The sequence below is a fragment of the Salmo salar genome, chromosome 16, assembly GCF_965601325.2.
Source record: "Salmo salar chromosome 16, fSalSal1, whole genome shotgun sequence".
In the NCBI taxonomy this organism is placed as follows: domain Eukaryota; kingdom Metazoa; phylum Chordata; class Actinopteri; order Salmoniformes; family Salmonidae; genus Salmo; species Salmo salar.
Window position 1 is genome coordinate 36,609,052 of NC_138306.1, and position 144,179 is coordinate 36,753,230.

The 144,179-nt window shown below is 42.3% G+C and overlaps 3 protein-coding genes and 1 non-coding gene across 8 annotated transcripts; 2 read left to right on the plus strand and 2 right to left on the minus strand.

Moving 5' to 3' along the window:
• Positions 1–16,790: 16,790 nt before the first annotated feature.
• Positions 16,791–22,023, plus strand: LOC106573648 (olfactomedin-4). Its single transcript, XM_014148887.3, has 5 exons — positions 16,791–16,961; positions 17,112–17,231; positions 17,697–17,915; positions 20,752–20,905; positions 21,029–22,023. The coding sequence occupies exons 1-5, from the start codon at positions 16,902–16,904 to the stop codon at positions 21,859–21,861; spliced, it is 1,386 nt and encodes a 461-aa protein (XP_014004362.3). The 5' UTR covers positions 16,791–16,901; the 3' UTR covers positions 21,862–22,023.
• On the minus strand, positions 21,998–58,014 carry LOC106573649 (protein NDRG4). Of its 5 annotated transcripts, XM_014148888.3 has the most exons (18): positions 57,869–58,009; positions 56,342–56,415; positions 51,267–51,357; positions 41,229–41,267; positions 34,758–34,863; positions 31,909–32,029; positions 31,600–31,662; positions 31,176–31,236; positions 30,977–31,063; positions 30,652–30,708; positions 30,384–30,487; positions 30,202–30,258; positions 29,985–30,036; positions 27,085–27,132; positions 26,872–26,907; positions 26,461–26,512; positions 26,083–26,121; positions 21,998–24,935 (listed from the first exon to the last, which is right to left on the minus strand). In XM_014148888.3, the coding sequence occupies exons 2-18, from the start codon at positions 56,413–56,415 to the stop codon at positions 24,787–24,789; spliced, it is 1,236 nt and encodes a 411-aa protein (XP_014004363.3). In that variant the 5' UTR covers positions 57,869–58,009; the 3' UTR covers positions 21,998–24,786. The 5 variants fall into 5 exon arrangements, with proteins under 5 accessions (XP_014004363.3, XP_014004365.3, XP_014004364.3 ...); XM_014148890.3 differs by lacking the exon at positions 56,342–56,415 and having other exon boundaries at positions 57,869–58,014; XM_014148889.3 differs by lacking the exon at positions 26,083–26,121 and having other exon boundaries at positions 57,869–58,010.
• trnat-ugu (transfer RNA threonine (anticodon UGU)) lies at positions 39,071–39,146 on the minus strand. Its single transcript has one exon. It is a non-coding gene; the product is annotated as a tRNA-Thr (tRNA).
• A 25,638-nt stretch (positions 58,015–83,652) lies between the features above and the next one.
• LOC106573647 (E3 ubiquitin-protein ligase znrf1) lies at positions 83,653–131,671 on the plus strand. The gene is made up of 5 exons (XM_014148886.3): positions 83,653–84,513; positions 99,564–99,659; positions 130,691–130,796; positions 131,129–131,219; positions 131,505–131,671. Exons 1-4 carry the CDS (start codon positions 84,129–84,131, stop codon positions 131,184–131,186), a joined length of 645 nt encoding a protein of 214 aa, XP_014004361.1. The 5' UTR covers positions 83,653–84,128; the 3' UTR covers positions 131,187–131,219; positions 131,505–131,671.
• Positions 131,672–144,179: the final 12,508 nt, after the last annotated feature.

The window sequence follows — 144,179 nt, forward strand, 5'->3', positions numbered from 1 at the left end:
TAAAATCTGACACAGCGGTTGCATTAAGGAGAAGTATATATTTTATTCTTTCAATAACTGCTGTAAATTTTATCAACGTTTATGATGAGTATTTTTGTAAATTGATGTGCACATTCACCGGTAGTTTTGGTGGGAATAAATTTTCTGAACATCACGCGCCAATGTAAAATGGGGTTTTTGGATATAAATATGAACTTTATCGAGCAAAACATACAGGTATTGTGTAACATGAAGTCCTATGAGTGCCATCTGATGAAGATCATCGAAGGTTAGTGAATATTTTAGCTGTATTTTTGGTTTTTGTGATGCATGTCCTTGCTTGGAAAATGGCTGTGTGGTTTTTCTTGTGAAGTTTGTCCTAACATAATCTAATTTTATGCTTTCGCCGTAAAGCCTTTTTGAAATCGGACAATGTGGTTAGATTAACGAGAAGTTTATCTTTAAAATGGTGTAAAATAGTTGATTGTTTGAGAAAATGAAATTATGAGATTTTTTCTGTTTTGTATTTCGCGCCATGCTATTTCACTGGCTGTTGAATAGTGTGTCCTGCAGGTGGGACGGTCACATCCCACCTAGCCCATAGAAGTTAAATGTATTTGGCTAAGGTGTATGTAAACTTCCGACTTCAACTTTATATACAGTGTTATAACGATTTGCAAATGATTACAAAAGGTAAAATAAATAACATAAATATGGGTTGTATTTACAATGGTGTTTGTTCTTCACTGGTTGCCGTTTTCTTGTGGCAACAGGTCACAAATCTTGCTGCTGTGATGGCACACTGTGGTATTTCACCCAGTAGATAAGGGGGTTATCAAAATTGGGTTTGTTTTCAAATTCTTTGTGGATCTGTGTAATCTGAGGGAAATATGTATCTCTAATAGGGTCATACATTTGGCATGAGGTTAGGAAGTGCAGCTCAGTTTCCACCTAAGTTTCTGGGCTGTGTGCACATAGCCTGTCTTCTCTTGAGAGCCAGGTCTGCCTACAGTGGCCTTTCTCAATAGCAAGGCTATGCTCACTGAGTCTGGACATAGTCAAAGCTTTCCTTAAGTTTTGGTCAGTCACAGTGGTCAGGTATTCTAACACGGTGTACTCTCTGTTTAGGACAAATAGCATTCTAGTTTGCTCAGTTTTTTGGGGAATTCTTTCCAATGTGTCAAGCAATTGTCTTTTTGTTTTTTCATGATTTGGTTGTGTTGCTGTCCTGGGGCTCTGTGGGGTCTGTTTGTGTTTGTGAACAGAGCCCCAGGACCAGCTTGCTTAGGGGACTCTTCTCCAGGTTCATCTCTCTGTAGGTGATGGCTTTGTTATGGAAGGTTTTGGAATCGCTTCCTTTTAAGTGGTTGTAGAATTTAACGGCTCTTTTCTGGATTTTGATAATTAGTGGGAATCGGCCTAATTCTGCTTTGCATGCATTATTTGGTGTTGTACGTGGCTTGATTCATGCATCCTTCACAAAGACAAATCTGCCCAATTCCAGCCTTGCTGAAGCACCCCCAGATCATCACTGATCCTCCACCAAATTTCACAGTGGGTGCGAGACCTGGAGAGACCTACAAGCCACAGTGTCTCGCACCCACTGTGAAATTTGTTGGAGGATAGGTGATGATCTGGGTTCGTCAGTTACATTGAGCTGATTTCTTATGTGCTGTTCCTTCTTTTTCCATAGTGTATTTCTGTATTGTTTTTGTAATTCACCATAGTGAAGGCATAGACTCAGGTTTTCTGGGTCTCTATGTTTTTGGTTGGACAGGTTTCTCAATTTCTTTCTTAGGTTTTTTCATTCTTCATTAAACCATTTGTCATTGTTGTTAATTTTCTTGGGTTTTCTGTTTGAATTTTTTGATTTGATAGGGAAGCTGAGAGGTCAACTATACTGTTGAGATTTTCTACTGCCAAGTTTACACCTTCACTATTACAGTGGAACGTTTTGTCCAGGAAGATGTCTAAAAGGGATTGAATTTGTTGTTGCCTAATTGTTTTTTGGTACATTCCTTCCATCTATAGCGTTTCTTAATATTACTCAGTTCCTTTGGAGTTGATGCCTCATGGTTGAATATTGCTCTGTTCAAGTAGACTGTGATTTTGCTGTGATCTGATAGGGGTGTCAGTGGGCTGACTGTGAATGCTCTGGGAGACCCTGCGTTGAGGTCAGTGATAAAGTAGTCTACAGTACTACTGCCAAGAGATGAGCTATAGGTGTACCTACCAGTCCCCTCGAAGCCTACCATTGACTATGTACATACCCAGCGTGCGACAGAGCTGCAGGAGTTGTGACCTGTTTTTGTTGGTTATGTTGTCATAGTTGTGCCTAGGGGGGCAAATGGGGGAGGAAATGCTGTCACCTCCAGGCAGGTGTTTGTCCCCCTGTGTGCTGAGGGTGTCACGTTCTTGTCCGATTCTGGCATTTAGGTCCCCATGTCCCTGGCCCTGGAAATTATTGATTTCCCCCTCCAGGATGGAGAAGCTGTCTTCATTAAAATATGGGGATTCTAGTTGGGGGATATAGGTAGCACACAGGAGGAAATGTTCTTGTTGGGATCATTTGCTTATTAATTTCTAGCCAGATGTAAAATGTTCCTGTTTTGATTAATTTAATAGAGTGAGTTAGGTCTGCTTTATACCAAATTAGCATACCCCCTGAGTCCCTTCCCTGTTTCACACCTGGTAGTTTGGTGGATGGGACTACCAGCTCTCTGTAACCTAGAGGGCAACCAGTGGGTCCGTCTCCTCTATACCAGGTTTCTTGTAGGATGACAATGTCTGTATTTCCGATTTCTTTGGTGAAGTCCAGGTTCCTGCTCTTTAGGCCATAGGCAGATGACCTCAGGCCTTGGATATTCCAGGATGAGATAGTGATAGCTTTGTGTTCTATAAAGTGTCCAATGTTGTTGGTCGTGTGGTTTGGCCTCAGGCCAGTAAGTGTGAGCAGAGCCTGCTGAGCATCTGGTACATGAAATTGGCTTGGACTAGTGTAAGAGTGGGGGTTGGGCCTGTTTGCCTGCTCATGGCCTGGGTGTAAGTGTGACTTCCATGTTGAGGCCCTCTTTGCGGGGGTGGGGGGCATGGGGTGGGCAGGAGGGGCAAAGGTCTGATCTGAGGGGGCCTAAATGAGGTGTGGGCATGGTTGACTTGGGGGGGTGTTGATTGATTGGGGTTGGTGTGTGGATGTGGCTGTTGGTGTTGTGGTCTGGATGTAGGGCCAGACCACAATTCTGTCGCGGAGCTCACGATCCTGTCTTGGAGCTCTACGGACAATTCCTTCAACCTCATGGCTTATTTTTTTGCACTGACATGCACTGTCAACTGTGGGACCTTATATAGACAGGTACCTTTACAAATCATGTCCAATCAATTGAATTTACCACAGGTGGACTCCAATCCAGTTGTAGAAACATCTCAAGGATGATCAATGGAAACAGGATGCACCTGAGCTGAATTTCGAGTCTCAGAGTAAAGGGTCTGAAAACTTATGAAATTAAGGTATTTCAGTTTTTCGTTTTTAATTCATTTGAAAACATTTCTAAAAACCTGTTTTCACTTTGTCATTATGGGGTATTGTGTGTAGATTGATGAAAATAAGATGAAAATAAAATAATTTCATCAATTTTAGAATAAGGCTTTAACGTAACAAAATGAGTCTGAATACTTTCCAAATGCACCGTACTTCAGTTTTCATTATGATATTCCATATTTTCTCCCCTTTGTCTTTTCCGCAGATTTTTTGCATATTTGTCATATCATCGTCAGTAATATTCCTCCCGCCTCTAGCCTTTACTTGTCTCAGAACTCTCATTCTTAATGGTCCTCTCTGTGTGGGGGGGTCCCGCAGGTCTGGGAGAGACACTCTCTTGCTGGTTGGGGCGGGGTGTCAATTGAGCTGTTGCTGCTGTGTGAAGTGTTGGGGCTGCGTTTGAGAGCGATGTCCTTTAGGGTCCGGGCGAAGGTGGGCACTGCTGCCTTGTATAGGTGTACCTGGTCATAAAGGCTGTTCAAGTCCAGGGTGGAGTGGTGGGCCAAGTAAACATTTGGTTTTGAGGCACAGTCATGGGAAATAGTTGCATTTACCCGCTGTACGGTAGCACGGTGGAAGTCTTTTTGTGGTAGCAGGGTGGAGATAACCACATGTTTTTTTCTATCACTTTTTTCTATCACTGTGCTCTCAGGTCGTTTGTGCCTGTGTGTATTATTATGTGGCTAGGTGACCCTAGTTGGTCCTCAGACAGAAGGTCTAGGGTGCGCTGAGTGTTTGGACACCAGAGTTTAGACACTGTGTTCTGGAAAAAGTGGTTTTCTTGTATATATTTCCCATTTGAGTCCATAAGGAGTACAATCTGTGTGTCTCTCTCTCCTCCTGCTCCCATCTCTCTTGACACTGCTCCTCTCTCTCTCTCCCCCTGCTCCTCTCTCTTTCTCTCTTTACACTGCTCCTACACTCTTTCCACTGCTCCTCTTTCTCTCTCTTTCTTTCTCTCTCTCTCTCTCTCTCTCTCTCTCTCTCTCTCCCCCTGCCCCCCTCTCTCTCCACTTGCCCCTCTCTCTTTCTCCCCCTGCTCGTCTCTCTCCAGATGTTTTAGTAGAGTACAGAAGCAGAACACCGCCCAGTTTTCGAGGGGAACCTGTGAGCTCCCCTGTCCCTGCAGTGGTAAATGGGCATAGAGAATCAGAGGGGCGATACCTCCAAGTGTTCAGTGAATCAGAAGACAGTTCAGACAGCTCGGATGACCATGAAGAAGTCAAGGAGTGCACAGAGCCCAGGTACAATACTACAGTAGCTCATGCACCACATTGCACTGCTGCTGACCCACTGTTACATTGGTTTATAGTACTGTAGTACTGCTGATTTCTCAAAGCTCTTCTTGGTATTGTCAGATGTACTGCTCTTTCAAGGATACTGTCACGTGCTGACGATGGTAAGCTGTTATTTTCTATGGTAGAGTGGTCAGGGCGTGACAGGGGGTGTTTTTCTATGTTTTGTATTTCTATGTTTAGGTTCTAGTTTTCTATTTCTATGTTTTTTTTTGTGGGATCTTGTTTTTGCACAGCTTAGTAGCCTGCAGAACGTGACATTCGTTTTTTCCGTGGTTTGTTTGTTTTGTATAGTGTTCTGAGTTAAAATAAAGTATTTATTATGAGCAGTTGACACGCTGCACCTTGGTCTACTCCTTTTGACGAGCGTCACAGGTGCTGATCCATGAGTTCAAACTAATACATGATGGATCCATATAGCACTGACTTAGAATGCCAAAGTCAGTCTCACTAATCCAGCGTTTCCCAAACTCGGTCCTGGGACTTCCCATGGGTGCACGTTTTGGTTTTTGCCGTAACACTACACAGCTGATTCAAATAATCAACTAATCATCAAGCTTTGATCATTTGAATCAGCTGTGTAATGCTAGGGCAAAAACCAAAACGTGCACCCCTTGGAGTCAGAAGGACCGAGTTTGGGAAACGCTGTACTCAACCATTAACAATACAAGCATTTAAGACAGACCAATGAATGAATTAACAAAAGAGTAAATGAACGAATGAATGAAATAAAGGATTTACTCAAAATGGTACTCACTGCTTTTCTGCAGTGAGTACCATGGCAATTATATTTATTGGTCTCAATACAGGGTTGAAGTGACCACCAAGTCTATTAATAAGTAATGCTCTGTGGCATCCATTTCTAAACAACTCAATTAGTTAATCAGTCCCACAGATAGATGAATACTGTATAAAGGTGGATCCTCAGGGGAACCATAAAGCGTAGAGAATTGGATGGTGCCTTGATGGGGATGGTGCCAAGATGGGATGATGCCTTAGATGGGATGGGCTGAAAGACACTTACAAACAGAAGGGGACCCCTGCTCTGGAATAGCAGGGCATGGCAGACATACCCTTTTTGTTTAAAGATAGTTATTTAAATGTGTTTAGATGTTACCCACTGAGCACAAACTGGTTGAATTAACATTGTTTCCACGTCAATGAAACAACAAAAAAATCTATATTATATGGTTGAATCAACATGGAAAACTGGTTGGATTTGCAAAAAGTCATCAATCTAAAGGAATTTCTGGAATTTGTATAATTTTTTGGGTTGATTTCACTTTGAATTCACATTAGTTGACAACTCAATCAAATGTAAATAAAAAATTTGACATTGAACTGATGTCTGTGCCCGGTGGGTAGCATCGTACTCTTAGAGTATATTACGTAAGTTGTAGAATGGTCTCCGTGTGTTCTTAGGACTGTGAGTTGTCAGCTTGCTGTGTCAATATGCTGTGCTTGTGTGTGTCCTTGTGCGCATATATACTACCGTTCAAAAGTTTGGGGTTGCTTAGAAATGTCCTTGGTTTGAAAGAAAAGCACATTTTTTGTCTATTAAAATAACATAAAATTGATCCAAAATACAGTGTAGACATTGTTAATGTTGTAAATGACTATTGTAGCTGGAAACTGATTTTTTGTTGTTGTATTTTTTTATTTTTTTATGGAATATCTTAATAGGCGTACAGAGGCCCATTATCAGCAACAGAAACAAATAACTTTCTTTTGAAACTCATCAGTCTATTCTTGTTCTGAGAAATGAAGGCTATTCCATGCAAGAAATTGCCAAGAAACTGAAGATCTCATACAACGCTGTGTACTACTACCTTCACAGAACTGCGCAAACTGTCTATAACGAGAATAGAAAGAGGAGTTGGAGGCCCCGGCGCACAACTGAGCAAGAGGACAAGTACATTAGTGTCTTGTTTGCGAAACAGACGTCTCACAAGTCCTCAACTGGCAGCTTCATTAAATAGTACCAGCAAAACACCAGTCTCAACGTCAACAGTGAAGAGGTGACTCCGGGATGCTGGCCTTCTAGGCAGAGTTTCTTTGTCCAGTGTCTGTGTTCTTTTGCCCATCTTAATCTTTTCTTTTTATTGGCCAGTCTGAGATATGGCTTTTTCTTCGCAACTCTGCATAAGAAAGAATGTGCTTTGTTTCTGGCCATTTTGAGCCTGTAATCGAGCCCACAAATGCTGATGCTCCAGATACTCAACTAGTCTAAAGAAGGCCAGTTTTATTGCTTCTTTAATCAGGGACAAAAAATTTCAGCTGTGCTAACATAATTGCAAAAGGGTTTTCTAATGATCAATTAGTCTTTTAAAATGATAAACTTGGATTAGCTAACACAACGTGCCATTGGAACACAGGAGCGATGTTTGCTGATAATGGGCCTCTGTACGCCTATGTAGATATTCCATTAAAAAAATCTGCCGTTTCCAGCTACAATAGTCATTTACAACATTAACATTGTCTACATTGTATTTCGGATCAATTTTATGTTATTTTAATGGACAAAAAATGTCATTTTCTTTCAAAAACAAGGATATTTCTAAGTGACTCCAAACCTTTGAACGGTAGTGTATGTGTGTGTGTGAGAGTGCATGTGTGAGTGTGTTGGTAGCTGTAAGGTTGTGTCACTGCCTTTTGATGTGATTCTAATTGACATGAATGACAAATTAGGGCAAAGTAAACCCAAGGCTAGACCTGGCTAACAAGAGCTACTCTATTAAAGATAATGAGATTACGGGGCTGTGAGGACACTGCTGTCAGCCAAGTGCTCTCACTTGTCCGCCTAGAACTTAGCCCACCCCTGCAGTAGAGCAGACCAGACCCTACTACCAAAGACAGTACAGTATGAAGATAGGCTAAAACTGCTTCTCCAATAGAAATCCCCGATCACACTTGTAGGCGGTGTCATGGCGACGTTGGCTAGCTGAACTCATGCATAGAAACACGTCATCGGGTCTAACGGTCATCTTGCACCAAACTGCGCATTTGCAGGCTGTCAAATCATAGGCATTCCTTCAATATAAAGTTGTTTTTGACGAAAATGAAAACGTCAGTTTGTCACTTTCACGAGGTTGGAGTTATAACATGTTCAACTACTTAAGACATTGGCTCAGATCTAGGTTGTGCCTTTAGATTTCAAGAAAATGAACAACTAATGAATTCTCTCATTGACTTCTCAAACTCCAAACCCCGGCTTGGTCTGTTTGGTCTGTTTCACAAGCTTTCCTGGAAGTCTTACGATGTTGCGCCTGTGGGTTTAGAAACTCTGTTCCATTACCATCAGCACTGATGATTTGGAGATGACATTTCCTGGAAGGGAGAGCCCATATAAAAACACCCACTGCCCAGTTCTTGCCTGCAGTACGGCATTATCATAGGCAGAAACAAACCCATCCCGATCAGTATGAAGTTACTCTATTTCTGAGCACTGAAATACAATTGAGTATAATGTGATGTCCCAGAGAGCTGAAGTACTACTGCTCAGAGCTCTCAGAGCATGAAAGTATTATAGTATAGAACCCTGACATTCAATGCAGTGTGTGTAGACAATATTTTGCTGATTAATTATCAGTCCGCAGACATGTCAGAGACATGGCTTCACATCGGGTTGTGTTTGTAGTGAAAAACCTTATAGTTTTGTTTACTATCTTGTGTGCCTCGGTGTGTCTCATTAGCGTGTATAATAGTCTGTATTTCATAGTGTCAGTTCTCTTAGGCCTAGCTTCTAAGAGTGTCTTATAAGCATCTTATTACCTAGCTATTCCTTTATTCCTCTGATGGTAGAAGGATTATTTGGCAGAGTCAGTCCATCTCTGTGAGTCTAAACTGTGCAGTGTTCCATCCCTGCAGGTCTGCGTCTGCGTGGGAGACCTTCTGTATGGGGCTGGAGGAGTTCCTGGCCAGGGCACGGGAGAGGAGGGCACAGAGAGAGGCTCCAGGAGACGAACAACAGATCTTGCCCACAGCCGTGGGAGCTGAGTCACTCATCGTAGGGGCTGCAGCGTACAAATTAAAGACATTGTGAGTAGCAGTATGAAATGAAGGCAAGTGCAATATATCAGATACAAAGGGACATACGATACTGTGCTAAAATGAAAATGATTACAGTCAAAATGTAATGGAGGAATATGATCAAGTATGAAGTGATAGGGTTTTTGGACAGGTTACACCTCAAACATAGAGATACTAAACTTTTTGCTGAGGTTTTGTCAAAGAAACATAATTTCCTTGTGTGTCTTCAACTGCATTTCTCTCCCCAAATCTGTTTTCTGTTATTTCTCCTTTTTCAGTCTTATGTCAACATCGTAGCAATTCCAGAGAACCTGTCTCTGTTTTTACACATTAAAAAAATGAGGGGTACTATATAAACCATTTTTGAAACATTCTATTTGAACCCACATTTTTATGACTCAGGCAGGACATAATAAACTGAATGTTTTAGCCTCAAGGCCATACGGGAAATGCCCTAAAACACAATTACCCAGTTAGGATAGGGAACAGACTGGGTACCGTGTCTAGCTAGCAGGCATTCACATTTCCATCCATCCTCTCCTCTTGGACTGAGTGGATTCCCTCCAGGTTTTTAAAATAGTTTTTTTATTTAAATCTTCAAAATGAAAGAGGCCTTGTTATTATAAGTCCCGTTCTGTAAATCAGGTCTGGGTCCCACCCTTTGTGGCCTGCATCCCTCCCACACCCTCTCTCAGCTCGCCTGTGTCTATTTCCAGTGGATGTCTGAACTGAATGCTGCGCTGTGAGGGAGGTAGTGTGTAATTACCTCCCAATGAGAGAGCAGCAGCAGCAGTGGCATACTGCTTCCCTTTCCACTGCTGCCCCCACCCTCCCATCTTATCTCCATGCCAATGGCTTCAACATGGCAGCCAGGCTCACACCACCTCCCCCTCTGCCATTCTGATCCCAGCCTCCACACATTCACAGTTTGTCCAGTAAAGTGAATCCTGAGGACAGAGAGAAAAAGAGAGTTTGCAGCTTAGGAGTGGTTCAGCTCTGCTGCTTTAGCCCCTCACCAGTCCATTGCATGTGCTCCTAAAATAGAAACAGTAATATTAATCCAATGTGGAAGTATTAAGCTTTTAACCTGGTATTACCCCAGCGGTTACTTATGGACATAACAATCAGTATTAACTGAGACATTAATGGCCATAAAGAGAGTGATCAACTCAGGCATAGATGCTAGCTAGCTAATGACCATAACTGGTGGGGGTCATCACTAATGCATACGATGCAGAGAATAAGAGCATTACTGGTAATGGGGATGATAGTAGTGGTCATCATGTGCATTACCGCTATAGTAATGGCTATTGGCAGAAATAGGGACATGAGTCAGAAAGACAACATTGAGTGAAAGCAACAAATAACACTAACTGAAAAACAAAAAAAACGACTGACCTCCTTTACCTTTCAGGTCAACGGGAGAGAAGGTGCTACAGTTATCTCTAATGGCTACCAGGAAGCGCTATGGGAACTGTGGAGGGGGTCACCACATCATAGAGGTAAGGTGGGGCTGGGGCATGTGTTTCTCAGCTCAGTGGGATATATTGTTTCCCAGTAGCTATGTAAACCCTGATTTAGTGAGAACCTGAAATTAGGGAAATTATCTCTGTAATGTTGGGCTATGCTGGTTTGAAAAATAGGAAGGAGCAAGATGAAAGAATAGTAGGCAAATCCAGTTAAAAACAATATTACTAACTAAAAGTGATACATAATGAAAGGTCCGTTTACTGTAACCATAGAGAGTGAACTATACAGAATGTAAATTTTCTTTAACTATGGACCAGCAGTCTGTTATTATGTCAGGAGCTAGGGTGTGTCAGCCAAATCAAGGCAGCGCGCTGGCTGCTGCCACAGTCCCTCAGCACCTCTGATCTGCTCTGTCTCTGTGTGTGGTTAGAGCTCCCCTGCTGGCCATGAGAGGATTTACAGCTTTTCACACTGCAATATTTCACATGGTTGTAAATGTCAATCCCAGTTCTACCATCAACATCTGTTTGTGATGATGGTGCAGTATTTCAAAAGCGTACCTTTGTTCTCTGTGTCCCTCTGTGGTGGTCAGCTACTGAAGACCCAGTCTGTGTGTGGGGCCTACGATGCGTTCCTCTCTCACGCTGACACAGACGCACGCGGTGGACTTCTTCTCATGCTGTGGCCTCACTGACGATGCCCTGCTCAACGACAAGTTCCGGTACTGAAACACATCATCACCACCAGTCCATGGTGTTGTTTACATCTACCTCTTTCATCAGAGAAGTGAGGGATGAATGGACCAACACCACGCTAATGAGTTACCTACCTCCCTCCACCACCGGTGAGCCACCTCACATGAACCACACAGGGAGCTCAGTACAGGCCATATCAATGAAGCCGTAACAGGTCCTCTCTCCTCTCATTCTTCAGAGTCAGAGAGCCGTAACCCAGGGTTTTCCTTGATGCTGCCGGAGCTGGAGCTGGAGCTGGAGCTGGAGGTGGAGATGGCGTGAGTTGGAGCTGGAGCTGGAGATGGAGATGGCGTGAGCTGGAGCTGGAGGTGGAGGTGGAGCTGGAGCTGGAGATGGAGATGGCGTGAGTTGGAGATGGCGTGAGCTGGAGCTGGAGCTGGAGATGGCGTGAGCTGGAGCTGGAGCTGGAGATGGCGTGAGCTGGAGCTGGAGCTGGAGATGGAGCTGGAGATGGAGATGGCGTGAGTTGGAGCTGGAGCTGGAGATGGAGATGGCGTGAGCTGGAGCTGGAGATGGAGGTGGAGCTGGAGGTGGAGCTGGAGGTGGAGCTGGAGATCGAGATGGAGATGGCGTGAGTTGGAGTTGGAGCTGGAGATGGAGATGGCGTGAGCTGGAGCTGGAGATGGCGTGAGCTGGAGATGGAGATGGCGTGAGCTGGAGATGGAGGTGGAGCTGGAGATGGCGTGAGCTGGAGATGGAGATGGCGTGAGCTGGAGATGGAGCTGGAGGTGGAGCTGGAGATGGAGCTGGAGATGGCGTGAGCTGAGCACACAGCATGGTGCTATACCGCTGTGCTCATACAGACCACCCCTGGTTAACATTGTTTATTAGAGCAGAGAGTATATAAAGTAACACAGAAATGTCTCAGTATTATTACTGGCTTTTTTTTGCCTCATACAGGCCGTACTTTGTTCTTCATTGACCTGCCTCGTAAAATAAAAGTAAAATAAAAAATACAAATGTTTCTCTACATACACTGAGAGAGTGTCATCATAACATAAGACCACACATTACGATGTGCCTTGCTTGTCAGGGTTGTGCCCTGTCAGATGCTAATTGTTGTGTCTTTATCTCTGTCAGGAGGACCAAGGCCCTGGCAGCCTACCAGCAGCAGGCAGTGTGTGTGACAAGGCTGGTCAGAGAGACCCTTAGAGAACAGGTGAGACTAACCAGCCATATGAGGATATTTTATGGAATATAAAGCCCTGCTAGATAACTGTACATTCAATACATTTGTGTTAACACATTCAGTTGGAGCTACAGAGGAGAGAAGTGGACACTCTAAACAATGAGTTGGACAAGGAGAGAGAGCTACGGCACAGAGTAGGTCTGTTCTTGGCCACAGTAGTGTGTGTCTGTCAGTATCAAGCCCTACAAACGGTAGTTGTGATCAGACTTATCCACAATGCTGTATAGAATTCTAAGGTATTCATTCATGTGCTCTGTATATGTGTATAGAACAGCAGTTCTTGGAGTATAAACTAAGGAAGACACGACAGCTTCTAGAGAGGCAGGTGATTTGCGACTCAGGTCAGTGTTTTTAGCTTTGAATACATGTTCTAATGTGTGTTCTTTTGTTCCCTGTCATTAGTTCTCCCAGCACCCTCTGCTGACCATACTAGGTTACTGATATCGGTTACTGATAAGCAGTTTTTATACATTACTGTATAACTATGTTTGAATGTGACATTAAACAGTATTACTTTGCTATAAGGGTGTTCTGTTTTTAGATGATTCTGACCAGAATGACCCAGAATCTCCCTGTGAACCAATCAGCTCGCCTCCCAGTCCTTTAGACCTGTATTTTGATGCAGAGATGTAGGAGATGGAAGCTGAAACTGGAGTCAAGCCTAAGAAGATTCTGGTACAATATTTACAGAACAAGAGTTATTGAAATAGTACTTTCTATTTTGGACAAAGGGCTCATAACTAGTGGCTTTTAAAAATGATTTATTTCAATATTTTTTTGGCAGGAAACAAGAGCACTATTATGGATACTTCAAGGCTACACAAGGCCCGTGTGTGTACATATGTGTGTGTGTAATTTAACTGTATTTCATTCAGACTATTGTGCTGCACTGTGTGTCTACCTCAGTTGCTTTGAGGAAATAAAAGTGAATGCCTGACTGAATGAAATAATTTAGAGCCCAATTTAGTGTGTCTATCATGTTTATAGCACTTCAAGACATTTCAAGTCTAATTCTAGCCAAACCTTATTTAACCTCTCTAGGGTAGGTGGCACCAAATCGTCCCACCTACGTAACAGCCAGTGTAATCCCGTGGCGCGTTATTCAAAAACCTAAAAAATGCAAAAACTTCAATTTTTCAAACATATGACTATTTTACACCATTTTAAAGACAAGACTCTCGTTAATCTAACCACACTGTCCGATTTCAAAAAGGCTTTACAACGAAAGCAAAACATTAGATTATGTCAGCAGAGTACCCAGCCAGAAATAATCAGACACCCATTTTTCAAGCTAGCATATAATGTCACATAAACCCAAACCACAGCTAAATGCAGCACTAACCTTTGATGATCTTCATCAGATGACAACCCTAGGACATTATGTTATACAAGTTCATATTTATATCAAAAACCAGTTTTTTACATTAGCATGTGACTAGCATGTGACTAGCATTCCGACCGAACACTGCCGGTGAATTTACTAAATTACTCACGATAAACGTTCACAAAAAACATAACAATTATTTTAAGAATTATAGACACAGAACTCCTCTATGCACTCGATATGTCCGATTTTAAAATAGCTTTTCGGTGAAAGCACATTTTGCAATATTCTCAGTAGATAGCCCGGCATCACAGGGCTAGCTATTTAGACACCCAGCAAGTTTAGCACTCACCAAAGTCAGCTTTACTATAAGAAAAATGTTATTACCTTTGCTGTCTTCGTCAGAATGCACTCCCAGGACTTCTACTTCAATAACAAATGTTGGTTTGGTTCAAAATAATCCATAGTTATATCCGAACAGCGGCGTTTTGTTCGTGCGTTCAAGACACTATCCGAAAGGGTAAATAAGGGTGACGAGCATGGCGCAATTCGTGACAAAAAAATTATTACATAGGTCAGCACCTCAGGAGTAAATGTTAGTTGGCTTTTCATAGCCGATCATTCAGAATATCTCTACTACTCCTGCTGTCTCTAGAGAGTTGAAAACAGCAGGTCTGGGACAGGTAGCATGTCTGGTGAACAGGTCAGGGTTCCATAGCCGCAGGCAGAACAGTTAAACTGGAGCAGCAGCACGGCCAGGTGGACTGAGGACAGCAAAGAGTCATCAGGCCAGGTAGTCCTGAGGCATGGTCATAGGGCTCAGGTCCTCTGAGAGAGAGAGAAAGAAAGAGAAAACGAGAAAGAGAAAACAGAGAGAGAGAGTTAGAGAGAGCATTCTTAAATTCACACAGGACACCGGATAAGACAGGAGAAATGCTCCAGATATAACAGACTGACACTAGCCCCCCGACACAAACTATTGCAGCATAAATACTGGAGGCTGAGACAGGAGGGGTTGGGAGACACTGTGGCCCCGTCCGACAATACCCCCGGACAGGGCCAAACAGGCAGGATACAACTCCACCCGCTTTGCCAAAGCACAGCCCCCACACCACTAGAGGGATAGCTTCAACCACCAACTTACCATCCTGAGACAAGGCTGAGTATAGCCCACGAAGATCTCCCCCACGGCACAACCCAAGGGGGGTTGCCTCAACCCACTCAAGTGATGCACCCCTCCTAGGGACGGCATGGAAGAGCACCAGTAAGCCAGTGACTCAGCCCCTGTAATAGGGTTAGAGGCAGAGAATCCCAGTGGAGAGAGGGGAATTGGCCAGGCAGAGACAGTATGGGCGGTTCGTTGCTCCAATGCCTTTCCGTTCACCTTCACACTCCTGGGCCAGACTACACTCAATCACAGGACCTGCTGAAGAGATGAGTCTTCAATAAAGACTTAAAGGTTGAGACCGAGTCTGCGTCTCTCACATGGATTGGCAGACCATTCCATAAAAATGGAGCTCTATAGGAGAAAGCCCTGCCTTCAGCTGTTTGCTTAGAAATTCTAGGGACAGTAAGGATTCCTGCGTCTTGTGACCGTAGCGTATGTGTAGGTATGTACGGCAGGACCAAATCGGAAAAATATGTAGGAGCAAGCCCATGTAATGCTTTGTAGGTTAGTTGTAAAACCTTGAAATCAGCCCTTGCCTTAACAGGAAGCCAGCGTAGAGAGGCTAGCACTAGTAGCCGAGAGCTTTATGTTTATGACAGTTTGCAATGGAACACATGCAAAAATTGCATGTACTTTCAGAATTGCTTGGGTCCTGTTGGAGAACCTGGGCCGAGATACTGTTCACCTGGCATGAATACAAGTCATCCTGTTTGAGGCCAGGGATGTGCTGATCATCACCATTACCCTTTGTATACACATGCACAGTATGCAGAGAAAAGCATGCTATTCTATTTACATACACCCAAATAAAAGCATCTACATCAACAAAAAACACTGTCAATCCTTCAGAAATAAGTAATACATGGCACTTAACCATAAGAACGTTTGAGGTTTGCTTTAGTAACAATGATCATAAACCTGTGGAAGTTTAAAAAATGTATTAGATGAGATAGGAAACATAAAACAGTAGACAGGCAGTGTGGACAAAGAACAGAACTCACAGTGGATGTCAGGAGTAACAGGACCAAGAACATGGTCAGCATTAGAGTACCCACGGCACACTGAAATTAAAAGGAACAACATTGTATTTTAAGCACACACACATTCACGGATGCACAAAGCCACAGATGTTAATACTTTTGCTGTAGAAGGCAGTTCCGTCTATGTAAATACACATATTATGAAACCATCAAACCAAAATATGGACATGTGCTGGGTTTGTGGTGGAATCAGTGACGGGAACAATGTTCCATATTTTTACCTCTGTGCAATTCACATTTCCCTCACTGCACAACCCACTTTGCTGAGGTCCACATTTCACCAAAAATATGGTATGAAACATGTTGTGCATTATGGATACATTTACACACCAGCATATCTACACTGATTCTGAGCTGGAGGCAGAGTTTGAGGAAACATTCTCAAATAATGCAATCACCCAAGCATTATGTGTCTTGTGTAGTGCGAAATGCCTTAGCCCCAGATGGTTTCCAGATAAGCTAACCCCACTACTACCTCATATTTTAAAAGTGATACTCCTTTAAACACTAAAATGGCTCTTATGGCCTCCCATCTCTACTGAACATAGGCTAGAGCTGCTCACTAAAGTGTATAGCTAGAATCTGTCACCTCCAAAGATCAAATGGGATTGATGAAGAACAGGTATTCTTTATTTTATGGAAGGCAAAGTATGTGGACACCCTGTTGCTGACAGGTGCATACAATCGAGCACACAGCCATCCAATCTCCACAGACGAACACTGGCAGTAGAACGGCCCGCACTGACGAGCCCATTGAAGAGCACAAACCAAGTGTGGCAAACAGTGGAACTGAGAGTAAGTTATGTTAAGCTGTTGAGTAATCAGGTTATCATCTCTCCTGTCACCTTCTTGAACAGAAGTAGTTGTCATGTCACACAAACATGTTTAGTTTCTGTTCCTGATTTCTTCCTTACCACACACAAGACATACTCCAAAAATGTAATTCTCATCATTTTTGTCTTCCCTATTTTTCTTCTCTTATCGTTATTCTCATCAGCACCACCCACCACATGCCTTGTGGCATATTGCACAAGAGAGAGTCACAGATCCCCTTTCATATTTACATGGTTCTTAGAGCAACTGGTCTCACATCCACACTGTCCTCTGGCCAAACATGAAGTCCTCTCTGGTGTTCACATTGATGTTGACTGGGCTTGTCTCCATCCTCCCTCAGGTAAGGACACTGTCCTGCTCAGCCCAGAATACATGTTTTCTATATGACATGTAGGAACAATAAGCAACAGCAAAATCTTTAAAAAAATGTATGTCAATAATGTTCTGCAGGTGTGTACTATAATATTGTTTGCTCTCTCATTTCTCCCAGTCTTCGCCCAGTGACTGTGTGTGTGACCTGAAGAACTCTGAGCACCCCTTTCCTCATGACAAGCTGCAGACTGTAGAGAACAGTGCCTCAAAGTGCACTAAAAACATCACTCCACAGCAGGTAAGAGACATGCTTCGGAAATCCTATTTCTAAATTCCCACTTTCTCTAAAACAATTACCACAAATAGTGAGAAACAGATCTCTGATATTTCATTGTGAATCAAATAAGAAGCAGCAGATATTTCACATTTCATTGTGTATAAAAGTAAATAAAGTAATAGCAGATGTTCCCTACAAAAGGGTCATTCTGCTGTCCCCAAAGAAGAAGCCTTTTTGCTTCCAGGTAAAACCAGTTTTGATTCCAGGTAGAACTATTTTTGGTTCCAGGTAGAACCATTGTGGGTTCCATGCTATGGAAAGGGTTCTACATGAAACCCAAAACAGTTCTACTTGGAACCAAAAGGGTTCTATCTGGAACTATCAAGGGTTCTTCAAAGGGTTCTTCTCTAGGGACAGCCAAAGAACCCTTTTAGATTCTACATAGTACCTTTTTTTCCAAAGAGTGTATCTCCTGTTCACCTGTAGGCTATGGAGGTGGAGGGTCTGTTGCTGGGTCTGAAGAGGCGTCTACCCCAGCTGGAAGCTGATGTGTCAGTGCTGGAGCAGGAGGACGATGGGGATCTGTATGGGACGGTGTCTCTTCAGGTCATAGAGAACGAACTGTCTCTGATCCAGAACCTCATCGCCAAACTCAACAGTACCACTCACAGCCACCAACGCCTCAACACAGACACTGCTGAACAGGTAAGGAGCCTTACTGGAGCTCAAACTCTATTTTACTCAAGAAGTTGCTTAAAATACTTTACCTTAGCAATGGTCATGCCACATCTGATTAAAAATGCATTATAGTTACATTATATACTGTATGAACATGTATGACTACCATATACAGAATCAGTTTAGAGGTGTTGTAAAGAAGCTTCAATTTTTTTGGGTAAATTTTATTTCACCTTTATTTAACCAGGTAGGCTAGTTGAGAACAAGTTCTCATTTGCAACTGCGATCTGGCCAAGATAAAGCGTTACACATGGAATAAACAAAACATACAGTCAATAATACAGTAGAACAAAAGAAAACAAAAGTCTATATATAGTGAGTGCAAATGAGGTAAGTTAAGGCAATAAATAGGCCATGGTGGCGAAGTAATTACAATATAGCAATTAAACACTGGAATGGTAGATGTGCAGAAGATGAATGTGCAAGTAGAGATACTGGGGTGCAAAGGAGCAAGATAAATAAATAAATACAGTATGGGGATGAAGTAGGTAGATAGATGGGCTGTTTACAGATGGGCTATGTACAGGTGCAGTGATCTGTGAGCTGCTCTGACAGCTGGTGCTTAAAGCTTGTGAGGGAGATATGAGTCTCCAGCTTCAGAGATTTTTGCAGTTCGTTCCAGTCATTGGCAGCAGAGAACTGGAAGGAAAGGTGGCCAAAGGAGGAATTGGCTTTGGGGGTGATCAGTGAGATATACCTGCTGGAGCGCATGCTACGAGTGGGTGCTGCTATGGTGACCAGTGAGCTGAGATAAGGCGGGGCTTTACCAAGCAGAGACTTGTAGATAACCTGTAGCCAGTGGGTTTGGTGACGAGTATGAAGCAAGAGCCAACCAACGAGGGTGTACAGGTCGCAATGGTGGGTAGTGTATGGGGCTTTGGTGACAAAACGGATGGCACTGTGATAGACTGCATCCAGTTTGTTGAGTAGAGTGTTGGAGGCTATTTTATAGATGACATCACCGAAGTCGAGGATCGGTAGGATGGTCAGTTTTACGAGGGTGTGTTTGGCAGCATGAGTGAAGGATGCTTTGTTGCGATATAGGAAGCCGATTCTAGATTTAATTTTAGATTGGAGATGCTTAATGTGAGTCTGGAAGGAGAGTTTACAGTCTAACCAGACACGTAGGTATTTGTAGTTGTCCATGACCTGGCCAAGGCTTTCGACTCTGTCAATCACCACATTCTTATTCTTAAACTAAATGCATGCTATTCAATCGATCACTGCCTGCACCTGCTTGCCCGTTCAGCATCACTACTCTGGACGGCTCTGACTTAGAAGCCATCCAGAGTAGTGATGCTGGACGGGCAAGCAGGTGCGGGCAGTGATCGATTGAATAGCATGCATTTAGTTTTACCTGCGTTTAAGAGCAGTTGGAGGCCACGGAAGGAGAGTTGTATGGAATTGAAGTTCGTCTAGAGGTTAGTTAACACAGTGTCCAAAGAGGAGCCAGAAGTATACAGAATGGTGTCGTCTGCGTAGAGGTGGATCAGAGAATCACCAGCAGCAAGAGCAACATCATTGATGCAAACAGAGAAGAGAGTCGGCCTGAGAATTGAACCCTGTGTCACACCCATAGAGACTGCCAGAGGTCCGGACAACAGGCCCTCCGATTTGACACACGGAACTCTATCAGAGAAGTAGTTGGTAAACCTGGCGAGGCAATCATTTGAGAAACCAAGGCTGTTGAGTCTGCCAATAAGAATGTGGTGATTGACAGAGTCGAAAGCCTTGGCCAGGTCGATGAATACGGCTGCACAGTAATGTCTCTTATCGATGGCGGTTATGATGTCGTTTAGGACCTTGAGCGTGGCTGAGGTGCACCCATGACCAGCTCGGAAACCAGATTGCATAGCGGCGAAGGTACGGTGGAATTTGAAATGGTCGGTAATCTGTTTGTTAACTTGGCTTTCAAAGACCTTAGAAAGACAGGGGAGGATAGATATAGGTCTGTAGCAGTTTGGGTCTAGAGTGTCACCGCCTTTGAAGAGGGGGATGACCGCGGCAGCTTTCCAATGTTGGGAATCTCAGACGATACGAAAGAGAGGTTGAACAGGCTAGTAATAGGGGTTGCAACAATTTCGGCAGATAATTTTAGAAAGAGAGGGTCCAGATTGTCTAGCCTGGCTGATTTGTATGGGTCCAGATTTTGCAGCTCTTTCAGAACATCAGCTATCTGGATTTGGGTGAAGGAGAAATGGTGGGGGCTTTGGCGGGTTGCTGTGGAGGGTGCCGGGCAGTTGACCTGGGTAGGGGTAGCCAGGTGGAAAGCATGGCCAGTCGTAGAGAAATGCTTATTGAAATTCTCAATTATAGTGGATTTATCGGTGGTAACAGTGTTTCCTAGCCTCAGAGCAGTGGGCAGCTGGGAGGAGGTGCTCTTATTCTCCATGGACTTTACAGTGTCCCAAAACTTTTTTGAGTTAGTACTACAGGATGCAAATTTCTGTTTGAAAAAGCTAGCCTTAGCTTTTCTAACTGCCTGTGTATATTTGTTCCTAACTTCCCTGAAAAGTTGCATATCACGGGGGCTATTCGATGCTAATGCAGAACGCCACAGGATGTTTTTGTGCTGGTCAAGGGCAGACAGGTCTGGAGTGAACCAAGGACTATATCTATTCCTAGTTCAACATTTTTGGAGTGGAGCATGCTTATTTAAGATGGTGAGGAAGGCACTTTTAAAGAATAGCCAGGCATCATCTACTGACGGGATGAGGTCAATGTCATTCCAGGATACCCCGGCGAGGTCGATGCTCAGTTTGATTATATGTGTTGAGGAATGATCAGGTGCTCTTCTTCCCAGCTGCAGAAGCTCAAAGAAGAGATGGGGAAGCTGGAGAAATTTGACAACATGCAGGTGGTCAGGGGAAAGGAGGTTAACAAACGTCTGAGGAGGGACTTGGACCAGTGCCAGAACGGCCACCATCCTACTGCCCCACCCCCTGAACCTGCACCTGGTTTGTCTTCTCATGCCTTCTCCCACAGCAACGCCTGTATTGAAATCTAAAACTTTCTGCATTTGAAGAGTTTTTTGATACTCTGGTGTCACTGTCATCATGTTCATTCTGTGTCTCATGTAGGAAACTGTCCCCTGGGACACCTCCGGAGCGTGACTGGTCCCAACACATATTCAGTCACTGAGTATGGTGCCTCATATACTTATGGCTCCTGGGGTCGCGACCCCAAACCTGCTGCAGGGAAGGAGAGCTGGTTTTGGATAGTGCCTTTGACTTCAAGCAATGTCTTCTCTAACTTTGTGAGACTTTATAGCAGCCTGAGCTCTCTGGTTGTGGGGGTCAGTGTTCCAGGCAGTGTGGCAATTCACTCCTCCAACCCCACCACCAACACCATCCAGGGGCCTAACGTTGTAATGTATGGGGACGCCCTCTACTACAACTGCTACAACAAGGACGCTGTCTGCCGCTTCAACATCACAGCAAAAACAGTCACCACCATGGACCTACCCAAAGGTACTGGGTTCAACAGCAAGTTCAACTTCTGCCATCTGGATGCTTGTTATGGTTACACTGACATGGACCTGGCTACTGATGAGTCTGGTGTCTGGGTGATCTACAGCAGCCCTGATAACTTTGGTAACCTGGTCCTCGCTGAGGTGATTCCTGACAGTCCTCCCACCCTGGGCCGGACCTGGACCACTTCAGCTCACAAGCGTGCTGTGACCAACACCTTTATGGCGTGCGGTGTGCTCTACGCCACGCGGTACCTGAGTAAGGAAGCAGAGGAGATCTTCTACTCCTTTGATACTGTGAGTGGCCGGGAGCGTTATGACATCAGTATGGAGATCAAGAAAATGTCCACCAACATCCAGTCCCTCAACTACAGCCCCGTTGACCACATGCTGTATGCCTACAGTGATTCGATGGTTGTTTCCTACAAGGTTAATTTTGGGTAAACTTTATATAACTTGACAGTGTGTATTTTGTTGTGTGCAGATCTTTACCCCCTCCAGCATCAGTGGAAGCAAGAGAAAAACACATGGTCAATAATTTTTTATAAAACCAGTGTTGCAAAAAAACGCAAATGCATGATTAAACATGTGACTATGCTGACAGTTTTTATTTGTTTTTCATTACATGTTCAATACATGGACAGAGACCACTTACAGTACATATATTTCAACTTTACATTTCACATTTTATGACGAAGCAGGTAAGATTCAACCCTACTATCTCTGTGAACAGAAACAATGCTGGGGAGACTCCTGTGAAACCAAACAGTCAGAAAACAACTTTTTCCTCAATATAAATCAATCAATAATACTGTGGTAATGATAATACACGAGGACCAATAATACCACAGATAACTCCATTCTATTGTTATATAAAAAGAGGAACTCAAGGAAAGATGAACCAAAATGCGGAATGTGTCACAATACAATAGTGTTGGAGTGCTCTTTCAGTTAGCCTGCTCTAAAAACAGTGAGTATCTACAGTGCAAGGAAGATGTGGAAGGATTTGGGGTGTAGGGTAGGGTGGTCAGGATAGCAGGTACAAGCCCTTAGGGGGTAATGGCGGTGGGTGCGTGGAAGGGGGCACTTTGACTATACTGTACAGCACTTCAATGGGGCAAATTACATTCAGGGCCCCCTAGGCAGTATGTTTGAGACTGAGGAAGAGGGCAAAATGACAGCAACAGTAGTCTTACAGAGAGAAAATTAATGAAATTCATGAAATTCACAACGTTGAATATCACACTCCAGTGCATGCAAATAGATTGGAGGAGTAGAAAGGAGTGTTTGTTGTTATGACTTGTCCCAATATCCTCTCACCAAAGCCCATTTTACATGTTTTATCACCCCTCTATTATCCCCCATTCAGAACATTTTGTAGACCCATCGCTCTCACACTCTGCATCTTCACAAATGAAAATGCCTCATTCATCCAGATAGAATCTCTCCTCATCCCTCGCTCTTTCCTACAATCTTCGCTGCAGCCCCCCTGGGGTCCCTTGCACATTGGCACACTGTTGCTAGGCAGCACTATGAACAGAAAAGTGACCTCAGCTGATAGCCCTTTTGGCACGACTGGATGTGTCTGTGAGGGGCGGGGAAGCTTGTGGTTTTGGTTGGAGGTGGTTGGGGGTGGGTGTTGCCCTACATTCCGAGCTTGGAGCAAAAGGCTCCAGAAAAGCCTTGCCCCTTACAGACAGTCCCAGGAAGCACCCCTGCGGTAGTAGTTATCCCACTTCACCCCTGTTGGGGGAAACAGAGAGATTGACATTCAAATAGACGACAGGGAGCAGTTGTTACTGAAAATAAGGAATGCTAATAAAAATTTGACTGTGCAAATTGTCAGGGACCCCAGTTCCTCAAAGGACTAGCCTGACTCAATGGGTAGTCCATCTCAGCAGCTAGCAGCACACACCTAGCCTCTCCAGTCACAATGACCAAAAAGAGGTCTGTGGGATGTTAGGATATTGATTCTCTATGTAAGTTATGCATGGGTATGGATGTAAATACAATAACATTTGTTTTGTGATGACACATTGACAGTGTGTTTGCGTGTATGCGTACGTTTGTGTGGGCACGCGTGTGTTTTGTGCTACTGTGTCAAGAAGTGCCGATATACTTTGGCTCGGTTCCCTTACAGAGCCCAGCCCTCATAGGTAAGTGTGTGTGTGTAGCTTTGGTATATTCTTTGTGTGGGGCTGAGTGCTGTAGAAGGAGAGGCCAGCTATAGTCCCGTCCTGTGGTGCTGACATGAGAGAAGAATATCTCACATCTAACGGATTCTGCCTTGGCGCCTAGGTCTGGTTTGGTTTGGGTCAAAATGTGATTGTCATTTGGGAGACCATTAAGAACCGATCCTCAGCAGAACCACTTCCATGTTGGGGAGGTGGAGATGACTGTGGACACACTAACTATATAGGAATGGATGCTCCTACTAGTGGCTATATGGGTATATAGAAGCACACTAGGTTAATTTATGCTTCTGTATGACAATCAATGGGAAAGCCACATGGCATGGGATGTGATGTGGGAATACTAGTGCCTGTGACACTGATGCATCCTTCAGTTAGAGAAGCATATCCACTGTGTGATGTAAAACTCTCTAAAATATAATAGGTTGTGTGCTGCTTTCTGTCAAATCTGGGACCTCCCAGACAAAGGCCCATAATCTCTGCTGTCCTGTCGTTCAAGACAAATAGCATGAATAGTACCAACTACAACAACATGTCCTCTTGCTAGCATGTCTTTTCTCCAATGACCAACGACCTTCACTGACTACATACAACCCACTTAACTACCATCATTGATCACCTCACAGAGATTGTCAGCAGACAAGCGGATGGGTGTGGGAGGGGTCTGAGTGGAGGGGTGCCAGGGGGCAGATGGGGCTCATGGTCTGAGTGGAAGGATGAGCGGGGCAGTGGGCAGATGGGGCTCAGGGTGTGAGTGAAGGGAGGAGGGGGGCAGGTTTAGGGCAAGGGGAGGAAAAGGCAAAGGGGGAGAAGACACTGAGCAAAACACAAATGACACACTAAAGCAAAACTGCTAACGAAGTTTAAGGGAAAGAGTAATACGTTGGTGTCAGTTTTTACAATGAGGGGAGGAGGTGACAGAAGTTGTCAAATACTGAGGGATTTGGGGTAATACTACAACAAAGACAGAGAGATAGATAGAGAAGACATCCTCCACCAACCATTTAAAAGTAGAAACTCCTATCTCTCTCTCTCTCTCTCTCTCTCTCCCTCTCTCTCTCTCTCTCTCTCTCTCGCTCTCTCTCTACCTCTCTCTCTCTCTCTCTCTCACACTCTTTCCCTCTCTCTCTATCTGTCCCTATCTCCAACCCACGTCTGTCTGTGTGTGTGTGGGGGTTCAGCAAGACACTTCCATGGTGTGGCTGACCTGCCCCTCATTGCTGTCAGTGTGTGTAAAACCCCGGATACGAGAGCTCTCAATGGAGCTGCCACTGGTCAGGGAGGCAGTCCGGGAGCGGGCCAGACGGGTCATACTGGCAGAGGGCACTGAGAGAGAGAGAGAGAGAGAGAGAGAGAGAGAGAGAGAGAGAGAGAGAGAGAGAGAGAGAGAGAGAGAGAGAGAGAGAGAGAGAGAGAGAGAAGGAAAGAGAAGGAAAGAGAATGAGTGAGAGAGGGGGGTGGATGCAGGGAGAGAAAGAAAGAACAAAAGAGGGGAAGACAATATTTGCATTTAAACAATGACAAAGCTAAGTCAGTATGAGCTAACCACTGGGAGAAATGGGACAACATGCCAATGTGTAAACTGAAAAGTAACACCCAAGCCGCTAGTGCGGCAAGGCAGCTAGCTGTAACAAACATTCCTGCTAGCTATGGATGCTTCAGAGTTTCTGTAAAGCCATCAACATGTGCCTGCAACTCTGCATGCAGACACATTCCCCCTGCTACAGTACAGCAGGACCATGCAGTGGGACTGGGAGGAAAGTCTGAACGCTGCAGAGGAGTTGATCTCTTTTAGCTACCCCTCCTGCAAGCGTTATCCTGCTCCTGAACTTATCTGGGAAGATTTTGCAATTGTCTTAGAGAAGAGCTATGACCATTTTATTGCATGGAAAACATGAACCTTGTGTAACAATTACCAAAAATCTTCAACTTGGGAAGTAGCAGTCCTAACACTTTGGGAGCTCAGTCTGAAGGTATGTTTTCCATTGAGGCACATAATCCCAGTGCACATGCTCATCCATTTAGCTGCAGTAAAGGCAGGTACTTCAAAACATGCCTATTGGCTATAATTCTCCATTTAAAATATGACAAGTTCTATCCTAGTCGTTTCCATGCAAATATTTCTCAAAAAGTTGCTTCACTTGGATACTACAATGTGCCAATGAGTGTTCAACACTGGATCATAATTAACTGTATGCCATGCAAAGAGCAAGATAGGGAATGCAATGGCAGGGATGGGAAAAAAGTAGCAATAGCATATTTTTCCTTAGGCTGAGGAAAAACACATTTAGAAAATAAATACAAAATGTAATAAAATCTTTAAGATTGCCAAAGACCAGATATCAAGCGCTAAAACAAAGAACATTTTATAATAAGTCAAAAGGCAGATATGTGAACAGAGCATCATCACTGCACATGTAGGGGAAAAAGAGAGGAAGTCAGAGGTCAGAGGTGAACAGCAAACAGGAAATACCTGGCCCTCCACTCAACCTCCGATCCTTCACATACGCAACTGAGAGAAGGCAGGAAAACAGAGGGCAAGATTAACACAACAGGTCCCTGCAATAGACATCACACCAAACCAAACAACATACTGTATTCACAACATATTCACAACACAGTCAGAACACGATCTCACATTCAGAACAACGCAACGTACAGCCAGTGTCTAAACAGAGGATTGAAACACACAAGGGGGAAGAACAATATATTTCTAAGGTACAGTATGGAGAGATAAACTCAATCAAGGCAGTGATGCCTAGTTTCTGAGAGACCACAAACCAACACACGCACAGTCTCATACACTCACTCATATGTGACAAATGATTGTAATCTGGTTCTAGATACTTACTGTAGCCCATCCCCTGGAGGAAGTACTTGAATGCTTCGGACAGTTTTCCAGGCTATAAAACAACAAGGAGAATATGGTAACAAACTTGACCTCCTTAGACTCTGTGTAACCCTGACCCCAGATGAGGTCAATGACCTCTGAGGAGTGCTGTGGTGAGTCCTATAGAGACAACCCTCTCATGGTGGCAGAACGCTTTATAAAAAAGGAACTTGAGGGTCGGTAGAGGGTTATAGGGAGGCACCATGTAGAGGTTGAGGGGCATTTTAAAGATGAAGTTAGGGGTCATCTGAGAGTTCTGTCAGAAGAAAAACTAGAGGAAGTAAAGGGGAAATGGAGGTGGGGCAGAGAGGCAGAAGTATTTGAATGTTAAATGAGAAAATGCAAAGAGCCATCTGAAGGCAGTGTTCTGACCTGTGTGAGCTGAGGGAGTCCACCAGAATCAGCCATCTGAAGGGGAGAACAGGAACAGAACCATAGTTAGTAATATACAATATCTTTATTTCAAATCGTTTAACAAACTACAGCATGTAAAATCTAATTAATTAACTAATTCATGAATTATTTGAATCAATAAAGACAATCTAATAAAGACAAATAATCTTCAACATTACTTTGCACTCATACCTTTAAGAAGGTGGTGTTGGTTGGGTCAAGTTTGGAATTGCATTCGACCTTGAGAAAAACAACAACATATTATACGATGAGGGCCAAGTTGCTTGGATATTAATATTCTCAGATAAAAAGATTTCAGGGATGTAAATGTTGTGAATGGACGAGACGGTTGGAGGGAGGCGGGGGAGTGGGGAGGGAGGGAGGGATGACCCAGATAATGCAGTCTGCTGCAGTGATGAGTCATTCCAACACACATTTGAGGCTGTGAACTCACAGCCAGGGGTGTGTACAGATGTGCGCTGGCACACACCCATCTCTCAGAACAATAACAAAGAATGGAGGGATGGCTTTCTAGGTCAAAACAGGTCCCTGGCCCTCTATCCTCTTTCTCCCTCTCCCTCTCCTCTCCCTCTCTCTCTCCCAAGATGAAATGAGCAGCAGGGTTCTTCACATCAAATAGCATCAAATATTAAAGTGACCTCCATCTGATTTTAATCTCTCTCTCTCTCTCTCTCTCTCTCTCTCTCTCTCTCTCTCTCTCTCTCTCTCTCTCTCTCTCTCTCTCTCTCTCTCTCTCTCTCTCTCCAGATGAAATGAGAAGCAGGGTGCTTTACACCAAATAGCATCAAATATTAAAGTGACCTCCATCTGTCATATCTCTGTTTTTCATCTCTGTCTTCATATTTCTCTCTCACTCTCCCTCACCCCACCTCCTCCCTCCCTCCCGCCCTTCCGCCCTCCCTCCCTAACTAGGTTGTATAACCTCTCATTATACTCCTCTCCTCTTCCCATCCCCTCCTCCCATCATTAAATCTTTCCTCAATTTACTGACCTACTTCTGTTTCTCTCAGTGAGGGCAAGCATTTACCTCTCAGCATGCAAAGTGCAGCACAGAGCCACAATAGAGGGAGGGGATAGAGGGAGGGAGGGGTATCAAAAACAGCAGGGGGGGGGGGGTGCAGGAGGGCAGGCAGGGAGGGAGGGAGGTGAGACAGGGAGTGAGGGAGGTTAGACAGGGAGTGAGGGAGATGAGACAGGGAGTGAGGGAGGTGAGACAGGGAGTGAGGGAGGTTAGACAGGGAGTGAGGGAGATGAGACAGGGAGTGAGGGAGATGAGACAGGGAGTGAGGGAGGTTAGATAGGGAGTGAGGGAGGTGAGACAGGGAGTGAGGGAGGTGAGACAGGGAGTGAGGGAGATGAGACAGGGAGTGAGGGAGGTGAGACAGGGAGTGAGGGAGGTGAGACAGGGAGTGAGGGAGATGAGACAGGGAGTGAGGGAGGTGAGACAGGGAGTGAGGGAGATGAGACAGGGAGTGAGGGAGGTTAGACAGGGAGTGAGGGAGGTGAGACAGGGAGTGAGGGAGATGAGACAGGGAGTGAGGGAGGTGAGACAGGGAGTGAGGGAGGTTAGGCAGGGAGTGAGGGAGATGAGACAGGGAGTGAGGGAGATGAGACAGGGAGTGAGGGAGGTTAGACAGGGAGTGAGGGAGGTGAGACAGGGAGTGAGGGTGGTGAGACAGGGAGTGAGGGAGGTTAGACAGGGAGTGAGGGAGGTGAGACAGGGAGTGAGGGAGATGAGACAGGGAGTGAGGGAGGTGAGACAGGGAGTGAGGGAGATGAGACAGGGAGTGAGGGAGGTGAGACAGGGAGTGAGGGAGAAGAGACAGAGAGTGAGGGAGATGAGACAGGGAGTGAGGGAGGTTAGACAGGGAGTGAGGGAGATGAGACAGGGAGTGAGGGAGGTGAGACAGGGAGTGAGGGAGATGAGACAGGGAGTGAGGGAGGTGAGACAGGGAGTGAGGGAGGTAAGACAGGGAATGAGGGAGGTAGGACAGGGAGTGAGGGAGATGAGACAGGGAGTGAGGGAGAAGAGACAGGGAGTGAGGGAGTTGAGACAGGGAGTGAGGGAGATGAGACAGGGAGTGAGGGAGGTGAGACAGGGAGTGAGGGAGGTGAGACAGGGAGTGAGGGAGATGAGACAGGGAGTGAGGGAGGATAGACAGGGAGTGAGGGAGATGAGACAGGGAGTGAGGGAGATGTGACAGGGAGTGAGGGAGGATAGACAGGGAGTGAGGGAGATGAGACAGGGAGTGAGGGAGGTTAGACAGGGAGTGAGGGAGGTGAGACAGGGAATGAGGGAGGTAGGACAGGGAGTGAGGGAGATGAGACAGGGAGTGAGGGAGAAGAGACAGGGAGTGAGGGAGATGAGACAGGGAGTGAGGGAGGTGAGACAGGGAGTGAGGGAGGTGAGACAGGGAGTGAGGGAGGTGAGACAGGGAGTGAGGGAGATTAGACAGAGAGTGAGGGAGATGAGACAGGGAGTGAGGGAGAAGAGACAGGGAGTGAGGGAGGTGAGACAGGGAGTGAGGGAGGTTAGACAGGGAGTGAGGGAGATGAGACAGGGAGTGAGGGAGGTGAGACAGGGAGTGAGGGAGATGAGACAGGGAGTGAGGGAGATGAGACAGGGAGTGAGGGAGAAGAGACAGGGAGTGAGGGAGGTGAGACAGGGAATGAGGGAGGTAGGACAGGGAGTGAGGGAGATGAGACAGGGAGTGAGGGAGAAGAGACAGGGAGTGAGGGAGTTGAGACAGGGAGTGAGGGAGATGAGACAGGGAGTGAGGGAGATGAGACAGTGAGGGAGGTGAGACAGGGAGTGAGGGAGGTGAGACAGGGAGTGAGGGAGATGAGACAGGGAGTGAGGGAGATGAGACAGGGTGTGAGGGAGATGAGACAGGGAGTGAGGGAGGTTAGACAGGGAGTGAGGGACATTAGACAGGGAGTGAGGGAGATGAGACAGGGAGTGAGGGAGATGAGACAGGGAGTGAGGGAGATGAGACAGGGTGGGGAGAGAGTAGGTGGTAGAGAACGAAGAGATAGAAATGGAGAGAAGGTGTAGAAGGAAAAGGACTCACCACTCCCTCCTCAGCTGGAGCGTTGTCACCAACAACCAGCATGACGGGGCACCTAGAAACACAGAGCACAGATCAGCAACAACACAAACACACGTACACAAACAGTAAACATGGCAAATCCCAAGTAACCTGTTATGAATGATAAGGGTACTTAAACAATATTAGCCAATGACATAAAGGACCATGGAGAATTGTCTAGTGTAGTAGAGAGACTCACTTCAGGGTCTTGGCATTGATGATGGTCCCGGTGCGGTTCATCTCCAGATCCCTACGGCTGAGAAGGAGAAGAAAACTGTGAGACACACTGCTTACATTCTCTCACAGAATATACAACTCTCCCCATCTTCCACACGCACACGCACACAGTCTGAAGTTTGTGTTTGTGTGTGTGTGTGTTACCTGTTGTACATGTTCCAGAAGAGCTGCAGGTTGACCTGGTTGATGGTGTTGTTGATCTGTTGACGGTAGCTCTGGACCAGCTCTGTGTTGTTCATCAGCTCCTCCTGTACAACAATCAACTATTAACACAGGTAGACTGAGAGACTGGTGTCTCTGAAAGGTTTATGAGCATAAAACCCTGTAGGCTAGTGTTGTTGTTGTATGAAGTATCATGTGTTGCCACAAACTGTTGTAGGTGGGTAAGGATTTATCTGGACTGAGAGCTCACCTGGCTAAAGAGGTGGGGCAGCACAGTGTCTGGAAGAGCACTGGTGAGACCAGACAGCTGGAGAGAGAGAGAGAGAGAGAGAGAGAGAGAGAGAGAGAGAGAGAGAGAGAGAGAGGAGAGAGAGAGAGAGAGAGAGAGAGAGAGAGAGAGAGAGAGGGAGAGGGAGAAAGAGACAGAGAGAAAGGGGAGGGAGGATGATAGAGAGATATTATTTCCTTGCACCCATTGCAACAAGAGCAGCCATTTTGATAGTTGGGATAAAATGGCTGCTTTAATAAAGGTAACTATGTTTACATGTTTGCCACAGAGGTGCAGTGTCTGCTACCTTGCCGGTGGCCCAGTCGATCCAGCCCTTCCCGTTGGGGTCGATGTTGAGCAGCACCAGGCCCTCCACCAGGTCAGGGAAGACCAGCTGAGGACAGAGCAGAGCAGGGGTCTGTTATGTTAGATACACCTGGGATCATCAGGCAACACAAATATGAAATATATGGACAAGCAAAGAACAATAACAGGGAATGACTTACAGCAAATTTGGCCAGGATGTAGGCGCCAGCTCCAACTCCAATGCCCACAATGCTCTTGAATCTGGAAAATTAGAATGGTTTGAATTACTTTAAAGGTTTATCAGTTGTATTAATTCATTCAAAGTTCAACAATACACTCTTAGAAAAAAAGGTGCTATCTAGAACCTAAAAAGGTTCTTCGGCTGTCCCCATAGGAGAACCCTCTGAATAACACTTTTTGGTTCCAGGTGGAACCCTTTCGGTTCCAGGTAGAACCCTTTTGAGTTCCATGTAGAACCCTTTACACAGAGGGTTCTACTTGGAACCAAAAAGGGTTCTCCTATGGGGACAGCAGAATAAACCTTTTGGAACCCTTTTTTCTAATAGTGTATGGATGATGAATGTACTGTTTACTAGGAGAGAAAGGAAGAGGAGGCCCACTCACCCAAAGTGCTGCACTACGCTGGGCAGCATGCCTGCCAGCTGGTCCATGGTGGGGTACTGGTACCTGTGGAGAGGTGAGGTGAAGATCTTTAGTTAAACAGTGACATGGCAGAGAGAGACATCACTGTAGAAATGATTGTCTATATGCATATTCCAGTCAATACAATACAATAACAGAGGTGTAAGGAAACATGCATACTTGCGTATACGTGTGTGTGTGCAAGAATTCTCATGTGTGTGTGTACACGCTTGTGTGTGTGTCTGTGTGTCTAACGTGTGTGCATGTGAATGTGGAGGTACTATACATTACCCCTGTGGCATCTGAGAGGCTCCAATCTGCTGTCCAGGAGCATCCACATGACACACCACAAAGTGCTTGGTGATCTCCTGCATGTCCTCATTGTGGAAGAAGCTGTTGAAGCACAGCTTGTCTGTGGAGGGCAGAGACAGAGAGACGAAACACATGAAATATGCATTAAAGAGAGAGAACCTTGAAGGTGGCCATCTGTGCCATTGCTACCCTGTCAGCAGGTAGAATAGATGTGACAGGTATGAGAGAATGGGAAATCAGGTTTCACTGGGACTCATTCCATCAGCATCATCTGGATGCTTGAGCGGTCTTCCAGTAAGTCAGAGTAAATATAAACCAATCTATTTTGATATACTGCACTTAAACTGAGACATTTAACATTTATATAGTACCTCTTAAAATCTGCAACCGTATAAACAACTCTGATATCAACAACTCTTATATCAACAACTCTGATATCAACAACTCTGATATCAACAACTCTGATATCAACAACTATGATATCAACAACTCTGATACCGACAACTCTGATACCGACAACTCTGACATCAACAACTCTTATATCAACAACTCTTATATCGACAACTCTTATATCGACAACTCTGATATCGACAACTCTGATATCGACAACTCTGATACCGACAACTCTGATACCGACAACTCTGATACCAACAACTCTTATATCAACAACTCTGATATCGACAACTCTGATACCAACAACTCTTATATCAACAACTCTTATATCGACAACTCTGATATCGACAACTCTGATACCGACAACTCTGATACCAACAACTCTTATATCAACAACTCTTATATCAACAACTCTGATATCGACAACTCTGATATCGACAACTCTGATACCGACAACTCTGATACCGACAACTCTGATACCAACAACTCTGATACCAACAACTCTGATACCAACAACTCTGATACCAACAACTCTGATACCAACAACTCTGATACCAACAACTCTGATACCAACAACTCTGTTTCCCCCCTCCCACCACCGCTGATGTCCTTCTTGTCTTCTGTTTGTGGTGAGTCAGTCAAAAATAACAGTGTTCTACTCCATGGAGTTAAGAAGGTGATAAAAACACTGAGACATTAATACCATCTCATCAAAAACCAACAAACATCATTACACAGGCTAATTAACCGATAACCGGACAGAAATTCAAAGCTTAAATGTGATGAAGCTGATGTGTTCTGTGCTATTTCATTTATCTGGCAGCACACAATGGCAGCGAGGTGATTCTGATTCGCCCACACAGTCAGCCATGTGAAAGACCATTAATCTTCATCCTCTACAGGTGTATTGTCTCCCTGTGGAAACTTGACCCATCTCCTCCCCAGCACAGCACAAGGACACAGTACAGAGTCATATATAGACACAGTACAGAGTCATATATTGGCCAGTGTCTCCTCTATTCTGTCACCTTCTCTCCCCTGTTCTCTCCCCTCTCCTCTCCTCTCCCTCCCTCCATCCTGTGTCTGTGTAGACTGAGTCAGGCTGCAGCGCTGTGGTTCCTGGCAGTGCATACTAATACCCCCAGCTGCAGCTGCAGAGGGAAGGATGGGGGGCAGGCAGTAGAGCAGCTGATCTACAGCGCCGCAATGCTGACCATCCCCCAACAATAACCCCACCCTGCCTGCCTTCCTGCCCTCCCTCGCCTCGCTTTAACACTGCATGATAGGGATGTTTTTCTGACCTACATTTCTCCCTCTTCCTCCCTTTCTGTTGCTCTTTCTCTTTTTCGCTCTCCATCATCATTTAATTATCCAGTCCTTTATTGAATTATTGACCACTCTGACAGACAGTGTTATCTGGTGGAATGCAGGTTGTGTTGGCAATTTAAATGGACACACTGGATCTTTTGTAGGAACGTATTGCAGTTAACAGGTAATGAAATTTTGTTGTAATGTAAAATAAATATTGTGTTTTGTATCTGAGTCATTCTGACAAGACACCCTGCAAACTGCAGCGACATTGAAAAGCCGTCCCCATCCACCAATCAGAGGAGCTAACGAGCAGGCTCTGCGGGGAGGTAGTAACAGACATTCTGGGTAAAGCGTCTGGCATCCGATTGTAACATACTGTAGCTACACGCTCTGAGACCACCATCTGCGGGAGACGTACAGCACGAACATGCACCTCCCTACAATTCCAAACCAACATGTCTCTGGCACGCGTCCTCTATTTATTTGAATGTGTTGACTGTTGGAGAAATTGCTTAAGCTTTTCACTTTGAAAAGTAAGAATGCCAACGGTCCAATATTCTAGAACACTGCTGTGCGTACGCATACTCGTTTGGTACAGTACTCTAATAGACCCTTAAAGTTAAAGAGAGATTCATACTGTCTGTCTGCACTCTGCACTCTGCAGTGGGCTGGCTGGATGGCTGTCAGGGAATGATATAGCTCCCAGAATGGAGTCCCATTATCACCTCAGATAACAGGCTGACAGCTCCATAGATATCTTTGCCAGGTCACACCATGAACAACACTCTGAGGAAGTGTGGAGAGATGCTTCCTGGAACCAGCTGCAGATCACTGTTGACGTGACTGATGATGGTGCAACACAGCCATGATCACGCACACATGGAGCACACCCACAAAACACGCATGCACACACCCACACACACACACACACACACAAACACACACACACACACCCACACACACACCCACACAAACACACACACAAACACACACACACACACACACACACACACACACACACACACACACACACACACACACACACACACACACACACACACACACACACACACACACACACACACACACACACACACACAGGTAGAGGGACAATGTGTACTCACGGTTAAGCCCAACATCGTGGTAGGTGAGGATGGCAGGCTTGTTTCCTTTGGGTGCACCACGAATCACCACATGAAGCATCCCATAAGGAGTCTCAATGTCATGTTCCTGAAACAGACAAATGTTTATTTCTAATGGGCATGCATAGATTTACCTTCAGACAGACAATCTTGGGTTCACTGATGAGCATAGAGAGTTACTATCACCGAAGAACTATGACCGACATAATAGGCTGCATACTCAATTGTCTGCCTCTGATCAACATAAAACCTTTACGGATTCACATGGGAATGCTGATAGAGATGACTGACAACACTGTGTATATAGAGTACTGCAAAGACATGTCTGGCCCACACTATGTGTATAATATTCTGCTCTGGTGAGGGAAAAAACATTCTGTGCAGCATACTCCCACACACTCACACAAAACACACACACAAGCTCCCACACACATAAGCTCACACACACACCTCATACACACGCAGACTCCTGTACTCACATAGACAGTCACACACCCATATGCCCATACTCACAAACACACACGCATACTGTACAAACAAGCTCACACAGCCAATGCTCCTGTCCCATGTATATAGAGACATTAAACACTGGACACTTCCTGTTTCTTTTATACTGTTTTTCACACTGGATTTATATACTGGATTCTCCACATAGCTCATTCTAATATGTCTACTGTACATTGCATTTTTGTTCCACTTTTTATACACACCGCGCATTTATATACTGGATTCTTGACATAGTGAATATATCTACTGCTGTACATATCATTCTTAGTATATATTTTCAGTGTATATACTCATAGACTGCGTGTGGATGACAGATACAGTGTTATTCAGGGTGTTAACTGCATTTGTTCTGACATTTCTTGATTGCAGTGCAGTGCAGTGAAACGTCCAAAATGGCATCTTATTCCCTATATACTTTTGACAAGAGCTCTATGGGCCCTGGTCAGAAGTAGTGCACTAAATAAGGAATAGGGTGCCATTAAGGATGCAACCATAGTCTGTCACGGAAAGTGCACCCTAACCACTCAACATTCTGGCACCCAATATATCTGACAGTATTCTGCAGTGAAGCAATACATTTGCAGGTACTGCAGTACAGTTAATCACCTGTAACATCTGTCTCTTTTGTCTTTGTTTAACATGAATTGCTTGCGTGAACGATTGACAGATACAATGTAGGTCAACAAGGTCATATCGGGCGCTAAAGATTATGCGATACACGACTGCAGTATGATAGGGGTTGATAGAATGGGTAAAAAATATTTTGTATTTTCTGTATGGCTGCCTGTCTGAAATATCATAGACAAAGACAAAGACCACCACGGTGGAGCACAATAGACTGCAGGTAAAAACAGCGCCTGTATCACATACTGCAAACACTCCCTCCATCCTTTCCTCTCTCAGTCCCTTCCGTGCTCCCTTTCTCTCTCACTCATCTTCCTTTCTCGCTCACTTCTTCTTTCAGTCCCTCCCTCTCATCTTCCTCTCTCACTCCCTTCCTTCTGGCTCCCAAGGTCAGAGAGACGTTTGTCCTAGTACAGAATAATTAGGCAACTCACAAGACTTACAGGCATCTCACATACACACTCACTCTCAGGTCTATTTCCCTGTTTAGACATGCATGTGTGGCAGAATGCATTATTGTTTGTCGCAGCGTTAGTGTGTCAGCTTGTCTCCACGAAGACTCATACTTTACATGACTGATCATTAGAGGGACACAATAACAGTACAACAACCATTTCAGTATGCATAATTAACCCATACATTAAATTAGTTAATACAACATTAAATATAAGCACAACTAGAGAACTAATATTTCAACATGAATCTTTTACAGATAATCTTATCCAATGCACATTTATTCAGAGTATTACAACAGCACGGTACATCATAGATAGCTAGTCATTTATTCAGAGTATTACAACAGCACGGTACATCATAGATAGCTAATCATTTATTCAGAGTATTACAACAGCACAGTACATCATAGATAGCTAGTCATTTATTCAGAGTATTACAACAGCACGGTACATCATAGATAGCTAGTCATTTATTCAGAGTATTACAACAGCACGGTACATCATAGATAGCTAGTCATTTATTCAGAGTATTACAACAGCACGGTACATCATAGATAGCTAGACATTTATTCAGAGTATTACAACAGCACAGTACATCATAGATAGCTAGTAATTTATTCAGAGTATTACAACAGCACGGTACATCATAGATAGCTAGTCATTTATTCAGAGTATTACAACAGCACTGTACATCATAGATAGCTAATCAATTATTCCAGAGTATTACAACAGCACGGTACATCATAGATAGCTAGTCATTTATTCAGAGTATTACAACAGCACGGTACATCATAGATAGCTAGTCATTTATTCAGAGTATTACAACAGCACGGTACATCATAGATAGCTAGTCATTTATTCAGAGTATTACAACAGCACGGTACATCATAGATAGCTAGCAATTTATTCAGAGTATTACAACAGCACGGTACATCATAGATAGCTAGTCATTTATTCAGAGTATTACAACAGCACGGTACATCATAGATAGCTAATCAATTATTCCAGAGTATTACAACAGCACGGTACATCATAGATAGCTAGTCATTTATTCAGAGTATTACAACAGCACGGTACATCATAGATAGCTAGTCATTTATTCAGAGTATTACAACAGCACGGTACATCATAGATAGCTAGTCATTTATTCAGAGTATTACAACAGCACGGTACATCATAGATAGCTAATTAATTATTCCAGAGTATTACAACAGCACGGTACATCATAGATAGCTAATTAATTATTCCAGAGTATTACAACAGCACGGTACATCATAGATAGCTAATTAATTATTCCAGAGTATTACAACAGCACGGTACATCAAAGGTGTTTATTAATGAAGACATTCTATAGTAGTGGATTCACTTCCCCTTCATCAAAATATCCTCACTCTATCAACCAAAATATGCAGAGTCATCCACGCGACAGCAGAAACACTGAACACACTCAAGCAGTCACTCAGTATAAACCTGTAGATACATTATACTGTCACTCACCCCATCCCAGCATTCAGGCATGGTGCCTCAGTAAGCGTGCTCAGTGGTGGAGGAGAAAGAGGAGGAAGAATGGCAGGAGGAGGAGGAGGAGCAGTCAGTGGAGACGAGACAGACAGACAGACAGAGCCAGTCCTCTCCTGTAGTGGGACTAGGTCCTGGCTTTAGAGCAGAGCCTGCTGGGGGATGCTGCTGGTGGTCTCTTTGTCTCGTCTTGTCTTGTCTCGTCTAGCCTCGTCCTGCTCTGGGGCTGAGCGCTGCAGTGCTGTGCCCCCTCTCTTCCCCCGACACCTTATAAACCCCACCATGAGGGCGTGTCGAACTCAAGCCTATTCGCTGCCAGTGCTGCCTCTCTGCACATGATTGGTTAGCTCCTCTGTCAGTCACAGCAGGTTCTCTGCTGTGCTCTTGTTTTGCTCTCTCATCAGCACCAGTGCTCTGTTTCAGGAGAAGATGGCTTATCTCCCTCTCTTTTTCTCTCCCTCTCTCTCTTATTGACCCTGTCCTACCTGTCTCCTTTCCTTTCCCACCCCTCTTATCGCTCCTTAACAGTCATGGACGGTGATGCATAAACAAATGCTTAGCATGCAGTGAGATTTATTTTTACAAATAAAAATTAAACAGAGAACAGTGACATCTCTTTCTGTCTCTGTGCAGCAGCAGCAGCAGCCAGTAGGCTCCTCCATGCTTCTGTGTAATGGGACATTGATGGGACAGTAAGTGGCCATAGGTCACCAGTAAAGCAGAGCAGAGTACTGTATGTGCGTGCATCTACTCAGAAAGCAGGGGATGATGGAACAGTGCTGACTACAGATCAATATGGCAGCAGTGGCTGTCTCTGCTATAGGTTACATTTATTCACACCAGCAGCCATTGTCCATATTCTCCACAACATCAATTTTTTCTTTCTCTCGTCGGTATCCGCCTTTCCTGTGTACAGAGAACTTAGCAAGCTGACTCAACTGTAAACTCTCCATGTCTCTTTCTCTCTCTAGCTCGGTCCCCCTTTTCTGCGGAAGAGAGGGATTAACCCACTCCCCGGCTGACTCAACATTTCCAGTCTTCATTAAATACACAACCTCATTCTCTCACCTATAATCATATGCACTGTCATCACACACACATGCAAGGATACCCTCAGAAAAACACACATACAAACATTTACATTTTAGCTTTTATCCAGAGCGACTTACATTTGTGCATACATTTTCGTAATGGTGCCCAGTGGGAATCGAATCCACAACCCTTGCGTTACAAGCACAACACTCTACCAACTGAGCTACATGGCACCATACACTCAACCACTGTGTGATACAACTTGAGGCCTGCTGATTTGTGCAAAGCATTTAACAGATAGAGAGAGAAGGGGGGGGGGGAACACAACAGCTCCTAGATCTTCTGCACAGATTATGTCAGACTTGGGCCCTGACAGGAAATGGTGTTCCAAAAAAGGTCCAGTTGCCAGGAACACAAATTCAATTTCCATCTAGACAACCATTGCCAAAGAGCACACAAAAAATCATACATACCTCGGCCTGAACATCAGCAACACAGGTAACTTCCACAAACCTGTGAACGATCTGAGAAACAAGGCAAGAAGATCCCTCTACGCCATTAAAAGGAACATATAATTCAACATCCCAATTAGGATCTGGCTAAAAATACTTGAATCAGTTATAGAACCTATTGCCATTTATGGTTGTGAGGTCTGGGGTCCCTCACCAACCTATAATTCACAAAATGGTACAAACACCAAATTGAGACTCTGCATGCAGAATTCTGCAAAAACATATTACGTGTACAATGTAAAACACCCAATAATGCAGAGCAGAATTAGGACGATACCCGCTAATTATCAAAATCCAGAAAAGAGCGGTTATATTCCACAACCACATGAAAGGAAGCGATTTCTAAACCTTCCATAAATAAGACATCACCTACAGAGAGATGAACCTACAGAAGAATCTCCTAAGCAAGCTGGTCCTGGGGCTCTGTTCACAAACACACCCCACAGAGCCCCAGGACAGCAACACATCTACACCCAACCAAATCATAAGAAAACTAAAAGATAATTGCTTGACACATTGGAAAGAATTAACCAGAAAAACTGGAATGCTGTTTGGCCCTAAACAGAGAGTACACAGTGGCAGAATACATGACCACTGTGACTGACCCAAAATTAAAGAAAGCTTTGACTATGTACAGACTCAGTGAGCATAGCCAGACTCAGTGAGCATAGCCTTGCTGTAGGCAGACCTGGCTTTCAAGAGAAGACAGGCTATGTGCACACTGCCCACAAAATGAGGTGGAAACTGAGCTGCACTTCCTAATGTATTACCATATTAGAGCCACATATTTCCCTCAGATTACACAGACCCACAAAGAATAAGAAAACAAATTCCCATATCTACTGGGTGAAATACCACAGTGTGCCATCACAGCAGCAATATTTGTGACCTGTTGCCACACGAAAACGGCAACCGGTGAAGAACAAACGCATATTCATGTTTATTTATTTTCCCTTTTGTACTTTAACTATATCCACATAGTTACAACACTGTACATAGGCATAATATGACATTTGAAATGTCTTTATTCCTTTGAAACTTTTGTGAGTGTAATGTTTACTGTTCATTTTCGATTGTTTATTTCACTTTTGTTTATTATCGATTTCATTTGCTTTGGCAATGTAACATATGTTTCCCATGGCAATAAAGCCATTTGAATTGAATTGAGTTGAGAGGGTGAGAGAGGGGGGAAGAGGGGGGCAGAGGGGGAGGTGAGAGAGGGGGGAGGTGACACTGGAGGTATCAGACAGAGGGGAGAATGGAGGTGTCTAGACGATTAGTCATATCTCTGATCTAATCGCTACGTGGATTCATGTTAAAATAGACTCTGAACATCACATTACAGAAATCAACTTCTAAGGACTTTAAAACTTTTGTGGTTCTGCACTGTGTGAGAGCTGCTGTGTGATAGTGAATGATTGCATCAGTATCTAGTGGTCCCAACTCATATTAGCTGTGCTATGGCCAAACAGTCACTTATCCTTCTCCCCATCTTCTTCCCTCTTCTCCTCCCAATGAGTCACCATGGTTACGTGGGTGAGTGTACAGCACAGGAGGTTGGTGGCACCTTAATTGGGGAGGATGGGCTAGTGGTAAGGAACGGAAGATGTGCAATGGTATCAAATAGGTCAAACACATGGTTTCCAAGTGTTTGATGCCATTTTATTTGCTCTGTTCTGGTCATTATTATGAGCCGTTTTCCCCTCAGCAGCCTCCTGTGATGTACAGTAATAACAGCAACCAGAGAAGGATAGAGAGAGAAAGAGAGTACGGTACATTGAAAATGTAGAAAACAGTTTCAGTACCTTCCAGTCTCCAGTGGGCATCAGGGTCTCACAGTTCTCCTAGAGAGAGAGAGAGAGAGAGAGAGAGAGAAGAGAGAGAGAGAGAGAGAGAGAGAGAGAGAGAGAGAGAGAACAGAAACACAATGTCAACTGACTCTCATTATGACACAGTCACTCTGGTTAAACCTATGAGATGCCACAGGGCTGAGAAGGCTGTTCGAGTTGAAGGGATGGATCCAGAAAGTAACATAGATAGATGCTGTGTGGGTCCAAACAAACAGACAGTAGTTAGAGGACAGGAAAGAGAGGGCTCAGGGAAAGGAGAGACAGAAAGATGCCTGTCCCTGCCCGAAGAGTCAAACCAGAACCCAAGCATTCCCCTAGACATCAGTGCAACAAGGAGGACATGCTCTATAGAGGTTATATATAGAGGTTATATCTATAGAGGTTATATGAAGAGATTATATCTATAGGGGTTATATATAGAGGTTATATCTAGAGAAGTTATATCTATAGAGGTTAAATACTGTATATAGAGGTTATTTCTACAGTGGGGGAAAAAAGTATTTGATCCCCTGCTGATTTTGTACGTTTGCCCACTTACAAAGAAATGATCAGTCTATAATTTTAGTGGTAGGTTTATTTGAACAGTGAGAGACAGAATAACAACAACAAAAATCCAGAAAAACGCATGTCAAAAATGTTATAAAATTATTTGCATTTTAATGAGGGAAATAAGTATTTGACCCCTCTGCAAAACATGACTTAGTACTTGGTGGCAAAACCCTTGTTGGCAATCACAGAGGTCAGATGTTTCTTGTAGTTGGCCACCAGATTTGCACACATCTCAGGAGGGATTTTGTCCCACTCCTCTTTGCAGATCTTCTCCAAGCCATTAAGGTTTCGAGGCTGACGTTTGGCAACTCGAACCTTCAGCTCCCTCCACAGATTTTCTATGGGACTAAGGTCTGGAGACTGGCTAGGCCACTCCAGGACCTCAATGTGCTTCTTCTTGAGCTACTCCTTTGTTGCCTTGGCCGTGTATTTTGGGTCATTGTCATGCTGGAATACCCATCCACGACCCATTTTCAATGCCCTGGCTGAGGGAAGGAGGTTTTCACCCAAGATTTGACAGTACATGGCCCCGTCAAATGATGTGGTGAAGTTGTCCTGTCCCCCTAGCAGAAAAACACCCCCAAAGCATAATGTTTCCACCTCCATGTTTGACGGTGGGGATGGTGTTCTTGGGGTCATAGGCAGCATTCCTCCTTCTCCAAACACGGTGAGTTGAGTTGATGCCAAAGAGCTCCATTTTGGTCTCACCTGACCACAACACTTTCACCCAGTTGTCCTCTGAATCATTCAGATGTTCATTGGCAAACTTCAGACGAGCATGTATATGTGCTTTTCTTGAGCGTAGTGTGTTACCAATTGTTTTCTTGGTGACTATGGTCCCAGCTGCCTTGAGATCTTGCATGGAGCCCCAGGCCAAGGGAGATTGACAGTTCTTTTGTGTTTCTTCCATTTGCGAATAATCGCACCAAGAGTTGTCACCTTCTCACCAAGCTGCTTGGCGATGGTCTTGTAGCCCATTCCAGCCTTGTGTAGGTCTACAATCTTGTCCCTGACATCCTTGGAGAGCTCTTTGGTCTTGGCCATGTTGGAGAGTTTGGAATGTGATTGATTGATTGCTTCTGTGGACAGGTGTCTTTTATACAGGTAACAAACTGAGATTAGGAGCACTCCCTTTACGAGTGTGCTCCTAATCTCAGCTCGTTACCTGTATAAAAGACAACTGAGAGCCAGAAATCTTTCTGATTGAGAGGGGGTCAAATACTTATTTCCCTCATTAAAATGCAAATCAATTTCTAACATTTTTGACATTCGTTTTTCTGGATTTTTTGTTGTTATTCTGTCTCTCACTGTTCAAATAAACCTGCCATTAAAATTATAGACTGATAATTTCTTTGTCAGTGGGCAAACGTACAAAATCAGCAGGGGATCAAATACTTTTTTCCCCTCACCGTATAGAGGTTATATAAGAAGAGTTTATATATAGACGTTATATACATAGAGAAGTTATATCTATAGAGGTTAAAAATAGAGAGATTATATCTATAGAAGTTATATAAACAGAGAGGTTATGTATATATAGAGGTCATATCTATAGAGATTATGTATTTAGAGGTTATGTATATAGTCAAATCTATAGAGGTTATATATAGAGGTTAAATATATAGCGTTATATCTATAGAGGTTATATCTGTAGAGGTTATATCTATAGAGGTTATGTATGTATAGAGGTTATATTTATAGAGCTAATATATAGAGAGGTTATACCTATAGAGATTATATATAGAGGTTATATCTATAGAGTTTAAATCTATAGAGGTTATACATAGCGGTTATATCTAGGGAGGTTAAATATATAGGTTATATATATAGAGGTTATATAAAAATAGTTTATATATAGACGTTATATACATAGAGAGGTTATATCTATAGAGGTTATATATAGAGGTTATACCTATAGAGGTTATATATAGAGGTTATATCTATAGAGTTTAAATCTATAGAGGTTATACATAGCGGTTATATCTAGGGAGGTTAAATATATAGGTTATATATATATAGAGGTTATATAAAAAGAGTTTATATATAGACGTTATATACATAGAGAGGTTATATCTATAGAGGTTATATATAGAGGTTATATCTATAGAGGTTATATCTATAGAGGTTAAATCTATAGATGTTATATCTATATAGGTTTTACATAGAGGTTATATCTATAGAGGTTATATATATATGTTATATAGACAGAGGTTATATAAAAATAGTTTATATATAGACATTATATACTGCTCAAAAAAATAAAGGGAACACTTTAACAACACATCCTAGATCTGAATGAAAGATATAATCTTATTAAATACTTTTTTCTTTAAATAGTTGAATGTGCTGACAACAAAATCACACAAAAATAATCAATGGAAATCCAATTTATCAACCCATGTAGGTCTGGATTTGGAGTAAAGTGGAAAACCACACTACAGGCTGATCCAACTTTGATGTAATGTCCTTAAAAGAGTCAAAATGAGGCTCAGTAGCGTGTGTGGCCTCCACGTGCCTGTATGACCTCCCTACAATGCCTGGGCATGCTCCTGATGAGGTGGCGGATGGTCTCCTGAGGGATCTCCTCCCAGACCTGGACTAAAGCATCCGCCAACTCCTGGACAGTCTGTGGTGCAACGTGGCGTTGGTGGATGGAGCGAGACATGATGTCCCAGATGTGCTCAATTGGATTCAGGTCTGGGGAACGGGCGGGCCAGTCCATAGCATCAATGCCTTCCTCTTGCAGGAACTGCTGACACACTCCAGCCACATGAGGTCTAGCATTGTCTTGCATTAGGAGGAACCCATGGCCAATTGCACCAGTATATGGTCTCACAAGGGGTCTGAGGATCTCATCTCGGTACCTAATGGCAGTCAGGCTACCTCTGGCAAGCACATGGAGGGCTGTGTGGCCCCCCAAAGAAATGCTACCCCACACAACGACTGACCCAACGCCAAACCGGTCATGCTGGAGGATGTTGCAGGCAGCAGAACGTTCTCCACGGCGTCTCCAGACTCTGTCACGTCTGTCACGTGCTCAGTGTGAACCTGCTTTCATCTGTGAAGAGCACAGGGCGCCAGTGGCAAATTTGCCAATCTTGGTGTTCTCTGGCAAATGCCAAACGTCCTGCACGGTGTTGGGCTGTAAGCACAGCCCCCACCTGTGGACGTCGGGCCCTCATACCACCCTCATGGAGTCTGTTTCTGACCGTTTGAGCAGACACATGCACATTTGTGGCCTGCTGGAGGTCATTTTGCAGGGCTCTGGCAGTGCTTCTCCTGCTCCTCCTTGCACAAAGGCGGAGGTAGCGGTCCTGCTGCTGGGTTGTTGCCCTCTTACGGCCTCCTCCATGTCTCCTGATGTACTGGCCTGTCTCCTGGTAGCGCCTCCATGCTCTGGACACTACGCTAACAGACACAGCAAATCTTCTTGCCACAGCTCGCATTAATGTGCCATCCTGGATGAGCTGCACTTCCTGAGCCACTTGTGTGGGTTGTAGACTCCGTCTCATGCTACCACTAGAGTGAAAGCACCGCCAGCATTCAGAAGTGACCAAAACATCAGCCAGGAAGCATAGAAATTGAGAAGGGGTCTGTGGTCCCCACTTGCAGAACCACTCCTTTGTTGGGGGTGTCTTGCTAATTGCCTATAATTTCCACCTGTTGTCTATTCCATTTGCACAACAACGTGTGAAATTTATTGTCAATCAGTGTTGCTTTCTAAGTGGACAGTTTGATTTCACAGAAGTGTGATTGACTTGGAGTTACATTGTGTTGTTTAAGTGTTCCCTTTATTTTTTTTGAGCAGTGTATATATCTGGAGGTGATATCTATAGAGGATATAAATAGAGAGGTTATATCTATAGAGGTTAATATAAATAAAAAGGTTATATATAGAGGTTATGTATATATAGAGGTAATATCTATAGAGGTTATGTATATGGAGGTCCTGTATATAGAGTTTATATCTCTAGATGTATATCTGTAGAGGTTACATATACAGGTTATATCTATAGAGATTATATGTATAGAGGTTATATATATAGAGGTTAAGTCTATAGAGTTATATCTGTAGAGGTTACATATTGAGGTTATATCTATAGAGGTTATGTATATATAGAGGTTATATCAATATAGGTCATATCTATAGAGATTATGTATATAAGATTTTGTAAATATAGGTTATATATAGAGGTTATATCTATAGAGGCTATATCTGTTGAGGTTGTATATATAGAGGTTATATCTATAGAGGTATATCTGTACAGGTTATATCTACAGAGGTTATATATAGAGAGGTTATATCCATAGAGGTTATATCTATATAGGTTATATATATAGAGGTTATCAATAGAGGTTATATCTATAGAGGTTATGTATACATAGGTTATATATAGAGAGATTATATCTATAGAGGTTATATATAGAGCTATATCTATAGAGGTTATATCTAAAGAGGTTATACATACAGAGGTTGTATCTATAGAGGTTATATCTATAGAGGTTATATCTATAGCGGTTAAGTCTTGAAGTTATGTATATATAGAGTTTATATCCATAGAGGTTATATATTTAGAGGTTATATATATATAATGTATATCTATAGAGGTTATATCTATAGAGGTTATATCTATAGAGGTTGTCTATAGAGTTATATCTGTAGAGGTTACAAATTGAGGTTATATCTATAGAGGTTATATCTATAGAGGTTATGTATTTATAGAGGTTATATCTATATAGGTTATATCTATAGAGGTTATGTATATACGATTTTGTAAATAGAGATTATATATAGAGGTTATATCTATAGAGGTTATATCTGTAGAGATTGTATGTATAGAGGTTATATCTATAGAGGTATATCTGTAGAGGTTATATCTATATAGATTATATCTATAGAGCTTATATCTATAGAGGTTATATATAGAGAGCTTATATCCATAAAGGTTATATCTATGTAGGTTATATATAGAGGTTATCAATAGAGGTTATATCTATCGAGGTTATGTCTACAGAGGTTATATATAGAGAGATTATATCTATAGAGGTTATATATAGAGGTTATATCTAAAGAGCTTATATCTAAAGAGGTTATATATACAGAGGTTATATCTATAGAGGTTATATCTATAGTGGTTAAATCTTTAGAGGTTATGTATATATAGAGTTTATATCCATAGAGATGATATATTTAGAGGTTAAATATATCATTTATATCTATAGAGGTTATATATAGAGGTCATGTATATATAGAGGTTATATCTATAGAGGTTATATCTATAGAGGTTATATATAGAGAGGTTATATATAGAGAAGTTACATATATAATGATGATATATATAGAGAAGTTATATATAGAGGTTATATATAGAGAGATTATATATATAGAGAGAGGTTATATATAGAGGTTAAATCTATAGAGGTTATATAGAGAGAGGTTCTACATAGAGAAGTTACATATATAACGATGATATATTTAGAGAAGGTATATATAGAGGTTATATATAGAGAGTTGATATATATATAGAGAGGTTATATATAGAGGTTAAATCTATTAAGGTTATATATAGAGAGATGATATATATGGAGAAGTTATATATAGAGAGGTCATATATAGAGAGATTATATATATATAGAGTAGTTATATATATGGAGATTATATCTATAGAGGTTAAATCTATTGAGTTTATATCTATAGAGATTATATATAGAGAGCTAATATCTATAGAGGTTATATATATAGAGAGGTTGTATATATAGAGGTTATGTATATAGAGGTTATATATATAGAGGTTATATTTAGATGTTATATCTATAGAGTTTATATATATGTTATATATAGAGGTTATATCTATAGAGGTTATGTATATAGAGGTTAGGTATATAGAGGTTATATATAGAGAAGTTATATCTATAGAGGTTATTTCTATATAGTTTATATATAGAGAGGTTATATATAGAGAGGTTATATGTATAGAGGTTATATCTATAGAGGTTATATATGGAGAGGTTATATAGAGAGGTTATATCGATAGAAATTACATCTATAGAGGTGATATCTATGGAGGTTATATCTATAGAGGTTATTTATATATAGAGCTTATATCTATAGAGGTAATATATAGAGAGGTTATATCCATAGAGGTTATATCTATGTAGGTTATGTATTTAGGTTGTATATAGAGGTTATTTATATAATGTATATCTATAGAGGTTATATATAGAGGTCATGTATATAGAGTGGTTATATCTATAGATGTTATATATAGAGAGGTTCTATATTGAGAAGTTACATATACAGAGATGATATATATATATATATATATATATATATATATATATATATAGAGGTTATATATCGAGGTTATATCTATAGAGGTTAGATATAGAGAGATGATATATATGGAGAAGTTATATATATAGATGTTATATAGAGAGAGATGATATATATAGAGTAGGTATGTATATGGAGATTATATCTATAGAGGTTGTTTATGGAGAGGCTATATCTATAGAGGTTATATATAGAGGTTATATCTATAGAGGTTATGTATATAGAGGTTATATATAAAGGTTATATATAGAGGTTATATTTAGAGGTTATATCTATAGAGTTTATATATATAAGTTATATATAGAGATTATATCTATAGAGATTATGTATATAGAGGTTATGTATGTAGATGTTATGTATAAAGAGCTAATAAATAGAGGTTATATCTTTGGAGGTTATATGTAGAGAGGTTATATGTATAGAGGTTATATCTATATAGTTTATATATAGAGGGTATATATAGAGAGGTTATATCTATAGAGTTTATATATAGAGATGTTATATCTATAGAGGTTTTGTATATAGAGGTTATATCTATAGAGATTATTTATATATAGAGGTTATTTCTGTGGAGGTTATATCTATAGAGGTTATTTATATATAGAGGTTATATCTATAGAGGTTATATATAGAGCGGTTATATATAGAGTTTGTATATAGAGAGAGGTTATATCTATAGAGGTTATATATATATAGAGGTTATGTATAGAGAGGTTATATCTATTGTTGTTATATATATATATATATATATATATATATATATATATATATGTTATATATAAGTGTTATATATAAAGGTTATAAGGTTATATGTAGAGGTTATATATATAGAGGTTATGTACAGAGAAGTTATATATATAGAGGTTATATATATAGAGGTTATATAGAGAGAGATTATATATGTAGAGACGTTATATATAGAGAGAGAGGTTATATATAGAGAGGTTATATCTATGGAGGTTATACTGTAGTTGAATCAGACCAAGCATCATTAAAGTGGTTTAAGAAAAATTGTCCCCAAACCCTTAGAGATCCTGAAGGTGCAATCCTAGTGCATTCATATACAGTGGTTTCAGGAAACACAAAATTATTATACATAAAAACACAGATGAGGTGAAGAAAGGAAGAAAGTTGTCAAATGGTTGCATTATTATCAGAACACATCAGCAGTCCATTGATATAGGGTGATGACATTAAGATCAGATTTCCTACTAGAGAGAATGGGTGTCATGCGCTTGTTCTTAGAGGAGAGACAGCAGGTTAGTTGCTTCAGTGGGGCGGTCGGACCAGCAGGTGTCACTCTTGTCCTCTGGAGCCCAGATGTGACTGCAGTAAGACAGCATGGTGGGGGAGGGAGCTGTGGCACTGTGCTGGTGGTGGCTGGATGCATGTTGTTCTTCAGGAAGTTTAACATTTCTCCATATGAAATGATCCTGTGTGATTATCTGGAAGTATGACACCCTGCTGATTCTATTACTATAGGCTGTGCATCAATGATTTCTTCCCCCTGTTGTTTGTGGCCTCCATATTTCTGTGACTCAGCATGTGTTGCAGGTGAGGATAAGCTATGTAAAGGAGCAACCAATAGCACAGCTGAAGGAATCCGTGATTTGGTGCCCCCACTGGGCGAGGGGACTAGTCCCCCTGCAGGGCGTGTTCTGGGTTTGTAATGACCGGGATGCACCCACTGGTCTGATTGCGGGTCTGGTGGAGCCAGTGCCGCACGATCACATGCCACTGTTGTTGGGGGTGGCTTGAGGAAGAGGGGGCGGTGAGGGGCGCAGGGTTTGCACAGGGGAGTGCATTCATACACCACCCTTGGTCTCTCTGTGTCATAAACACAAACAGAAGTGTGTTACAGTGGCTAATCAGTCCACCTCAGAGGTCCAGGCCGGGAGAGACCTGGAGGGGAGGAAGACTACAGATGTAGGATCTTAATTTGAGCCAGTTTGCTACAGCAGGAAAATAATCCTGCAGCAGGAAAATAATCCTGCAGCAAAACGAAATGTGAATTATTTTGTGGATTATAATTAATGGCCAATTTTTGTAGGGTTTGATACGTTTTAAGTTAGGGCAAATCAAGTATGACATTTTAAAGTGAAAAATCTTAAATACACTACACGTTTGCATTTCCTGTTGAGTAGGAACATTCTCATCAACAAAAGAGTGATCAGATTAAGATCCTACTTCTGTACCTAACAGACCTGGGAGGTCATGACCCACGTAGAGGAGGACAAGAGAGGCAAGGCTGTCTGGATAAGCTGCTGTCATGATGTCATCCTGATCAAATTAAAACACAGTCTTTTAAAGGAAATAAATGAATCTGGGTCACACATCCACTCCACATAGCTCTTTACTTCAAAATGCAAAGTAAGTCCTCATGGTTAATTACCACTATGTAATAATCAGCAATAATCAACATTACTTTGATTAATACATTTTTACTTGGCCTCTGTGTTTTAATGGCCACTGCCTTGATATTGTCTGAGTAATCAGTTTCTCCACTCTGTCAATCATGATCAAGAATGTCAGTGAAGTGTATAAATGACTGTGACATATCCTCTCAGACAGTTTTAATCAATGTGATTAGCACTTCTTTTCTCTACTGATGCCACCTCTCTTATGCTCCTCATTTTCAGTCACAGCATTCAAGAGTTTACTGAATTACTTATTATGCTAAGAGTAGTATACTGTTGCAGTCACTGGTTTTTGTAAGACCTTGTAGCCTCTCAACTCCCCCATCCTTTCACACTCCTAAATGTGAATATTAATGCAGTGTATGATGAATCCCTCCTACACAATTAAACACATTTTCTGTTTCCCAACCAGGACACACACAATTACACTATTATATCAACTACACACACACGCACAAATGCACAAAAATAAATGAGTATTCCAATGCACGCACGCACAAAATAACTAACAAACAGACACACGCACACACACACACGCACGCACACACACACACACACACACACACACACACACACACACACACACACACACACACACACACACACACACACACACACACACACACACACACACACACACACACACACACACACACACACACACACACACACGTACGTAAAGAAAAGGCTCACCATCTCAGTGTCTTGTCCTCTCTGTTCTTGCAGTAGGGGTTTCTCCTCAGTAAATTGCTGCTCCTTCATCCCAGCCATCCTGGAGAGCAACCTGCAATCACCATAGCAATGCACACCTGAGATTACATAGCCCACTTTGTTACTTTAGTAAAACCTCTTAAATCCATCCACCAACTCAAATCCCTGCAGCAAACCTCTATCATAAGTTTTCTTCCCCCAATAATTATCTACAATATATCAACCATGGTTTCTGTGGCTGGGCGAGTCCATTTTCTACTTTTTCCAATATAATGTTTTCATAGTCCCTTTATGTTGGACATGTACTAAAGGGAGGTCCACGGATGCACAGTATCTGAATAGAGAATACATTCTGGTGTTGGTCTGTTGGAAAACAGATTGAACAGTAGTAGCCTATTCTCTTTGGGTCTCCAGTGGTTTCAGCTCATGGACTGGGTCATAGACTGTTGAATAAAGCAGGTCTGAGGAGCCAGCCAGACAGTCAGACAGTGAGCTTCCCATTAGGATATAATTAAACTCCAGCAGTGTGGCTGATGTCAGTGGATACAGATGGACTCTATCAATTCTGAGTGACATGTCGATACAAGGGCACCGCTAAACCCATAGAGCGCAGAGCAGAATGGAACCTTTTTCTAACTAGGCAAGTCAGTTAAGAACAAATTCTTATTTACAATGTTGGCCTACACCGGCCAAACCCGGACGACGCTAGGCCAATTGTGCGCTGCCCTATGGGACTCCCAATCACAGCCAGGTGTGATACAACCTGAAATACAGCCAATGCACACATGGACTCACACACTCAAGCACACATATGCGAGTGTGCACACACACTCACAGTTGCAGGTAGACATTGCGTATACACATTGTGCATGCACACACAGACACATTAACTTGTTCATTGTCAAGAAAAACAAATGCAACAAGATAAAAGAAAGCTTATTGAATAAAACATTTACAGATGAGCAAGACGTAAAGGTAAAAAAGCAGCAATGGAAGGCTGCCAGCACAATAAGCATGTACAGTATGGGTAATGTGGAAACCTATGAGACTAACAACTAGTCCTTCCTGGAGGAAGTACTTTACAGGCAGAAATGTAGACTCAGTTAACACCAAAATATTTTCTGTTTGAGTCTCCCTACCAAATTGAGTCAGGCACGGAGGAGCTGTGGCCTCATAAATATTTAGAAACGGTAACTTCACACAGTGACAGGTTGTTTAATGACTGGGATGCAGTAAAAACAACAGCTGGACAGCTCTCTCTCTCTCTCTCTCTCTCTCTCTCTCTCTCTCTCTCTCTCTCTCTCTCTCTCTCTCTCTCTCTCTCTCTCTCTCTCTCTCTCTCTCTCTCTCTCTCACCATACTCCTCTCTTTGTGACAACACTGTTGCTGTTCTCTGTTTGAAAGGGACCTTTGCATAAGCATGACAATGAGCCCATGACCAGTTTTAACTAGGAACTAACCAGCCACCAGCCTCATCAATCTGCCTGCTTAACTCTCTCTCTCCCTCTCTCTCTCCCTCCCTCCCGCCTTATATAAGATGGCTCACTGTGAAATCAATTATCATTACACAGTCTATATTTGTCCCTGTTGACGCTGTTTCAAACCCACTGATTTGGGTTTAGATGACTCACTACTTTTAGCTGCTGCTTTATTTCATATTCCCTAAATCCACAAATATGATTTTAGATTTTCTCTGAGGAACTATTAATCGTACTAATGAAATTAAATGAGTGGGACTTCATTTACCTAAAATGAGTCTGATCAGAAACATCAACTTCACTTTTCAGTGGTGCAGGTGATGTGTGTCTGCATCCACTGTCTATGGAGTCAAAAGGGTCATGTGCTACTTCTAAGTCTCTTTTCACCCAGTGTGGGCCGGGGTCGGCTCTCTGAATCTGCTCTCTGAATCTGCTCTCTGAATCTGCTCTCTGAATCTGCTCTCTGAATCTGCTCTCTGAATCTGCTCTCTGAATCTGCTCTCTGAATCTGCTCTCTGCCAGTAAAAAGAAGATGAGGTGAAGTTTATTTTTGTCCGTGAGCATGAAGATCTTCCTTTTACAGTATTTGGTCAAGGAGGGTAAAATAAATCTGTCCTCCTTTCTCATCCCCCTCTCTCCCTCTCCTCTGTTCTTTTATCGGGCCACGGTTCTCCCCAGACTTTGTTGCCATGACAACTTCCAGCAGCGCTGTCGGCCCAGCCCGGCTGGGTTCTAACAGGACCTGGTTTAGCTTCTCTTTTCCTTTTAACATCTTCTCATTTCCACCAGCTGCTCCCCTCTCCCATCTACCCCACCCCTGCAGCTATCTCAGTCTGGCTGGCCATGCTCCATTCCCACCCCATCATGTATATCTACTGTAACAGCACTCTCCCACTCTCATGGAGTTCATAGGGTGCAGAGCTGGAGGGTTACTGAGAATCTCTCTCACAGGGGGATAAGGTCAATTCTGTGTGACTCATATCTGTGATAGAGAGTGAGTGAGGCTGAGTGTGAGGGAGGGAGATAGACACAGCCAGTGTCTGAAAGAGGCTATGGGGAGATGAGGACGACAAGGCTGTGAGAAAAGCATTCTGCTGGACAGGAAATCAATGGGATGTGTATGTGGGGGGAAGCATCAGACCAAAAGCACAAATTCAGAATCAATACCTGGAAACTGGGCCAGGTTCAGCTCTGTGTTATGTGTGTGTACAGTGTGTGTGTGTACAGTGTGTGTGTGCAGTGTGTGTGTACAGTGTGTGTGTGTGTGTGTGTATATTTGAACAGTTTGTTTTTCCCATAAATTGAATAAAACTGACCCAGCAGTGATCCCTGAAAAACATCCAGAAAGGCAATGCGACTTGATTCATGATTTTTCAAGCCTTCTCACTGTCAGTAACATAATTAACTTTGGTCCGGCTGATTAATTAGCCATATGGACAATAACATCAGAGAGGATTAAAGGCCAACTCATCCAAAGGAGAAAATGGCCCTTTTGGGATCTGCAGCAGAGAGCACAAACCACACCTTCACGCTTGTGGAATCTAACAACCCAAGAAATGAAATCAATTAAACACACTAACAAATTAATATCGGAGAAAGAGAGGAAGGGAGCACAAACAAGAACACTGGTCATACCTGAGGCTTTGTGCTCACTGATAGATCCTGCATTAAAACATCCCAAATGGGACCCTATTCCCTATATAGTGCAAGACTTATGACCAGAGCTCTGGTCAAAAGTAATGTACAATATGTGACCGACCGGCTCAAATCGGTCTTATGTAGCAAAATTTGAAATTGTGTTTTTTTTACATTGGATAAACTTAGAGACTACAAAATGGTAGCGACAACCCTGTGGATTCCTCAGGGGCCACTGATCTATCAGGCTGTCTCTGATGCCAGCTCTGAGAGCAGCACATACATGGAGATAGAGATAGGCTGCCTCCCAGTACTTTTGACCAGAGCCCTATGGGACATATTCCTACAGGACTGGCCGAAAGTGGTGCACTATAAAGGGAATAGGGTTCCATTTGGGAGGCAGACTATCTTTATCTCCATGTATGTGCTGCTCTCAGAGCTGGCATCAGAGACAGCCTGATAGATCAGTGGCCCCTGAGGAATCCACAGGGCTGTCGCTACAGCCTGCCTGACCTGGCTTGGCCCTGCCTCCTGTCACTAGGTAGCCTGTGCTATGGGACAGAGCAAGCTGGACAGAAGGGCACGGCATATGACTCTCAATGGGACCCGTGCAAAACAGAGAAGGAAGAGGCAGGGGAGCTCTTAAAACCTTTCTGACTGACCACTACTGTTTCAGAAGACTTCATTTTTTATCGCTGCATTCGTACTTGTATATCAAAAGATGGATCTCTTAATGATTTTAATATTAAATGCGATAGGCCTACTGTAAACGAGCCAATAGAAAGTACTATAAGTATTGTAGGTAGATGTGGAAGTATCTGCCTTACATTGACTGCCCTGATCTTGGAAGCGTCATGGAATCTCTTAGAAATCCAGCCCTCTTCTTCCACCTGACTCAGTTTTGTTACATAGTGGTGGATACCTACACTTGCCAGAAAATCCTGTTTTATCTCATGGTACAGTATGCTGCCAGGCCCTACATTGGATGTCAGATGTCAGCCGTTAGTGACAACAGCCTCGCCCAGTGAAGGCACACTCAATGACCAATATGTCAACTAGCTACATCATCCCCTTCAATGAAATCACCCATTCTCTGTCTATTCTAAGCTAAACATCCACAACATTTCGGCCTATAGCACCGAATGTCTCTTTATTGCCCCCCCAAACTCCGGTTGTTTGATTGAGCCGAACAATTTGTACTTGAGATATTGAAAACTAAAAGTAGTAAGTGTGGTGGTTAGTCTCAGGAAACAAATCCAAAAGCCTAAACAAAGAAAATATGCAACAGGTTTCAACCACTTGACAACTAGCTATACCTTATCCCAAAAGACTATCAAGGAGATGATCATACTGAGTTTGAGACTATACCCACAAACCCTAAAGCAAGGACATGATTAGCATGCAAGATGTGTGGAACATGCAGTTCCGTCCAGACTGATACAACACAGTACAGAAACAGCCATGGCTGGGGTTCGAAGTTGATGGATGGTAATATAACACACACATAGAGAATGTGTGCTGTGATGCTTGGCTACAGCTCTTCTGACCATCATTAATAGGGCCTTAATGGGGTGATAGTGAGATACGATTCATCAAATGATGTCTTGGTCCCGTGCTCTGCTGTGATTGGTCCATGGCTCATGAGTCTCTTTTAACTTTGCCAAAAAGTGCTTAATGACTCAAAAGACATGGTCCAACAGCGAGCAGCAATCAGATTCATGAGTTGTGGTCCAATGCTCTGCAGTGATTGGCCATTGGCTTGTACTCCAGCACAATAAGTTACGGTCCACAAGCTAGGCCTTGGTGTGGAACACTGCAGTCATCAGCCCATGACTTTAAGAAGGACGGACAGTGAATGGAAGGAGTGATGTACTAGATGCCAAAAACACAAGTTAAGGAAGCTATATACAGTATATGAAGTCCATTCCAGAAGGCACTACGTACATGGTCTGCAGCAGGCTCTGCGGCACCGAGCAGTTAGCCTTTGAAGAGAAGTTCCAAAACAATCCGGGCCCCATCTATCAGTACAAAATAAAATCATCCATTGGCGATTGAAAGAAAGAGGGGAAAAAAGTGAACAGCAAAGTTTAAGCCATATCATCATGACTCATAGGTCGATTTTTACAGTGATAGGAACAGAGCAGCTTTACATGGAGGAACAAACACACCAGGTATATTGCTCTTTGTGGTTGTATTAATACCCAGAAGCAGCAGAGAAACAGACCTGGTCCCATACAGTGGGCTTTGTTGAGCTTGCATATGCTAAAGGGCAAAAAGTGAACCTGATAACTGTTATTTTTACACTGTACAGGGTGAGAATACAACCTAATAAACAGTGTGAATAAAGTAACAGGAACATTGTGTCTAACGTCCAATTGTTAAAGCGTTTGATCCTATAATCAAATGTACAGTATTAGGGTTCTGCACCAGTCTTATATAATACAATGAATTGGGGCTGCACCAATATGATTTCATATTATCTTGTCGACAGAAACTGTACAAAGGAACAGGACATATTTCTGACAGGGTGAAAATCAAACACATCAGCATTTACCTTCAGACCAGGAGCATGTCATCATTTTTCTGACAGATGGTGATCACTCACAACATGTCAGGCCTGACATTCAGCCTCAGATCTCTACGTTTTTCCTACAGGTCCAAGTGTGCAACTACCATTCAACAAGGCAGGCGGCCATGCACACACAGCATGTAAATGAACATCTACCGACACACACAGGTATCAAAGGAGAGGTAACAGATATCCAATTTAAATGTCCTCTGATGAACTCTTTATTGAGACTGTAAAACTTGGAACACAGTCTGTTTGGACCAGAATATCAACTGTCCTGCCTCGATCTCTAACTCTGCCACATGCAATGGCCTCAGATATGAAGTGTGGTTCTTTTGTGATTAGTGTGGCTGCTGTTTATTGAAGGGTAGGGTAGAAAGTAAACTGTGTTCTACGGCTGACACACAACTGAACACAACAACTCAAAGCAGTTCGCTGTTCGCTAGTCTCTTTAGCTAGAAAGCAGAAGGCCTGCACCTGGTAAGAAAGTTGGCTGTATATTCTCTACATGACTTATTAATACGCAGGCTGCTAGGGATGTCTAAAGGCAGGACTGATCTATATGACGCACTCCTGTTTCTAGGGTTAATAAATTCAACCTGACGACCTCATACTCGCGCCAATGCAGAGGCTGGCACACTGTCCTACAGCACTGGGACACAGTCAGAGCCTCATTTATACAGCTAGGAGGAGACAGTAGAGGACCTGGGGGGCTAATGTCTCCATACTGTATGTGCAGTCAATTCCGTCTCCCATCATCTATGTAATATAACATCCTTATGCACTACAAAATAGTTAAGTCAAGCTTTGCAAAAATTTGTTCTGTCATTCTATCTCATGTAGGTCTTTTGTCATCTGATCCAAACTGAGCAGAATGAACATACAGACAGATAAGAACTTACCTGCTGTGGTGGTTTGAGCTGCTAGGGTGGCTGTTGATGCGTCTGGATTTTGCAGTGCGTCTGTTTCCCTCTCTCTTTCCCCCAGTCTGTTCTGGTCTGTGTGTCTGTGTGTGCTACAGAGAAAGGCTGTCTACTCTATGGGTTCTCTGATACCCTCTCATCCTCCCTCCTTCTTTCTCTCCAACTCCCTCCCTCCCTGATAATAAACAGAGAGCATGTGTTATCCCCGATGATGCAGCATGAGAGCGCCACCACACTGAAAGATCAGAGGCAAGGGAGGAGAGAGGAGGGGAGAGTGGACAGGGTGATGAAATTAAACAGGGAAGAGTGAAAGTGATGGGAGGTAAATTAAATAGATGATAGAGATAAGGAGAGATGCTGAGAGCCTGCTTGAGAGAAGGATATGGTCATAAAAGTGAGATTTAGAGTGATACAAGATAAAGGATAGATCATTTTGGGGTAACAATTATTGCTCTTGAAAACAGAAGAGTGAAGCTTCCACTGCACCAATAAGTTCACAATCACGAGCTTCAGAATACTATTTCTAACAACACCCACAAAATGACACAAAAAATATAGTACATAATGGATTTATCATTCCCTTTGACACATTTCAACTCTAGTCAGCCTCTCTCAGGCTCCCTCACACCCACACAGGCATAAACATATACAATGGGCTACCGGGGATCAGACGGTTTACTTTTGAACATCATTTTTTTTCTCCTTTGATATCAAAACACAGTGGACATCATGCAGACAACATTGGATCTGTGTTTATTTGCTGAATCCAGAGAGCATACCCCATCACATCTCTCCCCTCTCTCTCCGCACTCTGTTGTCCCTTACGTCTAGATTAACATTTGTTTTCTTCATTTCACATTGACAAAGTGACCTACTTTAGAACATCACTATGTGACTGACTAGACACAGAGTGTTATCAGACTAACTAGACACAGAGTGTTATCAGACTGACTAGACACAGAGTGTTATCAGACTGACTAGACACAGTGGTATCAGACAAGATGGAACGATTGCCAAAATCTCTTTCACATCTTGTTTATCTCAGCTAAGAGGAGACTGTTTGTATACAATAATTAAAAAAGGTTTCAAACAGGGGTGCAACTTTGGTTTTAGAAGTGGGGGGGACACAACGTTTATTTAATTAATAAATCGGTCGGAGGCTTTTGCATGGTCCAAAAGCACACCGTTGCCTCTTTTTGTATCACATTCCAGTGATACAACTGTGGGTGGAATGCAATTTCAGAATGCGGGGTGGACATGTCCCCCTCATCCCCAGTGAAAGTTGCGCCCCTGGTTTCAAATATGCTTATGTCTAACGTATGAGAATTTGATCATGAAATGTAGTCATTGCTGTAAATTACATTCTATGTGTTTTTCTCCTTGTAAGTGGAGGTAAACTGGTACATTAATTGAGATAAATCACAAATGTTTTTTGTTATTGTATGGTATCCCTCTTAAGATATATACTGCTCCAAAAAATAAAGGGAACACTTAAAGAGCACACCCTAGATCTGAATGAAAGAAATAATCTTATTAAATACTTTTTTCTTTACATAGTTGAATGTGCTGACAACAAAATCACACAAAAATAATCAATGGAAATCCAATTTATCAACCCATGGAGGTCTGGATTTGGAGTCACACTCAAAATTAAAGTGGAAAACCACACTACAGGCTGATCCAACTTTGATGTAATGTCCTTAAAACAAGTCAAAATGAGGCTCAGTAGTGTGTGTGGCCTCCACGTGCCTGTATGACCTCCCTACAACGCCTGGGCATGCTCCTGATGAGGTGGCGGATGGTCTCCTGAGGGATCTCCTCCCAGACCTGGACTAAAGCATCCGCCAACTCCTGGACAGTCTGTGGTGCAACGTGGCGTTGGTGGATGGAGCGAGACATGATGTCCCAGATGTTCTCAATTGGATTCAAGTCTGGGGAATGGGCGGGCCAGTCCATAGCATCAATGCCTTCCTCTTGCAGGAACTGCTGACACACTCCAGCCACATGAGGTCTTGCATTGTCTTGCATTAGGAGGAACCATGGGCCAACCACACCAGCATATGGTCTCACAAGGGGTCTGAGGATCTCATCTCGGTACCTAATGGCAGTCAGGCTACCTCTGGCGAGCACATGGAGGGCTGTGCGGCCCCCCAAAGAAATGCCACCCCACACCATGACTGACCCACCGCCAAACCGGTCATGCTGGAGGATGTTGCAGACAGCAGAACGTTCTCCACGGCGTCTCCAGACTCTGTCACGTCCGTCACGTGCTCAGTGTGAACCTGCTTTCATCTGTGAAGAGCACAGGGCGCCGGTGGCGAGTTTGCCAATCTTGGTGTTCTCTGGCAAATGCCAAACGTCCTGCACGGTGTTGGGCTGTAAGCACAACCCCCACCTGGGGATGTCGGGCCCTCATACCACCCTCATGGAGTCTGTTTCTGACCGTTTGAGCAGACACATGCACATTTGTGGCCTGCTGGAGGTCATTTTGCAGGGCTCTGGCAGTGCTTCTCCTGCTCCTCCTTGCACAAAGACGGAGGTAGCGGTCTTGCTACTGGGTTGTTGCCCTCCTATGGCCTCCTCCACATCTCCTGATGTACTGGCCTGTCTCCTGGTAGCGCCTCTATGCTCTGGACACTACGCTGACAGACACAGCAAACCTTCTTGCCACAGCTCGCATTGATGTGCCATCCTGGATGAGCTGCACTACCTGAGCCACTTGTGTGGGTTGTAGACTCCGTCTCATGCTACCACTAGAGTGAAAGCACTGCCAGCATTCAAAAATGACCAAAACATCAGCCAGGAAGCATAGGAACTGAGAAGTGGTCTGTGGTCCCCACCTGCAGAACCACTCCTTTATTGGGGGTGTCTTGCTAATTGCCTATAATTTCCACCTGTTGTCTATTCCATTTGCACAACAGCATGTGAAATTTATTGTCAATCAGTGTTGCTTCCTAAGTGGACAGTTTGATTTCACAGAAGTGTGATTGACTTGGAGTTACATTGTGTTGTTTAAGTGTTCCCTTTATTTCTTTGAGCAGTGTATATCAATCAAATCTACTCAGTTGGAATGGATGTCTGAGGGGCATTTGTTATAATCTTCCCTGGTTAGAGGGAACAGGAAGAGTTGATAAGATTGACCCCCCCCCCCCCCAATCGGCTTAACCTGGGCGATCAATTAGACTGTGGCACGATGACCAGCCTATTGAATCAATGTGTCCTGGTTATTGAGTCATCCCTCTGTGTGCCTGGCAGACATCTCAGCTTGGATGTCGGCTCACCACTTCAAGCTCAACCTCGGCAAGACGAAGCTGCTCTTCCTCTTGGGGAAGGCCTGCCAGCTCCAAGACCTCTCCATCACGGTTAACAACTTCACGGTGTCCCCCTCCCAGAGTGCATAGAACCTTGGCGTGAACCTGGATGACACTTTATCATTCTCTGCTAACATCAAAGCAGTGACACACTCCTGCAGGTTCATCATGCTCTACAACATCTGTAGAGTACGACCTTTCCTCACACAGGAAGCGGCGCAGGTCCTAATCCAGGCTCTTGTCACTCTCTGTTGGCTGGGCTTCCCGCTTGTGCCGTCAAACCCCTGCAACTTATCCAGAATGCTGCAGCCCGCCTCGTATTCAACCTTCCCAAGTTCTCCCATGTCACCACGCTCCTCCGCAAACTTCACTGGCATCTACCACAAGACCATTGTGCTTGCCGACGGAGCAGCAAGAGGAACTGCCCCTCCCTACCTTCAGGCTATGCTCAAAACCTACACCCCAACCCGAGCACTGTTCTGCCACCTCTGGTCTCTTGGCCACCCCACCCCTATGGGTGGTCAGCTCCCGCTCAACCCAGTCAAAGCTCTTCAACCCAATTGAACAGCTCTCCTGGCACCCCAATGGTGGAATCTGCTTCCCCTGAAGCTAGGACAGCAGACTCCCTGCCCATCTTCCGAAAACAATTTAAACCCTACCTTTTCAAAGAGCATTTTCCTACTAACACTGGCTTTCCTGATAACTACTTTATTAAGGGAAAATGTACTTGCTACCACTGTGATATGTGGTTCTCACCCAGCTACAGTATCTTGACTCTTGAGATGAATGCACTAATTGTAAGTCACTCTGGATAAGAGCATTTGCTTAATAACTAAAATGTAAATGTAAAATGTCTGAGAAAGGTATGGCATTGCTATGGCTCTACAGTCTATTGTCTGTTTTGACTGAGGCAGACACCTCAGAAATGTCTCATGCAGCTCCTGACAGGCTGTCAGACTCAATCGGTTGCTCACAGATGAGGATGTGCACTTTAAAGAGGTATGCAGGACATGTCTGTACAATTGTATGCATTTGTGAGAAAGATGGTAGTAGTATAGTGGGTGTGATGTGACTTGAGTAAATGAGGGATACAAAGTATATTGAAAGCAGGTGCTTCCACACAGGTGTGGTTCCTGAGTTAATTAAACAATTAACATCCCATCATGCTTATGGTCATGTATAAAAATGCTAGGGTGGCCATTATTTTGTCGACCATGGCTATGCCCCCATACGATGACAATGCCCCCATCCAAATGGCACGAGTGGAGTGGTCACTGAATGGTTTGTTGAGTATAAAAAATATTTAAACCATATGCCATGGCCGTCTCAGTCACCAGCTCTCAACCCAATTGAACACTTATAGAAGATGCTGGAGCCTGAGACAGCGTTTTCCACCACCATCAACAAAACACCAAATGATGGAATTTCTCGTGGAAGAATGGTGTCGCATCCCTCCAATAGAGTTCCAGACAACACAATCTTTGCTATGTACATTGAAGCTGTTTTGGCTCGTGGTGGCCCAATGCCATATTAAGACACAATGTTGGTGTTTCCTTTGTTTTGGCCGTTACCTGTATATCTACACTAGCTACACACAGTACCAGAGTTCCAATTTATTTTAGGTTGAGTGAGGTTACTGTTTTGAGCATGGAGTGCATACAGTTGTACAGATTGGCAGAGTGTACCACCACAGCCTGGTTGTTGACCACCACCATGAGTGAGGAGTGTCATACACTTATGGAGAGACGTGTCACAAGCTGTAATATCAAAGTCTCATAAATAATCTATCTAGCATCCTGAGGCTCCCAGGGCGGTCATCTTGGACACAGCCCTTCGTCAGAGCCCGCTTTACTAGACAAATATCTCCTTTGGGCCAGAGCTTCGATCAGTTTCATTAACAGCAAGACCAAACATAAGTACATTTGACACGAGCAGAAATACAAATAGGGGACCATGCTCTTAAGAAAGAGAACTCACAATCCACTGCTGGGACCATTGCCATGTATGTTTTGGGGCCAGAGAGAGAATGTCCAAGTAAAGCTAATTTAGCAGGGTGAGTCACAGTTCTACGCTGACCTGTTCGGTCTGAACAAAATGCTCAGTCTTCACCAGACAGATTAGTATACACAGTGTTCACAAACAGGGAGCAATTGGCCCTAATTTGTCTCTGTGCAGGGATACTGGTGATGATGGTCCGGTACAGTAAACAGGTCAGAGACTTAGGTTGTTAGGTTGTAGACAGGAGAGTAGACTTGAGTAGAGAACAGCCGTTAGCTGAAGGGGCGTGGCCAGCTGAGAGGATGAGGGGAGACCTGGCACACTGAGGGACTGTGTCCCAAATGGCAACCTATTCCCTTTATAGTGCCCAGGGCTCTGGTCAAAAGTAGTTCACTAATAAGGAATACGGTTCCATTTGAGACACACTGTGAAGTGGTGAACAGCCTTTGTGGGTTAGTTGTGGTTTAGTTCTGCGTGCTTATTGAACTCACTTCGATTCCATTTGTTTGCCCATTCGCTAACACTCCCAATTTCACAATCGATCACATCCGACATCTCCCTAGTGGGTAGCAACATGTCCTCTCACTGTGCTGCACGTTGACAACAACATGCCTAAAACAGTAAATAAACTCCAACACTCCTATCTGCTGTCCATCTGTTCATCCATGGCCCACAGTAGAGACCCTAATTTCCCCCGCAAATGCTACCGTGTCAGTCGAGGGGCTGTGGTGGCGACAGGCACCCAGAGTGCCAGAGTGGGCTGAGTAATGACTCATCTGTGTGTTATGCTGAGATTGGGCAGCTCTCAGGCAGCGAGGGTGACTCTCCTCAGATGTATTTATGGAAACCTCTTCTCTTGAGACGCTCCCTTGTCCATTGACAGAACATCCAGTGCTACATTCAATCCACCAACAGAGAGGTTTAAAACACAGAGAGAACCAGGGATCAAGGCAGAGAGAGTCAATCAAGACAGAAAGAGAGATGGATGAGTGGTAACACTTTACATGTACAGTGCCAGTCAAAAGTTTGGACACACCTACTCATTCAAGGGCTTTTCGTTATTTTTACTATTTTCTGTATTGTAGAATAATAGTGAAGACATCAATACTATGAAATAACACATATGGAATCATGTAGTAACCAAAAGAAGTGTTAAATAAATAAAAATATATTTTATATTTCAGATTCTTCAAAGTAGCCACCCTTTGCCTTGATGACAGCTTTGCACACTCTTGGCATTCTCTCAACCAGCTTCATGAGGTAGTCACCTGGAATTCATTGAAATAAACAGGTGTGCCTTGTTAAAAGTTAATTTGAATTTCTTTCCTTCTTAATGCGTTTGAGACAATCAGTTGTGTTGTGACAAGGTAAGGGTGGTATACAGAAGATAGCCCTATTTGGTAAAATACCAAGTCCATATTATGGCATGAACAGCTCAAATAAGCAAAGAGAAACGAAACGACAGCCATTACTTTAAGTCAATGCGGAACATTTCCAGAACTCAATGTTTCTTCAAGTGCAGTCACAAAAACCATTAAGCGCTATGATGATACTGGCTCTCATGTGGTCCACCACAGGAAAGGAAGACCCAGAGTAACTTCTGCTGCAGAGGATAAGTTTATTGGAGTTACCAGCCTCAGAAATTGCAGCCCAAATAAATGCTTCACAGAGTTCAAGTAACAGACACATCTCAACATCAACTGTTCAGAGGAGACTGCGTGAATCAGGCCTTCATGGTCGAATTGCTGCAAAGAAACCACTACTAAAGGACACCAATAAGAAGAAGAGACTTGCTTGGGCCAAGATTTTTTATATATTTTTATTTAACTAGGCAAGTCAGTTAAGAACAAATTCTTACAATGACGGCCTACCCCAGCCAAACCTGGGAGACGCTGGGCGAATTGTGCGCCACCCTATGGGACTCCCAATCATGGCCGGATGTGATACAGCCTGGAAACACAAGCAATGGACATTAGACTGGTGGAAATATGTCCTTTGGTCTGATGAGTCCAAATTTGCGATTTTTTGTTCCAACCACCGTGTCTTTGTGAGATGCGGAGTAGGTGAACAGATGATCTCTGTATGTGTGGTTCCCACCATGAAGCATGGAGGAAGAGGTGTGATGGTGTGGGTGTGCTTTGCTGGTGACACTGCCAGTGATTTATTTCAAATTCAAGGCACACTTAACTAGCATGGCTACCACAGCATTCTGCAGCGATACACCATCCCATCTGGTTTGCGCTTACACACCTCCAGGCTGTGTAAGGGCTATTTGACCAGAAGGAGAGTGATGGAGTGTTGCATCAGATGACCTGGCCTCCACAATCACCTGACCTCAACCTAATTGAGATGGTTTGGGATCAGTTGAACTGCAGACTGAAGGAAAAACAGCCAATAAGTGCTCAGCATATGTGGGAACTCCTCCAAGACCATTGTAAATAAATGTAACCTTTATTTAACTAGGCAAGTCAGTTAAGAACAAATTCTAATTTACAATGACGACCTACCCCGGCCAAACCCGGACGACGTTGGGCCAATTGTGTGCCGCCCTATAGGACTCCCAATCACGGGCGGATGTGATACAGCCTGGATTCGAACCAGGGACTGCAGAGAAGCCTCTTGCACTGAAATGCAGTGCCTTAGACCGCTGCGCCACTTGGGAGCAAAGGGTGGCTGCTGTGAAGAATCTCAAGTATAAATATATTTTGATTTATTTAAGCACTTTTTTGGTTATTACATGATCCTATATGTGTTATTTCATAGTCTTGATGTCTTCACTATTATTCTACAAAGTAGAAAATAGTAAAAATAAAGAAAAACCCTTGAATGAGTAGGTGTGTTCAAACTTTTGACCAGTACTATACATTAAGGTATACTTTATAGAGCGTGTATAGGTAGTTTAGCCATGCTGTGTGTCATCACCTACTGTAGGCAAACAATGGTTCTGTATCACAGTTTTTCCATTACCACTACCTAGCTGTTTACAGCCTATTACAAAACCAGTGTTTGCCACATAATATTGGGAAGAATATGTTCCTCTCTCTCTATCCTCCCACCTCCAGCCCATGGCGTTGTTGGGCTGTTGCGTCGGTGCCAATGAGTGCGAAGTGGGGGGAGATTATACCCATTTGAAGAGCGTTGTGGGGGTTTTCGCTCAGATATGGCTAATCCTGACACCTCATCACTGTGGCTGCAATGTTCGCCTCAGCTCCTCTCCCTCACTATGCTTTCAGGCAGGGGGCCTCTGTTCGCCTCAGCTTCTTGCAGAGCACTCACACAGACATTGAGTCTGATGAGACAGAGAGGATGAGGAGACAGCAGACAGATGCAGCGATAGTTCTATTGATGTAGCTAGGCTACATGCTCCCTGTGATGAGGATGAGAGGAAGGTGTCATCTCTCACAGAAGTACACCTCATCAAAAGTTGACTTTTAGTTGCTTGTGTTAGTTTCACCTCACTGAAGTCATGGTACTGATTAAACAAGATACTTTATGCCGCTGGGTAGTGTAGTTCAAAACATGAATAAAGACAGCTGTCAGGTATTGGACATTTTGTAAAATATTTATTTTATCATTTATTTAACCAGGAAGGTCACATTGCAGTGGGCATCCATTTTACAAGTGAGCCGTATCCAAGAAAGTAGCATATACGTTTTATACACAAGATTACAAACACATAACGTACATGAGTACAATTTCACATTATACCTCCTTAAAATTCATGATAATACCTTCTTATAAAACTCTAGTGTGTAGGGTATTGTTCACCTTTTTGTGCAGTTTTCCTATTCAACCATGCTATACACTGAAAGCGCTTCCATACGTCAGAATGCAGGTAACTGCATAAATTATGGAAACACTTAAGTAAATGATGAGTACAAAGTATATTGAAAGCAGGTGCTTCCACACAGGTGTGGTTCTTGAGTTAATGAAGCAATTAACATCCCATCATGCTTAGGGTCATGTATAAATATTCTCAGCACTGTGGGCAGGCCATTATTTTGGCTACCATGGTTGGGATGACAATGCCCCCATCCACAGTGCATGAGTGATCACTGAATGGTATGATGTGCATGAAAATGATGTAAAAACCAAATGCCATGGCCGTCTCAGTCATCAGATCTCAACCCAATTTAACACTTATGGGAGATTCTGGAGCAGTGCCTGAGACTGCATTTTCCAACACCATCAAAACACCAAATTACGGAATTTCTCTTGGAAGAATGGTAGTAAATGTCCAGACTATTTGTCTATTTGTGTACTTCTTGTATGTATACAGACTATTCTACATTATTAAAAGAAGAAGAACAAAAAAAAAGTTCCAGACGTGTACAATCTATGCCAAAGTGCATTGAAACTGTTCTGGCTCGTGGTGACCCAAAGCCCTATTAAGATACTTTATGCTGGTGTTACCTTTATTTTTTATCTGTGAAGTCATGTGGGTAAGAAGGGCAGACACCCCACAGAAGACAATCAGAAAGTAGAAAGGTGAACATACACAACTTTCGACGAGATACTGTTATAGCAGAAAAAGTACTCGTCCACTTCCACCATTATTCAAATAAGGACAAAGACTTTAATGAGAAGTGCTGCAGTAATATTGGCAACTACAGTCATAATAAAAGCCCAACTCTGCCTGCATAACATCTAGAAAATTAGACAGAAGTTTACTTCAACACTGCAAGAGTACATAAATAGGTTAGTTTTAAATTCCCCTTTCAGAGAGCCTTAAAGTAAACAGAAAGCAGAGGCTGCTGTATGGGGTTGTGTGTGTCAGTTCCTGGGCTCCATCTGCAACTCTACCCTTTTTCTTTAGAATATTTTGGCCAAGCATAGTCTCTAGTTGGCTCCAGGGAGAGCTTTGACAGTCATCACAGCACTAGACATGAGCAGACCAGAACATTCTAGAAGTCTGCAAATCAGCCATACATTACAATCGTACACACATTGCATTACAATCTTCAGATATCTAGATTAACGGTTCCCAAACTGTTACCTTCCGGAGACCACCAATTCACTGCCAAAAGCTCGAGGAACACCATTAAATGGAATCCCAGATTTGTTCAATTACTGGAACCAGACGTTTTCCTGGTCAGGTCATGTGGTCAGGAAACACTCTTTGCCCAATCAATGACAACACACTTCTACCATTACCAGGCCTGCAGACAAAGATGGTGAATAAATGAAGATAGCTCACTCAGGCCATTTACCATTGTCTGCTTAAGGGGGTGGCTCTCCCATAGACACCAATGCGATAGCAGTCTGTTAACTTCATTGACTTTCATCTAAACATAAACATTAGGGAGTGGGATGTCTCGCTTCCTCTTCCATCTATACAGCATTGTCCCTCCAAATGGTCTGGACTGGTAAGATTCCTGATGGTCCAGCATAAAACCTTACAGTACATTGTGATGTAGAACCATCACGAAGTAAATTTGATCATATTCTTCAACCCCACCCCTCCCCACAGAGGGCAGTCACCCCAGGATCAATAGCTAGACCCCCGAGGGGAACGTCAATAGCGTCCATCACATCACCAACTCACTAACAGGACAGGACAGCCATCAGCTGACCCACATTTAACACATGAGAGAACAGCTAGGACTTTCACTGCACTTAACAAACACACTCTGATTAACTACCACACCATAATAACGGCCAGCACAGAGCAAATAGAGTGCCATCAAACACATGGTGTTTGATGTATTTGATGCCATTCTACCTATTCCACTTGTCATTACCACGAGTCCGTTCTCCCCAATTAAGGTGCCACCAACCTCCTGTATACCACACAAATGGTATGTGTATTTCCTCCCAACAGGGATGAAGTTCAATAGTTTGACAACAGAGAATGTGCTACACTCAGTCTCCTTAGTAAACTTCTATTGGTCCTATAAAATTCCTATAGGTCTTTCATTTGAGAGAGAGTGTGTGTGTGTGTGTGTGTGTGTGTGTGTGTGTGTGTGTGTGTGTGTGTGTGTGTGTGTGTGTGTGTGTGTGTGTGTGTGTGTGTGTGTGTGTGTGTGTGTGTGTGTGTGTGTGTGTGTGTGTGTGTGAAGTGCTGAGATTTGCCCTTGTGCATAATGACGTAGATAGAGCTTTTGATTTCTCACACACAGAAATGTGACGTGTGTGTCAATGTCACCTCTGGGAAACAGGCAGTGCACGTTAACACTAAGGCTAGTGAATGACAGCAGCAGTAAAAGGTCAACACACTCACATTCATGTATCACACATTAACACTAAAACACTTCTCCAAATAAACCATTAAAAGTTGACATTTTAACCATGTGCCCTCAGCTGGCTATAACATCTCATGAGGGATCCCTGACTGCAAACATGATTTATGATTTTTATTAGGATACCTATTAGTGACAACTAGTCTTCCCGGGGTCCAAGACGTAATGAAAAAGACATTACAGAAAAAAATACTTTACAATTTACGTATATTTAAAACATTTACATAGACATTACAGATATATATATATATATATATATATATATATATATATATATATATATATATATATATATATATATATATATATACACATACTGCTATGTATATATACTATATACTGCTCAAAAAAATAAAGGGAACACTTAAACAACACAATGTAACTCCAAGTCAATCACACTTCTGTGAAATCAAACTGTCCACTTAGGAAGCAACACTGATTGACAATACATTTCACACGCTGTTGTGCAAATGGAATAGACAACAGGTGGAAATTATAGGCAATTAGCAAGACACCCCCAATAAAGGAGTGGTTCTGCAGGTGGGGACCACAGACCACTTCTCAGTTCCTATGCTTCCTGGCTGATGTTTTGGTCACTTTTGAATGCTGGCGGTGCTTTCACTCTAGTGGTAGCATGAGACGGAGTCTACAACCCACACAAGTGGCTCAGGTAGTGCAGCTCATCCAGGATGGCACATCAATGCGAGCTGTGGCAAGAAGGTTGGCTCTGTCTGTCAGCGTAGTGTCCAGAGCATGGAGGCGCTACCAGGAGACAGGCCAGTACATCAGGAGACGTGGAGGAGGCCGTAGGAGGGCAACAACCCAGCAGCAGGACCGCTACCTCCGCCTTTGTGCAAGGAGGAGCAGGAGAAGCACTGCCAGAGCCCTGCAAAATGACCTCCAGCAAGCCACAAATGTGCATGTGTCTGCTCAAACGGTCAGAAACAGACTCCATGAGGGTGGTATGAGGGCCAAATGTCCAACACCGTGCAGGACGTTTGGCATTTGCCAGAGAACACCAAGATTGGCAAATTCGCCACTGGCGCCCTGTGCTCTTCACAGATGAAAGCAGGTTCACACTGAGCACGTGACAGACGTGACAGAGTCTGGAGACGCCGTGGAGAACGTTCTGCTGCCTGCAACATCCTCCAGCATGACTGGTTTGGCGGTGGGTCAGTCATGGTGTGGGGTGGCATTTCTTTGTGGGGCCTCCATGTGCTCGCCAGAGGTAGCCTGACTGCCATTAGGTACCGAGATGAGATCCTCAGACCCCTTGTGAGACCATATGCTGGTGCGGTTGGCCTTGGGTTCCTCCTAATGCAAGACAATGCTAGACCTCATGTGGCTGGAGTGTGTCAGCAGTTCCTGCAAGAGGAAGGCATTGATGCTATGGACTGGCCCGCCCGTTCCCCAGACCTGAATCCAATTGAGCACATCTGGGACATCATGTCTCGCTCCATCCACCAACGCCACGTTGCACCACAGACTGTCCAGGAGTTGGCGGATGCTTTAGTCCAGGTCTGGGAGGAGATCCCTCAGGAGACCATCCGCCACCTCATCAGGAGCATGCCCAGGCGTTGTAGGGAGGTCATACAGGCACGTGGAGGCCACACACACTACTGAGCCTCATTTTGACTTGTTTTAAGGACATTACATCAAAGTTGGATCAGCCTGTAGTGTGATTTTCCACTTTAATTTTGAGTGTGACTCCAAATCCAGACCTCCATAGGTTGATAAATTGGATTTCCATTGATTATTTTTGTGTGATTTTGTTGTCAGCACATTCAACTATGTAAAGAAAAAAGTATTTAATAAGATTATTTCTTTCATTCAGATCTAGGATGTGTTGTTTAAGTGTTCCCTTTATTTTTTTGAGCAGTATATATATATATATATATATATATATATATATATATATGGAGACGCTGCATCTCATGAATATATACTGTAAAGAGAGGATAAAATCAGATGTCATTGTTGTTAAATGTCAACATTACAGGTAAACAAATGTGAGAATGAGTTTTTCTTACACGTGTTTTAGTCAAGAATCATACCCTGTGATTCATTTTTTTCACAGGCTGAAACTTTATGATGCAGACACAGTACAACTGAGATCTATTCTTAACTAGGCAATACCTTATGGCAGTATCAGTGTAATGAAAACGAGCTAATGAAGCAGCATCACCCTCTCTGTGCCGTTCACATTTTTAGCAGAGTGACTTACAGGAGAAATGATGGTAAAGTGCCTTGCTCAAGGGCAAATAGACAGGTTTTCACCTAGCTCGGGGATTGGAATCAGCGACCTTTCAGTTACTGGCCCAACGCTCTTAACAGCTAGGCTACCTGCCGCCCTGTTTACTATGTTGACACTATGGACTCTGTGGCAGATCCAAGCTCTTCTGCAGCTTAAGGTTACTTGCTGTAGATGAGGTTCAAATGGACTCATTAGATGTAAATCAGTTATGGCATCCTTACATGAAGTTGTTGTAGAAATTACATTTATGGAGAAAGGGTAGGTTATTTTCATTACACATGCAGAGCTAGACTATGGTAATATATACATGTTACACAACCATTTTAAAGTTATTTGGCCTACATCATCTCTGATCATATGCAAACCACATACTTTTCAAAATAAGATCTCACAAAACCATTCCCGTTTTTCCCCAGCATTCAAATGTTACATAAGAACAAGGATAACATCCAATTCAAAGACTGACTTACATAACATAAAACAAAGCCTTTGAAAAACATGTGTACAGCATGTGTGTGAAGATCTCAAAAATCAAACACAAGCTTACACCGTAATATAGGTCGCATTTAGACAGAGAGCCCAATTCTGATTTTCCCCCCCACTAATTGTTCTTTGACCAATCATATCAGCTCTGAAAAAGATACGATGTGAAAAGATCTGATGTGATTGGTCAAAAGACCAATTAATGGAAAAAATATCAGAATTGGTCTGCCAGTGTAAACGCAGTCTTAGAAAACTGATTCCCACATGAAACGTACATTTTATAACACACACTAATCCATTGCTCAACTTCCAACATTTTTTGCCTATGCTGTGTTGGATTGTGTTCCAGATGGCACCCTACTCCCTTTATAGTACACTACTTTCAGGTAAAAAGTAGTGCACTATAAAGGGAGTAGGGTGCCATTCTGGACGCATAATTGAAGATGCCCCTCAGGGCTGCAGATCAGCGATCATCCTCTTGCGGTAGTTGAGCACCAGGCTGAAGGCATTGAGGGTTGATGTGTGGCCCCCCTCCCAGCTCTGGAAGCTGTTGAGGCCACTCTGCCCCGCCCTAAACAGCGCTCTCTCCAGGTAGTCCAGGCGTTCCACCAGGGCAGACGTGTCCTCGTTGTAGGCATTCTGGGAAGAACCCACCGTCCGACAGAAACGACAGATGAATGTCTAGAGGTGACCAAAAACCAAAAACAAATATACACACAACCATACCAACAGCTTAAGGAAATACAAGAGGTGAATAAAGACAGAGCTCCATAAAAAATATAATGGTTTATAATAAACACAACCCCAAAGAGAAATACACACAACCCTACACTCTCCTATTTATTTCTTTATTTGGACAGTGAAGCTAAAACTTTTAATTTGGCTCTAGACTCCAGCATTTTGGATTTTAGATACAAATATTTTATATGAGGCGGCAGTAAAGAGTGTCACCTTTTATTTGAGGTTATTTTCATACATATCTGTTTTTTGAAGGAATTCTATGTATTTGGACAAAGTCACTTATATCGTATTAAATTTAGTCTAAAGTTTAGTATTTGGTCCCATATTCCTAGCACGCAATGACTACATCAAACTCTACAAACTTGTTGGATGCATTTGCAGATTGTTTTGGGTGTGTTTCAGATTATGTTGTGCCCAATATAAATTAATGGTAAGTAATTTTGAGTGAGAACATTACAGAGGCTTAACTATCATACCCCACCAAAAATGCTAACCTCCTCAGTTATTGGTAATGTTGAGAGGTTAGCATGTTTTGGGGGCATGATCTTTGTGCATCTGTAACTTTCTCAATCATCCTTCATTCATGCTTATCTGTAACCATGCTAGCATCCACATTAATGTGTACAGAAACATATTCTATTTTTTTACAATAACATTTACTCCAAAATACATTATTTACCATTCATTTCTATTGGGCACAACATACTCCGAAACACAACCAAAACAAACGGCAAATTAATCTGACAAGAGTCACAAGCTTGATGTAATCAATGTGTGGTAGGGATATGGGACCAAATATTTATGACATCTTCAAATGGAGGGACTAGATACATAAAGTGCTTTCATTACTAAAATGGTAAACAGAAACGTATGAAAATACCCTCAAATAAAAGGTGACTTTCTGTATTGTTGCCTCAAAAACATCCAAAATGCGGCAGTATAGAGCAAAATGAAATGTTTCATCTTCACTGTCCAAATAAATACGTAGGGGAGTGTACATACCTCAAGTAGACGTTAATAAAAACATGATGAAACACAAATTCATCTACTAATAATCCTGTTGAATTCACTTGTTTGTTGTTTTTCAAAGATGACTGTGATGTGATTTGCCCAGCAAAAAAACAATACCACAGTAGCCTACATTAGTCAACTGGCAAGTTCGTTTTACATGGCTCGGTGCCCCGGGTGAGTTGAATTTTATATTTTATATTTTCAACCATTCCATTGTCCCTTAAATAAATCTCCACTTTTCTTGGGCGCTGGGCCGCCATGCAAAACACATTTGCCCAATGAGGACAACATGATCAGATGGCACCCTCTAGTGGCCCACTATGGGACATAACACAATGAGTTGTTCATGGACATCACGTTTCAAGTTGTATTAGTTGTATGTACGGGATATGTATGGTACACATCGCTTACTAGCAGGCTTCTTCTAGACAATGCAACAACAAATGAGAAATAGTAATAAATAAGATTACGAACATAAGGGCTATGGTTGGGGTTTTGAATGGTCAATAGCTGAGTGGTATGAAATCCTGTAGGCTAGTTAATTGATCATGTGCTGCACAAAGCACATTAAGTAGTTCAAGATCAATATAGCCTATATGCAGTAGATTCCGATGGCAGCAACAACTAAAAATCTATAAAATGAGCTGTTTCATATAGATTCATTTAGGCCTATACGGCAGACGCTTTGACCCAAAGCGACCTACATTAGTGCGTGCATAAAAATGCATTCGTAAGGGTGAGCATCGCAAGTGCCATGCCCCACCAACTGAGCCACACACCTTCGTGTGATGGCAGACAGGGTGATCTTCAACACAAAAATACTAGCAGGGAGTAGGTGCATTGTGTGTTTGAGGGCATGCTGTAGGATTACTTGTATCCTGAAGCACCACCTGTCAAATCTCCATATTCTCAGGGCTGTCGAAGTGCAGCATCTGGGAGCCTAAAAAACTCCCTAGTTCTTTCCGATGACAAGCATACCCATAACATTATGCAACCACCACCATGCTTGAAAATATGAAGAGTGGTACTCAGTGATGTGTTGTGTTGGATATGCCCCAAATATAACGCTTTGCATTCAGGGATTTTTAAAAATGTCTTTGCCACATTTTTTGCAGTATTACTCCGGCAACTGAATTAGGAAGGACGCCTGTATCTTTGTAGTGGCTGGGTGTTTTGATACACGATCCAAAGCGTAATTGATAACTTCACCTTGAACCTTGTTTTACCCATCTATAAATAGGTGTCCTTCTTTGTGAGGCATTGGAAAACCTCCATAGTCTTTGTGGATTTAATCTGTGTTTGAAATTCACTACTCGACTGAGGGACCTACCAGATAGCTGTATGTGTGGGGTACAGAGATGGAGTAGTCATTCAAAAATAATGTTAAACATTATTATTGCACACAGAGTGAATCCATGCAACATATTATGTGACTTGTTAAGCAAATTTTGTACTCCTGAACTTGCCATAACAAAAGGAGTTGAATACTTGACTCAACACAATACTTGACACAACTGTTTTACAGAAACAGGGCTTGTCTGTCCTTTGTAAATAGAAAACAAATTGTGCAGGCTACTTTTATGTCCGTTTTAGATTATGGTGATGTTACCTATATGCATGCATCGGCGAACACATTAAAACCACTGGATGCTATTTACCATTGTGCACTCAGGTTTATCACGGGTGATAGTTACAAAAGTCATCACTGTATCCTATATCAACATGTGGGTTGGGCCTCTCTATCTGTGAGGCGAGAGCAACATGCTCTCTTGTTTATTTATAAAGCGCTTCTTTTAAAACTACCTCCATATATATCATCATTATTTTCCACTAGATATATAAATTTTAAAACCAGATCACAGATGTGGATTACATTAGAGACTCCTGCGGTCTCCACAGAGTTGGGTAGGACTGCCTTTAGTTCCTTTGCACCTTATTTATGGAACAAACTGCAGATCCAACTTAAGTTAGATACTCTGGTGTCCCTTGCCCATTTTAAAAATGTTATGGAGGATCAATATGATGTTGTCTGTGATTGTTTCTGTTGAATTGTGTCTTTGTTTTGTATGTTTGAAATGTTCTTGTCTGTATGCCTAAAACTGTACATGTCAACATGTTTACACAGGGCACAGCCGTAAAAGAGATCCAGGTCTCAGTCTGTTTTCCCTGTTAAAATAAAGATTTAAAAAAACACATTTCAGCTTTTCATTTCTAATTTATTTGTAAACATTTCTAAAAACTAAACTTCACTGTGACATTATGGGCTATTATGTGTAAATCAGTGTCACAATATTTCAACTTAATTCATTTTAAATTCAGGCTGTAACACATCAAAATGTGGAAAAGTCTAGGGGTGTAAATACTTTCAGAAGTCACCCTATGTGTGTGTGTGTGTGTGTGTGTGTGTGTGTGTGTGTGTGTGTGTGTGCGCGCACGCGCGTGTGCGTGCGTGCGTGTGTAATGTGTATATATGTGTGTTTGTGTTGTGTCCATATGCGTGTGTGTTTATGTGTGTGTGTGTGCGTATGTAATGTATGTGAATTTGTGTGGGCTTTGTGTCAATGTAGTGTGTGTCAGTGAGTAGTATATGTTGTGTATACAGTATATACTGTAGTTTAGTGTGTGTGTGCGTAGGGTCAGTGCAGATATTTTGGGTACCATTAATTGATTATGTTGCAGTCTCGCTATTTAGCAGTCTGGCTATTTAGCGGTCTGGGAATTTAGCGGTCTGGCTATTTAGCGGTCTGGGAATTTAGCGGTCTGGGAATTTAGCGGTCTGGGAATTTAGCAGTCTGGTTATTTAGCGGTCTGGTTATTTAGCGGTCTGGGAATTTAGCGGTCTGGGAATTTAGCGGTCTGGGAATTTAGTGGTCTTGGAATTTAGCGGTCTGGGAATTTAGCAGTCTGGCTATTTAGCGGTCTGGGAATTTAGCGGTCTGGGAATTTAGCGGTCTGGGAATTTAGCAGTCTGGCTATTTAGCGGTCTGGGAATTTAGCGGTCTGGGAATTTAGCGGTCTGGGAATTTAGCAGTCTGGCTATTTAGCGGTCTGGGAATTTAGCGGTCTGGGAATTTAGCGGTCTGGGAATTTAGCAGTCTGGGAATTTAGCGGTCTGGGAATTTAGCGGTCTGGGAATTTAGCAGTCTCCTGGTTTGGGGGTAGAAGCGGTCTCTTGTTTACTAGGTGTTGTGCAATGAATATTGACTATTAACTATTCTGTAACCACTCCCTCTTCAATCATAATTGATTGGAAAATGTTTTGTTAAAAAAGAAGACGTGTCATCGTATCTTTAAACTCCCTGATGAAGGCCATGAAGTTTTAAATTCTTTGTTCCATTGAACTTGCCATACAAATAAAGGCATTTGAATGAATTAATATGAAGAGTGCATTGGTCCTTCTTTCTTTTTGATGTCTCGGAGCCTGTTGGTCCTAGAGTCGATGCTGCTGTACCATTTGCCAAACAGTCTATAGCTTGGGTGGCTGGAGTCTTTGGCAATTCTTCGGGCCTTCCTCTGACACCGTCTGATATAGAGCTCATGGATGGCAGGGAGCTCAGCCCCAGTGATGTACTGGGCTATCCACACCACCCTCTGTAGCGCTTTGCAGTCGAGGGCCGTACATTTGCCATATCAAGCCGTGATTCAGACAGTTAAGATGCTCTCGATGGTGCAGCTGTAAAACTTTCTGAGGATCCGAGGGCCCATGCCAAATCTTTTCAGCCTCCTGAAGGGGACGAGGCGCTGCCTTGCCCTTTTCAGGACTGTGCGGGTTTGTGTGGACCATGTTAAGTCCTTAGTGATGTGGATGCCAAGGAACTTGACGCTTTCGACCCACTCCACATCTTTCTTCTAAAATCCACGATCAGCTCCTTGGTCTTACTAACATTGAGAGAGAGGTTGCTGTCCTGGCACCACACTGCTAAGTTGCCGTCGGGGATCAGGCCCACCACAGTCATGTGGTCAGCAAACTTGATGATGGTGTTGGAGTCGTGTGTGGCCACGCAGTCGTGGGTGAACAAGAAGTACAGGAGGGGACTACGCACACACCCCTGAGGGGTCCCTGTGTTGAGGATCAGCGTGGAGGAGGTGTTGTTCCCTACCCTCACCACCTGGGGGCGGCCAGTCAGGAAGTCCAGGATCCAGTTGCAGAGGTAGGGATTTTGTCCCAGGGTCCCTAGCTTGGTGATCAGCTTGGAGTGGACTATGGTGTTGAACGCTGAATTGTAGTCTATAAACAACATTGTCACATAGTTATTTCCCATCTTGTCCAGGTGGGAGAGGGCAGTATAAGTTATTTCCCATCTTGTCCAGGTGGGAGAGGGCAGTGTGAAGTGCAATTGATATTGAGTCTCATCTGTAGATCTGTTGAGGCGGTATGCGATTTGGAGTGGCTCTAGGGTGTCTGGGATGATGGTGTTGATGTGTGTCATGACCAGCCTTTCAATGCACTTCATAATTACAGATGTGAGTGCTACATGGTGATAGTAATTTAGGCAGGTTACCTTGGTGCTCTTGGGAACAGGGACAATGGTGGTCAGTTTGAAACATGTTGGGATTACAGACTGAGACAAGGAGAGATTGAAATCCATGAAGACACTTGCCAGCTGGTCTGCGCATGTTTTAAGAACACCCTGGTATTCCGTGTGATTGTTAACCTGTTTAAAAGTTTTGCTCACATTAGCCACAGAGAGCGAGATCACACAGTCATCCGGAAAAACTGGAGCTTTCATGCAAGGCAGTGTTATATTCCTCGAAGCGAGCATAAAATACATTTATCTCGTTTGGGAGTTCTGCATCGCTGGGCATCTCACGGCTGGGTTTCCTTTTGTAATACGTTATCGTCTGCAAGCCCTACCACATATGACGAGCGTTGGTGCCGGTATAATAGAGCCCCACAGTGGTGTCATAATACCCATGAAACCTAGCGGTCAGGGCCTAAAATTAACACCCGTCACCTGCCATTTTGGCATTGGCGGGTAAGATGACTATTTCACCATCCACGGTGGCGGGTTATCAGGGCTCCACAGTGCAAGCATTTCACTCAAATCAAATCAAATTGTATTTGTCACATGTGCCGAATACAACAGGTAAAAGACCTTAACTAACAGTGCAGTTCAAGAAAAAGAGTTAAGAAGATATTTACTAAATAAAATAAAGTCAAAATAAAAAGTTCTGGAGAAGATCTGCAGAGAAGAATGGTAGAAACTCCCCAAATACATGTGTGCCAAGCTTTTAGCGTCATACCCAAGAAGACTCGAGGCTGTAATCGCTGCCAAAGGTGCTTCAACAAAGTACTGTGTAAAGGGTCTGAATAATTATGTAAATGTAATATTTCACTTTTTGCTTTGACATTATGGGTTATTGTGTGTAGATTGATGAGGGGAAAAAACTATTGCATCCATTTTAGAATAAGGCTGTAACGTAAGATAATGTGGAGAAAGTTAAGGGGCCTGAATACTTTCCGAATGCACTGTACATTGTTTCACATTTGCGACTGACCTCTTGAATGTCCCGCAAGTCACTAGATTTCTCCAGGAATTCAAGTCAGGGAAACGTGCATTCTGTCCGGCTAGGCAGCCTCTTGTGAGGAAGCAAAATATCTTCAAGGGAGAAGAGGGAGGCAGGGGAAGGTCCGACTGTCTCCATTAAAAAGTCACTGTAGTTAAAAAGTAGATACCCGCCAAGTAACAAGTAATTAGCTAGCTACTAGTTTCTGCTGTGTGTTTACACTTTGCTTCCCTGGTGTGTTTACACTTTGCTTCCCTGGTGTGTTTACACTTTGCTTCCCTGGTGTGTTTACACTTTGCTTCCCTGGTGTGTTTACACTTTGCTTCCCTGGTTTGGCACGAGACTTCGAAATGGTGCAACAGTCGGCTATTGAGTCAAGCGAGAGCAATCGATTTCCGACAGTCAAAACAATCGGATAAAACAGAGAGCTTTGTAAACATTTGGCCTGTAATTACGTGGTATTATGAGAAGAGCACATGAGAGACATGTGCTTAGCTTAATCCTTTAAAAAAGATATAGCAGACTTGCTACATTTTCACAGAATAAATAGGCTCACCTGTCTCATTAAACACATTCTCGATATTAAATTCTGAAGATAAAGTAGACAGCATGTTTATCTTAGGTGACTTGTATTCCTTTGCAACAACAATAAAAGTTTCAGTGGAGGTGAGTGATTTCATTTGCAATTAGTAATTTATTCAGTAGAGGGCCCAAGGTCGCTTTTGAGCTAGCGCCGAGACCCCTAGAGGGCGTAATTTTCCTGATGTTGTAATACATGTAGGTATCGACGCAGTCAGCCCAGCCGGTAATACATTAGCGTCTCCTATGGACCGGCTCGTACATAAAACATTCTCCATTCAGGCTGCAAAGGAGTCGGTTTCCTTCTTAACTCGATCGAACCTGCCTTTACGTCATGTCGGAGTTATCGGAGGAATGACTTGTCTACTTAGGAGGAAAGGCTTGGAGTGTTCACATGCTATTATCCCTTATTGATGTCACTTGTTAAATCCCTAATACATGTCAGACATCCTTTTAAGGTATGTACCCAGGATGTCCCTCAGGTTATCTATCACTGGCCTTTTAACTATCCCAATGCCTAGGACCAAGAGGCATAGAGAGGCAGCCTTTAGTTATTATGCACCCAGCCTCTGGAATAGCCTGCCAGAGAACATGAGAGTGGCTGAAACTGTGGATATACAGTGTTTAAAAGACATCTTAAAACACTGCTTTTCCTTAGGGTGCTTTTTAGTTGTTCAGTTTGTGTCATTCTTTTATTTTTTATCTTATGTTTGTTGTGTAGTAAATGTTTTGCTTTTATTTTCATTGGGTTTTTTTTGTTTTTTTTCCCCTGTAAATCACATTGCGTTGCATTCCATGTCTGAAATGTGCTGTATAAATAAAGCTTGATTTGATTTGATGGTGTATGTGTGCCATTCAGAGCGTGAATGGGCAAGCCAAAATATTTAAGTGCCTTTGAATGGGGTATGGTAATAGCTGCCAGGGGCACTGGTTTGTGTCAAGAACTGCAATGCTGCTAGGTTTTTCACGCTCAACAGTTTCCAGTGTGTATCAAGAATGGTCCACCGCCCAAAGGACATCCAGACAACTTGATACAACTGTCGGAAGCCTTGGAGTCATGGGCCAGCATCCCTGTGGAAAGCTTTCGACACCTTGTAAAGTCCATGTCCCTGACGAAATGAGGCTGTTATGAGGGAAACTCAATAATCGGAAGGTGTTCCTAATGTTTGCTATACTCAGTAAATATATATGTACAGTATATATTATAGGCTGTAGTAGGCTACAAAATAGACTTTCCAGTGACACTGACTCACCCAATGATGAAGATGAACCCTAGGCTACTCACCTGTCATGGCCGATGCGCTCGTGCCAATCAACAGCCTATCTTAAAATAAGCTACTTTGAAAAACAGCGCTGTTCGCTCAGAATCACTCAAAAAATTGTGGTTAGCTTCTACAGACAGATTAGTAATTTATTTTCAGCAGTAGGCATTTGCTTTCAAACTGTATGCCTACGATTTTCTCGTGATTGTATTTTGAAATTTGCAAAAAGCTAATTGACAGCCACAACCAACAATAGAAATATAATCCATAGATGCAGTTTCCATTCAAATCAGGATTGGCAACCATTTCTAGGGTACACATGAGTTTAACAGTCAAAGTGCCGGGGTTAAAGGTTCCAAAATCCTTCTATGGATTATATGTCTATGGCCACAATGCAACAAGCTGTTCTATATTTGGCAAGCGCTGCCCAAATTGTAGCCTTCATGACAGTAAGTGCTTACTATAAAATGTTTTCCACAGCTATTTTTTAGAAGCTATTGATCCTCTGTGGCTAAATGATGCTCTCTGGTGTAGTATTTTAAATTATTTTATTCATGTATGTTCAGACAGTAGTATGCTAGTATAATTTTGGGAATGAAAAACAAATTATATTATAATTTTGGCAAGCAAAAGAATAATAGCCCCATCTTGCGGCGCGTTGGGCTACCTTTGAGCAATTCCATGATAACAGAATGATCCTCAGACTCAGATTTTTCACTTTAAAATGTATGTCAAACAAAAACCAATGACTGCAAGGTTAAACAAACCATACAACTCTATAAACAAGGACTACTTTTAACAATTTCCACAGAAGATTTTACAAAATCACTTGAAGAACCGTGCAGATTCAAAGATTGGTAACATAATGATGGGTTGTGTGTGCTCTTTGTGCCCTGATTCGGTTACCAAACTTTGCATCTGCATTGACATACATTTTAAAGTGAAAGAATTCGAGTCTCAGCATCATTCTGTTACCATGGAATTGCCCCTTCTTAAAAAGCAGTTGGTAGATTTCCCTAATTGTTTTGATTTATTTGACTCTTATTTTAACAGGTACGTGGACTGAGAACACATACTAATTTACAGCAACGACCTGGGCAATAGTTACAAGGGAGAGGAGGAGGGATGATTGAATGAGCCAATAGGAAGCTGGGAATGATTAATTGTCCATGAAGGTATGAGGGCCAGATTGGCATTTTAATTAGTGTGTGTGTGTGTGTGTGTGTGTGTGTGTGTGTGTGTGTGTGTGTGTGTGTGTGTGTGTGTGTGTGTGTGTGTGTGTGTGTGTGTGTGTGTGTGTGTGTGTGTGTGTGTGTGTGTGTGTGTGTGTGTGTGTGTGTGTGTGTGTGTGCGTATGTGCCTGTACAGTATGTCTGTGCGTGTGTGTATGTTTAATGCAGCAGCAATGACTATACATCAACAATGACGTCCTGAATTGGATTATTTGACCTGAGATATGAGAATCAGAGAATCTGTGTGTTAGACTGGCTTTATTCTGCAGGAGTGAATGGGAGTGACAGGTGTCTGTCACTCCTGACTGTGCTGTCACTCAAACCTGCTCATTATCCTGAATCCAAGAGATCATTAGCCTGAATCCACAGACGATGTGTTCATGGCATATCATTTGTCTTTCAGCTTTGATTTATGCATGATTAATAGTTTTCTCATTAATAAATAGCAAACAGCGGCAGTAATAATTTACGTACCGCTTATAAAGGGTTTGTTAATGGTTAATAGTGTTTATTGTTTTTTTATTTATAGTTTAAGAACCAGTAATAAACAGTTGTATGATAATTGCGTGATAAATTCATGCCAATAACAACTAGGCCTATTTGGGGGAAATACCTTTAGACTGCTAATTGTCATTTGTCAACAATCTCAATAATTCATCATATGGTAAAAACGTGAATGCTGTGCCATCTGCATGTTAACTTGGTTATGACAGCGTTACTAGCTCTTATCAATCTCTGTCCTCTGCTCACACTGCGTTCGTCTGACATGGTAGCCTGGGGTGAGCCAGACAAGCACCTTCAATGGATTTCTAAAAGATAGACAGACAATTGGGACAATATTTTTAATCAATTCCTCGTGATTAAGAATATATATAGACTACTGTATATTCCCTATTCACACGCGTTACATTGTTAACCCGAGTATGCGCACTGAACGCCTCCATTGTCTACCAGCAGCAAGGAGTGAGAGCGAGCGCGCGGATATGAGAATGCAGGGGAGCGGCATACATTGACCCAAATCTCCGGGAACCGGAGAACAAGCGGACCCGGACACACGTACGTCGTTGGAAAGACAGACTGGCAGACAGACAGCAACAGTTGTCATGGCTATGGTTATGATCAGCTGAACCAGTCTTCAAGACAAAAATAATAACATTAAAGGGGGGTAGCCTAGCCTACTGCAGAGAAGCGCGACTGTCGGAACCGTTGTTGCGCTTTGTGCTTGTCATCATCTCTGTTGTGATTTGGAGCAGGCTGTCCTGTCATTCGTTGTGAGGGGAAAACGTTTTGCGTTTTGCTTATCTTTATCAAGGGGAGTTGTTTTTCTATCATTAATTTGACATCATCCTCTTATAAATGATCGTTTTTCTCTGTTGAGCTGAATCAAAACATTCGAGTCGCTCATGTTCCTGTCAGGGAAATGGGCTGTTGCGTCTGTTATACACAGCTGCTTTAGTCAGACTTGACAACCGGGATTTTTTGAAGCTGCCGTTTTGTCCCTGGCAAGGGGCGATCAAGTGCACTGCAGACAGGCGTGTCGGGGGCGATTCCAGTGACGGCTCTCGACTCTCTGCGGAGCCCCGTTTCAACAGCCCCCACCCAATTTTATCGGGCGATTTGGATGGGGGGCAAGCAGAGTACGGCAGGGCGGCCCCGGGGTGCTTTTCACGGTGTCTCGGCGGATGACAGCGCAGTGCCACCCTCGGCCCACTTTGGGCACTACCGACCAAGTGGCACTATGGGGTTACGCAGCCGCTCAGTGAGTTCTGTGGCTGGGATGGGCATAGAACATAGTCCTACGGTGCCCTTTGGGTTTTATACCCCCAGAGGAACAGACTCGGACAGGGCCGGAGGGGGGTCTGGCACTAACGCCGCCCATGGTAACGGCTACCAGGAAACGGGCAGCGGGCATCACACGGATGGTATGCTCTATCTGGGCTCCCGAGGGTCGTTGGCAGACACCTTGCCCCTGCACATTGCACCCCGGTGGTTTAGCGCCCACAGTGGTAAGTATCAACACAGCCACCCATGGCTGGCTGCACACATCACAGTTATCATTAGGCCTCTATGTCATCAGCAAACTTCCCTGCCATCCATGGAACTTCATTAATGAATTAGGTGTGTGTGTGTGTGTGTGTGTGTGTGTGTGTGTGTGTGTGTGTGTGTGTGTGTGTGTGTGTGTGTGTGTGTGTGTGTGTGTGTGTGTGTGTGTGTGTGTGTGTGCATCAGGGCAGTTAATCAGGGGTTCATTGAGTGTCTGACCTTATGTACCTTATTGGGGGGGGGGGGGCACAGCTATCATCTGTTTACCTCAGACCACAATATGTCTCACTGACTGGGCTTTTCAGGGCCTGAGCTGCAGAATACTGACGACACTGGCTCAGGTCCCCAGGCACTCATTACCAAAGCCCAAACCAGCAACCCACAGGAGGGAATGTCAGGCATCAACATCCAGACTGTTTGCCTTTTATCGCTAGGTGACCCTGCTGTTCCTTTTGATGACTGAGACGCTCCCATAAAGGATAAGGCTATGGTCCTGCTTCAGGTACATAATTCAGCCCTGTTTTCAAGACATGGAGTCTCTCTCTGTCCTCTCTGTAAAATGGCTATTAATAAGGCTGATCACAGGTGCCTCCGTCAAGTGCCCTTGGGAAGTGGTGAGGGAGTGGGGGGATAGAAGGAAGACAGAGACACCAGATCTTAAATTCTACCAATTTCAAACTCTCCAGTCTGGTGTGGTCACACTCCTATCATAGTATGGATTTGACTGAATTGCAGAATTGATTGAAAGAACCATTAAAAATATATATTTTCAGGATATTTTTTGGAGCCTTTCTCTTATCTCAGTGGAACATTGGTCAGACATCTTGTTGCCTTCAATTGATTAGTCAAACTAGAAACAGTACTCACGGTCTGCAAAGCATGAAAAACTCTGGTGAGGTGCCACCATGGCAGGTAGACAGTAGACAGTTCTGCAGCATAATAAACAATGTAATTCATACTTTAAAACCCAAAGTCTGACACAAGGTCACATCTGAAATCCCCTATGACAATGGTATACATGCCGAGACACACACACACACACACACACACACACACACACACACACACACACACACACACCCACACACACACACACACACACACACACACACACACACACACACACACACACACACACACACACACACACACACACATTTCTTAGGCTTAAAGCATTAGAAATATTACAGGGCCTTCTGATATTTACCAACTGGACTGTTTTGGCCTGCCCTTTTCCATGCAGCCTCATTGATACTCCATTAATACTCTTATTAATATTGTATGACTGCTGATTAGTCTGATCCTGGCAGGAAACCTCATTCTGATAGCCAACTTGTTTGATCCAGCAGCAAACAGTTTCACTGATGCAGTTCCTGAACAGAGTCCCGTCTACATTGTCACTTAGTAAATTGCTCACCTACTGTTGTTGTTATGCACTCTCAGATTAGAGACCCCTTAGCAATGGTCTGTGTAATCTCTCCTCCTGTGATAGACCCATGGTGCTCACTCACCCATCACAGAGCTAAGTAATCACTCACCGATTTGAGCAGAGCAGAGGCACTGACTGAACTCTCTTTGAGCAGAAGCCAATGTAATTGTTCTAAAATTAAAGCCATAAGCAATCATTCACTTGTGTACACCACCATTTTAATTGAAATGTAAGTAATGATAATAACACACATGAACACACACACATACTACTGTAGACACACAGTGTTGTGGCTGAGTTTTAGTGGCAAGTCTTTTAGGAATGATGGGATGTGCTGAACTGAACATCTGAAGATCTGTGCTGAACTGTCTGGCAGCGGAATTCAACAATATAGGTCATTCTCAATTTATTTATGTTTTCCCTTCCCCTCACACACTCTTTCTCTATCTCTGTCTCTTTCTCTTCTCCTAATGTCTCAGCACAGTGTACACAGACTCCGAGCCCCACACACACACACACACACACACACACACACACACACACACACACACACACACACACACACACACACACACACACACACACACACACACACACACACACACACACACACAAACATACACACACACACACTCTACACTGGATGGCTAAGTGAGGAGTTTCTGTTGCTGCGTCTGTGACAACCACGTTTCTTGTCACTGCTATTTTCAAGACGAACACTTGCTTTCTCCTTACCACCCTCACAATATCCTCACACACTTGTTTCATCAAGACGCAGAGGACGAGGGAGGGAGAGAGGGAAGAAGGGGGATAGGGAGAGATGGAGGAAAGGAGGGAGAGAGGGAAGAGATAGAGAGAGGGAGAGAGAGGCTTGACATGTTCCTCTGACAGACTTCCTGTCACCAGTGTTTCACAGCCAGTCTGTTGTTGAGTGACAGCCGACAGACCTTTCTAATAAAAGGACGCCACAAGTGCAAACAACTGGCCAATTAAAAGGACAGGGGGCCAGGGCAAAGGCAGTGACAACCGTTGCCATGGTGCAGGGACTAAATCCTGTCATTATACAGCAGAGACTTTCTAAAGATAAACCTTTGACTTCAGTAGCAGGGGGCATAAGCCTCTGTTAATCAAAAAAGCAGATGATGCCACTGTATAGCAAGCATCACACTGATCACAGGATGCTTTCTATGTCATTAAGCATCACAAACCTAAATCACATAGTTTCCCAGTGCTTCCCATCACAGCAAAGCAGTCTCATTCACTGTGTAATGATACCCTAGTCTCTCCCACACAATACACCCCAATGCCATTACACACCTCCCTCCTATCCACACTCTACCCCCCATTTCACCTGTATCTAAGGCCACATTACCTCCTGCAATCAACCAGTTTAGTGAGGAACACAACAATAGGTCAGTATGTCTCTCTCACGGCTCCCTCCTCCCCATTTCTCTCTCCGTCTTTACCTCTCTCATTCAGCTGTTTCCATGGAAACTGCTGTTCTTTCCGGTAAGGTAAAGAGTTGTCTGAGTTGCGATTGAGTTGGATGTGATGTAATCAAATGGCTACTCTCCATGTATGGGCATAATGTCCTGTACTCTGGACTAAACAGGTCTCTAGACATGCTGACACACTCCAGCATTTAGTATCATCATTAGAGGGACAACCAGCCCAGACATGTGGAAAGAAGATGCACACAGGCATACACAAACAAACAAGGTCACTCATTTAATAAGCTTATCCATGTTGTCTAGCCTAATGACCTGTGATAGACAGTAAACAAGTGATGTCCTTGACATGACAGAAAGAGGGCATGAAACAGCAAGGTGTTTATTCTTCTGAGAGACAGAGGCTTTCTAGACAGCAGGGTATTACAGGGAGCTAGCTGTCACACTGCTTGCCTGCCGTTTGATTGGAGCAGGAGCTAGAGGCAGCCACAGACTTCCCATCTGTACCTTTAATGATGACTTCTCTCCTCTGGGTGCATCCCAAATGGCACCCTATTCCCCATATAGTGCACTACTTTTGACCGGGGCCAATAGGGCTCTGGTTAAAGTAGTGCACTATATAAGGAATACAGTGCCATTTGGGATGAACGTTCTGTCTGTCTGCCTGCCTCTCTTCTCTGTTCATAACGCTACTCCTGAACCTCTCAGTGTTGTGTCACTGAGTTTATGTCTGGCCTTCTACCACCATTCCACCTCTCCTCTCTTCCCTTCTCCATTACTCCCCTACATGATTCTCTGAGGGAGGACTGATCCGGTGTAATGTCATTTAGAATGCAGAGGAAGATTCAGTCAGGACTAGCTGATGAGATTTGTGTTTTGTGTACTATAATGTGTTTATAAATGTGACTTGTTACAGGAAGCTAGGCGTATGTCGCATGTCACTACTTCACAGGAGAGGCATTTGAACGTAAACATTAATTTGTTATCAAAATGCATTTTTTGGGGCAGAAATGCTTTCTGGGACATATGAACTTTCATGTGCCTTAATAACAAACATGTATGCCATCTGTAAATATACGACTAAAAGGGTTAATTTACAAGCCTAGTTGGTTTAGCCACAGAAAAAGGCAGGAACCTTCCCGCTAGCCATGATTGGCTGAGATAATGGATGGGTTGGACATGCCGAGAGATGAGTTCGGATTGGTCTGCCATGTAGCATGCTTCAGTCTATAACATGAGCTGCTCAGTATGTGTAGATAATACTTTCTCCTGCACCTTTTTTGAAAGATATCAAGAAAAACTGCAAAAGTGTTGCTACAGTGCTCTCAATATTGCTGCCCTGAATTTTTGTTGTTGTCATGGAAGAACTTGAAATCAGTGGAATGCCCGGTGTAAGCAGAATATGATAGCAAAGGAGATGGAGAAAATTATAGCGTTTGATTGCAAGTATACGGAGGGAGTCGAAAATCTCCGGATTACATCTCCAAACTAAGGCCAACCATGGCATCTGTAACAGAGAGGGAGAAGCATCCATGTATACGGGTAAAAGTCTAGCTAGCTACATTTTCAGATATATTATACATTTCTAATTTTGTCAGATAGTCATTTTCATTGCAAGTTAAAGCGTACTGTTAGCTAGCTAGCTAACGTTAGCTGGCTGGCTCGCTAGCTAACATTACGTGTATGACCTCTTTAGTAATATTATTTGCATCTCAGAAATCCATTTGCATTGCTAGTTATAGCCTAATGTTGGCTAGCTAGCTAAAATTGAACCTAGTTGGTTAGCCTTAGCTACCTGCAGATTCATGCGTGGTGGCTAGCTCTGATAATCGGGTTGGGATTAGGGCTGTGGCGGTCATGACATTTTGTAAACTGGTGATTGTCAAGCAAATAACTGCCGGTATCATGTTAACTGACTGTTATTTAACATAAACACATTTTGCATCTCCTGGTTTCTACGCATAGCCTACAAGCCAATGATGCAGATCTTTGGAACATCTACATTTTAAAAAGTCTAATAAATCCATGTAATATAGCCTACACCATCACAATAAATCCATTATTTATTTTAGACAGGTCTAAAGAAACACGATATGAAGAAAATGTAGTCTATTTCAGAAGAACAGTATAGCATACTCTGAGTTGTCCTTATGTTAGGTCCTGATCTGGCTATGCCATATGGCTGTGGGCTACGCTAGTTCATTTAGGGGACAAGCTTTGCTTAGAATTCCGTGGCATTATTTGTATATTATTTTATAGTATGAAGAATACAGTTGAATATAACTGAATAAAATAAAAATGATATTTTCTACAAACGATTTGAGGGAGTTCGCACATGTGGCTAGTCTATGTTTTGAGCAGTTAACAAAGAAACAGGTACTCCTACAGTGTATGCTTAAATTAGAGTTATTTATCTAACTTTAGTTGTGATAAAAATGTTGGGCTATATGTTTTGATTTTTCATACATTCTAAGGCTGCATGGTACAGCTCTAATGATGACATGAAAGGCATGAGCTCTGCTTAGTTTTTTTGCGCTAGCTGTACACAGTTCATCAGTCTCTCATTCACAATTTGACAAAGACTAGATAATGCCTCAAATTTCCCGGCTGCATCCCCTTTGTGTGGCCGTAATGCCCCCTAAAAGAATCCATGCCTTTTGCGGCCAGTGGCCGTTGTGCCCTTGGGCTGAATATAATAATTATAATTCCCTTCTCCCGGCTGCATGCCGAAGCACCTCTCACTCACATGGCTACAAGTGAAGACGAATACATCAGGGACGCAACTGCACACGTCCTTATCCAATTCCGAGGCGCATATTGAAGATATTGGAAGAACTGTCCACATTTACTTTTCGTCAGCGAACAAGATGAGTAGTGTCACGGCTGTCGTAGGAATGAGCGGACCAAAGTGCAGGGTGTGTGTCGTTCCACATTTTATTTAAACTGTGAAACTATGCAATACATAAATAAACTGAATGACAAAACAACAAACCGTGATGCAGAGGTGAAACATACACTACTCAAAATGAATCTCCCACAAACCCAGGTGGGACAAACACCAACTTAAATATGACCTCCAATTAGAGACAACGATGACCAGCTGCCTCTAATTGGAGATCATCTCAAACAAAGCATAGAAATACAAAAGTAGAACATAACAACATAGAAAAACGAACCTAGAAAACCCCCCTGTCACGCCCTGACCTATTCTTCCATAGAAAATAACAACTTACTATGGTCAGGACGTGACAAGTAGGCCTAAAGAACTGCAAAAGTGCTAGCCTATGTCAATCTACTATCCCCCATAGCACAAAAGTTGACCTATTCTATTCTGTGTGAGAAATAAATATTCCAAACATAGTCTGGGACAGTTGTGGGATGCGATAGATCCCAAATTAATAAAACCACTAGCATCAAAAAACATGGTTTTAAGCAATGAGCCTGATGCAACAGATGAGAATGTTTAGCTTAAAATGTGATAAACTATTTGGCTATTTCTTCATATTATAAGTGCAGCAAAGCGCACACAGTAGTAGGCTATAAGCGTTAACGCCATTCTCAAAAGTGACCACAAATACAATTATGCATGTAATGCTTTTATAATAAAGGTGCATTTTTATGGTGAAAATTATCTTCCCCAAATTTGAAACTCACATGCTGCTTATGTATGCCAGTTGGGCTCTATACCTGTTGTAAAGCAGATTATTAAGCTTAATTTTAAGAAGTTATTTGTCCACTTTAGTTGTGATACAAACCTTATCAAAACATATAGGCCTATGGGCTAGGCTACATGAGGTGTGCGGCTATGATTTGAAGTCAAGAAAAAAAGCATGCGCCGTTTCTTACCTTAAACTGATAATATATCATTCACAAGTGATAGGCTAATATTTTCACCCATCACACTACTCACCCATCACACTTTTCCATATACTAAATAATATATGTGTGAAATTAGTTTTGATTTAGAATGGTCCATTATCATGCACCTGTCTCAAAAACGGACAGCGGAATTTTTTTAATGTAATCTGTGCACTTAAATAGCGAATGGAGGACGCTTTTCCCGTGGTTTATTTGCATGCCAGCCAGGTAGGCTATACTCCTGTTGTAAAGAGAAGCAATATGGTTAATATTAGCAAAGTTGATAAATAAATATAGTAGGCCTAGCCTATAGAAAGATGATGGGATCCTCCTCTTTTTAATCGAGGCCATCACTCTGTTTTCTCATGCAATTGCATAGCCTATAGATATTTGATTACATTGTCATTGATGTCATAGTGATTAAAGGGACAATAGAGTGCTGAGTAACAGGCAGTTAGCACGTTTGGTAGGCTACTAATGACCATCAGCAGCAGCATCAGAGCTTGGAGAAGCCTAATTACGTGTCTAAACGGTCACGTGGAATTTGACTGCCATCATGACTCATGACCGCCGGTGTGGCGGTAATACGGTCACCATAACAGCTCTAGTTGGGATTATTGCCGTGTCCAAAACAACTGGGATCTCTGAATTTAGAAATCTCCGACTTCTGACTTCAGTGCGTTCAAGACAACTGGGAACTCGGAAAAAACGAGCTCCGACTAGGTCATGTGTACATGTCTAGACAATAGTGACCCATCCACTCAGCTAGATGTGGCTGGGGGGGGGGGGGGGGGGTGGTTATAGCATTTATTTCACATGACCCGCTCCTGTTGTAAAGAGAAGCAATGTGGTTAATATTAGCAAAGTTTAAGAGGGTGTGAACGATGCTGAATGGGTGTAGACACAGAGTTCCACTACGTGTACCAAAACATTCAAGGGCCATTTTTTCTGGTTAAAAATCACCTAATAATTATCTAATATTTATACAATATTTATCTGGACACTTTCTATTTTTGATGATGCTAGTAGGCAAATATGCAAGTAACCATTTCACTGTACTGTTTACACATTGTGTCCTGTGCATGTGACAAACTTTGATTTTTATTTGATATAGTGTGTGTTTACCAGAGGCGGTAATGTGAAGAACAACATGACCTGCACCAAAATCAGATTAGGATATACTGTAGGTCAAGGACAAGATAAAGTGTGTTTTTGCTACCACTTACACCACTTTTAGTCTTGAAATCTTTGGTTGTTTGGTTGTTTTCTACACTACCTTACTTACACTGTTCAGCACATGGTTTCACATGTGAATCCTTAAAGAGATGGTTGGGGCTAAGGCTTAAGAGGGTGTGAACGATGCTGAATGGGTGTAGACAAAGAGTTCCACTACCTGTACCAAAACATTCAAGGGCCATTTTTTCAAAAGTGGGGTTGCAAGTTTATCAACTTTCAAAGCAGAATTACTTTCCCATTGTTACTCAACTGCAGTGTGTGATGTACCACTTTCTAGCTCTGAGTCTCTACTTTTATCCAATGTAGAAAACGCAATTTCAAAGGTTGCTACATAGGACCGAATCGAGCTGGTTTGTCACAAATTGATACCAATGAGCTAAGTGAGGGATATTAAAATATGTATCTGAATATTGATATTGGGACTTTGAAATCCAATGATCTGCCCCTCAGGGCATCTTCTTAATGTGAAGACTCCCTATAGATGTTTATGTTTATGGAAGTCTTAAGAGAACATGTGGGTAGGCATCCATGGATTTTAAACCCACTGAAACCGACTCCTTTGATCTAATACATGCTATTTTTTTATATTCTAATCTATATCAACCATCAAATATTATATATCATTTATGCAGAATGCTTGAGGATATAACACGGAATTTCATTAAACTAGAGATGCATGGTTCGTGAAGCATACAGATTCATGATTGCTATAAAGTCAATTCAAGCTCAAGATAGAAGCAGAACATTTGTCTAAATGAATTGCTACAATGAATTTAAAATAGTATGTTGGCTTGGAAGCTGAGGATGAGTCATGATGAAGGTCTTTGGGAACATCTGGAAACTAAGGTCTAAAAGTTAGTACTTCATTCATTCGAAACTAGAAAACTATATCATTGCATTTCCTTCCTTGTTTTCCAGTTGAAGTTTCATTCCCAGGTTCATCTGGCTAACATTTTTCATTGAATGAGAAGTGAGATTCACAGTTTAGGCCTATGGAGTAAATTAGTTGATTTAATTGTAATTACGCAGTGGTGTTTGTGCCACATGAGTGAAAGATTATATCAGATGCATGACCTTGCCTTACTATCCATTGCTTTACTATCAATTGACTTACCACCTGGATTCGGTCTTATGTAGTAACATTTGAATTTCTGTTTTTTACATTGGATAAAAGTAGAGACTCAGAGCTACAAAATGGTACATCATACACTGCATTTGAGGAAAAAATGGGAAAGTAATTGTGCTTTGAAAGTTGATCAACTTGTAAACACACCTTTGAGAAAACCGTCTTTCAATGTTTTGATAGTACTATTGGAGAGCCCTTCTTTGTCTACACCCATTCAGCATTGTTCACACCCTCTTAAGCCTTAGCCCCACTCGTCTCCAACCGTTCTGTTCTAACTTGCCAGCCACTTCCAGACATCTAAGAGAGAGAGAGAACAGCTCAACATTACTCACCCTATCGCTCTGTCTGTGGTTTCGCAATCAGTGCGCACACTGGACGCTCTGACCAATATGTAGGGTTGTTCCGAAAACTCTGACCTCACAACTACAGTCAAGCACCCAAGCTAACTGGCTAACATTGGCTAGCTACTTCCAGACACATAATGAGAGAACAAATCACTCTGACCATTTTACTTGCCCTAGCAGAGCTGGTTAGGCTTTTTTCATGTTATCCAGAGTGTTGGTGACTGTAACTGTGCTGCTGGCAACAATTGTATGACGCTTTGTTGCCGACGTTTACTGACACCGTACATATTCAACGGGTTTTGAGCATTCAAAAATGCATCAGCTATTCTGCGCTCTGGCACACTAAGACGAGAGTCTATTGTTAAGAAATGTAGCTAGATAGCTAGCTAGGTAAACAATGAATCCCAACGCATGACGGAACGTTAGTTAGCGAACCAGCCAGCTAACATTAGCTAGCTAACAATACACTTTAACTTGAAATGAAAATACTTTGTCAAAATTAGAGTGGAGTCTTTTGTTAAGACATGTAGCTAGCTAGCTAAACAATGGACCATAATCACAACTCATGATGTTACTACGCTGCATGAATCTGCAGGTAGCTAACCAACCAGGTTCTATGGCTATAACTAGTCAAACAAATGTGTCTGAGATACGAAGAATAAGATCATACACATAATGTTAGCTAGCAACACAGCCAGCTAACGTTAGCTAGCTAACAGTACACTTGAAATAAAATCACTTTCTGTCAAAATTAGAAACGTGTAATATCTGAAAATCATACCAGTATACATCATGGTTGGACGCATCGTTGCCCTTAGTTTGACGATGTAATCCAGACTGGTGATTTCTCCATCTCATTAGTTATCATACTTGAATTCCACTGATTTCAAAACTCAGTCCTCCAGAAAGTGGAGAGCATACACATAACGTTAGCAAAGCCAGCTAACATTAGCTAGCTAACAGTACTCTTTAACTTGACATTAGGTTTATGCAGTTTTACTACACGATACATTTAGCCTGTTATGGATAGGGGGCAGTATTTTCACGGCCGGATAAAAAACGTACCTGATTTAATCTGATTATTACTCCTGCCCAGAAACTAGAATATGCATATAATTATTAGCTTTGGATGGAAAACACTCCAAAGTTTCTAAAACTGTTTGAATGGTGTCTGTGAGTATAACATAACTCATTTGGCAGGCCAAAACCTGAGAAGATTCCATGCAGGAAGTGCCCTGTCTGACAATTTCTTGGCCTTCTTGATTATCTCTATCCATTACAGGGGATCTCTGCTGTTACGTGACACTTCCTACGGCTCCCATGGGCTCTCAGAAGGCGGCAAAAAGCTGAATCGTGGCTTTGCAGGCTCTGGCTGAAAAACATTAGCGCGTTTGGATAGTGGCTGGTCACAGTACTGTGAGACTCAGGCTCGTGCACGAGTGGACTCCATGTTTTATCTTTGAACGAAAACCACCACTCCCGGTCGGAATATTATCGCTTTTTTTACGAGAAAAATGGCATAAAAATTGATTTTAAACAGCGGTTGACATGCTTCGAAGTACGGTAATGGAATGTTTAGAATTTTTTTGTCTCCAAATGCGTCATGCGTGTGACCCTTATTTACACTTCGGATAGTGTCTTGAACGCACGAACAAAACGCCGCTATTTGGATATAACTATGGATTATTTTGAACCAAACCAACATTTGTTATTGAAGTAGCAGTCCTGGGAGTGCATTCTGACGAAGAACACCAAAGGTAATCAAACTTTTCTAATAGTAAATCGGAGTTTGGTGAAGGCTAAACTTGCTGGGTGTCTAAATAGCTAGCCCTTTGATGCCGGGCTATGTACTCAGAATATTGCAAAATGTGCTTTCACCGAAAAGCTATTTTAAAATCGGACACCTCGATTGCACAAAGGAGTTCTGTATCTATAATTCTTAAAATAATTGTTATGTTTTTTGTGAACGTTTATCGTGAGTAATTTAGTAAATTCACCGGAAGTGTTCGGTGGGAATGCTAGTTCTGAACGTCACATGCTAATGTGAAAAGCTGGTTTTTGATATAAATATGAACTTGATTGAACAAAACATGCATGTATTGTATAACATAATGTCCTAGGGTTGTCATCTGATGAAGATCATCAAAGGTTAGTGCTGCATTTAGCTGTGGTTTTGTTTTTTGTGACATTATATGCTAGCTTGAAAAATGTGTGTCTGATTATTTCTGGCTGGGTACTCTGCTGACATAATCTAATGTTTTGCTTTCGCTGTAAAGCCTTTTTGAAATCGGACAGTGTGGTTAGATAAAGGAGAGTCTTGTCTTTAAAATGCTGTAAAATAGTCATATGTTTGAAAAATTGAAGTTTTTGTATTTTTGAGGAATTTGTAATTCGCGCCACGCCTATCATTGGATATTGGAGCAGGTGTTCCGCTAGCGGAACGTCTAGATGTAAGAGGTTAAAAAAAAAGCTGTGTTCGACATGATTACCTAAACATACTGACCAGCTCCAATAGACAGACACATGTTATATGGCAGACCAATCCAAACTAATCTCTCGGCATGTCCGGCCCACTCATTATCTCAGCCAATCATGGCTAGCGGGAAGATAGCTCTCTTTTTCTGTGGCTAAACCAACTAGGCTCGTAATTTAACAATTTTATTCGTATTTACAGATGGCATACAAGTTTTATATTAAGGCACATGAAAGTTCACATGTTCAAGAAGGCATTTCTGCCCAAAAACGAATTTTGTTAAAAAAATATATATTTTTTACATTCAAACAGCTCTCCTGTGAAGTCGTGACTTGCGACATACGCGTAGTTTCCTGAATCGGTTCACATTTGGAGAAAAGTGAATAAATGTCTAATACTGCAGTGAGACTGTGATAACTTGTTGTATTGACTCAATCTGAGTGTAGACAACATTGGTGGGTAGGGGGAGGGTAATGTTTACAATTTACCCTGAAATCACAGATATTCACATTTTAAGCGCTTCTGAAGAAGGGTAAATGCTGTTTAACATCGCCTAAAAGAGGATATGGCTTTCCCTCTCTACTCTGTCTAACACATGGAGAGGAGTGGGAATATATTGAGAGGGTAATGATCCTAAGGAAGGAAGCTATCGTAGTGCTGGTGGCCAGTCATGGACATTTTATGAGCTTCCGAGACACAAGTATTTTTGTAAGGTTTTTAATTCTTTATCATTGACAATGGGGAATGGGGCAGGACTACAGAGGTATCATAAAAAATGCATGGAGTAAAGATTGAGTCTGTCGGCTTGGGTTGAGAAATGTGTCGGCTTTGTGGAGAGATGCCATGGGACACTTTAACAGAAGCGCAGTGTGACAGCTCTATTTCACTTCTGTAGAAACAGAGCATGCCCACTCCATAGTTACTAGGCCTATACCAATGGCTTGATATCTATACAGTGTGACAACTATACTGTACATTGTCCAGGGTAAGTAAACATTGGCTGTACTATTACTTTGTAAGGTATGATGAATCTGCTGTGATGGTTAGTTTCAGGTTGGGACATTCTTTGTGTTGATATTTGTGCTCTCTCTGCCAGTATGAAGTATGTCTTGTTAGTGGTTTGATAAAGGGCCAGCTCTGTGTTCATGAAACACACTGTGTTCACTGTAGGGAATATCTTTGTTTGCTTATGTTTTCATGCAGTCTTGTGATTTACTTTAATGGTCCCTATTTGACCTCACAGTTTCCAAGAATACAATCAATCCCCCATGACTTACTGTAAACTTTAGTTCCCAGCACCACCCTAGAAGTCGTACTAAGTTATTCCAAGCAACGAGTGGTATTTCTCAGTTACAGTATGTTCTCAGAGACTGATTTCTTTTCAGTGCTGTCAGTGGATGGATGAGCACACACACACAAAGAGGTCCACAGTATCGCCATGTGAACTCTGAACATTTCTTTGATCATTGAAATGGTCATAGAGCTGTTGCCATATACTGTCTGCATTGCCATTTACAGCTAGGGCCTCTTTGGCCTCTTGCCTTCTGGGAGGTGATCCATGGGCTGTCTCTATCCATCACATCCAATCATCTCTCATAGAAAGTCCTCACTCTACTTTTCTTCTGCACCTCTATTTTTTCTAAAATTCTTCCATTCCTCTCTCTGTCTGTCCCTAAGTAAGGGCTGGAAATAGCAGCCAGGGGAAATGTGGGTCAGCTGTCATGGGGGGCGGGGCTTCGGTTTACTGACTGACTAGGTTTACTTTTATCTTTCTTAGTTCCTCCCTCTATCTATCCATCCCACCCTCATCCCTTTGTCATACTTGCTGTTTCGTTCAAGCTCTCTCATTTATAAAGCTGTCTCATTCACTTCAGCTCTAGGCCTTTGCAGGGTGTTTTCATCTCTCCATCTCTTCTCCTGACTGTGCTGGTCTGTCTGGTTATTGCTTTATGCTTTCTAGGTGAACCCCAGACAGACTCAGACCAACCAGACAAGTCTCAAAGTAAGAGTTTAGACTCTGATCCCACCGAAGGAATGAATAAATATTGAGTTAACATTAAGATTAAAACACACATTCTGGTGCGGGAGTGTGGAGCAGCGATAGTGCTGCAGTCTTCCAAGTATACATGAATGATATGGGTAGAAACCACCCCTGGCACATTCATGCGGTCTCTCCTCTACCTGTATCCCAACATGGACTTTCAATATTGTCTGAATAAAGAGAAAATACGTAACGAGGAATGAATAGCAACAACCTTTATGACTGCATAGTTGTCATTGGACCAAAAACAAGCTGATTTTGGCACAGCTGAGCTTTTTTTTGACCAGGGTCGGGGATAGGGTGCCGTTTGGACAGAGCCCTGGTGTCTGTGCTTATGGTAGTTGTGTACATGTGAAGTGTTGGGTGCAGCCATCTGAACACTACTGGTGTCTGTGTTAAAACAGTATTGAGGACTCATGATGCAAAACTCAACTCATGTGGTTGGAGGGAGAGCCACGCCAGGAATTTATGTAATCTCCTTTTATGTGCTTTGCTAATACTGTAATATGCACAAAGCTGAAAACAAACATCGTAAGAGAGATAGCTAAGATAGAGCTTTGCAGTAATTTCTGTCTGCTATTTGGAATGGGATATACACATTGACTGTCTTTCATTTGTATCAACATTTCGATTTTTAATATTCAGGGACCATGCACAACAAATATCTTACCAGATTTAGCAACATAGCTCATTTTCATCGGCAATGTCTTTTCATATGCAGGTTAACATTCATCATTTTTACAGATTACTACATGTTTATTACATAGTGAGTAAGAGACAGGTCTCTATTACATGTAAAGGGGACTGACTTGAAAATATCAACACACACAGAAAGACAGAGAGACACAGACAGACAGAGTGATTCAATGTGAGTCTACATGGTTGATGCCACTGTTTGTGGTGCCCCATTCTAGTTGGGAACACTGGTTTGTAAAAATCTAGGATCATTTGGTTCACTTATTCACTGTTGTGAGTTGGATGGTGGCTGTGAGAGCCAGAGAGCCAGTGTAACATGCATACACTAAAGTCTAACCAATCCTCCCTCTCTTTCTCCACAGGGTTCAAGTGTCCTGTCTGCTCCAAGTCTGTGGCGTCTAATGAGATGGAGGTGCACTTCATCATGTGTCTAAGCAAGCCCCGCCTGTCCTACAACGGTGAGACACCCTTCCTCATACAATATGGCCTCCTCCCTCCTCATCTCTGCTTCCTTCCCCTCACGTCTGCCACTTTTCCTCTATGTGAATCTCTGAAACCTTCTCCTCTTCCCCATCTCTCTCTTTTCCTACTTCAAATTCTTGCCATCTCTTCATCCCTCTATCTCTCTCTGGTTCATGTAGCCTCTTCTCCCCCTCTTACTCAAATGATGCTGGCTGTGACTGTAGGAATGTAGCTGTGAACTCTATATGGCCCGTCTCTCTAGTACCAGAGCTGGGGTCACGGTGGTGTGTTATTCCCTCCATTGATTCTCTCCATAGCACTACTTAGTCTGTCTGTCTGTCTAGGGGTGTGTCTCGATAGGATAGTACTGGAGTTCATAATTGTCAAATACAGTAGATATAGAAATAGAATTAGAATCCTGTATTTCTTTATCAATGGCTTGACCTGCTTGTACTCAAGTAATCACAGTATCCAAATAAGAAAAGCCTGATCTACATGTACCATACAGTAGCCAAATACATAGATAGTGGCCGTATGCCATTAGCGTTACTATAGTTTTTTGTGTAATGCTGTCATCAAGGCAACTACTTCGAATAATCTCAAATATGAAATATCTTTTGATTTGTTTAACACTTTTTTGGTTACTACATGATTCCATATGTGTTATTTCATAGTTGTGATGGCTGTACTATTATTCTACAGTGTAGAACATAGCACAAATAAAGAAAAACCCTGGAATGAGTAGGTGTGTCCAAACTTTTGACTGGTACTGTATATGTGACCGAACGACTTGATTCATTCTTACAGTATATAGCAACATTTGAAATTGTGTTTTTTACATTGGATAAAAGTAGAGACTCAGAGCTAGAAAATGTCTTTTTTGGGGCTAGCGGGAAGGTTCCCCTTTTTTCCCGTGGCTAAACCAACTAGGCTCGTAATTTAACAATTGTATTTGTATTTACAGATGGAATACAATTTTGTTATTAAGACACATGAAAGTTCACATGTTCCAGAAGGCATTTCTGCCAAAAAAATGTATTTAGATAAAAAAAATACATGTTTACGTTCAAATGCCTCTCCTGTGAAGTAGTGACGCGCGACATACACCTAGTTTCCTGAAACGAGTCACATGTATACCTGTCTTGACTCCCTGAGCACAGTATGTTCAGAGTCGATTCAGGTATTCAATCAGCCTTTCCAGGACATTATCGGTGACTGTTTGCTGTTCTTTTCCCTGTGTGCCTGCCTGGCTCCAGGTTGTGTGATTGACAGTGTGGCTGGCTGAGATATCTGTCTGCCTGTAGTCTTGGGCAGCCCTGCTGCTGACTGACTGACTGACTGACTGACTGACTGACTGACTGACTGACTGACTGACTGTCCGGCCCAGCCTGTCTGGTCTGTCTGGGGCTGAATGTGACGATGTGGGCTACGTGTCACATATGACCAGTCTGCTTTCTGGGGCTCATTTAAGGCCAGGTATGTCTGGACACATAGGGAGAGGGATAAGGAGACCAATGAGGGGCTGAAAAGGAATGGGGTTAAAAGATTGATTGAGATAGTGAAAAGAAATAAAAAGAGAAACTGACTGGGATTGATGGAAGAGTACGGAGAGTGATACAGTGATGGCTGATAAAGAGTAAGAGGGGAGAGGAGTAAAAAGATACATATCTCCTTGTTTGTGTGGTTTTCTACTTCCCTGTCACTCTTTTTTTCTTACTTTTTCTCCCCCTCTCCATCTCTTCTTCTATCCCTCTCTATCACTATCTCTTTCCTTCTCTCTGTCACTCTCTTTCTCTCTCACAGTCTGTCTCTCTCTCTGTCTTTCGCTCTCTCCCCCCCTCCTCCCTCTCTGTCCGCAATCCCCTAAATTAGTGACACACAGGGACAGGACTGTGGCTTATCTTATTTCCCAGAATGCTCTGTGGTCTATTGTCAATCAGCTGGGCCCACTGCCTGTCACACATCAGCAGATCTCCTCTCTGCAAGGCCAATGTACACACACACACACACACACCCTGCCCGCAGTGGCCCGTGATAAATATGTGTGCCTGTCTGTATACTTACTGTGTTTCTGTTTGTGGAGCATTTAGAGAGTTGTGTGTGTCTATAGAGAAATAATGAGATAGACAATACATACATTGTGTGGGTATCTGGCCAACAAGGTTTGCATTGTGATATTGGTTAAGGGTTTGAAATGCCACACATTATTGTGTTGTTTACCCTGTGGTATTTACTGGTGCTTAGCGCCATGAACTCCCGTCTACCCCAGCGGGTATTGCTCCTGCTAGGGGATGAACATAGGGTGACACGTAAGTTACACCCAGATAATACAGAAATAGCAGTGCATTAACAGCAGTCAAAGACAGTTCCATCAAAATGATATGAGACAATGTAATATCTTAACTGTATTGAATTATTCATGTAATATTTAGCTGATAAACTCCTTTCACACTCAGTGTCATTTGCATACAGTATTTTACCAACAGAGGTTTGGCATTCTCCCCAAACACATCAAATAGGAGTAAAGTAGTTTGTTCTCTCTCTCTCTCTCTTGATTTCTCTTTCTCTCCAACTCTATCCTCTCTATTCAAGGGCTATATTTAAGCATACAAAGTCGTAGCCCAAAAAAGACACAGTGGTCAGCTCACGTGGACTGGGTATACCAAGGCCTCACTCTCCAGCTCATACTCACATGTTCACTAAAACAGTGTCACATTCATTCACTCAACAACCACTTCACGAACACCCCTAGAATCCTATAAAACACTAACATAAGACAACCTATCTTTGCAACCACAAGAATGAAACAATTTAACACAAATAAAAATACATACACACCACACAGTCACAAACATATAGTACATAGGCGGTATACAGAGAGCCCTGTAGACATAATGCACTGTACATTGCAGTGGGAAGACCTAGACCAGGGCTCTCCAACCCTGTTCCTGGAGAGCTACTGTCCTGTAGGTTTTCTCCAACCCTTATCAAGTTCACCTGATTCTAGTAATTAGCTGGTTGATAAGGTGAACCAGTTAGTTACAACTGGGGTTGGATTGAAAACCAACAGGACGGTAGGTCTCCAGGAACAGGGTTGGAGAGCCCTGACCTAGACCTAAATCCATCCATTGTACTGTAGACCACATTGCATGTACACAAACACACACACTCACTCACAACTAACCTGTCTCCACCCTCCCTCCGGCTGGTTGGCGTAATGCGGAGGGAGCTGCTGAAGCCATAGCTCCTTAGAGGATAAAGCTAAGGAGCAGGAGAGTGGACTAGGGGAGGAGGAGGGGGTGCTTATTGTTCTAACGCAGGGGTGTGGAAGGGGAACAGCTGTGTATAGACTTACTGAGATCCAGTTTTGGAGATTGAGGATGCTGGAGGAGGAAAGGGGTTGGGGGAGAGGGGGAGGCAGCCAGGGGGTTGATGGGACTGGGCGGCTAAGCTAAGCTGATTTACATTCAGAGCATATGTCTTCTGTCTGTCTCACTCCATTTCACGCTGTCTTCTCCTCCCTTCACCTTAGCTGCCCCACATTTCCTCCCTCCTCTCTCATCCATCCTCCTCCCTCTTCTCCCGCTTTCCTTTGTTCATATGAGGAGCTTCAATACTTAGAGTTAGAGTTGCAAAATTCTGGGACGTTCCAGGAATCAGGAGGGAATAAGCAGGAAATCCGGATTCCTCCATCCAGGATTCTGGAAAACCAGGAAATGTATTATTAAAGTTCCCAGAATTTTGCAACCCTATGGTATTTACCCAGGGATCAAACATTTTTAACGGTCATTCTCAAAGATACACTTCCTTGAATGCTTTGAATAGAGCATCAGAGATTCAGAGCAGCCTATCGCCTAGTAGTCTACCCTTTGTTTTAAAACCACACACTCACTCACACAAAACAGTCACCGCAAGAAAGCATGCATGCAGGCACGCACACGTTTCCAGGGGAAGAAGTATGGAGTGAGATTTGTTTCTTTACTCTGTAAATATGTTTATCACAATCCATGTCTATATTCAACATAAAGTGCCTTCGGAAAGTATTCAGACCCATTAACTTTTTCCACATTGATACGTTACAGCCTTTTTCTAAATTGATTAATAGTTTTTTTCCCCTCATCAATCTACACACAATACCCCGTAATGACAAAGCAAAAACAGATTTCTAGAAATGTTTGCTAATATCACAGTACAACTTGATTGGAGTCCACCTGTGGTAAATTCAATTGATTGGACATGATTTGGAAAGACACACACACCTGTCTATATAAGGTCCCACAGTTGACAGTGCATGTCAGAGCAAAAACAAAGCCACGAGATCAAAGGAACTGTCCGTAGAGCTCCAAGACAGGATTGTGTCGAGGCACAGATCTGGGGAAGGGTAGGAAAACATTTCTGCAGCATTGAAGGTCCCCAAGAACACAGTGGCCTCCATCATTCTTAGATGGAAGACGTTTGGAACCACCAAGACTCTTCCTAGAGCTGGCCTCCCTGCCAAACTGAGCAACCGGGGGAGAAGGGCCTTGGTCACGATGACCCAATGGTCACTCTGACAGAGTTCCAGAGTTCCTCTGTGAAGATGGGAGAACCTTCCAGATGGACAACCATCTCTGCAGCACTCCACCAATCAGGCATTTATGGTAGAGTGGCCAGACGAAAGACTGGCCACTCTGTAAAAGGTACATGACAGCCCACTTGGAGATTGCCAAAAGACACCTAAAGATTGTCAGACCATGAGAAACAAGTCTCTGGTCTGATGAAGATTGAACTCTTTGGCCTGAATGCCAAGCGTCACGTCTGGAGGAAACCATTCATACGGTGAAGTATTATGGTGGCAGCATCATGCTGTGGGGATGTTTTTCAGCGACAGGGACTGGGAGACTAGTCAGGATCAGTAGAAAGATGAACAGAAAAAAGTACAATGAGGTCCTTGATGAAAACCTGCTCCAGAGGGAAGATTCACATTCCAACAGGACAATGACCCTAAGAACACAGCCAAGACAACGCAGGAGTGACTTCGGGACAAATCTCTGAATGTCCTTGATTGGCCCAGCCAGAGCCCGGACTTGAACCCAATCAGAATTTTTTTAATCTAAAAACCTGTGTTTTGCTTTGTCATTATGTAGATTGATGGGGGGGGGGAGACTATTTAGAATAAGGCTGTAACGTAGTGTAACAAATTGTGGAAAAAGTAAAGTGGTCTGAATACTTTCCGAATGCACTGTATAACGTTATTAGGATGGGGTATGTCGAGAATGCACAGTGAGTAAACAAAAGTATATAAACAGAATATGAGGTTAGGGTGTACAACTATGGCACAAAGCATTAGACTTTGCCAAACTGCTTGCATGCAGTGTCTTATAACTGGTACAGATTTTTGAAAACTATACAATTATGTTGGTTTTCATTCCAACCCCTATTTCCACCCATAGTCTTTTCTTCAGACATTCATGGATCACTGCTTTGGGTCTGATGTCAGCAACACTTATGTCCGGTCCCAAGTCACTCCCCAACTATTTGTTTCTGTAAGGTGTGAGATAAATCATTACACTGCTTATAGACTAGATGTCCTCCGTTCGCCTATTAACAATTTGACTCACTCCCACATATGGTGAACACTTATCAGTTTCCAGGTCATTGAGGAGGGAAGGACGGAGGAATTAAGGAGGATTTTTTTTTTACACAATTTACAATCTCCTTATGCCTATTCTAAACAGAGAAACTACTGTATCTGGTCACATGAACTATAAAAGTGGTTGTTTACCCACAAATACAATTGTACACATTTTTCTAAAGTTGGTCACAAAACATTTTTGTCAATAACATTTTCTGAGAGTATTACCAGTGGGTCAATAAATACATATGGGAAAGAAGAGGAGGGCCACCGCAGACACAGGAGGTTGTTTGGTAGATTTTAGTTCCTAAACGAACCATGTGTCTGCTATGCTGATAGATGAAATCCAATCTTTACAGAATGTACTGGTGATGGTGCCCTGGTAGGCGGAAGGTCTGGAAGCATGTTGATGCTTTTGGAAGGCTGCCATCAACCACTGTAACCTTCATTGATTGAGTCAGGATCTTCCACCCAACCCAGAATTTGAGGAGCATCTTTAGCATGTCTCTTAAGGCTAATAATGAACAGAACAAAATCATTCCACTACTTTAGTAGTGTGTACCTTTTTATAGTACAGACTACTATTATAGCAAAACTGAATGTCTACATAGGTATTGAACTTGATTCCCATTTTCAAAAAACTGACGGAGGTATCCAGTTGTCAGGCATTTTGCGTCTGTTGGGCATTCGTCTACATTCTCATCACTGTCGTCGTCCAGGGGCCAGACTATTTGTGCAAGTACAATTTAATAGAAAAAAATGTGGTATAACATGACCTTAAATACCCATTGCTCCTTTTTTTCTCTTTCTCATTGGAACGTTAGGCGAGAACGTGCACTCAGATTTCCAGCAATTGCGCTGATTGGTTATCACACAAGTTCTTTTCCCCAGGGGGGTTGAGACCTGCTGTTTGAATTTGAAAACAAACGGTTTTCAAAGCAAGGAGGCAGCGCTCAGGGGCTGTGTGTGTGTGTGTTTTGAGTGAGTGTGTGAGTGACAGAGAGATGCAACCAGTGAAAGCACATCCACCCCAATTATTGACTCATTGTGTCAACAACATCAAAGATCTGCCTCCAGATGCACAGCCAGGGCCAGGTAAAGGGTATAGATGTACTAAAATGTCAAAATATTATGAAGGGCACTATACCTCTTGGCTTAAGACAGCGGCTGCCTCTCACCGAAACACCAATGGAACAATGTCTGGTCGCTGTGTCAGGAAGTTCCACACGGTGATCTCCTGAAGGCCCTTTCTCATTGTTTGTCAGACCACCTAAAATACGTGATTACAATGCACACAAGCCTTTCGTGTTGAGGAAGCAGTGCAACAGTTTTAAAAGGTTTTATAAAAATGTTGGCTTCATGCAGTTATATGCTAATTTCCTCAAAACAAAAACAATAACAATTGTACCTGGGGCGGCCAGTCGCATTGTTCAGCTTTCAACCCCAGCCCCCGTGTGCCGAGACCAAGACACGTTTAAATGTTGAAAAACAAGACCTGACCGAGACTAACCATCTTAAAATGACAGATAAATGCTGATTTTTTTCAACATTATCCATTGCATACTGGCAGGGCATACTCATCTGTCTTACACGTGTACAAAGCAAGGTGCCCTTTAACTTTTGTGTTTTATCACTTCTACTTCAACGTAACCAACAAGAGTCTGTACTCAGTGGTGTATCTTGACCTCTTGAGTTGAGAGACTACATAGGCTATTGTCTTATCCCAGACCGTGGCTCTTTCTCAACTGTATTTCCTGTTTTCCTCACCTCCTGGAATCCATGACAACAACAAAAAACACATTTGAGAAAAATGTCAGAGGAATCTCAAAGAAAAAGGGAAAGGGAAAAGGGGGATACCTCTGAATCAGAGAGGTGCTGGGGGCTGCCTTAATCGACATCCACGCCTTCGGCGCCCGGGGACACAAGGAAAGACAATTAAGAAAGAGACGTGGTCTCAAATACCATTATATTTGTAGTCTCTCAAACCATGTGGTGAAGCCTTAGAGCAGCACCCAGTCCATGATATTGGTACCAACACATAGTATAGACACCATGAATTAACAAAGACCGCATATGTGGTCTCAGGATCAGAACTACTGGATAAAGTAAATCTATTATAATGACACATTGACTCAATACATATTGTGTTCTTAGAATGACAATAATGTACACTATCAAAATACACACCAGCTTAATGGTGTCACTGATGTCCAAGGCCAGACAGTCATATGGTTCCACAGTGGCAGTAACTGCTTTTCTCCCCAAGAAAAACATGGACCACGGCCGAGCTCAATCCACGGAGGCACGGACACCCATGACAAGGCGTATGACATTAAAGTGAGATTCATGTCATGTGCCTTTATGCTCAAGTTAAGTCTGTACAGTATGATTACAAAACGTATGTCACGTCCTGACCAATATAAGTTGTTATTTTCTATGGTAGAGTGGTCAGGGCGTGACAGGGGGTGTTTTTGTGTTTGTTCTATGTTTTCTCTTTCTATGTTGTAGTTTTAGTTTGTCTATTTCTAGGTTAGGGTTTATTTTGTTGACCTTCAATTGGAGGCAGGTGGTCCTCGTTGCCTCTAATTGGAGGTCATATTTAGTAGGGGTGTTTCTGCATGTTGTTTGTGGGTGATTATATTTTGAGTAGTGTGTTTTTTTCCCTCTCTGCATCACGGTTTGTTGTTTTCTGTCACGTCCTGGCCAGTATAAGGGTTAATTGTCATTGTAGTTTGGTCAGGACGTGGCAGAGGGTATTTGGTTTATGTGGTTCGGGGTGGTGTGTTTGTTGTAGGGGATTTGATTTATGTATTCCGGGGTTTTTGGGCACTCTTCCTTGTTTATGTAATTCTATGTTTAGTCTAGGTAATCTGTTTCTATGTTGAGTTAATTGGGGTGGACTTCCAAGTGAAGCAGCTGTGTGGTGTTGCCTTTGATTGGAAGTCCTATATTAGTTGGGTATGTTTGTCTGTGTATTTGTGGGAGATTGTTTATTGTTTTGCCGAGTGAGCCTTTCAAGACTGTTTCGTTGTTCGTTTTGTTGTTTTGGTGTTCACTTAGTTTGTAAATAAATACACAAGATGAGCATCAACATTCCTGCTGCGTTTTGGTCCTCCTTAACCAATGACGACCGTGACATTTTCTGGTTAGTTTAAGTATTTATGTATTGCATCACGTTTCACTATTAAATAAAGATGTGGAACTACGAAAACGCTGCGCTTTGGTTGTGCTCCTTATCACAGCCGTGACAACGTAGCCTTTAATTGAACTGGTGACATTGCCCTCAACCCACAAGACAAAGAGCAGGAAACTGACAAGAAGAAATCGACAGAAACAGAATGCATGTCATTGACTAGGCAACAACATATTAATCAATGTTACAATGAACAACAAATTACTTGACTAGCTAGCAAATAAGCCTAGATGGAGCAAAACACAGCAAGCATCATTTCTTACTTTTTTATCAGATAATGGTCCAATTTCTTACCTTCAAACCAGTTGAGAAAGAGCGATTTGTCCTGCCTCGAATCACTTGTCCTCTAGTTCCTGAATGAAAATAAAAATAGATTTGCAACATTTATCATCAGCTAGCTAACTATCTGGCTAGCAAGATCACCAATTCAGGATTTAAAAACTGTGGTCCTTCAAAATTGACACATTCCTGAAGTTACAATTAGTTAGTTTAACGTAAGTTGTTCATCTAGCATAAACATGATGAGATTGACATCTATGCTAGCTAGCTTTATCGCATCCAACGTCGTTAGCTAGCCGATGTTATAGCTAGCTAGCTATATTTAGCTAGCTTGACTCGGCATCGGTTGTACTGTTGAAGTCGGAAGTTTACATACACTTAGGTTGGAGTCATTAAAACTTGTTTTTCAACCACTCCACAAATTTCTTGTTAACAAACTATAGTTTTGGCAAGTCAGTTAGGATCTACTTTGTGCATGACACAAGTAATTTTTCCAACAATTGTTTACTAATTAATTGTCTCACAATTCCAGTGGGTCAGAAGTTTACATGCGCTAAGTTGACTGTGCCTTTAAACAGCTTGGAAAATTCCAGAAAACTATGTCATGGCTTTAGAAGCTTCTGATAGGTGTCGTGTCTTTGGGCACCATTAAACTGAAGACATGTTTATCAAAATAACTCCCTGTTATTATTATTACGCGACTAAACTGATTAATCGTTTAACTGTAATTAACTAGGAGATCAGGGCACCAAGGAAAATATTCAGATTACAAAGTTATAATTTTCCTAATATAACTTTCCTATATTATAACATTATATATTATATTATATTATAGTATAGGCCGATTATCTTATGGTTTAAATGGTGTATTTTACCTCGCGTCCGTCTCATTCCAAACGTCGTAAATTGTTGTATCTGCACGAACCCAGTCTTTACTAAGTCATCCATACATCAACTGTCTTAAAATCATTTATTTACTAAACAAAGTAATTCACAGAAAGTATACAAACAGTAATTATCGTCACAAAGAATTGGTAGAGTAATGTGCCCTAGTGGGCTAAACCGGCATGGCGGCTTGTTAAACCAACAGGGGGGTCAGCTGAGAAGACCCTACAGAGTTGATAAATATTAACAATTGATATGCTAAGCCTTTGCACATGAACGCTCACTCATTCGGGAACAATTGCAATCAATATATATTTACGCTCAGTGTGTCGTCGGGATCCTTGTTGGAGAGTTTGTGTCCTGTTGGAGAGTTTTTGTCCGTGTTCTCTCTCTCTCGGTTAGAATGGATCTTTCAAAGCGACATTCATTAATGTCGTTATAGAATGGATGTTTCGTCAGTCTTCACGTTCGATGATATCAAATTTATAGCTGCAGACTATTAATTAATATCAAAGACTTGTTCTTATTCTGTCAGTATTGATAGTCTAAAAGTTTAACCATGTGGTATGGTCAAAGTTCAGTAGAGGAATGCATGGTCAAACCTTGGCTCTCTTTTCTGAGGTAAACTGGTCTATAGAAAGTAACCCTGGGTGGGCTTATATACAGAACGTAGAAAAACTGTCACGTGACGCCTTGTCCTGTCTGTGTCCCTGGGGGCGTGCCGATGACTGAGTTAAGCTTTGAACAGAAATACAATTCTATCACATTAACATCAGTACATAGCCTCTCAACATATTCCAAATAGCTTTAATCTTATTAACCTCTCTGGGCTAGGCGGGACGAAATCGTCCCACCTACGCAACAGCCAGTGTAATCCCGTGGCGCGATTTTCAAATACCTTAGAAATGCTATTACTTCAATTTCTCAAACATATGACTATTTTACACCATTTTAAAGACAAGACTCTCGTTAATCTAACCACACTGTCCGATTTCAAAAAGGCTTTACAACGAAAGCAAAACATTAGATTATGTCAGCAGAGTACCCAGCCAGAAATAATCAGAAACCCATTTTTCAAGCTAGCATATAATGTCACAAAAACACAGAAGACAGCTAAATGCAGCACTAACCTTTGATGATCTTCATCAGATGACACACCTAGGACATTATGTTATACAATACATGCATGTTTTGTTCAATCAAGTTCATATTTATATCAAAAAACAGCTTTTTACATTAGCATGTGACGTTCAGAACTAGCATACCCCCCCGCAAACCTCCAGTGAATTTACTAAATTACTCACGATAAACGTTCACAAAAAACATAACAATTATTTTAAGAATTATAGATACAGAACTCCTTTGTGCAATCGAGGTGTCCGATTTTAAAATAGCTTTTCGGTGAAAGCACATTTTACAATATTCTGAGTAGATAGCCCAGCCATCACGGCTAGCCGTTTTGACACCCACCAAGTTTAGCCCGATTTACTATTACAAAAGTTTGATTACCTTTGATGTTCTTCGTCAGAATGCACTCCCAGGACTGCTACTTCAATAAAAAATGTTGGTTTGGTCCAAAATAATCCATCGTTATATCCAAATAGCGGCGTTTTGTTCGTGCGTTCAAGACACTATCCGAAGTGTAAATAAGGGTCACGAGCATGTCGCAATTCGTGACAAAAAAATTCTAAATATTCCATTATCGTACTTCGAAGCATGTCAACCGCTGTTTAAAATCCATTTTATGCCATTTTTCTCGTAAAAAAGCGATAATATTCCGACCGGGAATCTGCGTTTAGGTAAACAGAGGAAAGAAAACAAAGCATTCGGTTGACGCGGGCACGCGCCTGAGTCTCACAGTACTGTAACCAGCCACTACCCAAACGCGCTACTTTTTTTCAGCCAGAGCCTGCAAAGCCACGATTCAGCTTTTTGCCGCCTTCTGAGAGCCCATGGGAGCCGTAGGAAGTGTCACGTAACAGCAGAGATCCTCTGTATAGAGATAATCAAGAAGGGGAAGAAATTGTCAGACAGGCCACTTCCTGCATGGAATCTTCTCAGGTTTTGGCCTGCCATATGAGTTCTGTTATACTCACAGACACCATTCAAACAGTTTTAGAAACTTTAGGGTGTTTTCTATCCAAAGCCAATAATTATATGCATATTCTAGTTACTGGGCAGGAGTAGTAACCAGATTAAATCGGGTACGTTTTTTATCCAGCCGTGTCAATACTGCCCCCAAGCCCTAACAGGTTAAATCATTGTATACAACCATTTAGATGCAACCATTTAGTATGGTAATATGGCACTATTGTCTCTAATGAGTATCACAAAATTGTACCAAGCGGACCAGTTCGTAGCTGGATTCTTCCCCGATCTTTTATACCTTCTCCAAAACATAAATGTCGTTCGGTTCCCCAATTCTGTGAGTTGGAAGAATTCCTTTGTCTCTCTATGAAACCCCTCTCTGTCTCAAAACTGGGCCATGCGGCAGGACATTCTCCTTCAGAATTTTACGACCCCTCTCACCACAGCAGTGTCAGAAGTATAGAGGCCGGGGGATGGTGCATAGAAAAGGCCTGGTGCGAGGGAGGGGGTTCAACTGTGTTCTCTGTACCCAGAGAGAGGGCAACGTCATGACATAGGCTAATTGACATAATTTGAGTCAATTGGAGGTGTACCTGTGGATGTATTTCAAGGCCTACCTTCAAACTCAGTGCCTCTTTGCTTGACATCATGGGAAAATCAAAAGAAATCAGCCAAGACCTCAGAAAACTAATTGTAGACCTCCACAAGTCTGGTTGATCCGTGGGAACAATTTCCAAATGCCTGAAGGTACCACATTCATCTGTACAAACAATAATACGCAAGTGTAAACACCATGGGACCGCGCAGCCGTCATACCGCTCAGGAAGGAGTCGCATTCTGTCTCATAGAGATGAATGTACTTTGGTGCGAAAAGTGCAAATCAATCCCAGAACAACAGCAAATGACCTTGTGAAGATGCTGGAGGAAACAAGTACAAAATAATCTATATCCACAGTAAAACAAGTCCTATATCGACATAACCTGTGTCTGGTGTCTTGTTAGACTGTAAACTCTCCTTCCCAGACTCACATTAAGCATCTCCAATCCAAAATTAAATCTAGAATCGGCTTACTATTTCGTAACAAAGCATCCTTCACTCATGCTGCCAAACATACCCCCGTAAAACTGACCATCCTACCGATCTTCGACTTCGGCGATGTCATTTACAAAATAGCCTCCAACACTCTACTCAACAAATTGGATGCAGTCTATCACAGTGCCATCCGTTTTGTCACCAAAACCCCATATACTACCCACCACTGCGACCTGTACGCTCTCGTTGGCTGGCCCTTGCTTCATTCTCGTCGCCAAACCCACTGGCTCCAGGTCATCTACAAGTCTCTGCTAGGTAAAGCTCCACCTTATCTCAGCTCACTAGTGACCATAGCAACACCCACTCGAAGCACACGCTCCAGCAGGTATATCTCACTAGTCACCCCCAAAGCCAATTCCTCCTTTGGCCGCCTTTCCTTCCAGTTCTCTGCTGCCAATGACTGGAACGAATTGCAAAAATCACTGAAGCTGGAGACTCATATCTCCCTCACTAGCTGTAAGCACCAGCTGTCAGAGCAGCTCACAGATCACTGCACCTGTACATAGCCCATCTGTAAATAGCCCATCCAACTACCTCATCCCAATACTGTATTTATTCATTTATCTTGCTCCTCTGCACCCCAGTATCTCTACTTGCACATTCGTCTTCTGCACATCAATCACTCAGTGTTTAATTGCTATATTGTAATTACTTCGCCACCATGGCCTATTTATTGCCTTACCTCCCTTATCTTACCTCATTTGCACACACTGTATATAGACTTTTTCTACTGTATTATTGACTGTATGTTTGTTTATTCCATGTGTAACTCTGTGTTGTTGTATGTGTTGAACTGCTTTGCTTTATTCTTGGCCAGGTCTCAGTTGTAAATGAGAACTTGTTTTCAACTAGCCTACCTGGTTAAATAAAGGTGAAATAAAAAAATAAAAAAAATAAACCTGAACGGCCGCTCAGCAAGAAAGTAGCCACTGCTCCAAAACCGCCATAAAAAGCCAGCCTGCGGTTTGCAACTGCACATGGGGACAAAGATTGTACTTTTGGAGAAATGTCCTCTGGTCTGATGAAACAAAAATAGAACTGTTTGGCCATAATGACCATCGTTATGTTTGGAGGAAAAAGAGGGAGGCTTGCAAGCCGAAGAACACCATCCCAACAGTGAAGCAAGGGGGTGGCAGCATCATGTTGTGGGGGTGCTTTGCTGCAGAAGGGACTGGTGCACTTCACAAAATAGATGGCATCATGTGGAAGGAAAATTATGTGGATATATTGAAGCTACATCGCGTCCCATTTGTTACCAAGTTAAAGCTTGGTTGCAAACGGATCTTCCAAATGCACAATGACCCCAAGCGTACTTCCAAAGTTGTGGCAAAATGGCTTAAGGACAACAAAGTCAAGGTATTGGAGTGGCCATCACAAAGCCCTGAACTGAATCCCATAGAAAAGTTGTGGGCAGAACTGAAAAAATGTGTGCGAGCAAGGAGGCCTACAAACCTGACTCAGTTACACCAGCTCTGTCAGGAGGAATGGGCCAAAATTCACCCAACTTATTGTGGGAAGCTTGTGGACGGTTACCCGAAACGTTTGACCCAAGTTAAACAATTTAACCTCTTTGGCAATGCTACCAAATACTAATGAGTAAATGTCTGACCCATGTGATGAAAGAAATAAAAGCTGAAATAAATCATTCTCTCTATTATTATTCTGACATTTCACATTCTTAAAATAAAGTGGTGATCCTAACTGACCTAAGACAGGGAATTTTTACTAGGATTAAATGTCAGGAAATGTGAAAAACTGAGTTTAAATGTATTTGGCTAAAGTGTTTGTAAACTTCCGACTTCAACTGTATGTCCTAATGATTGAATTTAACATTCATATGAAAGTATGCCGTTGAAAATGTTAACATAATTTGTTGAATAAATAAACATAATTCTCACATTTCACGAAGTTGTTGTTTAATATTCTTCTAGAAAATGTTGTCCCAAGTCATGGGGATATAACATCCTGCCTTGACATGACGTCATCGCACTGCGCCTTACGTGACATAGATCTCAATGACTGGAGCTGCACTGTCCATTTGTGGATTGAACCAAACATTGTCTATTATATTGACAAGATAGTCAAGTGACCGCTCTAACAATGGAAATACATGTCCTCAAAGATGGAAGTCAGGCGGGATCAGGTGGGACCATTATAGCCAATGAACACATGAACAATAGGCCATAGAGATAGATGGAGGACTCATCTTTGTATCTGGGCCATTGTAACGTTTGTGACCCCATGGCCAGTGCCATTGAGGCTATCTCCATTTTGAAGTAGTCCATTTTCTTCTTCATTGGCTGATCGCTTCCACCCAGACTACTTTAAAGTGGTGGAAACCCTCAATGACAATGTCCATGCTAAAACAAGTTATATCCACGATGAGTCCTCTATATATCTGTATGACAACGGGCACAACTCAGATATAAAGTTGTTTTTTAAAGTTGCTGAAATGCCACGTGTGTCCGTCCACTTATATCAGTGCTTTCGTAACAACCTAACCATTATGAAACTTCTATTCGATCAAATAAGCCTCATGTAGCAAATTAGCAAATTTGACACACTCATTGATTCCTCACTTTGTGGGCTTACTTTCATGGACAATTTTGGCGCTGAGTAAAACCTCTTGCTTCATCTCTTCCTCTCTTTCTACCACACATATCAGCAGAAAATACAGATTCACAAGCACTTTTTGATGTGCAAATACACATTCCACAGTTGTAAATGTTAGGAATTTCTGAACATTTGCTCACATCGTTGTACATTTGTTCAAATTGTTGTTTTATTTGTGAGCTACGTTAAATACATTTACAGATCATGCTTGTATTGTGACTCATGCTGAACATGCATATGGATCTTGGTTTCATTTGTGAAATATTTATACATGTTTACGGATTATGGTTTTAATTAAGAAATGTTTTAATATATTCACATATCATAGTTTTATTTGTGAGATATGTTGAATATACGCACAGATTGTGGTAGACATATTTACAGAATAAGGAAACAAATCTCACTCCATAATGAAGTGAGTGAGTTGCTGTAACAGGATGTGGTCTGGTCTCCTACTTTGGTCTGGCACAGTGCAGCGCAGCATTTCCTGTCAAATTAAAACTAGGTTTTACTGGAATCCACCACCTCTTCTTCAAAGAACACTGTTTCGACATGTGTTTCAGTGAGTCATGGTAGGAGTATGAGCTAACATGTCATATCCTGCTGATCAAGACCTTGCTGAACAAACGGCTGGATGTTTCAGTAACAGCTCAGACTATACGGACACACAGACACACACACACACAGTAGAGCATACCCTTATAAAAAAAGACATGTTCACATGTTGAGCTGACATTTCATATGTGAAATTTAATTTATAGTTCACATGTTAACACCACCTTTTCACATCAATCAAATGTATTTATAAAGCCCTTTTCACATCAGTTGAAACCCAGCCTAAAACCCCAAACAGCAAGCAATGCGGTGGCTAGAAAAAACTTCCTAGAAAGGCAGGAACCTAGGAAGAAACCTAGAGAGGAACCAGGCTCTGAGGTGTGGCCAGTCCTCCTCTGGCTGTGCCAGGTGGAGATTATAACAGTATATGGCAAAGATGTTCAAATGTTCATAGATGACCAGCAGGGTAAAATAATAATAATCACAGTGGTTGTAGAGGGTGCATCAGGGGGTGAAACAGGTCAGCACCTCAGGAGTAAATGTCAGTTGGCTTTTCATAGCCGAGCATTCAGAGTTCGAGACAGCAGGTGCGGTAGAGAGAGAAAGAGTTGAAAACAGAAGGTCCGGAACAAGGTAGCACGTCCAGTGAACAGGGTTCCATAGCCGCAGATAGAACAGTTGAAACTAGAGCAGCAGCACGACCAGGTGGACTGGAGACAGCCAGGAGTCGACAGGCCAGGTAGTCCTGAGGAATGGTCCCAGGCTCAGGTCCTCCAGGAGGGGAGGGAGAGGGACAGAGAGAATTAGAGGGAGCATACTTAAATTCACACAGGACACCGGATAAGACATGAGAATTACCCCAGATATAACAGACTGACCCTAGCCCCCCGACACATAAACTATTGCAGCATAGATACTGGAAGCTGAGACAGGGGGGGTCGGGAGACACTGTGGCCCCGACTGACGATACCCCCGGACAGGGCCAACCAGGCAGGATATGACCGTACCCACTTTGCCAAAGCACAGCCCCCACACCACTAGCGGGATATCCGTAAACCACCAACTTACTACCCTGAGACAAGGCTGAGTATAGCCTACGAAGATCTCCCACACGGCACGAACCCAAGGGGACGCCAACCCGGACAGGAAGATCACGTCAGTGATTCAACCCACTCAAGTGACGCACCCCTCCTAGGGATGGCATTTTAGCACTAATAAGCCAGTGACTTAGCCCCCATAATAGGGTCAGAAGCAGAGAATCCCAGTGGAGAGAGGGGAACCGGCCAGGCAGAGACAGCAAGGGCGATTCGTTGCTCCAGTGCCTTTCCGTTCATCTTCGCACCACTGGGCCAGACTACACTCAATCATAGGACCTGCTGAAGAGATGAGTCTTCAATAAAGACTTAAAGGTTGAGACCAAGTCTGCGTCTCTCACATGGATAGGCAGACCATTCCATTAAAATTAAGCTCTATAGGAGAAAGCCCTGCCTCCAGCTGTTTGCTTAGAAATTGTAAGGACAATAAGGAGGCCTGCATCTTGTGACAGTAGCATACATGTAGATATGTACGGCAGAACCAAATCTGAGAGATAGGTAGGAGCAAGTACATGTAATGCTTTGTAGGTTAGCAGTAAAACCTTGAAATCAACCAAAGCCTTAACAGGAAGCCAGTGTGGAGAGGCTAGCACTGGAGTAATATGATCACATTTTGGGGTTCTAGAAGCCGTGCTTACTGAAGCTTACTGCTAACTGAAGTTTATTTTGTGCTTTATCCGGGTAGCCAGAAAGTAAAGCATTGCAGTAGTCTACTCTAGAAGTGACAAAAGCATGGATTAGCTTTTCTGCATAATTTTTGGACAAAAAGTTTCATATTTGCAATGTTACGAAGTTGGAAAAAAGCTGTCCTTGAAATATTCTTGATATATTTGTCAAAAGAGAGATCAAGGTCCAGAGTAATGCTGAGGTCCTTCACAGTTTTATTTGAGACAACTGTACCACCATCTTGGTTCATTTTCAGATCGAATAGAACATCTCTTTGTTTCTTGGGACCTAGAACTAGGATCTCTGTTTTGTTCGAGTTTAAAGGTAAAAAAATTGCTGCCATCCACTTCCTTATGTCTGAAACAGGCTTCCAGGGAGGGCAATTTTGGGGCTTCACCATGTTTCATCGAAATGTACAGCTGTGTATTGTCCACATAGCAGTGACTCCCGGTACCAAAACTCATAATTCTTCCTCGTTTTGGAAGAAACAAGCCTGAAACCTTGAACAAAGACTGTTGACATCTCCTGGAACCATAGGAATTGCAATCTGGGAGCTGGAATTACATAGGACCCATAGCTTTCCATTGAAAGAGCATGGAATCTCAAAAAAAAGAAAATTCCAGTTGGTTTTTCTTAGAATTTTCGGCTACCATATCAATTGTGTTATAGTCTCATACATTATGTTAACATTTCTACAAACTTCAAAGTGTTTTCTATCCAATGATACCAATTATACGCATATCCTGACTTCTGGACCTGAGTAACCGGCAGTTTACTTTGGGCACGTCAGTCAGGCGGAAATTCTGAAAAAAGGACCCTAGCCCTAAGAAGTTTTTTAATTTTAAGCCATGTTTCAGTCAGGCCAATCACATCAACATTATAATCAGTGATTAGTTAATTGACTATAACTGCCTTGGAAGTGAGGGATCTATTTTGAGATGTGAAATATCACAATCTCTTTCAATAATGACAGGAATGGAGAAGGTTTATATTCCAGTGAGATTGCTAAAGTTAACACCGCTATGTTAAGTTTTGCCAAACCTAGATCGAGGCACAGACACGAGGCACAGTCTCGATGGGGATAGCTGAGCTGACTACACTGACTATTCAGTGGCAAACTCCTCTAAGCTGGCAGGCTGGCTGACAGCCTGCTGCCTGACCTGCACTCTGTCTCATTGTGGAGCTAGAGGAGTTAGAGCCCTGTCTATGTTGATAGATAAGATGAGAGCACCCCTCCAGCTAGGATGGAGTCCGTCACTCCTCAGCAGGCCAGGCTTGGTCCTGTTTGTGGATGAGTCCCAGAAAGAGGGCCAATTATCTACAAATTCTATCTTTTGGAAAGGTTAGAAAACAGTTTTCAACCAGTGATTGAGTTGTGAGACTGCTGTAGAGCCCATCACTCACCCTAACTGGGAGGGGGCCAGAGACAATTACTCGATACCGACACATCTTTCTAGCTAATTTACACGCTGAAGCTATGTTATGCTTGGTGACCTCTGACTGTTTCATCCGAACATCGTTGGTGCGAACGTGGATAACAATATCCCTATAATCTCTACACTCGCAAGTTTTAGCCTTAGCCAGCACCCTCATCAGATTAGCCTTTACGTCAGTAGCCCTGCCCCCTAGTAAACAGTGTATGATCGCTGGATGATTATTTTTAAGTCTAATACTGCGGGTAATGGAGTCGCCAATGACTGTTTTTCAATTTGTCAGAGCTAATGGTGGGAACGTAAAGTTGGAAGGTAGCAAAGTAGCAACAAAGTACCCACGTGAGGAGAGTACCATGTTTTCACCTCATGTGAATTGTAGTTTCACATGAAATTTGCGGGTTTCACATTCACATTTCACATTTCAACCCCACATGTGCATCTGCAATTCCACATGTGAAAGTGTGATTTTCAAGGGGAGTTTTCTTACACATGAAACTGCAAATATGACTTTCATGTGATTATTTTTGACATGTTAACTCGCAATTCTATAACTGTGATTTTCAAATTCACATGTGAAAATTACATTTGCCATTTCACATGTAAGAAAACTTCACACTTGAAAATCTCACTTTCACATGTGGAATTGCAGATGCACCTGTGGGGTTGGAATTGCAGATGCACCTGTGGGGTTGAAATAATGTTATTCTCCTCACGTGTGAAAAGATGATTTCCACTGGTGGAGTTAGGGTAGGAACATCTAAAAAGCCCAAATGCGGGACCAGGGAATGATTTTGAGGGACATTCGCTGAACAGTGGACAGAATATTTTTTGGGGGGCAGGTTAATGGATCATGTTCAAATGGCAACATAGTTTTGCTGTATGAAGGGCGCTACCTGTTAAAGGGGCAATCCGTTTTTGGACTTATAAATGAACGACATGTACCCATTGATTCTTGAAGAATATAATGTACAAATGCCTCATGAGTTTAGTTCAATTGTAGTACTCCATCAGAACCCAAAATATAATCTTGTTTTACTCTGTTTGTAAACAAAGTAAATGTAAACAAACACTGTATAGTGTAAAATAACGATGGTTAAAAGTATAATTTCGATATCGAGTCGAGTCCTTGCATCCACAGCTTAGTCTATGGATTTGAGAGTGTTTGCTTTTCTCCAGCTATGTAGGGTCAGTCCTGGTCAGTCCCTGGATGGGAGACCAGATGTAGCTTGAAGTAGGGGGAAAACTTAACACGTGTTCAACCCACATCTGACTCTTGAAAATTTCAACAACAAATGTTTCTTCTTTATTTTTTTGTGATCTTTTCATGTTTATTTTTTGTAATGGGCAGCACAACACAGCACAGCACAGTCTCCGGGTTCTTCCTGTGCACAGAGACAGTAACTGTGAGCCATGTTGGGTCTACAAGCCAAACAATGATGTGGTGGTGGCACTGTGTAAAGGTGCCCGAATACTAGGTTCGGTTTGCTCCTAGCAGAACTCATCTAGGCGAAGCAAATGTCTGTGCCTCGCATACTAAAGTAGTAAATCCAAATCATGTTGGCTCCTGGACCCTGTCCATGCATTTCAAGGCTGCGTTGAGACAGTGGCTGCGTTTCAAACTTGTAAGAGACACACGCTCGTCCACTTACCCTAGCCTTATGCCCTCGGGGGAATCCCCGTCACCATCTTTGTCGTCAGTCCAAATGATTAGCCAAGCAAGGGAAGTTCGCAACGTAAGCCCCTCAGCCCTCGTTTTTGATCGAGTTTGCGAGTGTACAATTATGTTCACTTCAGGGACCGAAACGCCCCATAATTAAATTTGCGATGATTGTACATCCGCTTAGACTTAAAACCTCAACGTCAATATGGAGAAGTCAACATACAAGTGTAAGTAAAAATACATTTAAATAAGTTAGAAATTGTTCTACTAGTACACATGATGGCACAAACACATCTAGGTAAAGTGATGTTTTTGTTTGGTTATCTTTTGGAAATTGTAGAAATAAAACATTTTTCTTCTTCAGAAGTTCCAGCTAGGCAGGCTAACATTAGTTAGCTAATTAATTTGCTAGCTATCATACAGTAGGCATATATGAATAATTATATAGTTAATATTAGTAGACATGCAATCATAATTGACTGTAGCACATATAAAGCACCCACCCTGAAAACACAATCGTCGTGGGACGAACGAGGGACGAATTTCCGAAAAGGGCGGTCCATTTAAAATTCCTTCCTTCCTCCCTCGCCCCTTGCCCTGCAAGTGTAAACTAGTCAGACTTCATGATACGTCATCAGAAGTGCCTACTTAATTTGAGGGCTGAGGGGAGAGGGTGTGTCTTAAGTGTTCGGAATGCAGCCAATGACTTATCTGTGACCCAAGACCTACTCAGATAATCCCTACCATTGTGTCGCTGAGTTGTCATAGTGCTGCTGCAAATGTACATTGTCCGAGGGGCGTTGGCAGTCATAATGTAAGTAATCTAATTAATGTCCCTCTAACTCCCCTGATTGCCTCTGCCATTCCTAAAAATAGCCCACATTAACATGTGGAGCCTCATTCATGAAATCGATAACTTGCTAGTAACCGATAACATTCATATACTGGCAATCTCTGAAACCCACTTAGATAATTCCTTTGATGATACAATGGTAGGAATATATGGTTATAACATCTGCAGAAGAGACAGGAATGCCAATATTGGAGGTGTTGCTGTGTATGTTCAGAGTCATGTTCCTGTAAAGCTTAGATGGGATCTCATGTCAAATGCTGTTGAAGTAATATGGCTAGAGGTTCACCTGTCTCACCTGAAGCTCATTCTTGTGGGAAGCTGCTATAGATTACCAAGTGCTAATAGTCAGTATCTGGATGATATGTGTGAAATACTTGATAATGTATGTGATATCAACAGAGAGGTATATTTTCTGAGTGACCTAAATATTGACTGTCTTTCATTAAACTGTAACCAGTGCCTGCAGGTTATCAGTCAACCTACCAGGGTATTTACAAACAGTACAGGAATTAAATCATCCACATGTATTGATCAAATCTTCACTAATGCTGCAGAAATCTGCTCTAAAGCAGTACCCAAATCCATTGGATGTAATGGTCATAATACAGTAGCCATATCTAGGAAAACCAAAGTTCCAAAGGATGGGTATAATGTGTGACCGACCGCCTTGATTCAGTCTTATGTAGAAACATTTGAAATTGTTTTTGTTTTTATAAAACAGAGACATCGAGCTACAAAATGGTATATCATGTACTGCATTTGACGAACAATTGGAAAGTAATTCTGCTTTGAAAGTTGATAAACTAGTAACCTCACTTTTGAGAAAATGACCTTTGAATGTTTTGGTACCAACTGGAGAGCTCTTCTTTGTCTACACCCATTCAGCATCGTTCACACCCTCTTAAGCTGTAGCCGACCCATGTCTTTAAGGGTTGATCAGGGCTTTCTGTACTAACAGCAGCAGACAAGCACCCAAGCTAACTGGCTAACTTGCTAGCTACTTCCAGACACAAATGAGAGAACAGCTCACTGAACACTACTCGCCATAGCAGAGTTGGTTAGGCTGTTTTTATGTTATCCAGAGCGTTGGTGACTGCAACTGTGCTGTCAGATTGTCCGTACGGCCATATTCTGCGCTCTGGCACATTCAGACGAGAGTGCTCTGAAATCGGAGTAGATGGCCAGACTGACTTTACGAACACACCCAAAATGGTTACTTGCATAGTGGAGTCTTTTGTTAAGACATGTAGCTAGCTAGCTAGGTAAACAATAAACCATCATCTCAATTCATGACGTTACTACCCTGCATGAATCTGCAGGTAGCTAACCAACCAGGTTCAATGTTAGCTAAGTAACATTAGGCTATAGCTAGCCAAGCAAATGGCTCTGAGATACGAATAATAAGATCATACACATAACGTTAGCTAGCAAGCCAGCCAGCTAACATTAGCTGGCTAGCTAACAGTTCACTTTAACCTCTTGGGGCTAGGTGGGACGCTAGCGTGCCACCTGTGGTGCACTCCATCAACAGCAGGTGCATTTCAAGAGCGGCAAATTTGAATCCAAATAAATGTCAAAATTCAAATTTTTCAAAAATACAACTATGTTACACCATTTGAAAGATAAACATCTCCTTAATCTAACCACGTTTTACGATTTCAAAAAGGTTTTACGGCGAAAGCATAAATTTAGAGTATGTTAGGACAGTACATTTACAAGAGTTGTGTGTAATGTTTTGTCAAGTCAAAGACAGGGTCACCAAAACCATAAAACCAGCTAAAATGATACACTAACCTTTTACAATCTCCATCAGATGACACTCCTAGGACATTATGTTAGACAATGCATGCATTTTTAGTTCTATCAAGTTCATATTTATATACAAAAACAGCGTTTTACTATGGCATTGATGTTGAGGAAATCGTTTCCCTCCAATAACCGGCAGTCAAGTCAGCGTCACAAATTAAATAATTAAAATTAGAAAACATTGGTAAAATATTATATTGTCATTTAAAGAATTATAGATTTACATCTTTTGAACGCAATCAACTTGCCAGATTTAAAAATAACCTTACTGGGAAATCACACTTTGCAATAATCTGAGCACTGTGCCCAGAAAAATACGCGTTGCGATACAGACTAGACGTCATGTTGGGGAGATCTAAAATCGAAAATACTATGTAAATAATCCATTACCTTTGATTCTCTTCATCAGATGTCACTTCCAGGTATCACAGGTCCATAACGAATGTAGTTTTGTTCAAAAAAGCTCATCATTTATGTCCAAAAATCTCCGTCTCGTTAGCACATGATGTAAGCCAGCCGGACTTCTCGTCATGAACGAGGGGAAAAAATATATTTCCGTTCGTTCAAACATGTCAAACGTTGTATAGCATAAATCATTAGGGCCTTTTTTAACCAGAACATGAATAATATTCAAGGTGGACGAATGCATAGCCTTTTATAACGTATTGGAACGAGGGTACCCAACATGAAGTAGCGCGCCAGGTGTCTAATGGGACATCACCGTTCCATGGCTCTTGTTCGGTCAGATCTCCCTCCAGAAGACTCAAAACACTTTGTAAAGGCTGGTGACATCTAGTGGAAGCAATAGGAAGTGCCAAAATATTCCTAAACCCCTGTGTTTTTCAATGGGATAGGTTTAAAATCAATACAACACATCAGGTATCCACTTCCTGTCAGAAAATGTCTCAGGGTTTTGCCTGCCAAATGAGTTCTGTTATACTCACAGACACCATTCAAACAGTTTTGGAAACTTTAGAGTGTTTTCTATCCATATATAATAAGTATATGCATATTCTAGTTACTGGGTAGGATTAGTAACCAGATTAAATCGGGTACATTTTTTTTATCCAGACGTGCAAATGCTGCCCCCTAGACCCAACAGGTTAACTTGAAATAAAAACGTCTTTGTCAAAATTAAAAATGTGTAATATCTGAAAATGTAGCTAGCTAGACTATTTTTCTCGTATACATCATGGTTGGATGCTTCTCCCTGTCAGGGATGCCATGGTTGCCCTTAATTTGAAGTTAAACTCCGGAGACAGGTGTTTTCTCCATCTCATTAGCTATCATACTCTAATTCCACTGATTTCAAAGCTCAGTTCTCCAGAAAGTCGAGAGCAACACTTATGCAGTTCTACTAAGCAATATATATTTTTTAAAGCAGCGTTAGACAGGATTACCTACACATACTAAACAGCTCAAATAGACAGAAGTTTGCTATATGGCAGACCAATCCGAATTCATCTCTCGGCATGTCCAGCCCACTCATTATCTCAGCCAATCATGGTTAGCGGGGAGGTTGTTCCCTTTTTCTGTGGCTAAACCAACTAGGCTGGTAATTTAACAATTTTATTCATATTTACAGATGGCATACAAGTTTGCTATTAAGGCACATGAAAGTTCACATGTTCCAGAAGCCATTTCTGCCAAAAAATGAATTTTGATTAAAAAAAAGTATATTACGTTCAAATGGCTCATGTGAAGTAGTGACCCGCGACATATACCTAGTTTCCTGAAACGGGTCACATATAGTGTATAAGAGGTCATACAATACGTTTTTTTGTGATTCCTATGTTGAAGGTGTAAATAATATTTGCTGGTCTGTGGTGTGTAATGAAGAGCAATCAGACGCTGCATTTGACACATTTATGAAATTGCTTATTCCAATTACTAATAAACATGCACCCATTGAGAAAATGTAAAAACTGTTAAATCCCCATGGATTGATGAGGAATAAAAATTGTATGGTTGAGAGGGTTGAGGCAAAAGAAATGGCAAATAAGTCTGGCTGAAACAGCCGATTGGCAAACATACTGTAAATTGAGAAATCATGTGACTAAACTGAATAAAAAGAAGAAGAAACTGTACTATGAAACAAAGATAAATTATATAAAGAATGATAGAAAAAGCTTCGGAGCACCTTAAATGAAGTTTTGGGCAAAAAGACAAACTCAGCTCCATCATTCAATGAATCAGATGGCTCATTCATCACAAAATGTACTGATATTGCCAACTACTTTAATGATTGTTTAATTGGCAAGGTTAGCAAATGTAGGCATGACATTCCCACAACAAATTCTAAACATCTATGCATAACTGATCAAATTATTAAAGACAAGCATTGTAATTTAGAATTCAGTAAAGTGAGTGTAGAAGAGGTGAAAAGCCACCTGGGTCTGACAACATGGATGGAAAATTACTGAGGATGATAGCAGACGATATTGTCACTCCTATTTGCCATCTCTTCAATCTAAGCCTACAGGAAAGTATCTGCCCTCAGGCAAGGAGGGAAGCAAAAGTCACCCTCTACTGGCTCAAACAGTCGGCCAATCAGCCTGTTACCAACACTTAGTAAACTTTTGGAAAAAATAGTGTTTGACCAGATACAATGCTATTTCACAGTAAACAAATTAACAACAGATTTTCAGCACTTATATGGAAGGGAACTCAACATGTACTGCACTTACACAAATTACTGATGCTTGTGAGCGAAATTGATAATAAAAATATTGTTGGAGCTGTTTTGTTTGACTTCAGTGCAGCTTTTGACATTATCGATCATAATCTGCTGCTGGAAAAAACTTCTGTTATGGCTTTACATCCCCTGCTATATTGTGGATCGAGAGTTACCTGTCTAACAAAACACAGAGGGTGTTTTTTAATGGAAACCTCTCCAACATAATCCGGGTAGAGTCAGGCATTCCCCAGGGCAGCTGTCTAGGCCCCTTACTTTTTTCAATATTTACTAATGACCTGCCACGGGCTCTGAGTAAAGCCTGTGTGTCTATGTACTGTATCCTGATGACTCAACACTATACACATCTGCTACCACAGCAAGTAAAATCACTGCAACACTTAACAAAGAGCTGCAGTTAGTTTCAGATTGGGTGGCAAGAATTAAGTTAGTCCTAAATATTTCAAAAAACTAAAAGTGGGATTTGAGACAAATCATTCACTAAACCCTAAACCTCAACTAAATCTTGTTATGAATAATGTGGGGATTGAGCAAGTTAACTTAAGGATCGGACCCTTTTTTCCATTTTCACCTAAAATGACATACCCAAATCTAACTGCCTGGATCTCAGGATGTGAAGCAACGATATACATATTCTTGATACCATTTGAAAGGAAACACTTTGACATTTGTGGAAATGTGAAATTAATGTAGGAGAATATAACACATTAGAAAGTAAATTAGTAAATTATAATACAAACAAAAAAACATGCATTTTCAATTTTTTTGTTGTTCCATCATCTTTGAAATGCAAGAGAAAGGCCATAATATAATATTTCAGTTTAGGTGCAATTTACATTGTTTTGCCTCTATATGGCAGCAGTGTGTGTGCAAAGTTTCAGATTGATCCAGTGAAGCATTGCAATACTGGACAATAATTTGTGTCAAGTCTGCCCAAATAAGTCAAATATTACAATTGATACATTTTCAAGTACATAACTATAGAGAACATACAAAAATGATATGGTAATGCAAAATGTAAGTCTACACACTGCCAGGAATGTCATACATGATGGATCATTAGCTTATACACTAACTTTCACACATTTAGATGGCCGGGTGGGGTGGGTGTGGAGCCAGAGACAGCAGCGGTCCAAACTGTAGAACCCAGTTCCTACATTTGAATATAAACATTTATTTTATCAAACAAAACTATGCTACATTTTATCTCTGGGACCCTCAGGATGACAAATCAGAGCAAGATTCCTGAATGTAAGTACATTATATACCTTCAGAGGTGAATGTATCAAACCAGTTGCCGTAATAAATATTTTGCTGTTGTTGTGCACTCTCCTCAAACAATAGCATGGTATTTTTTCACTGTAATAGCTACTATAAACTAGACAGTGCAGTTAGATTAATAAGAATGTAAGCTTTCTGCCCATATAAGACATGTCTATGTCCTGGAATGTTTGCTGTTACTTACAACGTCATGCTAATCACATTAGTGCACATTAGCTCAACCGCCCCGGTATAAGGACACCGATTGCATAGAGGTTAAGGAGACTAAACTGCTTGGAGTAACCCTGAATTGTAAACTGTCATGGTCAAAACATATTGATGCAGCAGTAGCTAAGATAGGGAGAGGTCTGTCATTAATAAAGTGTAGTGGCCTGAGGGCACACACTTAATGTGTTGCGAAATCTGTTGTGAATTGTATTGTAATGTTTTTAAAAATGTATAACTGCCTTAATTTTTCTGGACCCCAGGAACAGTAGCTGCTGCTTTGGCAGGAACTAATGGGGATCCATAATAAATACAAATACAAAATACTCCCTTAAAATAACTTTGCTTGAAAAATGAGAAAAAAGCAGCAATATTACTGTTTGTCCCTCTTGAGACACTATAGCAACCACATAGCCAATAACATTTCCTCAAATAGTCAGAGCCGGTGTATTACGATTTAATCTTAGTCCTGTATTGATGCTTTGCCTGTTTGATGGTTCGTCGGAGGGTATAGAGGAATTTCTTAAAAGCTTTTGGGTTAGAGTCCCGCTCCTTGAAAGCGGCAGCTCTACCCTTTAGCTCAGTGCGGATGTTCCCTGTAATCCATGGCTTCTGGTTGGGGTATGTACGAACAGTCACTGTGGGGACGACGTCATCGATGCACTTATTGATGAAGCCAGTGACTGATGTGGTGTACTCATCAATGCCATCGGAAGAATCCCGGAACATATTCCAGTCTGTGTTAGCAAAACAGTCCTGTAGCTTAGCATCTACTTCATCTGGCCACTTGTTTATTGACCGAGTCACTGGTGCTTCCTGCTTTAATTATTGCTTGTAAGCGGAAATAAGGAGGATATAATTATGGTCAGATTTGCCAAATGGAGGGTGATGGAGAGCTTTGTACACATCTCTGTGTGTGGAGTAAAGGTGGCCTAGATATCTTTCCCCTCTGGTTGCCATTTAACAAGCTGGTAGAAATTTGGTAAAACGGATTTAAATTTCCCTGCATTAAAGCGTTTTCCTGTTTGCTTATGGACGTATACAGCTCATTGAGTGCGGTCTTAGTGCCAGCATCGGTCTGTGGTGTTATATAGACAGCTACGAAAAAATACAGATGAAAGCTCTCTAGGTAGATAGTGTGGCCTACAGCTTATCATGAGATTCTCTACCTCAGGCGAGCAAAACCTTGTGACTTCCTTGTGTCCCAGCTGTTGTTTACAAATATACATAGACCGCCACCCCTTGTCTTAGCAGAGGCTGCTGTTCTATCCTGGTGATACAGTGTATAACCTGCCAGCTGTATGTTATTCATATTGTCGTTCTGCCACAACTCGGTAAAACGTAAGATATTACAGTTTTTAATGTCCTGTTGGTAGTTCAATCTTGCTCGTAGGTCATCGATTTTATTTTCCAATGATTGCACGTTGGCCAATAGAATGGATGGCAGTGGGGGTTTACTCGCTCGCCTACAAATTCTCAGAAGGCAGCCCGACCTCCACCCCCTTTTTCTCCGTCTTCTCTTCACACAAATGACGGGGATTTGGGCCTGTTCCCGGGAAAGCAGTATGTCCTTCACGTCGGGCTCCTTAAAGGAAAAAGCTTCTTCCAGTTCGTGGTGAGCATTCGCTGTTCTGATGTCCAGAAGTTATTTTCGGTCATAAGAGACAGTAGTAGCAACATTATGTACAAAATAAAATAATAAGTTACAAACATCGCAAAAAACGAACAAATAACACAGTTTGTTTGGAGCACATAAAACGTCATCCATCCTCTCTGGCATCATTCTACTAAATACTGATGCAGGGTTTTACCGGCTTAAGCCTGTCGCATGCTTCCCAGTTGAAACAGTTTGCACGGCACGGCCCCATTCTCATCGACGGGGCTGCTGTGGAGCAGGTTGAGAGCTTCAAGTTCCTTGGTGTTCACATCACCAACAAACCAACATGGTCCAAGCACACCAAGACAGTCGTGAAGAGGGCACGACAAAATCAATTCCCCCCTCAGGAGTCTGAAAAGATTTGGCATGGGTCCTCAGATCCTCAAAAGGTTCTACAGCTGCACCAGTACATCACTGGGGCCAAGCTTCCTGCCATCCAGGACCTCTATACCAGGCGGTGTCAGAGGAAGGCCCTAAAAATTGTCAAAGACTCCAGCCACCCTAGTCATAGACTGTTCTCTCTGCTACCGCATGGCAAGTGGTACCGTAGCGCCAAGTCTAGGTCCAAGAGGCTTCTAAACAGCTTCTTTCCCCAAGCCTTAAGACTCCTAAACATCTAATCAAATGGCTACCCAGACTATTTGCATTGCCCCCCTCTCTTTTACGCTGCTGCTACTCTCTGTTATTATCTATGCATAGTCACTTTAATAACTCTACCTACATGTACATATTACCTCAATTACCTCGAGTAGTCGATGCCCCTACACATTGACTCTGTACCGGTACCCCCTGTATATAGCCTCACTATTGTTATTTTACTGCTGCTCTTTAATTATTTGTTTCTTTTATTTCTTATTCTTTTTTTTTCAGGCATTTTTTAAATATTTTTTAAAAACTGCATTGTTGGTTAAGGGCTTGTAAGTAAGCATTTCACTGTTGTATTCGGTGCATGTGACATAAAATGTGATTTGATTTTGATTTGTTGGTCCAGACTAGACTGTGTTCAATGCTGCCCCCTGCTGTTTGTTTACACAGCAGCAACCAGATCAGGCCTAGACCTCTTTCTGACGCACTGACTAGATGCTCTTCCATCTGACTAGTCCCCAACTGTGTGTCTTTTGCTCTGTTCTATTCTGGTATTTCTGTTCTATTGCTGCTGTAGTTGTAAAGCCTATAGTAATTTACAGATTTTTTGTTGATCTTGATGCCTCACTGCCTTTGCTATTTCATATTAGGTACAATTTGATGATGTGTCATTGCCACTCACGGTTGTCTTGTGTTTTCTTTTTGTGTTTGTGTGTGTGTGTACCTGCTTGCCTGTGTGTGCGTCTGCCTGTGTGTTTGTGTGTGTGTTCCAGATGACGTGCTGGCCAGGGATGCCGGGGAGTGTGTAATCTGTCTGGAGGAGCTGCAGCAAGGAAACACCATCGCCAGACTGCCGTGCCTCTGCATCTATCACAAAAGGTGAGATGCCGGTACTACTCAAATGGCACCGTATCCCTTATATAGTGAACTACTTTTGATTAGGGCCAATTGGGGGCTCTGGTCAAAAGTAGGTTGCCACAGGAAATAGGGTGCCATTTTAGGACACACCTTCTGACTGAGCTCAGTTCCTGATCCTGACTGTACAATACGTACGCAGGCTCACAGGATTACACACAGCCTGAAATGACTCCACTAGATTAATTATACTCAATGGGGCAGTACATTTAGGCCTTAGCGATGTACTGTAGCTAAGGCCAGAGAGATATGTGCATTCATGTGATGATGGTGGGTTTTCTCATCTTTCTGTTCAGCTGTATAGACTCCTGGTTTGAGATCAATCGTTCCTGCCCTGAGCATCCTTCAGACTGACTGACTTCTGTGCTCCTACTCCTACTGTTCAAGGTGAGAGCATCTCCTCACCTCCTTCTCTTCCACACAGGAGACTGGTGACACGAGGTGTTTCAAAAAACATTATGATCCACATAGCTCACTCATTCGCTGCATAATGCATACGCAGTACGCACACACATAACCACCCTCAATAAAACGTACATTCTTAGTCAGTTTGAAGCTAGAGCATACTGTAAGTGTAAATTATGCACTCAAAATAACCTTCTGAAATGTCTTTGTGTATCCACTTTAATGTATGGTTAACATCTCCCCTCCATTTCTCTCTTTATCTATCAGGACACTTTATGTTCCTACCATGGATATCTGGACACTGAAGTAACCAAAAAACTAAACAATCAAAACAACCTATCTATCAATTGATCTATCAATCTATCAAGAGAATTCCTAGCAAACGGAACCAAAAAAAAAAAAAACATTAAGCTAATACTGTCACTTCCACATGCATAAAAGAGTGCTCCTCCTCCCTGCCACCTCTCCCCTAGCCCTAGAGGCTGCTAACTGCCAGTCCCTATGTTGGCCCAACTAGGCTGACCATCCCTCCAGGCCAACTGCCTCACCAGGCTGCTTGGCCCCCCAGCCAGCCAGTCACCACGCCACATGGCCTGGTCCTCTCTGGGCTCCTCCGGGGGTCTGGCCCTTGCTCTGCTCTGCCTTCCATTTTGCCTCCTAGGTTTGGCCCTGCCTGGCTCCATATCACTCATCTGGATCCAGCCATCTCATGGCCTTCATCAGGAAGAGACAGAGGAGGATAATGAAGATAAAGAAAAAGATGAAAAGGAAGGAATAGGGCTGGATGAACCCTGTGTGCCAGGGCAGGGTTGACTCCCAGGACGTTGTCTGATAATGCAACAAAAGGCTTTCCCCCAATCACCAGAGTTACAGCACCCGCCCACCCAATCATTAGTTGAAGAGACATGCGCTTATCTTTAGTCTTTACTTTGAGGTGGAGCAGCGATGTGTGAAGTGCAGCATTGGTGTGGCAGGCATGGTCTGTCTATGTAGGTTTCTGTTTGGGTTATGTGTGTGTGTGTGTGTGTGTGTGTGTGTGTGTGTGTGTGTGTGTGTGTGTGTGTGTGTGTGTGTGTGTGTGTGTGTGTGTGTGTGTGTGTGTGTGTGTGTGTGTGTGTGTGTGTGTGTGTGTGTGTGTGTGTGTGTGTGTGGAGGGGTGTAGTTAATGCTTCTATATGTGTCAGGGCAGTGAAAATATCAGTCAGACTACACTTGTTCTGTATGCGTTAGTGTGTGGAGGGGTACGTTGTTTATGCTTGGTGGTGGGTGAATGTGTGTGTGTGTGCTTATGTGTCGTGGGAGACAGTTGGGGGTCATTGGTTTATGTTTTTCTATGTTCTGGGACTGTGAGGATGATGTCCGTAAGCATACATGTGGTGTGGTTGAGGTTGGGGTGATGATGCAGCCATCTCTGTAGTGTGAGAGCCTGATTTGCTAAAGGGTCAAATAGAAGTCTGAGACAATACTATGTGTTGGTCTGTGTTTGAAATGTTTACAATTTAGATGTCCATTTTCCCTGTGTGAATGTGGTATTGCTCCATTTATTTTGCTAATGTTTACAGTTACATAAAATCGACATGACATACACACTCTTTCTCCTTGTTTTTGTCCACCAGGTTTTTGTTGCGATGGGGAAACGCTGACCAGAATTAGTCATTTCCCTGTAAGAGCCTTGAGTGTGTTCATATGTGTGTATGTGTGATGCCTTTTGGTCTAAGCAACTGTCTGTGCCCCACATGTTTTCTGATGAAATAGGTCAGGTCCTCTCTGGTTGTGTTGGCTGATTGTGACTTAATGTAATGGACGTATTAAAGACCTATCAACCCAAAAATGACAGTCACATCGTGGAGCTATTCCGGGGTTTAACTTATTTATTCACATTTAACAAGATTTGTTTTCCCAAATCTGTCAGAAAACATACATTACTCTTCAGAATGCCTCTAGTGTATAAAGAATAATGATGATCCTGGAAGAAAAAAACTAACAAAGCTCAACAAATGGGTGAATATTTTTTCAATTTCTGCTAGATGAAAATGTAGAGAATATAGTACCTGTGAGGCCACTATAAACAATTCATTAGCAAGCAGACAACCACCAAGCTTCAACTAAACAAGGAACACAGGGGAGACAGACTACTAGTAAGTTATGATAGAGTATACTATATATATTCATGTCTCCTGCTAACTGTATCCCTGCCCGACTCTGCTAAAGGGCCATATACCTTGATTTCATTTAATGTTTTGAGATGACTTTTTTTCCAAGGATGTGAATGGGTGCCTGTTTTGGAGGTACCAACTAATTGTTTGATGATTTTGATGTGCAATCTGTGGGACGAATAATGATATTGATATATACACAGTACCAGTCAAAAGTTTGGACACAGATACTCCTTCAAGGGTTTTTCTTTATTTGTACTATTTTCTACATTGTAGAATAATAGTGAAGACATCAAAACCTTGAAATAACACATATGGAATCATGTAGTAACCAAAAAAGTGTTAAATAAATCAATATATGTTTTATATTTTAGATTCTTCAAAATAGCCACCCATTGCCTTGATGACAGCTTTGCACTCCATCACTCTTCTTCTTGATCAAATAGCCCTTACAGGCTGCAGGTGTGTTGGGTCATTGTCCAGTTGAAAAACAATTGATAGTCCTACTAAGCGCAAACCAGATGGGATGGCTTATCGCTGCAGAATGCTGTGTTAGCCATGCTGGTTAAGTGTGCCTTGAATTCTAAATAAATCACGGATAGTGTCACCAGCAAAGCACACATCACACCTCCTCCTCTATGCTTCACAGTGGGAACCACACATGCAGAGATCATCCGTTCACCTACTCTGCGTCTCACAAAGACACGGCGTTTGGAACCAAAAATCTCAAATTTGGACTCATCAGACCAACGGACAGATTTCCACTGGTCTAATGTCCATTGCTCATATTTCTTGGCCCAAGCAAGTCTCTTCTTCTTATTGGTGTCCTTAAGTAGTGGTTTCTTTGCAGCAATTTGACAATGAAGGCCTGATTCACGCTGTCTCCTCTGAACAGTTGATGTTGAGATGTGTCTGTTATTTGAACTCTGTGAAGCATTTGATGCTTGATGTTTTTTGCGACTGCACTTGAAGAAACTTTCAAAGTTCTTGAAATGTTCCGGATTGACTGACCTTCATGTCTTAAAGTAATGATGGACTGTCATTTCTCTTTGTTTATTTGAGCTGTTCTTGCCATAATATGAACTTGGTATTTTACCAAATAGGGCTATCATCTGTACACCACCCCTACCTTGTCACAACACAACTGATTGGCTCAAACGCATTTAGAAGGAATGAAATTCCACACCTGTTAATTGAAATGCATTCCAGGTGACTACCTCATGAAGCTCGGGCTCCAGCACAGCTCTCTAAGGCACTTCATCTCAGTGCAAGAGGCGCCACTACAGTCCCTGGTTTGAGTCTAGGCTGCGTCACATCTGGCCATGATTGGGAGTCCCATAGTGCGGCGCACAATTGGCCCAGCGTCGCCCGGGTTAGGCCAGGGTAAGCCATCATTGTAAATTAGAATTTGTTTGTAACTTACTTGCCTGGTTAAATAAAGGTTAAATATTTTTTTTTTTTTTTTTAAACATATTAAAAAAAAACTGGTTGAGAGAATGCCAAGAGTGTGCAATACGATTATCAAGGAAAAGGGTGGCTACTTTGAAGAATCTCAAATATATTTTGATTTGTTTCTAACACTTTTTTGGTTACTACATGATTCCATATGTGTTTTTTCATAGTTTTGATGTCTTCACTATTATTCTACAATGTAGAAAATAGTAAAATAAAGAAAAATGCTGGAATGAGTAGGTGTGTCCAAACTTTTGACTGGTACGGTATATAAATCTCTATATATATTTTTCATGTAATTTCCTTAACTAGATTCAGGCTTAAATGTTAATTTTAACAAATCTTCTCAATAAATAATGGTGTGCTAATGCTTGTCATTAAGCTATTTAGTTGACCCATCAGCTAATGTTTAAAGGCAAAAGCTGTGTTCTCTTCTGTCCTGGATAGATTGATAGATTATCTTGAGGAGAAAACTGGGATCACTCCTGTGACCACTTACAGGTGTTATTGCTCTGTTGCATAAAGCCTGGCTTGTTTTTCTCTCGTCTCATTGGCTTGTCTCAACACATGTCACCACTGAGCAAATAAGATTGTAAGAAGAAATCTTTAGAGACATGAGCAACTTCACCATGGCAATATAAATAAATACTTAACTCTCTATCAGAAGGGGCCATTTACAGTTTAAGTACAGTATGCACATATCAACGGCACAAAATAGAGCAGAAACAAAATGCAAACCGATGGATTTAGTTAATTACAAGTAATCAATAAATAATTTCAAGCCATACAGTTATGTTGTAGTAAAATCTAAAGAAGCAATTAATTCTGAGGAACTTAAGAGGATAAACAGAGGACAGACAATAATAACACAATTTGCCCTTGGGACTAGTCAGTAACTCACGCTATAAAAACAATTATACCAAACGCCTGACACCCGGTGGCAGACAGCGGTATTGCATCCCTATGGAGTACTTTACACTTCATTCATGTATTCAGTGCTCTGTGATAAGGTGATAGCTTCAGTTCCTTCAGTTACAGCACCTTCCCAGGATTCATTAGGTTTTTGGGGTCCAGAGTGGCCTTGAGGCCCTGCATGACCTTCATGGCAAGGGGTCCCAGCTCCTCACGAAGCAACACTCGTTTCCCCAGGCCCACCACGTGCTCCCATGTACAAGTCCTGTCCAGTTCCACTGCTTTTCTACAGAGTGAGAGAGAAACAGAGAAATATGAAGATAGGGATAAGAGAGAATGAGTTCCATGGTGAAGGACAAGGGGCAGATCAATGACGAGGTATAGAAAAAACGAGGGAGAAAATATAGAGGAAAGAGAGACCTACAGTACCTGGCCAGTCTCTCAGTGAACTCTAGTGACCTCATCCTGGTCATTTGGGTCCATGACCATTATACAGTGGAAGTTTCCATCTCCAACATGACCCACGATCAGACCTCAGGAGAGAAAGAAGCCGTAATACACTACTGTACACACACAAACATATACATCAGTTCCCCAACTAGCCGGCCCGAAGGCAGTTTTATTTAGCCCATCCAGTTTTCTGAGCAAAATATTATTATTATTATTAAACGTAGATATTTTTTTCATGTTCATTGTTGGATATTAAAGAAATCAGCACCGAGTGATTTACAGTGCCTTCGGAAAGTATTCAGAACCCTTGACTTTTTCCACATTTTATTAGGTTACAGCCTTATTCTAAACTTGATTAAAAAAAACATATAATAATCAATCTACACACAATACCCCACAATGACAAAACAAAAACATGTTTTAAGAAATAAAAAATGGAAATATAACATTTACATAAGTATTCAGACCCTTTACTCATTACTTTGTTGAAGCACCTTTGGCAGCGATTACAGTACAGTCAGTTCATTCTGTCGCGATTCCTTCATCCGCACAAAACAAAACATTACTCGTTGACTACAGTACTCATGTCATCTAGTTCTTAAGAAAATGATTTCTTTGTCGCGATCCCTTCATCCGCACAAAACAAAACATTACTCGTTGACTACAGTACTCATGTTATCTAGTTCTTAAGAAAATGATTTTTTTACACTTTCTTTACAATCTTTACACTCTCTTTGGATAATTAATTCCAATCATTTTAAAGTTAACAGCAGGTATTTTGCATGTAAGTTTAAGTATTTTGATATCTTTGATATCTGAAAATAAAATATGAACGCTCGAGGGAAACAGGCTTCCAGAAAAGAAATGAATACATATGATTGATTTGACATTGGAGGATTGGGTATGACGCTACAAGCTTGGCACACTTGCATTTGGGGAGTTTCTCCCATTCTTCTCTGCAGATCCTTTCAAGCTCTGTCAGCTTGGATGGGGAGCGTCGCCGCACAACTATTTTCTGGTCTCTCCAGAGATGTTCGATCAAGTCCGGGCTATGGCTGGGCAATTCAAGGACATTCAGAGACTTGTCCCGAAGCCACTCCTGCGTTGTCTTGGCTGTGTGCTTTGGGCCGTTGTCCTGTTGGAAGGTGAACCTTCGCCCCAGTTTGAGGTCCTGAGCGCTCTGGAGCAGGTTTTCATCAAGGATCTTTCCGGACTTTGCTCCATTCATCTTTGCTTCGATCCTGACTAGTCTCCCAGTCCCTGCCGCTGAAAAACATCCCCACAGCATGATGCTGCCACCATCATGCTTCACTGTAGGGATGGTGCCAGGTTTCCTCCAGACATGACGCTTGGCATTCAGGCCAAAGAGTTCAATCTTGGTTTCGTCAGACCAGAGAATCTTGTTTCTCATGATCTGAGAGTCTTTAGGTGCCTTATGGCAAACTCCAAGCGGGCTGTCATATTGCCTTTTACTGAGGAGTGGTTTCCGTCTGGCAACTCTACCATAAAGGCCTCATTGGTGGAGTGCTGCATAGCTAGTTGTCCTGCTGGAAGGTTCTCCCATCTCTACAGATGAACTCTGGAGCTCTGTCAGAGTGACCAACGGGTTCTTAGTCACCTCCCTGACCAAGGCCCTTCTCCCCCGATTGCTCAGTTTGGCTGGGCTGCCAGCTCTAGGAATAGTCTCTGTCACCAACAGCACACATCAATAAACATTCATGTGTAAGAGGAAGCTGGTTTGATGTTGATAATGATGTGTTTTCCTGTGTGCCAAATACACCAGATGTTGTTGTTGTTGTGGGGGGAGGCCAGAGGGAGGTGCTCATTTTGGAAGTGGGCTGCTCATTTGATGGCTACATGGAGCAGGCCTTTGCCGACAACAGCCCCTCGTTGCACGCTTGGACAGCCTCGGGTGTAGGTGGAGGCTGGCGACGCTGATATTTGACAGTCTTGGACACGTACACAGGCTTGCAGTGCGTGGCCTCCAGATTGCAGGCCTACCAAAGACTAGGACAAGGCAGTTGGCTAGGTATTGCTCTATTTCAGCTGTCGTGGACAGCCTGGCTGGAAAAGGAGGTGCTTTTTGAACCCTTGAGTGACCATGCATGTTTGAATCTTTTTTAAATGTACATTTAATTGGTGGATTCAAATAAAGCGTCTGTCTGTGTGTGTGTGTGAGACAGGACACATCTGCTCAGTGCCAGACGGCTGAGCTCACGTGTACAGACTCGTCTATGGCATGTTGCTGCCTGACTGCTTCACTCAAGGACACTCCATCTTCACCACACACAGAGCGGAATGCAGGGATCACCTGCTCTTACTCACCACTCTATTAGGCTAATAATAGCCTAATAATATGTAATCCGTACTTGAACAAAGAGACTATACAAGAACCACATAGGCTTATTGGACTTGTGATGAACTGCACTTAATTGTTCAAGTGTATACCCTGCATCTATAGACATTATAGATTGAAAGGTGAAAAAAACAGCATAGACAAACATTATATCCATATTATTATAAGCCTTACATAAGTATTCAGACCCTTTGCAATGAGACTTGAAATTGAGCTTAGGTGCATCCTGTTTCCATTGATCATCCTTGAGATGTTTCTACAACTTGATTGCAGTCCACCTGTGGTAAATTTAATTGATTGGAAATGATTTGGAAAGGCACACACTGTCAGTAAAAGGCACATGACAGCCCGCTTGGAGTTTGCCAGAAGGCACTTAAAGACTCAGACCAACAGGAAAACAACTTTATATTTACCATGTGGCCTTATCTTATTAGCCAACAGTGTACAGCCTGAGACCCTTCTTACTATTTCTTGTTATGCTTACCTTTTCAATTGCTTCCTAATTGCAATCACTGTAGTCCTATGTAAACCAATAAGCCTGGCAATTAGCATGGCAAACATGTTCATATGTAAATATTTCAATGAATCATTGTGATGATGAATTTTGAAAGAAGGCTATCATAGTTTCATGATAGCCAACATGGAACCATCAACATAATACTGCAGACTGTCGGAAGACAGATTTGATTGCCTTCATTTCTTTAATGTCACGATCAACCATCAGACACATATAAGACAAACACAAAAACATTAGCGAAACAAAGTAGTACATCCAATCATTGATTAAAGAATGACTACAATTACGGTTAGGTAGCAGTCTTGACCCCATTCATATTAATAGATAAACATTTGTGAATGAAACAGCTTACAAAGTAGCACCCTGATTTATGAGCCTTGGAGGCTCATAAATCAGCTCACCCAAAGGATTATATGCATTTGCCTATGTAACAGTGTAGGTTCCGTCCCTCTCTTCGCCCCAACCTGGGCTCGAACCAGGGACCCTTGCACACATCAACAACTGACACCCCACGAAGCATCGTTACCCATCGCGCCACAAAAGCCGCGGCCCTTGCAACGCAAGGGGAAACCCTACTTCAAGTCTCAGAGCGGGTGACGTCACCGATTGAAACGCTATTAGCGCGCACCACCGCTAACTAACTAGCCATTTCACATCGGTTACACCTATAAGGCACTTTGACCGCTAACATGCCTGCAAGGAGCATTTTTTTTAAACAGCCTACAAGGCAGCATCCTGATTTATTAGCCTCCGAGGCTGCAACTGAATCTGATCAAGCTCTGAGGCTGAAAGCTAATCAGATCAGCCTGTCAGGAATGGAGCTCTGTAAATGTAAATAATTATCCACAAAGCATGAAGTGTCCCTTCTAATTATACGCATATCAGTAATGCAAGCTAACAACCAGCATAGATAACTTGCTAACTAGCTAGCAAACTCACAAGACTAGCTAGCCAAGTGTGCTTGCTAAACAGCCCTGCTAGCAAGCTAGCTAACAAACTCAAAAAGATTGCTCATCAACAACAAATCAGTCTGATATAATATAAGTGATATATCAATATAAAGTTGCCTAAATTTTGAAAGATGCTATCTATATTATATTTTTTCCTCTAGGCTTCAGCTTTCTGGCTCGGTTTGAATGTGGCTCAATGGCTCTTGTTCCTTGGTTGCGATTGGCTCTGGTCTTGTAGATAGCACGCATCCTGGGAGACAGAGCTGCCGGTCATCGTCTTCTTCTTCAATGAGGTTTGACAGCATTTGGCATCCAATAAATGTTGCATTATCGCCACCAACTAGGCTGGAGTATAACTCCCTTATACTTTGCTTGAAAAAAAGGAAAATAAATCAACAAATACTCTAGCATCTAACCCTACACTCACTAAAAACCCACCACCCTACTTATACATTTTATAAACGCAAATGTCAGACAGAAAAGAAGCCTATAGTGATAACATTATTCCACTAGATGGGAGTATGGTACCACACGTCTGCTTTAGGCTATGCCTTATCTAGTAGGCGATAGTCAGATGCAATGTAGTAGGCCTTATGGCAGGCAAACAAATGTGCACTATTTTTGGAATTGAATAAGTTCCCCCTGACTAGTAAATTAGGAAATATAACATCAAGATTGGCCTATGGCTATAATTTTTTCAGCTAGCCATTGTATTTAGAAAGCTCTGGTTTTTGAACTTGTGACATGTCTGCAGGTCATGTGAAAGACAGCAGATAATTGGACTGAGAGTTTTCCTTTTCCCCAGATTAAATCAATTAAAATATCTGGCAACTTTTGTATTATAGCCCCAGTACCTAGTTTTGTCAATAAACTATTGCCAATGGTGATGATGGATTTACATATATCAAAGTGGGTCAGTGGCCTGCAGTGAGTCTCAGTTGGGGGCCCTTCAACCAGGACCCATGGTAGGCTATATAGAATAGAACAGTAATTCACTCATTATCCCATCAGAGATGTATGTGTACTGCTACAGGGAGAGAAAGAGAAAAAAGTGTGTGTGTGTGGGGGGGGGGGGGGGGGGGGTTGATGTCCTTCATATTCCACTGGTTCCATCACAGCTTAGGGTGGACAAGCTGTGCCACAGGTCCAGTTCCAGAGGCCATGGCCAGGTTTCCTGATAGCGATGGAATTTAGGCTTACGAGTGTTTTAACGATGCAACTTTCCTGGCTGGGCCCAAAGCTCTGCTCCCTGGGCCAAATGTACTCAGAATCCTGATCATGCACCTGGAATGATGAAAATGTTCTCTCTCTTTCCACAATAGAACTCAAGGACTCCCCATATGTACTGTTTTCCCATATGTACTGTTTCCCCATATGTACTGTTTGCTTCTGCGCACATCTGCTTCCGTTTGCTTACAGGACTTTCTGTCCTCCTCCTTGGGTATTTACAGCTGAGCTTATGTGGTGCAACAGTAATGTACTTCTAATGATAAGTCAATTAAATATGTTACAGGTGTCTGAGAACAATCTTGTGTAATTTATCATAGGCTACAGTAGGGGAGAGTGGGGTATATGAAGCAATTTTATACATTTAGCATCACTCTGTCAAGTGAAATATAGTATTTTTTCCCCAAAAAATGATCCTTATGTAGTCTCAGGCTGTGTAGAAAAGAAATTGGGTACTGTTAAATCGGTGAAGCTAGCTCAAGGTGGATTTGTGATGATTTTCTGTGTTTCTTCTGTCCAGAGAGAGCGGGTGCTTCATGTCATGTGTTTAGGGACAATACCTGTGACTTGCTTTGTTCTCTGGAGCAGGGCACCTTTGAAAGAAGTGATTACTGGATCTACGGTGTCCACAGATCAATGTATAAGCAAAAATGTGGGTTGAAACCAGTACCAAAACCACGCAGGTCCCCTAAACAGGGGACTTTACATCTACGAGGTTTTAAAATCACATTTGAAGAAGATAAATTGTAGAAATCGGCGGGGGTTATGACTTTGTGGCCGTGGTAACTAGTGACGACCCCCAAACTCCGGCCTGGGGGCTCATTTGCATACATTTCAAACAAAATATTTCCGAAAAGTCTGTGCACGTACAAAAATATTAAGATTTATAAACTTGGAGCATGCATTTTTACATTTTAGTCATTTAGCAGACGCTCTTATCCAGAGCGACTTACAGTAGTGAGTGCATACATTTCATAAAAAAATGTTTTCTTTTCGTATTGGTCCCCCGTGGGAAACGAACCCACAACCCTGGCGTTGCAAACACCATGCTCTACCAACTGAGCCATACATACCAATGTTTCCCATTATAAATCAGACCTGTCATAAAACGGTGGGCGCATGAACGAGGCAAAACTTGAAAAACATAAGTTAACGCTGAACAAAAATATAAACGCAACATGAAAAGTGTTGGTCTCATGTTTCATGAGCTGAAATAAAAGATCCCAGAAATCTTCCACATGCACAAAAAGCATAATTCTATCAAATGTTGTGCACAAATGTGTTTACATCCCTGTTAGTGAACATTTCTCCTTTGCCAAGATAATCCATCCACCTGACAGGTGTGGCATATCAAGAAGCTGATTAAACAGCACGATCATTACACAGGTGCACATCATGCTGGGGACAATAAAAGGCCACACTAAAATGTGCAGTTTTGTCACACAACATAACGCCACAGATGTCTCATGTTTTGAGGGAGCATGCAATTGACATGATGACTGCAGGAATGTCCACCAAAGCTGTTGCCAGAGAATTGAATGTTAATTTCTCCACCGTAAGCCACCTCCAATGTTGTTTTAGAGAATTTGGTAGTATGTCCAACTGGCCTCACAACCGCAGACCCTGTGTATGGCGTTGTGTGAGCGAGCGGTTTGCTGATATCAATGTTGTGAACAGGGTACCCCATGGTGGCGGTGGGGTTATGGTATGGGCAGGCACTGACAATTTGAATGTACAGTGACAAGGTCCTAAGGCCTATTCTCGTGCCATTCATCTGCCACCATCATCTCATGTTTCAGCATGATAATGCACGGCCCCATGTTACAGGATCTGTACACAATTCCTAGATGCTGAAAATGTCCCAGTTCTTCCATTGCCCGCACACTCACCCAACATGTCACCCCTTGAGCATGTTTTGAATGCTCTGGATCCAGTTCCCGCCAATATCCAGCATCTTCACACAGTCATTGAAGAGGAGTGGAACATAATTCCACAGGCCACAATGAACAGCCTGATCAACTCTATGCGAATGAGATGTGTTGCGCTGCATGAGGCAAATGGTGGCCACACCAGATACTGACTCATTTTCTGATCCACACCGCTACCTTTTTTAAGGTATCTGTGACCAGCAGATGCATATCTGTATTCCCAGTCATGTGAACTCCATAGATAATGGCATAATACTTTTTTTTAATTGACTGATTTCCCTATATGAACTGTAAAAAAAAATGAACTGTTGCATGTTGCGTTTATATTTTTGTTCAGTGTATTTACTAGGCTATTAGGTCCAATTAAATGAGAGATGCGCATGGTAATTTGTTGTATGGCTCCTTCGGGAATATGAACCCATCACCGCCAGAAAAGAGGAGGAATATATTCTGCAATGGTTATGAAAATAAAAGAGTACAAAGATTCCTATTTCTAATGATACGATTCCGATGTCTAATTATTTTAGATTCTAAAAATAAAACACAGATTTTCGCTCTTCTCATTAATGGCAAATGGTTGCATTCTTGTTGATATGTTTTCCCGTTTGTATTTTTATTTTATGAATAAGCTTTTCATCATATGCCCCATTTGCACAAAATACTTGCCAGCTTGCAATACAATTTTTCAAGCACTAGAAAATGTGCGTATGCATGGTCTAAAGTTTGCGGAGAGGTCAGCACATTCTCACGTCAAGTTACATTTTTATAAATGCCTGCTCTTGGGGTGTATTTTGTACATAAGCACGGTTGAACTCTGTGGCCATACTGACTAAAGAGAATGTGTTTTACTATTTTCATTATTTCCCTCCAAAGGAATTCTAAAGAATTCACATTTGTAAAAAGCATTGTCTTGTGAAGTTGTGAATCAGGAGTTATGAATCATAGCTAACGCTACAGGTGACCTACTGTGATGTGGTTGAAAACTATAGACCAC

Excerpts from the sequence above, each read along its gene's own strand:
- LOC106573648 (XM_014148887.3), top strand. The coding sequence starts at position 16,902 with ATGAAGTCCTCTCTGGTGTTCACATTGATGTTGACTGGGCTTGTCTCC. Across the intron at positions 17,232-17,696 it reads AAAACATCACTCCACAGCAG|GCTATGGAGGTGGAGGGTCT; the intron begins GTAAGAGACATG and ends GTTCACCTGTAG. Across the intron at positions 17,916-20,751 it reads ACACAGACACTGCTGAACAG|CTGCAGAAGCTCAAAGAAGA; the intron begins GTAAGGAGCCTT and ends TCTTCTTCCCAG.
- LOC106573647 (XM_014148886.3), top strand. The coding sequence starts at position 84,129 with ATGGGGGGCAAGCAGAGTACGGCAGGGCGGCCCCGGGGTGCTTTTCAC. Across the intron at positions 84,514-99,563 it reads GTGGTTTAGCGCCCACAGTG|GGTTCAAGTGTCCTGTCTGC; the intron begins GTAAGTATCAAC and ends CTTTCTCCACAG. Across the intron at positions 99,660-130,690 it reads GCCCCGCCTGTCCTACAACG|ATGACGTGCTGGCCAGGGAT; the intron begins GTGAGACACCCT and ends TGTGTGTTCCAG.
- LOC106573649 (XM_014148888.3), bottom strand. The coding sequence starts at position 56,415 with ATGGGGCCCGGATTGTTTTGGAACTTCTCTTCAAAGGCTAACTGCTCG. Across the intron at positions 30,488-30,651 it reads TGCCCCACCTCTTTAGCCAG|GAGGAGCTGATGAACAACAC; the intron begins GTGAGCTCTCAG and ends ATTGTTGTACAG. Across the intron at positions 26,122-26,460 it reads CCTCCAGGGGATGGGCTACA|TTGCGTATGTGAAGGATCGG; the intron begins GTAAGTATCTAG and ends GCCTTCTCTCAG.